Consider the following 116,334-nt stretch of genomic DNA (forward strand, 5'->3'; position numbering starts at 1 on the left):
AGAGTGCTCATCAATGGTTCCTCATCATCCTGGAAAAAAGTGATAAGTAGGGTGCCACAGGATTCTGTCCTTGGCCCTTTTGCTGTTCAGCATCTTCATAAATGACTTGGATGAAATAACGGAGGGAATGCTCATCAGATTTCCGATGACACCAAAGTGGGAGCGGTAAATGGCCTTAACTGATTGGAGAACTGGGCCCAAACTAATAAAATGAATTTCGATAGGGATCAAGGTAAGTGATAGTACGCTTTAGTGTGCCTTGCTCAGACCACACCTGGAGTGCTTTGTCCAGTTCTGGGCACCACAATTTAAGGAGGATGTCGACAAGCTCAAATACCTTGGAGAGTAGGATGCAAAGCAATGGGTTCAAATTACAAGGAAGGAGATTCTGACTAAGCATTAGTAAGAACTTTCTGGCAGTAAGAACTGTTTGACAGTGGAACAGACTACCTCAGAAGGCGGTAGACTCTTCACTAGAGGTTTTTAAACAGAGATTGTATATGGCCACCTGCCAGGGATTATTTAGTTGAGATTCCTGCATTGCAGGGGGTTGGACTATATGAGCTTTGGGGGACCGTCCAACTCTACAATTCTTATGATCAGGGAGTTACTGCAAACCTGTTTTTCTCTGGCTCTGTCCCTTGAGTCACCCAGATCGTCCAGGAGATTTCAGAGGAGGTGGACCTCCTTAACCTCAATAATTATATCAAAATAATGGTGATTTCTTTATGTGCTCCAGGGATTCCCCCCCCCCAAAAAAAATGGCCTTTGAGACCAGTAGCATAAACATCAAAATCACAGGCAGGGATGAGGTTACTTCTTGTAACAAGCCTGAAAGAAGTGGGAGGCTACTTATGGTTATCCTTGCATTCGAAGCAGCTGCTGGACTGAAATCACTGCAGTCAGGAGGCAACTTTTGCAGGCAGAGCCAAGATGACCTTGCTCCTGCTGCTCCTGCTGCTGCTAATGCCCAGTGGAGCAAATGGGATGCTGAAAGCCAAATGTCCAGTGGAGGTGTTCAGACAAAAGGATGCACTGAATTATTACAGGCCTGGAGACCACCTCATTAGTGGCATCATCGCTCCGAGAATTGCTAAATTTGAACCATACGTCCTTTCCTGGCCACCCACAACTAAGACTGGCAGGTAAGTGACCTGCCCATCTCCTTCCTTTGTCCCTCTTTTGGGAGGGAGATTTAGAACTTAAGAAGAGCCTGCTGGATCAGGCCAATGGTCCCTCCAGTCCAGCATCTTCATCTCACAGTGGCCATGCTGGCAGGATCGGGGCACAAAAGCACACTCCCCTACTGTGGTTTCCAGCAACTATAGTGAGAAAGCCAAAAGCCAGAGGAGAGCTGAGAGTTTTGGGGCTGCAATGCGACCTAGGAGCAAGCAGAGAGAGAAAGAGAGCTGTGTTGGATCTCTGCTTGAATCCGAGGCTGAGGCTTTGGGGTGTTAATGCTGTGAAGCCCTCCATCGTAGGCTCAGGTTCTATATTTGTGTAAATAAACCCTATATCATAAAGACACCACAGTCTCTGCAGTGCTTCATTCCCAAAAGGAAACACGAACCCTGGGTAACCCCTGGAATCTCACATAGCTGGGAGATTGGGGCGGCGTGCAACACTGGTATCAGAAGTGGGATCTGTGTTTCCTAGAGGAGAGCCAGTGAGTGAGGTGTGCCGGGGTCGAAATGGAGGGAGAAATAGCAACACTTCTTGTGCAGCTTGGGAAAATTGGAGCTGCGGCTAAGCCAGCAGCTTAACAGCAGACCCACTGCTGGCAGAGTGGGCAAGAAGTCTCAGTGGGGAGGAAAGCGTGACTCCCTGCAAGATAAGGGCCCTGCTGGATGAGATGAGCTACAGGGGGTTTGACGTGAGCCAGGAGCCCAGCTGCAAGGCACCTAGATGGCAGGGGTGCCCAAAGAAATCCAGTGTGTGGTTGGGCAGCTGAGGGACTTGAACTGCAAAGATAGGGCGGACGGGCAGGAGCTGAGGAGCTTCTGCTGGTTGATTTCTCAACTCCTGGGAGCCTGCTGTAGAAAAGGGGGTGCAGGAGGAAAGTGCCTCAGTGGAGGGCAAACAGGAGGATGGAGAACGAGCTGCTGCTGCTGGGTACAGGTCTTAAGCAAGCACCAGCAGCCAGGGTCAACCAGGATCCCATAAGTTTGGGGTCCAAGAGCCATTGGGGAGATTATCTACCTTTGTTTGAAGCATCAAAGAGACATTGGGAGTAAGCCGAGAGTGGAATTTCTGGCTAGTAACTTGGATGGACCGGGCCGGCTGATCTTGAAGATGGCCCCCCCCCCCAAGATAAAGACTTGTGGAAGTACTTTGATTTGGAGTTTGGGGCAGGGGCTGACGTGGACTAGCTTAGGGGCAGCAAGAGGGGGAAAGGTGAAGGGGACCACCAGTGTGCCAGAGAGACTCATCGGGACCGGAATGTGATTTTGACGCCTCTGTCCCACAACCACATGGCAGGCCAAAGGGATATTGAAGGGCTCCCAAAAAACTGAACCTATGATTTTAGCCCCAAAGCCATTGTTGATCTACTTGAACTGAGAACCCTGTGAAATGCCAAGACAAAGAGCCATGCAAGCAATTAACTAACTAACTAACTAACTAACTAACTAACTGCAAGGTGTTGGGGTTTGTGCTTTTGGTGACTGTTCTGCAGGGATCCTTCCTGCAAGTTTTGGCCATGGTGTATGAAATGCTGTTGATTTGTGCTTTTTGCATGTTTGTGGGAATGGGTTGATGATTTTTAGGAACTGTTCAGATAAGTGTGTGTGTGTGTGTGTTTGAAAGTTGCTCTGTGCTGCAGGAGCACAAGAATGAGCAAGGCCATTGGTGTTTGATTGCACATATGGGGACAGGTTTCTGGTTCTGGGGTGGGGTAGTGTTATGAGCTTGTGGGTGCCAGATCTCTGTAATCCTTAGATTCATCAAGTGTTAGAATTCAACCAAGGATCCTCTAATCCTTGCAATCAACAAGTGTTCAAATCATCGAATCAAGGCTTTTAATTTTCGGAATAAAAAAGTGAAGTGTAAGGAGGACAAATGAAGGGCTCTGTGGGAGACAGTAAATGGGTGGGGTCCCTCACTCAACTCACCCATCCTCAACTCACAGATAGTGAGAAGGACAAAAGTCATAGAATCATAGAGTTGGAAGAGACCCCAAGGGCCATCCAGTCCAACCCCTGGCCAAGCAGGAAACACCATCAAAGCATTCCTGACAGATGGCTGTCAAGCCTCCGCTTAAAAACCTCCAAAGAAGGAGACTCCACCACACTCCTTGGCAGCAAATTCCACTGTCAAACAGCTCTTACTGTCAGGAGGTTCTTCCTAATGTTTAGGTGGAATCTTCTTTCTTGTAGTTTGAATCCATTGCTCCATGTCCGCTTCTCTGGAGCAGCAGAAAACAACCTTTCTCCCTCCTCTATATGACATCCTTTGATATATTTGAACATGGCTATCATATCACCCCTTAACCTTCTCTTCTCCAGGCTAAACATACACAGCTCCCTAAGCCGTTCCTCATAAGGCATTGTTTCCAGGCCTTTGACCATTTTGTTGCCCTCTTCTGGACACGTTCCAGCTTGTCAGTATCTTTCTTTAACTGTGGTGCCCAGAACTGGACACAGTATTCCAGGTGAGGTCTGACCAGAGCAGAATATAGTGGTATTATTACTTCCCTTGAAGTCAGAGGGAAGCTGAGAGTTTTGAGAAAGAGAGAGACCACAGTCACTGCTGTGTGGTAGGACTCAAACCAATGGCTTCTAGTCACAATAAAGAAGATTCTGAGTAAAGATATGGAAAAACATTCTGACAGTAAGAGCTGTTCAGCAATGGAACAAACAAAGGTGGTAGGCTCCTCCTTTCTTTGAGGTTGTAAAGCAGAGGTTGGATGGCCATCCGTCATAGATGCTTTAGCTGAGATTTCTACATTGCAGGGGGTTGGACTTAGATGACCCTTGGGTTCCTGCCAACTCTACGATTCTAATACCATTTGCTGGGAATCACAGGTGGGGACAGCGGGGTTGCGTCCTTGTGAGCTTCCCTTTGGGGCATCTGGTTGCCGACTGTGAGAACAGGAAGCTGAACTTGATGGGCCACTGACCTGCACTGCTGGTGCAGAATTCGCCTTGCGCTCTTAGAAATAAGAGGAAGGAGAATGGCTGCCTCAGACCACTCTTTGCTTGCAGCTGGAAATTGTGGCAGATCCTGTCGTTTTTGTTTGCCACCCAGGAGATCAACCAGGACCCCGGGCTCTTACCCAACGTCAGCCTGGGCTACAACATCTACGAGACCTATTTCAACAAGAGTATGACCACCGATGCCACGCTTGACCTGCTGACTGGTGGAGAAAGCCATATTCCGAACTACAATTGCAGAGGGTGGAATAACCTGCTGGCTGTTGTTGAAGCGGCTTATTCTGAAAACTCCAAACTGATTTCAACCATGTTGAGCATCTACAAAATCCCACAGGTAGATTTGTGATGGGAGGCCAGCTGAGTAAAATTCTTATTTGTAGTTGCTTCTGGCAAGTAAAAAAAATTCGGGTGGGGCATCTAAAAAAAGACCAATGGACAGCAATAGTTTTTAAAGCAATTTGGATCTGATTTGAAAAAGACCTCTTCCTTTTCCTCCTTTTGTTATGATAAATTCTATATAACCTGGTTGGCCATATGTACCAGCACTGTGCTATGCTATCTATATACCATTTTCTAACTGAGATGCATCCAAATGGTAGTTTATTCCAAATTTGTTCCAGGAGTTATTCCTCCAATTCTTCTCCAAAACTGATTAGTGTAGAAGTCTCTGTGTTCATCTAATCCCACTGCTCTGTGTTCATCTAATCCCACTGTTACCCACCTAGCAAATGAGTCTGATTTAGGTGCTGTGCGAAAGGAAGAATGAGAGAATGTGGGTCCAAGCTGAGACAGAAATGAGAGTTGAACGAGTGATCCACATGTTTTCCTGAAAATAAAACACAAATCCTTTTCTTACTAGGTCAGTGCTGGCTTTGCCACTCATGTCCTTAGCGACAAAACCCAGTTCCCTTTCGTCTACAGAATGGCCCCAAATGAGGAAACTCAGTACTGGGGAATTGTCAAGTTGCTCCTGCAGTTTGGATGGACGTGGGTTGGCCTCTTCGCTCCAGACAACGACAATGGAGAGACTTTCGTGAACGCCGTCAGGCCACTGATGACCAGCAGTGGGATTTGTGTGGCCTTCTTGGAAAGAGTCCTGCATGTGACCCTATCCAAAATGTTGTCACACAGTGAACCGCCTGCCGTGTGGAGACAAGCCAACGTATTTGTTTACTATGGGGATGCCGAACACCAGTTTGGTCCCATCTTCATGATACAGCACATTCTTGGAAAGGTGTACACAGGGGCGAAAATCTGGATCACAACAGATATCCAGGGCATCAGTTCAATCTTGTTTTCTGATACCCAGAACTTCCTGCTCATCCATGGTGCTTTGTCCTTTGTAATGAAGACCAAACAAAGGAGGACACACAAGCACTATCATCCAGATTTATTTGCTTCTCTGCGGTTTTGGCAGAAAGCATTCAACTGTTCGTGTTCTACAGATGAGTTGCCTGTGAGAGGCTGGACAAGATGCACGGAGAAGGAGGAACTGGAGACTCTGCTCGAAAAGGAGCCCGAGGAAACCGTGTCTCGTGAGAGCTACAGCATTTATTACAGCGTCAAAGCCTTGGCTCAGGCCTTAAACACTGCATATTCATCTAGATCCAAGCGGTTGGTGGTTGGTGGAGGAGACAAGTGGAGCCTTCAAAGGCTACAACCGTGGCAGGTATTTCCATTCTCCTTTTTCCACAAATTGCAACCCACTGTCCAGTCCTGGAGTCCTGATCCAGAATTATAGTTGTGCTTACTCTCCTCTCCTTCCTGATTTGTATTCATATTGCCATGGGTTTGTAGTTACCCCTGACCATTAGGTCCATTCACGGACGACTCTGGGGCTGCGGTGCTCATCTCGCTCTATAGGCCGAGGGAGCCGGTGTTTGTCCGCAGACAGCTTCCGGGTCATGTGGCCAGCATGACTAAGCCGCTTCTGGCAAACCAGTGCAGCGCACGGAAACGCCGTTTACCTTCCCGCTGGAGCGGTACCTATTTATCTACTTGCACTTTGACATGCTTTCGTACTGCTAGGTGGGCAGGAGCTGGGGCCGAACAATGGGAGCTCACCCCGTCCCAGGGATTCAAACTGCCGACCTTCTGATCGGTAAACCCTAGGCTTTGTGGTTTAGACCACAGTGCTACCCACCTAAATTCCTGGCTTTTGGCTTCTAATCCTCTGTGCCAAAAGCCAAAAGCATGTGTCAAAAGCCAAGAGCCAGTGTGGTGTAGTGGTTAAGAGTGGTAGACTCGTAATCTGGGGAACCGGGTTCGCGTCTCCACTCTCCCACATGCAGCTGCTGGGTGACCTTGGGCTAGTCACACTTCTCTGAAGTCTCTCAGCCCCACTCACCTCACAGCGTGTTTGTTGTGGGGGAGGAAGGGAAAGGAGAATGTTAGCCGCTTTGAGACTCCTTCGGGTAGTGAAAAGCGGGATATCAAATCCAAACTCCTCCTCCTCCTCCTCCAATTTTGGTCTGTAGGCCTCTGGATGTTGCTGGCCTCCAAACCCCATCAGCGTCAGCCAGCATGGCCAATAGTCAGGGATGGAAGTTGTAGTTCAGTTAAAGTTCTGCAGTCTAAGGGGTGTGTGCCAAGTTCTGAAACTGACAAAAAAGTTGCCGCCTTCACATAAATGGAGGGGCACCAACATGGGGCTCAACTGCTGGCTCTGAAGGTTTTCCTCAACGTTTCTTCTTAAAACATCATTGGCTGGATATGATTTAAGCGCAAAACATTCAGAACTAGATGTTCTGGCCTAGTTGATCCAATCTCTTCCAATCCTCTAGTTCACAAGCCTCAGCTGTCAGCTTTAAATTTCTGAGCCATCTGTCAGGAATGCTTTGATGGTGTTTCCTGCTTGGCAGGGGGTTGGACTGGATGGCCCTTGTGGTCTCTTCCAACTCTATGGTTCTATGATTCTATTCTATGATTCTAATTAAGCTGAGCTGGTGCTTCCTGTGATGTGGGAAAAGCTGATTAATCCAAGACCAGCCTCCTGCTTGAGGTGATATTCTGGAGGTAATGACCCATTAAGACAACCATGGATCAAAGTAACTTGCCAGAGACAGCCAATTTTTCATAGAATCAGAGTTGGAAGGGACTCTGAGGAACATCTAGTCCAACCCCCCTGCAAAGCAGCTGTCCCATACGGGGACTGAACCTGTAACCCTGGCATTATTAGCACCACACTCTAACCAACTAAGAGCATGGCCACTGGTCTCATCACCTCCTGGCAAATAGAAGGGGAAGAAATGGAGGCAGTGAGAGATTTTACTTTCTTGGGCTCCGTGATCACTGCAGATGGTGACAGCAGTCACGAAATTAGAAGACACCTGCTTCTTGGGAGAAAAGCAATGACAAACCTAGACAGCATCTTAAAAAGCAGAGACATCACCTTGCTGACAAAGGTCCATATAGTGAAAGGTCCATATGTATGGAAGTGAAAGCTGGACCATAAAGAAGGCTGATTGCCAAAGAATTTATGCTTTTGAATTATGACGCTGGAAGAGACTCTTGAGAGTTCCAAGAAGATCAAGAAGATCAAACCTATCCATTCTTAATGATATCGGTCTGGAGTGCTCACTAGAAGGACAGATCCTGAAGCTGAAGCTCCAATACTTTGGCCACCTCATGAGAAGAGAAGACTCCCTGGAAAAGACCCTGGTGTTGGGAAAGATGGAGGGCACAAGGAGAAGGGGACGACAGAGGACGAGGTGGTTGGACAGTGTTCTCGAAGCTACCAACATGAGTCTGACCAAACTGCGGGAGGCAGTGGAAGACAGGAGTGTGCTCTGGTACGTGGGGTCACGAAGAGTCGGACACGACTAAACGACTAAACAACAAATAATATTTCTTTGACTCATTGCTCTGCATGCATCAATCCTCCCTTTGGGTGTAATTTGCCCAAACATACACAACGCACAGGCACTATTAGGAAGTTTGCTCACAATTCTACCGTTGTCATATGGAGTTGTCGCGCTTTCTGAATGCTGGCGCTTTCTCTGCCGTTCCAGTTCCACACTTTCTTAAAAAAAACCCACCCTTCGAATTCTTCCACGGGAGGGTTTCATTTTGCTGAGAACGGGGAGATGCCAGCCAACTTCGACCTCATGAACTGGGTCCTGTTCCCCAATCAAACTCGCGCCAGAGTGAAAATTGGGAGTGTCGAAGGGCAGGCGTCCTCCAATGTCAAGTTTACCATCAACCCAGAAGCCATCGTGTGGCCATTGCAGTTTAACAAGGTATTTTTTTTTAAAGGATTTTCAGTTTTATACATTTCAATAATTTTACAATCGTCTTAACATTTTGAAACTTGACTTCCTTTCCCATCTTTCAGCTGTTCCTTAAATCTATTTTTTATATTTTCTACATTTTTTTATATTTTCTGCATATTCTAAAGTAACTTAATTTGCTCATTTATTCATCTACTGTAAATATAAACTCATATAAAACTGCAGGTTATTACAATAATCCATCCCATGTTCTTATCTATTTACTGTTTATTAAATAAGCCATTTATTAAAAGTTAGTTATCTTGTTTTTTATTTTTCCGGCAAGTTTCACAATTTTTTGTATCCATTCTTCTTTCGCTGCAAGTTCTTCTTCTTTCCATTTTTGGGCAAGTAACATTCTTGCTGCTGTAGTCACATATGTGAATAAATTTCTATACAGTTGGGGTAGTTCCATCCCTATAATTCCAAAAAGGAAAGCTTCTGGGTTGTTGTTTTTTACAAACATTATTTCAAACATCTTTTTCAATTCATTCTGTATCATTTCCCAGTAAACTTTAATCTTACTTCAAGACCACTGTATATGATAAAAAGAACCTTCTCTTTACATTTCCAACACTTGTTTTATTTTGATTTATGATGCATTTTTGCCAATTTATTTGTTGTTAGATACCAACATTATAACATTTTTTCATATAATTTCTCTTTAAACCATGCTGTTGTTGTTGTTGTTCAGTAGTGTCCGTCTCTTCGTGACGCCATGGACCAGAGCACGCCAGTCACCCCTATCCCCCACTGCCTCCCACAGTTTGGCCAAACTCATGCTAGTCGCTTCGAGAACACTGTCCAACCATCTTGTCTTCTGTCGTCCCCTTCTCCTTGTGCCCTCCATCTTTCCCAACATCAGGGTCTTTTCCAGGGAGTTTTCTCTTCTCATGAGGTGGCCAAAGTACTGGAGCCTCAACTTCAGGACGTGTCCTTCAAGTGAGCGCTCAGGACTGATTTCTTTAAGGATGGATAAGTTTGATCTTTTTGAAGTCCATGGGACTCTCAAGAGTCTCCTCCAGCACCATAATTCAAAAGCATCAATTCTTTGGCGACCAGCCTTCCTTATGGTCCAGCTCTCACTTCCATACATTGTTGTTGTTGTCGTTCAGTCGTGTCCGACTCTTCGTGACCCCATGGACCAGAGCACGCCAGGCACGCCTATCCTCCACTGCCTCCCGCAGTTTGGCCAAACTCATGTTAGTAGCTTCGAGAACACTGTCCAACCATCTCATCCTCTGTCGTCCCCTTCTCCTTGTGCCCTCCATCTTTCCCAACATCAGGGTCTTTTCCAGGGAGTCTTCTCTTCTCATGAGGTGGCCAAAGTACCACCTCATGTATATTTAGGAGAGATATAAATGCTGAAACAAATGAACACATCAAGGAGGTTCTGCTGCCATGCTGTTTTGGATCAAAAGTTATTTCCTGGGGGGGGGGAGACCCTGGGATCAGTGGGACAAGGGATCCCCTCGGGTCTTTTCTAAACTGCATTAACAAATCCTATGGACACAAATACTCTTCAGGCTTCCCGCTTAATGCTCCTTCTCTCTCTCTTTAGACTGTGCCCCTTTCCAGGTGCACTGAAAGCTGCCACCCTGGGTTTGCCAAGGAGATCCAGGAAGGGCAGCCGGTTTGCTGTCACACTTGTGCTCAATGTACAGAAGGGACCATCTCTACTCAGGAAGGTGGGTGACTCTTAAGAAGAGTCTTTGTGGTGTTGTGGTTAGAATGTTGGATTCGAACCTGGGACACAAGGGTTCAGATCCCCACTAAAAATATGGCTCACTAAGTGACCATGGGCCATTCACTGTCTCTCTTCTTAACCTACCTCACAGGGTTGTTGTGGGGATTAGAGCTGGGCCGTAAAGAAGACTGATCGCTGAAGAATTGATGCTTTTGAATTATGGTGCTGGAGGAGACTCTTGAGAGTCCCATGGACTGCAAAAAGATCAAACTTATCCATCCTTAAAGAAATCAGCCCTGAGTGCTCACTGGAAGGGCAGATCCTGAAGTTGAGGCTCCAGTACTTTGGCCACCTCATGAGAAGAGAAGACTCCCTGGAAAAGACCCTGATGTTGGGAAAGATGGAGGGCACAAGGAGAAGGGGACGACAGAGGATGAGATGGTCGGACAGTATTCTTGAAGTGACTGGCATGAGTTTGGCCAAAATGCGGGAGGCGTGCCTGGTGTGCTCTGGTCCATGGGGTCACGAAGAGTCGGACACGACTGAACGACTGAACAACAACAATCATTAACTCGATTTATTTTGATTTGAAATAAATGACCTTGGGGAAGCAATCTTTGGGGTACCTTGCAGAGAGCAGGGGGAGGGCTTTGGATGTTCTGCCCACAATCCACCCCTTTCTGTGGCTTATATCATGCTCTCCATGCTCTTCCTTCGCAGGTGCCTGCTTTCAAAGGCATGTGCTAATCCTCATGATACAAGAGACTCCTCTGTAATATGCTGCGATTCTGTGACAGATGTGTGTAGGTTCCTGGGCAGAAAATCAGACAATGCAAAGTTCAGGGTACAGAATTTCAGAGGGATGTAATTGTGCCTAAGTGTCTGTAGGGTGTAAGCTTCTGCACACAAAGCATGACCTCTTCCGATGAACTTTTTCCTCTCTCCATACCTCCTTGCCTTTGACCTCTCCCATATTTTCCCTAATATATTGGGATATGGACAGTTATAGGTGTGAGGGTATTGTGAATGATACTAACACCATTCTCCTTCTCAGATGCAAACTATTGCACCAGATGCCCAGAAGATCAGCATCCAAACGAGGCCAGAGACAAATGTGTCCCCAAGATTATTACCTTCCTCGCTTATGAAGAACCCCTGGGGATCCTCCTGGCTTCCTTTGCCCTCTTCTTGTCTTTAACCACATGCTTTGTGTTAGGACTTTTCATCAAATTCCTGAAAACTCCCATAGTCAAAGCCAACAACCGGGATCTCTCCTACATCCTCCTTCTCTCTCTCCTGTTCTCCTTTTTGTGCTCCTTCCTGTTCATTGGCCGGCCAAGGAAAGCGACTTGCCTTCTCCAACGAACATCATTCAGCATCATCTTCTCAGTTGCCGTCTCTTCCGTCTTGGCAAAAACCATCACTGTGGTGCTGGCCTTCCTGGCCACAAAGCCAGGGAACAGGGTGAGCAGATGGCTAGGGAGGAGTCTGGCCAACTCCATTGTCCTTTCCTGCTCTAGTGTCCAAGTTCTCCTCTGCACTGCCTGGTTGTTGACCTCTCCACCATTCCCAGACCTTAACATGCATGTTGATCCTGGAGAAATCATCCTGCGATGCAATGAAGGGTCTGTGGTCATGTTTTATGGTGCCCTGGGCTACATGGGCTTCCTGGCTGCCATCTGCCTCATGGTGGCTTTCCTAGCCAGGAAGCTGCCTGGGGCCTTCAATGAAGCCAAGCTGATCACCTTCAGCATGCTGGTCTTCTGCAGTGTTTGGATGGCCTTTGTGCCCACCTACCTGAGCACCAAGGGGAAATATATGGTGGCTGTTCAGGTCTTCTCTATCTTGACTTCCAGTGCTGGGCTGCTGGGCTGCATCTTCATCCCCAAATGCTACATTATTGTACTAAGGCCTGATCTGAATACAAAGGAACACCTCTCTACAAAAACTAAAGACGGCACTGTGGGAAATGCAGTCTCATATAACTAGCATGAGTAGCTCTAGTTAATGCATGAAGGGGTTAAGACCATAGAGTAAGTTGTTGTTCCTAGACTTGACCAGGTCACACCTCCTTACTTCTGGTGAGGGGCAGTTAGGAAAGTTCTTTTGTTTGCCTTGTGACTCCCCAAAGGTCCTGCCTCTTTCCGCCAAAACCCCTCTGCTTCCTGGAGAAGCCAGACTTGCTATCTGACTGCTAGCAAAACCCGGTTCTCATTCCCCTCCTGCCTCACTACCAGATGTAAACGTGGTCCTCAATTTGCCCCAGAGGAGCAAGAAGGTTGTGACTAGATATGACTGGAGTCTGAAGCCTATTTCAATCATTTATTTAAAATGCAGGAGCTGAAGACAGTGAACTCATTTAAATTTATTGAAGATGAAGGCATAGTCCGCAAATAATTTGAAAGGAAAATCAAAATCACTTTATACATAAATAACACTGGGATTTATTGATTGTATGGGAAAATAAATTGTGAAACTACATGAAAATATCTGGCAAGGACCCAATTACATACGAAGATTAAAAGTAAGTACAATACTTTCCCATTGCTAAGTCCTTGATTGGCTCCCCCAAACTCCACAAAACCTTTAGTTAAAGCTTCCTACATTTCTGGCTGTCCTAACTGTATCATTCCAGGGAACAGGCTTCGGTGGGCTTAGATGCAGGTTAGCAGACATCAGAATGGTGTTCAGGATGCAAGACACTGAATTGCCTCCATTTGTTTATTTTTATTTTTATTTTTTGTTATTTTTAAAATTGCTTTTACATTTTCAAAATAAATTTCCAATATCAATACAAAACATTCATTTTTCAATTCACCCCCTCCCTGTTGACTTCTCTCAGCTTCCATTTCTGGTTTATTACATCAAATTATACATTATGCTGTTTGTATATAATACTATGTTATCACATTGTTATATTTCTTGTTCTGTGTAAATAAAGTTGTAAATGTTTATTTAAATCCTGGCAACGAGTCCATTTTTTTTGTTTCTGCAAATATATTGTAAAAGGTTCCCATTCTTTTTCAAAGTCCCTATTGTCCTTTTCTTGCAGTTTATCTGTTAACTTTGCATAGTTCATCAGTTTTTCTTGCCATTGTTCTTTAGATGGTACTTCTCCACTCTTCCAATTTTGTGCTATTAGAATTCTTGCTGCTGTTGTAGCATACCTAAACAATGTTCGCTTTTCTTTCAGCAGCTCTCGTCCTAAAATACCTAACAAAAAAGCTTCTGGATTTTTTTTTAAACAAATGTTCTTTTAAACATTTTTTCAGTTCATTGTATATCATTTCCCATTTTTTAAAAAATAATCTTGCAATCCCACCACATATGATAAAATGTACCTTCCCCTTCTTTACACCTCCAATTTGTGCTCATTTTTCTTTATTATTATTCCTGCCACCTCTTTGTCAACTCTGATATTTCTTGCTAAAACTTCCAAGACCAGGACGAACAAAAGTAGTGATAACAAACATCCTTGTCTGGTTCCTTCTTGTATTTTATACTGATTTGTTATCACCTGGTTGGTGATTAATTTTGCATTCTGTTCTGAGTATACAGATTGGATTCCCTTATTGAATTTTTCTCCACATTCCATTTCTTCAAGGACTTTTTTTCATAAAGTCCCAAGAAACATTATCGAATGCTTTTTCTGCATCTATAAACATCAATGCAGCTTGCTTTTCATTTCTAACTTCCAGGTATTCTATTACCTGCATTTGTTTATTGAAGCATTCAAAGAATTCTGTAAGGTTACTGAGAGGGGACTTACTGCTGCAGAACCATGCTGGTTCTGCTTCAGCAAGACTTGTTCTTCCACACATTAGGGAATTCTGTCATTAACAATGTTTTCTACCAGTTTTTATGAAACAGATGTTAATCTAACATGCCCGTAATACACTTGTTCTCACTATCCCTCCTTTCCCTGAGTACATTGCCTCTTGCCCGCAGATCAATCTCCGCCTTCAAGTGACACCCTAAAGCCCACTCTTTAACATCATCCCTCAAATTGCCTTGTGTGAGTTATTTGCAATTCAGTAAGTAGTCCACTGTAACAGAAGCTCATTCCAAACTCCATGCATTAATCAAGCTTTTCTATTAAGCTGCAATTAAATGTAGTTACCACTTCACATTAAAACTCTTTCCACATTGAATTACATTTAAATGATTTCTTTCTCTGACATATGTGCTGTTATAGGGTCGCCATATTTCAAACAGTGAAAATCTGAACAGAAAAGTTGTTGAGATTTTTTTTGGCAATGTTGAGCTTTCCTCTTTTTTTCCTTCTTTCTTTTGGCCAAAGTTTTTTGCAAAATCGCACCAAAAAAAGGGTGTTGTGGAGCTTTTATGGAGGCTATATCCAGAACGGCTTCTCTCACATGTGGGTTCTTCGATGTACAGAAAGGTTACTGTAAGACCGGAAGCACTTTCCACACTCCTTGCATTTAAGTGGTTTCTCCCCCGTGTGTATTCTTTCGTGCACAATTAGAGTCCTGTTCTCACTGAAGCTCCTTCCACACTCCTTGCATTTAAATGGTTTATCTCCTGTGTGTGTTCTTTGATGTGAGGAAAGACTATTGCTATCACTGAAACTCTTTCCACATTCCATGCATTTGAATGGTTTCTCCCCTGTGTGTGTTCTCTGGTGTCTACTAAGGCTACAGCTGTCACTGAAGCTCTTTCCGCACTCCGTGCATGTATATGGCTTCTCCCCTGTGTGTGTTCTTTGATGCAAAGAAAGCCTATTGCTAACACTGAAGCTCTTTCCACATTCCATGCATTTGAATGGTTTCTCCCCTGTGTGTGTTCTCTGATGTGTACTAAAGCTACTGCTCTGACTGAAGCTCTTTCCACACTCCTCGCATTTAAAGGGCTTCTCCCCTGTGTGGGTTCTTTGATGCAAAGTAAGGCTATAGCTCCTACTGAAGCCCTTTCCACACTTCATGCATTTAAATGGTTTCTCCCCTGTGTGGGTCCTGCTACATGTCTTTAATGTTGATTTATGTCTATTTCCCCCTGTGTTGTTTCCTTTGTGATCTTTTTGTAGGATCAGGAATTCACAGACATCAATACCCCGAGAACCCGCAGATTTCTTCTTCCCATTCTTTGATTGTTTTCCTTCATCCCTTTTTTGTCCTCTTAGCTTCCCAAACATTTCTTTTCCTGCTTCACGCACAGATGTTTCCAACAACACCGCAGATGGCACTCTATAATTCCCAGTGTTCTGCTCATCATCTGGTAGAGGGGAGGGAGAAGAAAATCATGAAGTCAATGTACCGGTATATTAAGTCAAGTTCAGTGGCACTTTGGATGCCTAGTGAGCTATTTTAATTTAGGGAAACGTTGAACGTGGAAGCCACCCCTCCTCTTTTTAACAAAAGCTCATCTGGATGAGACCAAAAATGTCTATTTAGTCCAGGATCCCCACAGTAGCCTACCCTGCTAGCAGAACACAATGGCAGCAGACGCCTTTTTCTACTGCTCCCTTGATTACAGAGCTTAGCACATAGTCATCATAACTAATAGCCATTAAGATCTTACATGATTTTGTCCAATCTCTTTTATAAACTCCTGAAGATGTCAACCAGAACTACAGTGGTACCTTGCTTCTCAAACACCTTGGTACTCAAACAGCTTGGAACCCAAACACTGCAAACCCGGAAGTAAGTGTTCCGGTTTGCAAACTTTTTTCAGAAGCTCTAGAACCGACTGCTGCTTCACAGGTAAGAGTCGCCTTCTGTTGTGTGGGCAGGATGGTCCCTCCCCTTACCTGGCCAATCCCCTGGCAACGCCTCCCCAGGCGGGATTGGGCAATTGGCTGAGGTAGGCGGAGACCTGCAGGTATCCAGCCTGGGGAGGATGAAGCCAGCCCAAACTATCATGAGCCACACTGGGATCCAGGGGGCTGCATGCGATCATGCAAAAGGCGCCCCCCCATTTGATGTAGGGAGCGGTCATTTGAGTGTTATATGCTGATGATTTGAGTGTTACACTGACGATTTAATTGTTACGATTCCAATTTGAGTGCCACACTTCTGTTTTGAGTGTTATGCTGAGGTCTGTCTGTTTTTGCTATTTATTTTGCATTTTTGTTTTTGCAGCTCTTTTTTGTTTTGTTTTTTGTGACTGTGTGGAACCCCAGTTCAGCTACTGATTGATTGATTGATTGATTGAGTGTGTGACTGCAGTACATTGTTTATCGCTTTCATTTTATGGATCAATGGTCTCTTTGGATAGCAAAATTCATGTTAAATTTCTGTTTTAGGGGTTGTTTTTAAAAGTCTGCAACGGATTAATCCATTTTGCATTACTTTTGATGGGAAAGCATGCCTTGGTTTTGGAACGCTTTGGTTTTGGAACGGACTTCCGGAATGGATTAAGTTTGAGAACCACGGTACCACTGTACTTGCATTCAGATTTTACATGAATTGGTCCATTCTCTTTTATAAACCCTTGAAGATGTCAACCAGGAGAACTTGCATCCTGATGGGTCAAATCCCACCCACTCCTTGCCCCAGATGATTTTACACAGGAATGGACAAACTCTTACTACTCCCAGACCAAAAGAAGCTCCACAACACAGCTAAGCATTTACCTGCTGCACTTTCTGCTTCTTTGGGATTTTGTGAACAGTAATTCAGGGCAGATTCTTTGAAGGAAACAGACAAGCCTGGTTACTTTTGACCGCAAAATATTCAGCTACTTCAGACAGGTTAACGAGTAGAGTCGTTCTGATTTTACAGGTGAAACTCGAAAAATTAGAATATTGTGGAAAGGTTCATTTCTTTCAGTAATTCAACTTAAAAGGTGAAACTAATATATGAGATAGACTCATGACATGCAAAGCGATTTATGTCAAGCCTTTATTTGTTATAATTGTGATGATTATGGCGTACAGCTGATGAGAACCCCAAATTAACAATTTCAACTTTGGGGTTTTCATCAGCTGTACGCCATAATCATCACAATTATAACAAACAAAGGCTTGACATACCTCGCGTTGCATGTCATGAGTCTATCTCATATATTAAACTCGAGTAGCTAATGAAAACAATTGCTTACATAAATGGACATTTCCACAATATTCTAATTTTTCGAGTTTCTCCTGTATAACTTCTGCACCAGAGAAAAAGGAGACAGCTGTGTGGTCCCAAGGAGGTTATACTGCAGAACTTAGCAAAACTAGCTGTTTTGATTTGGGCCTCATCATTTTATCACACCAAAAGTAAAAAGCAGCCTGGGAGTGGCCTTTCCACCTCCAAAAGTTATCTGGGACTGTATTTCCATTTAAAAATTCTGGGGGAAATAATCATTCATGAAGATTAAGCCACTGTAACATATGTGTGTATCTGGAAAATTCCCTGGCCAACACACGACACTTTTAAGTGGATTCGATGCATCACATGTGCGCATGACTTAAATGTCATACATGTCAGAGAAATCCAAAGGTTTCGTTTAGGACTGAGGATTAAAGATACGGAACTCTGCCCCAGTAAAAATGGAAAGCAGGGTGACAAAAAAAGTTAAACTGACCGCTTAGCTGCAAAAGGAACAAAAATTGTGCAAAGTGTTCTTATGCGTGTAACTGCAAACTGCCCAGGGCAGGAATACTGCTATGCAGTATATTTTAGAAAATATACTGTTTTGTGCTTTTCCATCACAATTTGGGGAAACAAAAAATGAACACCCCCTTCTGGAGACGTCATGGATTGAACCAAGAATCTTCTGCTTGCAAATTTCTATCATAACATCCAAACAGCACAGGATTAAATTTGCAAATACAGGTGCACCCCCCCAACTTCTCTGCATTCAGATTTATGTGCTTGGCAAACAAACAAACAAACAAACAAACAAACAAACGGGGAGGAATAAGGGTGGGATTCTGGGAGTCCCCCCTTGTTTTAATTTTCATTTTTTCAACTTACATTTTATATCAGCCTACCAAATTTTATATTATACAATCAAAAGGAAAAGAGCTTGCCTCCCCACATCAACTTCCTTCCCCTCTTTTCTGAGGTTACATATGCATAGCTGTCAACCCTCCCTGCTGTTTCCCAATGCTATAATAAGGGAATTTCCCGCAAAAAAGGAAAGGTTGACAGCTAGGCATATGTTATATCTTTTTCCTACCACATCTCCAAGTTAAACCTGTTTATTATTTACCCTTATAATTCTATACAGCTCAACTCACTGTGTTTTTACTTCAATCCTGCTAATTGTAAATGTATACGATCAGTTAACATATATTCAATAAAACATTTCCATTCCAAATCAAGGTCTCTTTTCTTTATTTCTTGAACCCAACGGTATACGCGATTTCACATGCAGTCGTACCTCGTGTTGTGAACGCTGCGTGTTGCGTTCGTCACGGGATACGAACGCGCCGAACCCGGAAGTACCGGAACTGGTTACTTCAGGGCTCGGCGGTTCGCGCATGTGCAGACGTGCAAAGTTACGTCATGCGCAGAAGCACCGAATCGCGTTGCGAGCATGCGCAGATACGGCACTTCAGGATACGGACCTTTCAGGTTGCGAACAGGGCTCCGGAATGGATCCTGTTCGTAACCAGAGGTACCACGGTATATGCGTGGTACCAGGGAATATAACCCCCATAGAATTGGGGTGTCACCTGCACTAAATTCATACCTTTGACATTTATCAGTCAAACAAATATGTCCTTACCAAGAGAGGTGACGGTCTCATAATTTTCCTCCATGACTTCCCTGTGCAGAGCTCTTTGGCTGGGATCCAGCAGGGCCCACTCCTCCTCCGTGAAATCCACAGCCACTTCCTTTAAGGTCAAGAGAGCCTGGGCGGTCAACAGATCCTGGAAGAAGAAGTAGAAGAAATAAAATTTCTCCAAAATGTGTGATTCTCCCAGTTTGAAAACGGAATAGCAGGGTAGTCATATGTGTGGTTTCATTTATTACGTGATATCGACAACTTGCAGGGCCAAATGCAAAACAGATAATCACTCAACAGAGAGGGAAGTATGCAGACTGATTCTCCGCCCCTTACTTGAGGCAGATGCCAGGCAGCTGTTTCTACTCCACCCAAGAGAACAGGAGACCCAGGTATTGCCTCTGAGGCCATTGTGCCGACTTCGGAACAAGGAAATGTAAACTCAGCCACTTCTGGGGTTCTCACAATGCACTTGAAACCAGTTGTTAGCTCTCAAGCGGTGTCACTGCACTGCCTGCAGAGGACAGAAAGGGCATGGGAAGAATTCGTTCAGTTTGGGGTTCCAGGAGTTTAAATATCAAAACCTGCCTCAATCTTCTTCTTCTTTTTTAAAAAAATATCTATACATTTTATATTTTACAAACAAACTCACAACGACAACACCAACAGGACAAAACAAAACAAAACAAAGCAAAACAAAACAATAATTTGTGTACAAAATTTTGTACATTATTTCATAGTCTTTTATACAATTATTGATTTCCCTACACCTGCTCTCCACCGTATCCACATTGAAGTATAAAATAACCCATTTTTTACACTGAGACCAATATTAAATATCCACTCAGATAATACCCTTAAGCTTAAAGATAGGTTTTCCCATACTTTTCATGCTTTTTCTACAAGAGGTATTACAAGGCGAGTAACCTGTTCCATGTCACACCTCTTCTTTAAATAACCTAAAAAGCTATCCCATTCTTCTACAACTTTACCTCTAGGGTTGTCCTTTATTTTTTCAGAAAGAACTGCCAATTCAATATATTCTATAGTCTTACAAAACCATTCCTTTTTACTGGGAGGCAACCTGCCTCAATTTTGGGGTCACTGCTTTAAATAAATAGATGGCATTGTGACTTCAGGGTGCTTGGCCTCCCTTAACACCTAAGACCTAAATCTCTTTCATACCCCTCCCCTGTTTTTTTCTAGACTAGGCATGTCCAAGTCGATTGACCAGAGTTGTTGGGCTTTTTTTAGGGAGCCAGAGTTGTTGAGCTTTATTTTATTTTAATTTTTGCTTAGAGATCGCTAAGGGTCCTAAGATCGACCAGGGACGGCCCGCGATCAAACAGCAGTTCTAGACTGCCCTGCATTCTTGGGAAGGTCCTTCCTTCTTCGCCAACCCAGCACTCAGTCCAACCATCTCAATTGCCCTTCCATCTCATCTCCACTTCCTGCTTCCACAAAGCTTTTCCTTCTCCTCCAGCTTGTCAACAATTTCAGGCTTGGTTAAGTGAACCCTTTTCGTCAAGTCTAGGACATAAGTTTTAAAAAATATGGGAGGCAATCTATTGCCCAATTGCGCTAGTGGAATCCAGCAGAGGCGCAAGGGGGCTTCTCTCGTCTTCTCCTCGTGCTCTTCCCAAATCCGCTCTGGGGGATCTGGAAAACAGTGTACTGTACAAGAGGCAGGGGAGGAGAGGCTGCCCCTTCCAGGCACCCTTTGCACCTGGCTTTCAAACACTTGCGACCAAGTGGAGATGTCAGGTGCCATCCTGGCACCAAGGATGGCGCAAAGTGAAGATGCTTTGGTGCCAGGATGGCGCCTGACATCTCCACCATCTGGGAAGAAGAGAAGAAGAAAAGAAGAAGAAGAAGAGTTTGGATTTGATATCCCACTTTATCACTTCCCGAAGGAGTCTCAAAGCGGCTAACACTCTCCTTTCCCTTTCTCCCCCACAACAAACACTCTGTGAGGTGAGTGGGGCTGAGAGACTTCAGAGAAGTGTGACTAGCCCAAGGTCACCCTGCAGCTGCAGGTGGAGGAGCGGAGACGCGAACCCGGTTCACCAGATTACGAGTCCACCGCTCTTAACCACTACACCACACTGGGAATCATTGAATCTGTACTGTGGAACACGCTTCCATCAGATGTCAAAGAAATAAGCAGCTGTCCTATTTTTAAGAGACATCTGAAGGCAGCCCTGTTTAGACACGTTTTTAATATCTAACACTGTTTTTAATATCTAACACTGTATTAGTTACAGGTGGGTAGCCGTGTTGGTCTGCCATAGTCAAAACAAAATCGAAAATTCTTTCTAGTAGCACCTTAGAGACCAACTGAGTTTGTTCCTGGTATGAGCTTTCGTGTGCATGCACACTTCTTCATGTGTGCATGCACACTTCTGAAGAAGTGTGCATGCACACGAAAGCTCATACCAGGAACAAACTCAGTTGGTCTCTAAGGTGCTACTAGAAAGAATTTTCGATTTTGTTTTAACACTGTATTGTTTTAACATTCGTTTGGGAGCCACCCAGAGTGGCTGGGGAAGCCCAGCCAGATGGGCGGGGTACAAATAATCATAGAATCATAGAGTTGGAAGAGACCCCAAGGGCCATCCAGTCCAACCCCCTGCCAAGCAGGAAACACCATCAAAGCATTCCTGCCAGGTGGCTGTCAAGCCTCCGCTTAAAGACCTCCAAAGAAGGAGACTCCACCACACTCCTTGGCAGCAAATTCCACTGTCAAACAGCTCTCACTGTCAGGAAGTTCTTCCTAATGTTTAGGTGGAATCTTCTTTCTTGTAGTTTGAATCCATTGCCCCGTGTCCGCTTCTCTGGAGCAGCAGAAAACAACCTTTCACCCTCCTCTATATGACATCCTTTTATATCTTTGAACATGGGTATCATATCACCCCTTAACCTTCTCTTCTCCAGGCTAAACATACCCAGCTCCCTAAGCCGTTCTTCATAAGGCATCGTTTCCAGGCCTTTGACCATTTTGGTTGCCCTCCTCTGGACATAATAAGACAGTGTATCTGAAGAAGTGTGCATGCACACGAAAGCTCATACCAAGAACAAACTCAGTTGGTCTCTAAGGTGCTACTGGAAAGAATTTCCTATTTTGTTTGGACATAATAAGTTGTTGTTATATTATTATTATTATTATTATTATTATTACTGTTTTCACACACAAACACCCCATCTTGTAGAATTCTATCAGTTATATTTTATCTGCACAACCGGAATGAATTCCTGGAGCCAAATTGCTTTTTCTGTGCGGCCTGAGCAGCAGCAGCAGCAGGAGGAGGAGCCATTGAGGAAAAGAGGTTGGAACAGGCCAATATATATGTGGATCCAGAATCCTATTTTGGACCAGGATGTGGGGGTCTTTCCCCTCTCGATCCTGTCCCCCCCCCGAAAATATTTCTCCCTATCCTTTGCATACCCACCCCACCCTGTAGTCACCTCTTTGACCTCTGCCCGGTCCAGCCTCCTCCTCTCCTTGCCTACTGCCTACCTCTTCCGGGAGGATATGGAGGGAATGCCACCCTCCCTTACTTTGATGACACAGCTTCCTGCCTCTCTAGGAACCGGGGCTCGGTTCCTTTGCCCCCACCCCACCCCACCCCTCACCCCGGAGGACTGAGTGGCAGGAGGTGTGCCTCCGCTCTCTGCAAGCCTGGAGGTTCCTCCTCCTCCTCCTCTTGCAAGCTTTCTTCCCTCCGCTTGGTCCTCTGCTCCCAGGGAAGGGGCTTGGAGGAGGGGTGCGGGATTTGTTGGGGGGTCTCCCGTATTCCCCACCCTCTTTATTCCCTTCTGCAAGGGGGGGGGGAACCCCTCTCTCCCTCGCCCCCAATCCCTGCGCGGAGGGCAGGCTTTTGCAGACGCGGAAGGAACTCCCCCTGCCAAGAAAGGTTTGCATCGCTTGGGACTTTTTAAGTTCAGAGGAAAGGTGAGTTGAGAGGCGACACGGTGGAAACACGCGTCGTGGCACGGGAAAAGTGGGTGCAAGGCGCAGCGCAGTTTCCCTGCCGCCACACTAGAGAGCTCCGCGGGTCAAGCAGAAAAGGCACAAATACAGGATGGGTGACACCTGGCTTGAGAGCAAATTAGGAGGGGTGGCTAATACCCCTGAGGACAGGATCACAATTCAAAATGACCTTAACAGATTAGAGAACTGGGCCAAAGCAAACAAGATGAATTTTAACAGGGAGAAATGTAAAGTACTACACTTGGGCAAAAAAAAATGAAAGACACAAATACAGGATGGGTGACACCTGGCTTGAGAGCAGCACATGTGAAAAGGATCTAGGAGTCTCGGTAGATCACAAACTTGACATGAGTCAACAGTGTGGTGCAGCAGCTAAAAAAGCCAATGCAATTCTGGGCTGCATCAATAGGAGTATAGCGTCTAGATCAAGGGAAGTAATAGTAGCACTGTATTCCGCTCTGGTCAGACCTCACCTGGAATACTGTGTCCAGTTCTGGGCACCACAGTTCAAGAAGGATACTGACAAGCTGGAAGGTGTCCAGAGGAGGGCAACCAAAATGGTCAAAGGCCTGGAAACGATGCCTTATGAGGAACGGCTTAGGGAGCTGGGTATGTTTAGCCTGGAGAAGAGAAGGTTAAGGGGTGATATGATAGCCATGTTCAAATATATAAAAGGATGTCATATAGAGGAGGGTGAAAGGTTGTTTTCTGCTGCTCCAGAGAAGCGGACATGGGGCAATGGATTCAAACTACAAGAAAGAAGATTCCACCTAAACATTAGGAAGAACTTCCTGACAGTAAGAGCTGTTCGGCAGTGGAATTTGCTGCCAAGGAGTGTGGTGGAGTCTCCTTCTTTGGAGGTCCTTAAGAAGAGGCTTGACAGCCATCTGTCAGGAATGCTTTGATGGTGTTTCCTGCTTGGCAGGGGTTTGGACTGGATGGCCCTTGTGGTCTCTTCCAACTCTATGATTCTAGGAGACTCTTAATCTCAGGATTACGAAGTTCCAGTTACAGGTAGGTAGCCGTGTTGGTCTGCCATAGTCAAAACAAAACAAAATAAAAAATTCCTTCCAGTAGCACCTTAGAGACCAACCACGTTAGTTATTGGTATGAGCTTTCGTGTGCATGCACACTTCTTCAGATACACTGAAATGGAAATCACCAGACCCTTAAATATAGTGAGGGAGTGGGGAGGGGTATTACTCAGAAGGGTGGTGGGAATGGGTGATCAGCTGGTAGGTGTGGAAAACATCTGATACCAGGAATCACAAGACAGAGAAACCAGTAGGAGAACACTTCAGTCTCCCAGGACATTCTATACAAGATCTCAAAGTAGCTGTCTAAATACAAAGGAATTTCAGAAATAGACTGGAAAGAGAAGTGGCTGAATTGCAACTAATCACCAAACGTAAAACCATGGAGAAACCTGGTCTGAACAAAACATTGGATTCTTATCTCATTATACATGACAAAGCTATCTTTAGCCATCTCACCCCTTGCCTTTCCCTGTAAGACCCTGTAAAAATTGCAGTCGTCAACAGGTTTTCCACACCTATCAGCTGATCACCCATTCCCACCACCCTTCTGAGTAATACCCCTCCCCACTCCTTCACTATATTTAAGGGTCTGGTGACTTCCGTTTCAGTGTATCTGAAGAAGTGTGCATGCACACGAAAGCTCATACCAAGAACTAACTTAGTTGGTCTCTAAGGTGCTACTGGAAGGAATTTTTTATTTTATTTTGTCAGGATTACGAAGTAATGGATGAGACAGTTAAAGTCTCAATGATACAATGGGCACAGGACGTGGGACATTCAATTATGTTTAAAGACTGGGAAAAGTTATGGAAGGTGAATTTGAAATTCACGGCAAACTACAACATAAGAGAAAACATGTTAGAAATGGCCCACCGTTGGTATCTCACACCTTCTAGAAGATTGTCTAAAATGTATAAAAGTGTAGCAAATGTGTGTTGGAGATGCGGAATGAACAATAGAGATATGATCCATATGTGGTGGCGATGCGGAAAGATTAAGGTTTTTTGGGGGAAAATATACGAGGAGACTCTTAATCTCAGGGTCGTGGGTTCGAGCCCCGTGTCATGCAAAAGATTCCTGGGTTGCGGGGGGTTGGACTAGAGGACCCGTACGGTCCCTTCCAGTTCCATGATTCGCGGACCTCCAACGAAGCTGGATGTTGGGAGATTGAAGATAGATTAAAAATAATAATAAAGGACTGTTTTTCATGCAGTGCGTGGTTTAAACTATGGAACTCGCTTCCTCGGGAGGTGAAAACGGCCAGGCCACCAGTCCTGGTGGGCTTTAAAAGAGAGGTGCATGGAGGAGAGGCCTGTCAATGGCTGCCAACCTTGATGATACTCATGCTTCCCGATTCCAGTTGCTGGAAACCGCAGGAGGAGAGATAGCATGTCATGGGATTCCCATTGGTTGACAGCTGTGAGAACAGGATGCTAGACAAGATGGGCCACGATCAAGGAGGCTATTCTTAGGATCCTCCTGCCAGAGCCCCTGTTTCCCCAGGGAAAGGGGTTTGCACAGGGGACCCCCAGAACAGGAAAAGCTGGAAATGCCCGACTGGTCAGGTATGGCCAAATTTGCACACAAACCCCAGCTTCCCAGAGGTCCCAAAGAGTAGCTCAGAACGATGTTCCCACTTCCACGTGTCTCTAGCGTTTGGGATTTGATCTTTGGTTGCGTGATGGTGGGGTGGGGTGGGATTATTGGTTTGTTCTTGTATTTTGTGGTTTATGCTGTGTATTTTCACGCTGAGAACTGCCCCGAGATCTGCGGATGAAGGGGTGTTATGCCAATTTAAATGTAAATAACTAACTGCATCGTTCCCAAAAGTAGACCCCTTAGTTCAGGGGTCCCCAAACTAAGGTCCGTGGGCTGGTTACGGCCCACGCAAGCCAATTATCCGGCCCCCGACGACTCCCGCCGGCCACTCTTACCGGCCCGGCTGCCCACCTCCGGGTCGGCGCAGCACCGGAAATAGCTTGCACGCATGCGCAAGTGTCATTTCCGGTGCACTTCTGGTGCGGTGCGGAAATAGCTTTTGCACATGCGCAAGGATCATTTCCGGCGCACTGCCGGGTCTGCGGAGGCCCATGCGCACGCACACAAGCTATTTCCAGTGCCGCGCCAGAAGTGCGCCGGAAATGATGCTTGCGCATGCACACAAGATATTTCCGTCGCGCGATCGGCGCCGGAGGAACCGGCCTGAGGCCAGGCAAGTTTGGCGACCCCTGCCTTAGTTCTTCTCTCTATTTTCACTGGCCCAAAACTCCTCCGAAAATGTCTTATCAATTTCCTCTTGATTGGAGCCAGGTCAATAAGCTGGAGGCTGGAAAAGTTGGGGGGGGGGGCTTTAATTGCTAATTGGTATTAGCATGTTCTGCTTCTCACTGTCATACAGAAAGTAAAATAATGCACAGTATGTGGAAAGCGAGGGGAAACATCACAGCTGCTCAGTTCGGGGCCTCCCAACTACCCACGCTGGGTTTTGGAAGGATCCATATTATATAATTGCTTTATTTATTGTTTATTTGACTTCAACAAACATAGGGAGCTGCCTTATAACTTTGGTCCATCTAGCTCAGTATTTTTACACTTCTGCTGCTTTTTGGACTACAACTCCCATCATCCCTAGCTAGCAGGACCAGTGGTCAGGGATGGTGGGAATTGTAGCCCAAAAACAGCTGGAGGGCCAAGTTTGGGAAACCCTGGTTACACTAAGAACTCACCTCCAGACTTGCCTTTCCCCTGGGGAAAGCTAATCTTTACCGCTGAATCGGAGCCGATGTCAATCATGATTGATATTTGTTCCGATTTACCACTAAAGAGCAGGTTTTCCTGGGGAAAGCGGAAGGGCAAAGCCACCCGGACCCATGCCTAGGAATCGTGGGACAAACTGAAAACCATTCGGACCCTTGGCACAGTACAAGGACAAGTCTGGATGAGCCCTGACTGGCAGCAGCTCAGCAGGATTTCAGGCCGGGGGGGGGGTCTTTTAAGCAGGGGGGGTCTTTCCCAGCCCTTCTTGGGGATGCAGTCGAGAATTCAACCTGAGACTTTCAGCATGCACTGAGCTACGGATCCCTTCTTTCCAACCATACAGGTGAAACTCGAAAAATTAGAATATTGTGGAAAGGTTCGTTTCTTTCAGTAATTCAACTTAAAAGGTGAAACTTATATATGAGATAGACTCATGACATGCAAAGCGATTTATGTCAAGCCTTTATTTGTTATAATTGCGATGATTATGGCGTACAGCTGATGAGAACCCCAAATTAACAATTTCAACTTTGGGGTTCTCATCAGCTGTACGCCATAATCATCACAATTATGACAAACAAAGGCTTGGCATATCTCGCTTTGCGTGTCACGAGTCTATCTCATATATTAAACTCCAGTAGCTAATGAAAACAATTGCTTACATAAATGGACTTTTCCACGATATTCTAATTTTTCGAGTTTCACCTGTACTTTAACGAGGACACACGAGAGATATGGGAAGGCTTGTTTTTTTTATGTCCTCTACTGCAATTTGCAAAATCGAATTACTTAAAAAACAAACAAAACAAAACAACAGCAGCAGCAGCAGCAGAAATAAGGGTGCCTGCTGGATAGCTCAGTTGGTTAGAGCTTCGTGCTGACAACACCAGGGTCGCGGGTTCGATTTCCATATGAGGAAGCTGCATCTTTTTGCATTGCAGGGGGTTGGACTAGTTGATCCTCAGGGAACCCTTCCAATTCTGTGATTTAACAATGGGGTGCGGAGAAAGAAACTTCTGGGCAGCCTCTTCCCTTGCAAGAACTGGCTGGGGCGGGCGGAGAGGGAAGGGAGGGGTGGGGGGAGGCGCCTTCTGCCACTCAGTCCTCCAAAGGGTAAAAAACGAGTCGCGCTTTGCTTCCTAGAGAGGCAGGAAGTTGGGGAATTTTTTTTAAATTATTATTTTTTTATATAAAAAAAGGAGGAGGAGGAGGAGGAGGAGAGGCAGCCTCGAAGGGGGGGAAGAAGAAGGCACCCCCTATTTCCCTTGCATATTCCGGGAAGAGAAACAGTCCTGGAGAGTCGGGAGGACAAAGAGGTGCAAAATCTTAGGGGTTGGGGATTTGCTTTTGGGTGCGGGGGCGTCGAGGAGAGGAAGAGATCCGCCCTGCCCGCTTCCTCCTCTCCGGGAATCCGCAAGGCCGGATCCGCGGCGTCGTTGATCCCGTTGCAAAAGCGCATCTGGCAGGGTTGCAAAAAAATAATATTAAAAAATGCGCTTTTGCAAGCGTCTCCTTTGCAGGTCAAAACAAGGGGACGTGGTGCAGCTGGGGCTATTTTATTTTATTTTTTTATTTTGGGGGGGGGGCGGGCGGGGAAGCTCTTATTGCAGAGGAAGCAGCTTTGCGGTGGGTGGGGTTGTGCATGGTGCGTGTGCGTGTTGTTGCTGTGCTGGTTTTGCGAGCTGCCGAGGCAAGGCGCCTATGGGCTCCTAAGGAGAGGAAGGAGGTTGCTAAAAAAAAAAAAAGAAAAGGCGGGGGAGGTTAGGATAGGGGGGGAGGAAGTCGGCGGCGCCAGATTCCTCAAAGGGTAAGGAAGAGGGTGCTGGAGGAGACTCTTGAGAGTCCCATGGACTGCAAGAAGATCAAACCTATCCATTCTCAAAGAAATCAGCCCTGAGTGCTCACTGGAAGGACAGATCCTGAAGTTGAGGCTCCAGTACTTTGGCCACCTCATGAGAAGAGAAGACTCCCTGGAAAAGACCCTGATGTTGGGAAAGATGGAGGGCACAAGGAGAAGGGGACGACAGAGGATGAGGTGGTTGGACAGTGTTCTCGAAGCGACTGGCATGAGTTTGGCCAAACTGCGGGAGGCAGTGAAGGATAGGCGTGCCTGGCGTGCTCTGGTCCATGGGGTCACGAAGAGTCGGACACGACTGAACAACAACAACAACAACAAGGAAGAGGGGAGGTTGGGGAGCCAGGACTTTTGCTTCCAGCAGGAGGCCCCTACTTCCATCCCTGGGGGGTGGGGGGGAGACTCCCTTCCTGAAACCCTGGGCTGCTGCTGACAGCACTGGGCAAAAGGCACCCACGATCCATAAAAGCAGCTTCCTGTTTTCCTAGGAAAACAGCCTTTCAGGAGGTTGGGCAGGTTGCAGGCTGCAGGGAAGGGCAGCGCTGGGTTTGTTTGCACCCCAAAGAGAGGAGGGGAGGGTGTGTGGGGGGAGGTGCCTTCCGGGTTCCTCCCTCCCCCGCCCCCGAGCTGAAAAAGTGCCTGGTCCGATTCCCTCTGCCTTGGCCGGAGGGGATTTGAAACTAGCTCTTCCCAGCGGAGGCTGGAGGAAAGTGGATAAATAACATTGGGAAGATAAATAAATTCCTTCCAGTAGCACCTTAGTGACCAACTAAGTTTGTTCTTGGTATGAGCTTTCGTGTGCATGCACACGAAAGCTCATACCAAGAACAAACTTAGTTGGTCACTAAGGTGCTACTGGAAGGAATTTTTTTAAATTTTATTTTCTTTTGACTATGGCAGACCAACCTGTAACTGGAACATTGCGAAGGACTTTCTGACACCAAGAACGGCTCCAACATTTCTCCGATGAGAACAGGGATGTTACCCTCCTCCAACATCAGATGACCCTTGTTTTCCTTTGCAGCTATGTGACTCTGTGATCTATGAAATGCCTCCTCCTCAGCCGGATTTGGTGGAGGGAGGGGGCGTTTTTTTCTAGGTGTCAACTATGGTATTTGTTTGGGGTGGGGGATCAAAGCCACAGGGTGGACCTCGGCTTACTCTTGCAGGATTGGCCCAGCAGAGGGGTGCTGAGGGTCTTTCTCTGCTGGCGCTGCCAGCCTCTCCTTTGGGCATATCCATGTTTGAATCATAGAATCCTAGAGTTGGAAGAGACCCCAAGGGCCATCCAGTCCAACCCCCTGCCAAGCAGGAAACACCATCAAAGCATTCCTGACAGATGGCTGTCAAGCCTCTGCTTAAAGACCTCCAAAGAAGGAGACTCCACCACACTCCTTGGCAGCAAATTCCACTGTCTAACAGCTCTCACTGTCAGGAAGTTCTTCCTAATGTTTAGGAAGAGGGCCTCTTAAATGTATGTGTCCCTGTTTGGCAATAGATCTGTCGGTGATCTGAGCCCATTTCTGGACGTTGTGAAGGAAAAGGTGCTGGTGGAGGGAGGGGGTCAGACCACAGGCCTGAGTAAAACAATTCCATTTTATTTTATGAAACGGAATTGCTGTGCAAAAGCCTCTAAGCAGTTTTCATAAAAGACGCACTATCCACTTCAACCAAGACGGAACCAGATGGTTGGCACTTAAAATAAAAAGGTGGCTTTCAAACTATAGCTGTCAACCTTTTCCTTTTTTGTGGGAAATTCCCTTATTATAGCATTGGGAAACAGCAAGGAGGGTTGACAGCTATGTTTCAAACAGGTGGTGAGGGGGGGGGTGGAGTCAAGAGGAGCTGTGGTGGGTCTGGTTCAGAACAAATCTCCCTCCTGGGATGAATAAGGTAAAATAGGTTAAAAATTAAATTCGGGTGTCAGAGAACTAGTTTCAGACCAGGAGTAGGATCTAGGAGACATGGACTTAGCTGAGATCAAGAGAAATGAGGGTTTACATGACTTCATAGATATGGATTTTATTCTTTGAACTGCCCTGAGACCCCCAGGTATAGGGTGGTATATAAATTCAAATAATAATAATAAATCACAAAGCCTAAAAGCTTGGCAGTATAGAGGCTGGATCTAAAAGAGTTTTGAACCTATAAAAGACATGTCTTAAGCACAAGAAGATGTTTTCTCTTTTGAGTCCCACCTTCAGAGTTTTGAAATATCTAACCTGTAAGTTTCCAGGATCCCTGGTGGATCTGGCCAGTGGCCCCTCTAGTCTGGCATCCTCTTCTCACAGTGGCCAACCAGATGCCTGTGGGAAACCTGAAAACAGGACGCCTTCCTAAGAGCATTCTCTTTCCCCTCCTGCGGCTTCCAGCAAATGCTATTCAGAACATTACTGCCTCCCATGATGGGGCCAGAGCATAGCCATCATGACTAGTATCTACTTTAACCTCCATGGATTTATCTAATCCTCTTTTGAAGATGTCCAAGTTGGTATTCATCTCTGTCTCCTGGGGGAGTAACTTCCATACTTTTAAATGTGCGCTGTGAGAAGGCTGTTAGTTTGTCGATTTATTTACCGTATTTATTTGGTTTTTCAGATTAAAATTTTACAGTGACAACAAATCCTTGCTAACTGTCTTCAGCAATAATTTCTCGCAATGTTACTAGTATATTGGTTAAGCTCACTAGCCTGTAATTTCATTTTTTTAAACGTATAAATTTATTTATTTGGTTTTTCAGATTAAAATTTTACAGTCAACATTCAACATAGAAACAAGATCCCAAAGAATCTCCTGGGCTTCCCTCCTCCCCTTTGTGGGTCTTATTGTTAGTCCTTTCCTCCTGCATATTTTTTAATAATCCAAATCTTTTACCCCTCCATTGTGTCCAAAATTCACCATTAAACTACGAGTGTTATTCCAATCCTGCTAACGGTTTTAACTGTTTACAATGGTTTTTAAGATAAATTATAAGTTTTCCCCATTCCTTATTAAAATTTTGGTCTTCCTGATTTCTGATTCTTCTGGTCATTTTAGCCATTTCGGCATAATCCATCAACTTGATCTCCCATTCTTCTCTGGTAGGGGATTTACCTTCTTTCCACCTCTGGGGCAATAACATCTGGGCAGCTGTGTTGCATACATAAATAGTCTTTTCTGCTCCCTTGGGATTTTGGCACCTAAAAGGAAGGCTTCATTATTTTTTTAAAAAGAAAAGGTTATTTTAAACATTTTTTCAACTCATTATATATCATTTCCCAAAATTATTTTATTACCTTACACTTCCACCACATATGATAAAAGGTGCCTTCTTTTTCCTTACATTCCCAGGTGTTTGTCAATTCCACCCCCACCCCCACCCCAATAACCAGTAAAATTCCTCCATCTGCCAGGAGTCCAGTTTCCATGCCTGCTCTTGGTTTGGGGAACTGCAGGTTTCTAATGAGCCGCAGCCCCTTCCAAGCTCCTGATTAAGCAATTCCCCATTTGAATCGGGAGAATTGTGCACATTGACAAATGTTGTACGTTTCCTCCTCTTCCTCCAGGGTCTGGCGACCTTCAGGGAGGTGGCTGTGTGCTTCACGGTGGGGGAATGGGCTATGATGGATCCCAGCCAAAGAGCTCTGCAGAGGGAAGTCATGGAGAGGAATTATGAGACGGTGGCCTCTCTAGGTAAGGGCACCATTTCCCCTCTTGACCCATTGATGGCGAAGGTATGAATTTACTATTGGTCCCATTCATCGCTGTGCTCTCTTTTCGGTTATCATCTCAGCTCGTAGAATTTGAATGACCCCTCTAAACTGGTGGTGCTGTTGAGTCATGCCCGATTGGTCCGAGATAACATAACAATACTCTGTGATTTAATCCTAGTGTGATTTTGTTGGCCTCCGTCTGTCTTGAGACAGTCCGTGCCTGACCGGTGCTGCTGGGACCATACAGGCCTCTTCAATTCAGGCGGTGAAGAATTATAACTCTTCTTAACCTTCAGAAGGCTCGATCTGGAATGGCTGAGTGCGAACCAAACTAACTAGTCTCGTCTGTTTCCTTGGTAGAACCAAACTTCACTTCCTGTTGGGGAGGAGGAGAATATCCATTTATCCAGGAACCCAAAAACAGGGAGACACCAGCAGGTAGATACTTAGCTGTGCAATTCCCTTTTTTCTGGTCTGGGAATTGAAGCATTTGCTTCATTCCTGAGTAATGATAATCTAGGAGAGATTTTCCCATCTGGCTGTGTGTTCTCCTAGTGGATGGATTTAAAAGGGGTTTAAGAAGAAAGTTCTCAATGGCGGCTACCGTTCATTTTTTAAATTTCAATCCCATCCTTTCTCCCAGGGTGCCATGATGGCTATACGCTGTCTTTGGAATCAAGGGAGCAAAAGTTTCAGAGGGGTGATGAGGAAGCTGGGCTATAGGCCTTTGGTCTAATCCAGCAGGGCTCTTTGGATAAAAGAGAAGGGGTAGTCTCCAGGCTGAAGTTTCTCCTCCCATCTTCTGGGATATTCCCAAAATTAAACTAGCTAGATTGGCTTCCACAGTGCCGTGGGTGTATAGGGAGCACCTGTTAGAAGTGTGGGATGGACCAACAAGCCTGTCTGTTTATTTTAAAGAAATTTCCAAGCCGCACTTCATCTCCTGGCTGCAAGGACGAGATCCACTTGGACGGGGCTCTAATGAAGGGGAGAGGTCTGCAGGTACGGATTTTGAAAACAGGAGATATCTTAGGAGCAAAACCGTGATTCCATATCTGTGGCTAAGTTCAAAGGTTGCCAGTGAAATGCAAAGCCAGCTGTTGGTTAACCGGTGAGGAATTCCCCAAGTAGTTTAGAGCAGGCATAGGCAAACTCGGCCCTCCAGATGTTTTGGGACTACAGTTCCCATCATCCCTGACCACTGGTCCTGTTAGCTAGGGATCATGGGAGTTGTAGTCCCAAAACATCTGGAGGGCCGAGTTTGCCTATGCCTGGTTTGGAGCAACATTGTAAATCTGCACAGTGTTCGTCTTGGACCATCCTTGCTCTGGGGGCAAGGCCATAGCTCAGTGGTAAAGCACTTGATTTGCATGAAGATGTTCCTAGGATTAATCCCTATAATCTTCAAGTAGCGTGTTTGTCTGAAACCCTTCAGAGCAGCTGCCAGTCGGGGTAGCCAGTACTGAGTTCCCGGGACCGTGCAAGTCAGCTTCCTGCGTTCCTTTATTTGTATCCAGCCAGCTGTTTTGACTGCAGCCGAAATTTATAGGAACCACGGAGTCGTGAGCTGTGCCCGCTATGGCCTCTTCCACAGCCTTGCTGCACTTCATATTTCCCCTCAAACCCTCTTCTTATTTCATTTCTGTCACTACAGGCCCAAGTCCCCTTTGTGGCTAGGCGTGCCTTTTACCAGATCCGTCCGGTTTGCCAACTACAGCCATTCTTGGACAGGGGTAGCCTGACCACTGTGGTCTGTGCTTAGATAGCCTCAAGGCTGGATTACTACGATGTGCCCTATATGGGGCTTGCTTTGAGACTGGTTTAGAAGCTCCGGCTGGTGCAGAATGAGGCAGGCAGACTGTTGATGGAGGCATGTGGCCAAGAACATGTGGCAACATGGTTAAAACATCCGCAGTGGCCGCCCATCTGCTGCTGAGCCAGGTTCAAGGTCCTTGCATTATTTTACAAAGCCAAAAGCAACTTGGAAGTCCCAGTTACCTCAGGGACCACTTGAACCCTTGTATCTCACCTTGATCACTGAGATCATCATCAGAAGTGTCATTGGTCGTTCCTCAAATTGGCGAGGGTCACACGACAACAAAAAGAAACTGAGCCTTCATTGTGGAATACTCTGCCAATAGAGATTCAGCACGTGCCTTCTGTTTCAGCTTTTAAATGCCTGCTGAAAACCAGACCTAGGCAAGTGATTAAGAATACATCTTCGCAAAATGGTTAATTGGTGTCTGTTTTTAACTTCTTTATTTCTTTTTAATTGCCCAGTTTTATGTACAATTTTATGTACAATTGTAAGGACGAGGGTGGCGCTATGGGTTAAACCACGGAGCCTAGGGCTTGCCGATCAGAAGGTCGGCAGTTTGACAGGGTGAGCTCCCGTTGCTCGGTCCCTGCTCCTGCCAACCTAGCAGTTCGAAAGCACGTCAAAGTGCAAGTAGATAAATAGGTACCACTGCAGCGGGAAGGTAAACGGCGTTTCCGTGCGCTGCTCTGGTTCGCCAGAAAGCGGCTTAGTCATGCTGGCCACATGACCCGGAAGCTGTACACCGGCTCCCTCGGCCATTAAAGTGAGATGAGCGCCGCAGCCTCAGAGTCGTCCGCGACTGGACCTAACAGTCAGGAGTCCCTTTACCTTTACCTATGTACAGTTGTAAACCACTCTGATGTTTTATATGAATTTCAAGTGATCCAATTTTTTTACCCCATGCCATCCAGTTTTCTTAATACTTTGTACACTTGTTGAATGATCAAAACTAAGTTTAAATCTGAAATTTTAATTATTTTACCTCGTCCCATTTTTGAGTTATGAGGGTTTGAAATTCGGCCTTGCCGGACTACACAAAAACCCGAGTATCTGTATACCACTCGAGGGCAGGCAGATTAGTGACATCAAGTGATCTATGGATCAGAAAGGAATTGAGGTGGTTGTCTGAGTGTAGCATATAAGGAAAGCCGCCTTGATTTCAGCAGGGGAAAAGAAGAAAAAGAGGAGAAATTGTAGAGATGCAAAAAATCTTAAGAAACATCTAATTGGACTTGATCAATGATGAGATCCTTTGCTTTTCAAATGTGTTTCCCTTCCCCTTCCCACCCCCAGCAGATGCCGGGCAGGCCAATGAAATTTACAGGGAACAACAGATGGCAGCAACCATCAAGTGCGAAGCGGAAAAAGAGATGTGTGGGGAAAGTGAGGGGCCAAAAACGCCGGAACGAAACCTGACAAAGCACGGCATGAAGAAACCCTCCACTTCTCAGGGTTTGCATCAAAGAACGCACAGTGGGGAGAAATCCTTTAAATGCATGCAATGTGGGAAGGGGTTTAGAGTGAGCAGCAGCCTTGCTTTGCACGAAAGGACACACACCGGCAAGAAGCCCTTTAAATGCATGGAATGCGGGAAGACCTTCAGTCAAAGCGGCAACCTTACTGCTCATCGGAGAACTCACACAGGGGAGAAGCCGTTCAAGTGTATGGAGTGCGGGATGTGTTTTAGCCAGTGCGGCAACCTTGCCTCTCATCAAAGAACTCACACGGGGGAGAAACCGTTTAAATGCCTGGAGTGCGGGAAGAACTTCAGGCGGAGCCATCACCTTACTAAACATCGAAGAACCCACACAGGGGAGAAGCCCTTCAAGTGCATGGAGTGTGGGAAGAGCTTCAGTGTGCGCAGCAGCCTTACAGTACATCAAAGAACCCACACGGGAGAGAAACCATTTAAATGCATGGAGAGCGAAAAAGCTTCAGCCAGAGTGGTGGCCTTGCTGGCCATCTAAGAATCCACACAGGGGAGAAAGCATTTAATTACGCTTATTCTTATCTTATTATTATTACTACTGCCACTGTTGATTTATTAATCGCTTTCTAAACCACCGTCTCAAGGCAATTTACACATAAGATAATGGCAAACAGTTAAAACCACCAAAAAAACAAAAACAAACCAAATACATTTAAAACAAGACTAAAACCTTTACCAACTGGACAGTCGTGGCAAGGACCCCATTTATCCAGCTGGCAAAAGCCTATTGGAGCAAAAGTGTCTTCAGCTGTTTCCAGAAAGTGCAGACCATGGGCGCCTGTCATATCTCAACAGGAATGCTATTCCACAGGACGGGGGCAGCCCACTAAAAGCCCATCTCTTGAGTTATTGCAGAGCAGGCTTCTGAGATTTTTGGGACTCCACAGGAGAAACTCCTGCAGACCACAGCAATCTGCGGGGTTTGTAAGGGATAAGGCGGTCTCTTGAGTAACCTGGTCCCGAATTGTATAGGGTCTTATATGTTAGTACCAACAGCTTGAAGTTGGCTGCTTCCTCTGAACCAACCCCGAGAATAGCTTCAGCTGCACCACCTCCCTTAATGTACATCAAAGAACTCGCAAAGGGGTGAAACCATTTTTAAATGTATTTAGTGTGGGGGGAAAGCTTCAGCGTGAGTTGTACTGTAAACGACTGCCTTACAGTACATCAAAGAAGGCACACGGGGCAGAAGCCATTTTTAGTGCACGGAGTGTGGGAAAAATCCTGGAGTTGCAACCTTCCTTCCCTTGAAAGAATCCACCTCTGGATTTCACGTCGGGATTGAAATTGCCTAGAATATGAAAAGAGCTTCACATCAAAGAGCCCGCAAAGGACAAATGATGTAAATGCCTGGAGCGTGGCAAAAAGCTCCTCTTGGACATAACGGGGTTTCTTCTGCAAGACTGGGGGAGGGGCTTTGTTTCATTTGCTTATTCGTTAGATTTCTTACTCACCTTTTACCATAAGCTCCCAGGCAGGGTTACAGAAAATAACAACAAAACAATAATTACAACAATAAAACAGACCGTTATAAAATAAAAGTTTTCAACTATCAAACATGAAAAGTGTAAAAACGTTATATATAAAACAATTAAAACCAATTCCATAACTTAAAACATGGAATAAAAATATGGAATAAAAAAGAAACAGACCTTTGGGGGGAAAGCAATGCTTTTAAATGGTTTTCATCGCTGTTTTTAATAGGGTCACTTACTGAATTGCTTTTTAAATATCCATATAGTGTGCTTTTTGTTGTATCTGTTTCAATTTCTGCTGTGAGACGCCTTGGGTCCTGCGTTGGGAGAAAGGCGAGATGTAAATAAAATAAATAAATATATATATTGAAAAGAGTTTTAAAAGTTGCAATACAGGGGCAGACTGGGAATTAAAAAAATCTCCAATTTAAAAGGTTTGTTTACAATGGAAAGTGTTTGGTGGATGCCGGGGAAGGCAACAGAGACAGTACCTGTCTAATAGGTAACGGAAGGGCCACCACACGAAAGGTCGTTGTGTATCTGTGGCGGCTTCCTGCATGATTGAGAATCTTGCAAATGGCTTCCCCCACCCCATTCCATTAGCTGGTCCCGAAATTTCTCTCTAGCCACCATCCTCTGTTGCGAACACTCTGCAGCATTTGAGACACGTTGAGACATGAAGGTTTCTGCCACATTCTCCCATGAGGACTTCTTTCAATTGCACGTCAAGACATTAAAGGAATACACGACACAAAGAGAAGGGAAAGTCAGGGGGGAAAGCTATGACAGACTCAGATGACAAGAACTGCGTGTGGCCTAACAATGGACCTGCAGGCAGACCTGTAAAAATTAAAATGGGAGAAGTATGACAGCAGACATCCATGCACACAGATAATTGCCTTCGCAGGTAAGACTAATTGTTCTATCTCAGAAGAAGAATCTTTATTTGCATCAGCCACTAGCCATAGCAATAAAATAAAATGTACTGAAGACAGAGGTAAAAGCTTAACACTAGAAAATACATTTTGGGGGTTTACATCAATAATCAAATAATAGATCTTATTCTAATTGCTCCTGCTAAAATCCTTGCAGTTTTTGCTGTCACCTGATCATCTTGATCTGCTAAAAGCACACGGCAGCAATGGCATGGACGATAATAGAGGGGTAATAACCTCACTCCTCAAATCTTTATAAAGAGTGCAAGCCAGAAGCACATGAGCCACTGACTCAATACTGCCATCTCCACAGGTACATAGCCGTTTTTCCAGCAGAATTTTTTTGCAATCGACCCTCAAGTACAGCTGAAGGCTGTATGTTTAATCTTGTGGAAGTGAAAGCGCACCTGTATTTTGGAACTGTTAAATTTTGCAAATAGGGTGCCAGAGTGTCCATAACATAGCTGTCAACTTTTCCCTTTTCTTGTGAGGAATCCTATTCGGAATAGGGGAAATTCCCTTTTAAAAAGGAAAAAGTTGACAGCTTTGGTCCATAATGACTACCTCACGTGCAGATTAATCTGCTATCATGATGAGACTCGCCCAAGCTGGCCATATAGGATGGACAAATATTTTAAACCCAAGACTGCTACTCTCTGCAGGACGCATCTGGTTGCATGTAACAAAGGTAGTAGGAGAAGGCAAGTAGCTACTCTCCAGATTTCAATAAATCCTGTTTGCCAGAGGTTGTAGAACAGCAATCCTTTCAGCTCGGAGAAGTTTGTAATTTCAGTTTACACATGTTTCATCCACAACAAGGTTCTGGCACATACCACTTTTAGAAAACGAGATGGTGAAGCCACTGTTGCAAAATGTTTTCCTTAAAAGTTTGCTATCACAGGTAATCTTTTCTTGTCTTGTTGCAGTTTATTTAACCTGTCCTTCACCCTACAGTCCCTGGGCAGGCAACATCGATTAAAACCACACTGGTACAGTGGCACCTTGGTTCTCGAACGGCTTAGTTGACGAACCCGAATGCCAAAAACCTGGAAGTGTTCCAGTTTTTGAACGTTTTTTTTGGAAGCTGAACGTCCGATGCCGACTTCCGCTTGAATGCAGGAAGCTCCTGCAGCCAATTGGAAGGCGTGCCTTGCTTTTCAAACGGTTTTGGGAGTCGAATGGACTTCCGGAACGAATTAGGTTCGAGAACCAAGGTTCTACTGTACTGGTACAGAATTGTTGTTGTTCTGTCGTTCAGTTGTGTCCGACTCTTCGTGACCCCATGGACCAGAGCACGCCAGGCACACCTATCCTTCGCTGCCTCTCGCAGTTTGGCCAAACTCATGTTAGTAGCTTCGAGAACACTGTCCAACCATCTCATCCTCTGTCGTCCCCTTCTCCTTGTGCTTCCAGGCATATCCGCAACTGAGCGTCCTTTCGGCTTTGGCCCAGCCGCTTCATCAGCTCTGAATCTACTTGTACTTGTCCTCCGCTCTTCCCCAGTAGCATGTTGGACGCCTTCCGACCTGAGGGTCTCATCTTCCAGCGTCATAACTTTTATATGCCTGTTGTCTTTGTCCATGGAGTTTTCTTGGCAGGGATACTGGAGTGGCTTGCCAGTTCCTTCTCCAGGTGGATCACGTTTGGTCCAAACTCTCCACTATGACCTGTCCATCTTGACCTGTCCATAACTTCCCTGAGTAATTCAAGCCCCTTCGCCACGACAAGGCAGTGATCCATGAAGGGGGGTACAGTATTACACAATATTAAAAACAGTTTGAAACAACTTAAAATGACAGAAATAAGGTGGGTCCTTAAAATATGCAGCATACCAAGGGAACTCTTGGCAAGAAGTGATCTTTCTGTGCGTAAAACGCACCAAGGAGAAGTAGTAGGTCCTAAGTGGGGCCAGGGAAATGCACTTGCTGCCCACAGAACACTAGTGGTTTAGGGTAATTGGGAAGATGGGAGGGGAAATGGAATGGAGCATACTGGAAAAGGGCATGGCTGTCTGGAACCAGGAACAGGAGCATTATACTGCAACCTTTTTGCTGGAAGCTCCACTTGTGCTATCAAGTACATACAAACAAAAACTCAGTCTGCTCATCACTTTGTATGGTGAATAGTAATTCCAACTGCCACTCACATTTGAATCTTGAAGTCTTTGCTGATAGTGTTGCCAGTGGTTTGCTAGGTGCTCCAGAATATGACAAAACAATTCAGGCTTGCATAAATCCAAAATCATAAATAAAGTTGGAGTTCTTATTACAAAATACACTAAAATAAATATAATTAATATAATTAAGAACTCTGGCCGGAAGTTTCAACCAAAACGATGCGTTTACTCGTGAGTAAATACAAATACGCATAGAAAACACAGGAAAACTTTCTCTAAGACGCTACATCTTCTCAAGAATCAAAGAAATAGAAACCATATATATTTTATACACTTCTTTTAAAAAAAACGAGCTGAGGAAGTCGTCTACGCCGAAACGGGGCCCTGTCCTGGTCTCCAGTTGTCTCATTATACATCTGACACGCATCGTAGAAGCCTTCACATCAACTTCTAAAAGACTTTCAAGGGATTTTTCAATGTGAAACTATTTCTTTACTTAAGACTATAATACTGAACAGGATTGATACTATATTTGTATTTACTCACGAGTAAACGCATCGTTTTGGTTGAAACTTCCGGCCAGAGTTCTTAATTATATTTATTGTTTCGTGTACTTCTTCAGTGTATCTGAAGAAGTGTGCATGCACACGAAAGCTCATACCAGGAACAAACTCAGTTGGTCTCTAAGGTGCTACTAGAAAGAATTTTCGATTTTGTTTTGACTATGGCAGACCAACACGGCTACCCACCTGTTATTGTTTCGTGGTGCACCGAAAATAATTTGGTACTAAATACCCAAAAGACAGTAGAAATGGTAATTGATTTCAGAAGGCACTCTTCCGTTCTGCCACCACTTTCCATTCTTGGTAACATGGTTGTAGTAGTAGAGTCCTTTAAGTTCCTGGGCTCTATAATTTCTTATAACTTAAATTGGTCAAGCAACATCAATAGTATTATTAAAAAGGTCCACCAGAGGCTGTATTTCCTGCGTCAACTAAGGAAATTTAAATTGTCCCAGGAAGTGTTGATCCAATTCTACAGAGGCATCATTGAAACTGTTCTCTGTAATTCTATAACAGCTTGGTACGGTACAGCCTCCAAGAGAGACAAGAAAAGGCTCCAACGAGCTGTAAGAATTGCAGAGAGGGTAATTGGTGTTAGCTTGCCTTCAATAGAGACAATTTATGCTACCCGAGTTAGGAAGAGAGCAGAGAGAATTGTAGCAGATCCTTTACATCCCGGTCATCATCTGCTTGATTTACTTCCATCTGGACGTCGCTACAGGACTTCATATACAAAATCGGCCAGGCACAAGAATAGTTTTTTTCCTTGTGCCATTAAATTGTTAAATTCATAGTTGTATAGCTTAAGGGGAGGTAAAATATGGGTGGGGTTTCTTTGCTTCTTTGTATTGTGAGAGGAACAGTGTCTGTATGTTTACATTGCAATGTAGCTGAAACAAATTCCAAGTATGTTGGAAAACGTACTTGGCCAATAATAAATTATTCCTATTCCTATTCCTATTCCTAAATCCAAAATCATGCATTCAAAGAAAAACAAAAACCCGTCACACTTCATTTAACGCGAGTTACGAAGCACCCCTCCTAAACACAGCTTTTGGTAGCCTGCTCTGAAGAAAGGAAGTTCCATTTTGGTCCAGAAAGGTAAGAAAAAGGTCCAATTTGCAACAGCGCTTGCGAAGCCCATTCACTGCTGACTCCTTCACTGATGCCAACCTCCCTTCTGGATTTCTTCCCAGATCAGTTGCTTAGAGTGTGGTGTTGATAATGGCAAGGTTGTGGGTTCGATCCCTGTCCGGGCCATATGCATATTCCTGCTTTGCAGGGGGCTGGACTAGATGACCCTCAGGGTCCCTTCCAACGCTACAATTCTACAATCACTTGTAAGTTTGAAGCAAAACAAATATCACATGCCTTCTGGAAGTGTTAATCCAAGAGATTCTCCTGAAAGTTCACTCCTTCCATAATAACAAATCAATACATTTCAGTGACATATGCCTCATATTTGAAGAGCCCTAAAATATGGGTTAAATATCCTGTCCCCCCCAAAAAAAACAAAGCACTGGACACAGGAATTAAAATGTAGGTTTAGAGATCAATGGCTCATTCACTATAAAAATACAAGACCACCATTTCCAGAGGGAATAGCTGCATTTCCACTGAACCTTCGCTCATGAAGCTGTGCATGTATTCCTTTTTTATTGTATTTTCCACAGCCATTTATAGCCTGGGGTGTGGGGAATTGGTTAGGTTCTGCATTCTTAAACAACAAAATCAAAGTGAATTTTTTTTTTAAAAAAATTAAATTACTTTTCCAATATACCCCCAATAATAGCCAAATTCCATGCCAGAGTGAGAGCCAGGTACCAGGATGAACTGCGAGTGAAGCCTGTTCTCCCCTTCCTGGAAGGAATTTGCAAGGATGATTTGCCCTCTGTCATCCTTGTTTTTCGTTCACCGACGATCCCCCGCTGTCATGGGGGCTGCCTCCATTAAGGCAGGTGGGACCGGAAGCCCCGTGCCAAACATTTTTGAACCCCAGAAACACTGTTTATATGTCCATTTTTATGGGACAGATTCCCATACCTTCATGTGGCAGTAAGTGATACCTGCTGAAGTGAGAAATGAAGCCCCCTCCCCAGAGCAGCCACAAAAGTATGCAGACCCACCATATTCCAGGGGCTAACCTTTTCCATGCACTCATTTCACACGCTAGCAAGGTTATGCTTAAAATTCTACAAGGCAGGCTTAAGCAGTATGTGGACCGAGAACTCCCAGAAGTGCAAGCTGGATTTCGAAGGGGCAGAGGAACCAGAGACCAAATTGCAAACATGCGCTGGATTATGGAGAAAGCTAGAGAGTTCCAGAAAAACATCTACTTCTGCTTCATTGACTATGCCAAAGCATTTGACTGTGTCGACCACAGCAAACTATGGCAAGTTCTTAAAGAAATGGGAGTGCCGGATCACCTCATTTGTCTCCTGAGAAATCTCTATGTGGGACAAGAAGCTACAGTTAGAACTGGATATGGAACAACTGATTGGTTCAAAATTGGGAAAGGAGTACGACAAGGCTGTATATTGTCTCCCTGCTTATTTAACTTATATGCAGAATTCATCATGCGAAAGGCTGGACTGGATGAATCCCAAACAGGAATTAAGATTGCCGGAAAAAATATCAACAACCTCAGATACGCTGATGATACTACCTTGATGGCAGAAAGTGAGGAGGAATTAAAGAACCTTTTAATGAGGGTGAAAGAGGAGAGCGCAAAATATGGTCTGAAGCTCAACATCAAAAAAACTAAGATCATGGCCACTGGTCCCATCACCTCCTGGCAAATAAAAGGGGAAGAAATGGAGGCAGTGAGAGATTTCACTTTCTTGGGTTCCATGATCACTGCAGATGGTGACAGCAGTCACGAAATTAGAAGACGCCTGCTTCTTGGGAGAAAAGCAATGACAAACCTAGACAGCATCTTAAAAAGCAAAGACATCACCTTGCCGACAAAGGTCCGTATAGTTAAAGCTATGGTTTTCCCAGTAGTAATGTACGGAAGTGAGAGCTGGACCATCAAGAAGGCTGATCGCCGAAGAATTGATGCTTTTGAATTATGGTGCTGGAGGAGACTCTTGAGAGTCCCATGGACTGCAAGAAGATCAAACCTATCCATTCTCAAAGAAATCAGCCCTGAGTGCTCACTAGAAGGACAGATCCTGAAGTTGAGGCTCCAGTACTTTGGCCACCTCATGAGAAGAGAAGACTCCCTAGAAAAGACCCTGATGCTGGGAAAGATGGAGGGCACAAGGAGAAGGGGACGACAGAGGATGAGATGGTTGGACAGTGTTCTCGAAGCTACTAACATGAGTTGGGCCAAACTGAGAGAGGCAGTGAAGGATAGGCGTGCCTGGCGTGCTCTGGTCCATGGGGTCACGAAGAGTCGGACACGACTGAACGACTGAACAACAACAACCTTTTCCATAGCTGCCTTCCCCCTCAACTCCCTGTCAGCCCGATCCAGAGCAAGTCCTGTCGAATTGGACATGGACCCTAGAGTGCAAATAGCAGACATGGCATGGAGACATTGAAACAGTTGGTCCGTGTGGGGGTGGGGCAGGCCATTTCTACACAGTCTCCTTGTGTTACGATCACTGGAGACGTTCTTTCAAGATCTTAAAAGACATTCTTTTCAATATCTTGTATTATGGACTAATACACAGTGTTGGTATTTCACACTAAAATACACAGGTGTTGCCTGTTCAAGTCAGTTCCTTTAGCTCAGGCCCAGCTCATTGTAGGGAGAACCGAACCCTTCCCTCAGGATTTTCCCTCCAAAAATTCTCCTCAGAGCACGGAGGGCGGGCCTTAGGGGCCCTGCTTCCTGATTGGCTCTCTCCTCTCAGCGCTCAATTCCACTGGCTCTCTCCAGTGCCCGTCTGATTAGATCAGCGTTCCCTGCTTCTTGGTCACTGAGCCAGATTATTATCAAGCTAACCTGTAAATGGGTTTTCAGAGGAAGGAGACAGGAGAGCAGGGCAGCATTTTGACAGTGAAAATGGGCAGGGTGTTGTGGTTCTCAGAAACATTCAATGATAGTATTTCCCAGTAAAATGTACAGAACATTGCTCTCAGTACTAGATGAAAGTGAGGTCCTAAATTTGCCCCACAGGGTTGTGACCAGAGGCTGAAATCAATTTGTAATATTTATTTAAACCATGTCAGTCCGGTAAATGCATTTCAGCTTACGAAATGCATAATAAGCACCATCCACAGTAGGAGAATTTACTACTACACTACTAAATTTATTACCTGCCCTGCACCAGCAGGTCCAAGGGAGGGGCACAACAAGTTAAAAATCAGCATTAAAAACTAAGTTAAATTACAGTCGCAGGAATAGGATTGGTGCTGAAAATACACATCTCAAGTGTCAAAAGGCCAGGGTTAAAAAGGTGCGTCTTCAGCATTTGCCCAAAACTGTACAGGGAATGTACAAGATAAATATCTGGGGAAGGAAATTCACAGCTTAGGGAACCACTGTAAGAAGCATTAGGAGGGTAATATTCATAAGAACATAAGAATGGCCAGATGCCTGTGAGAAACCAGCAAGCAGGACACAACCACAAGAAATTATTTCCCTTCCCCTCCTACAGTTCCCCATAACAGTATCTAGGATGGCTATTCAAATGTGGAGAAAGAGCATAGATATAACAGTTAGGATCTAGGAGTCTTGGTAGACCATAAACTTGACATGAGTCAACAGTGTGATGCAGCAGCTAAAAAAGCCAATGCAATTCTGGGCTGCATCAATAGGAGTATAGCGTCTAGATCAAGGGAAGTAATAGTACCACTGTATTACGCTCTGGTCAGACCTCACCTGGAATACTGTGTCCAGTTTTGGGCACCACAGTTCAAGAAGGATACTGACAAGCTGGAACGTGTCCAGAAGAGGGCAACCAAAATGGTCAAAGGCCTGGAAACGATGCCTTATGAGGAACGGCTTAGGGAGCTGGGTATGTTTAGCCTGGAGAAGAGAAGGTTAAGGGGTGATATGATAGCCATGTTCAAATATATCAAAGGATGTCATATAGAGGAGGGAGAAAGGTTGTTTTCTGCTGCTCCAGAGAAGCGGACACGGGGCAATGGATTCAAACTACAAGAAAGAAGATTCCACCTAAACATTAGGAAGAACTTCCTGACAGTAAGAGCTGTTGGACAGTGGAATTTGCTGCCAAGGAGTGTGGTGGAGTCTCCTTCTTTGGAGGTCTTTAAGTGGAGGCTTGACAGCCATCTGTCAGGAATGCTTTGATGGTGTTTCCTGCTTGGCAGGGGGTTGGACTGGATGGCCCTTGTGGTCTCTTCCAACTCCATGATTCTATGATCTTCCTCTTGGCCTCACCAATTTGCTTCAAAGGAAAGCAGAGCAATACGCACACCAGGGGAATCTGATCCTGCAACCCCATTGCTGCATCAGCATCCAGTCCCCCAACTGGCAACATGGCTTAGATACTGAGGAACATCTCTTGTTGAGGAACGGGCTTGGCCTGATTGTGTTCTGAAGCTGATGTTATGAAGCACGCCAAATATTTGCAGCTAAAAGGTACAAATGTTTATGTCTTAGGTTGCCTGTCTTTTCCACTGGCGTTGCCTTTACCTATAGCATTTCGCTTGCTGTGGTTCCACCTCACTCCCTGGTTCCTCAGATGGAATCGAAAGAAATCTACATTGTCAGTGGTCACAAGTATAGTTTAAATGAAATGGGCAATGTTTGGCTGGTGCCTGGCTGGCTCCTTCTTAGCCTTTGGCTGGGCTGAGCTGATGGAATGCCCTAGGATGTACCCACAAAATTGTCAAGAGCAAACAGGGCCCAAGGTTTACAGTGGTAGCTTGGTTCTCAAACGCTTTGGCACTCAAAGAACTTGGAACCCAAAAACTGCAAACCCAGAAGCAAGTGTTCTGGTTTGCGAACACTTTTTGGAAGCCAAATGTGCTCCGTTTTGAGTGCCAAACTTCCGTTTTGAGTGTTATGCTGAGGTCTCTGTGTTTTTGCTATTTATTTTACGTTTTTGTAGCTCTTTTTAGAGCCAGTGTGGTGTAGTGGTTAAGAGCGGTAGACTCGTAATCTGGGGAACTGGGTCCGGGTCTCCACTCCCCCACATGCAGCTGCTGGGTGACCTTGGGCTAGTCACACTTCTTTGAAGTCTCTCAGCCCCACTCACCTCACAGAGTGTTTGTTGTGGGGGAGGAAGGGAAAGGAGAATGTTAGCCGCTTTGAGACTCCTTCGGGTAGTGAAAAGCGGGATATCAAATCCAAACTCTTCTTCTTCTTCTTTGTTTTGTTTTTGTGACTGTGTGGAACCCAGTTCAGCTACTGATTACAGGTGGGTAGCCGTGTTGGTCTGCCATAGTCAAAACAAAAAATATACAGGATATGGATTGGTATCTGAAGAAGTGTGCATGCACACGAAAGCTCATACCAAGAACAAACTTAGTTGGTCTCTAAAGTGCTACTGGAAAGTATTGTTTATTTTATTTTGTTTCAGCTACTGATTGATGGTGTGACTGCAGTACATTGTTTATTGCTTTCATTTTATGGATCAATGGTCTCGTTAGATAGTAAAATTCATGTTAAATTGCAGTTTTAGGGGTTGCTTTTAAAAGTCTGGAACGGATTAATCCATTTTGCATTACTTTCTATGGGAAAGCGCGCCTTGGTTTTGGAACGCTTTGGTTTTGGAACGGACTTCTAGAACGGATTAAGTTTGAGAACCAAGGTACCACTGTATATGAAATACATCATCAGAAGACCATTGAATTCAGTGGCAAGTTTGCTGGCAATACTAAATCGTTCAGGACCTCTTCAACAGGAGTGAGTGGCAGTAATTTTACATATAAGCTCATGGGGTCAGAACTGATGATAACTGACCAGGAAGGAGACCATGATGAAGATGGTGGCCCAGTGTGTGGCAGCTGTGGAAAAGAAAAGGGTAAAAAACACAGTTAAGAGAACAAAGAAAACCTCAAAATATACATCTAGCGGGATATGGATTGTTCATTTGCCCCCACCAAACTCACAAGGCCCAGAGTCTCTAAACAGTGTGCCAGGCTTAGACGTACCGGCTTGAAAAGTACCGTAACTTGTACAGTCAAGGGGCCTATGAAGCTAAGAAAACCAAGAAAAAGTATTCAAATATTCATTGTAAATGGCACGTCTGTATTTTTTTTTTAAAAAAGGTGGTATTCATAATTATATGTAGAAAACGGCAGTTGAGCACTGGAGAACAATTACTGACATAACTACAACAGCAACAAAGAACAGAGAGAGGGGAAACAAGTCTGCAGAGGAGGAGGAGATGACAGAATTTTTAAAAAGTTGAGTTCGACTGGCGTCCTTCCATTCGGTGGAGCTGACGCTCCACATTGCCAGAAGGGTGACTGGAGATCTGGGAGAGCCGGTATCCTGCAACAACTCTTCTGTGCTGGGTCAAATGTTCACATAAAGCTGTGCCCCAAATTTTACAGCACCACCCACCCTTTGTGGGCAAAGAGACCCGCTTCTGCTGACATCGCTGGCAGCTGGTAACATTGCTAGCAGGTCTTTGTGCTGGACTCTGGGATCGCTACCTGTTCCGACTGAGAACAGGGCTAGAATTGCATTATACAGTCGTACCTTGGTTTTCAAACAGCTTAGTTCCTGAACGTTTTGGCTCCCGAACGCTGCAAACCAGGAAGTGAGTGTTCCGGTTTGCAAACTTCTGCGGCTTCCAATTGGCTGCAGGAGCTTCCTGCAGCCAATCAGAAACCGTGCTTTACAGTTTTCAAACATATTGGAAGTCAAACGGACTTCCAGAACAAATTCTGTTTGACTTCCAAGGTACGACTGTAATGGCAATGGCGCCCACCTGAGAGGGGCTGGAATTGAGTTCCAGTGAGTCCCAACAGGGGAAAAAAGCCCTGGGGCAGCCCCACCCCAAATGAAGCACCAATCATCTTTCACCATACCCCCCTCCAGCACAATGGTGAGGCCCCCTTGGCAGCATATGAAAATTCAACTGGTATCCAGTGCCATCTCCATAGGCATGATCGAAATCCTCAAACCGTGCCTTTGTTCTGCTTTAGAAGCACCAGGTGCTCAAACATGTCGTCCGCCAGAGAATGTCTTTTCACGGTCATTACGTTCCCACCTGCGCCAAAGAGGCGCTCAGCAGCGGCGCTCGAAGGCAGGCCCGTATTGTATGCAAGGAAACTTTTCAAAATCTGTGGGAAGGCATGCAGTGAAGACAGCTCGCTGTTGGGGAACTTCAGGTACCTCGAGACCTCCTCTTCGGCAGAGTCCGATGCCGACTTCTTGCTTCGGGACTGTATGCCGAAAAACTCGTCGTCGCAGTCAACGGCACATTGCCTCTCCGAAGAGCTCTTTACCTGCTCTGTGACCACCCTCTGAATCTCGGCTCTCAGCAAAGCTTCCATGGTACTTTTGCCGATCTCAGTGTTGCACAGATCCAACCAGTCCACCTTGAACCGAGGGTGCAAGCATGCAGCCACCAACAGCTTCCTCTCCTTCCAAATCGGCTCAAACCTTTTCCTTATCCCTTCCCGCACAATCTTCACCAGAGGGCGGCAGTAGGTGCAATTTGCAGGCTTCTTCTCCAGCACCTCCAACTTATGGTCCAGAGCATAGAGAGTCGGGAGCAGATAACCCATAAACATGCCGTTTTCCTTTTGAAGGATATCGAGGGCTTGGGCCACAGGAGCGAGGATCTCGCAATATTCTTGGATGACCTGGGCCTCGGGAGCTGTGATCCTCTGCAAGGAGCAGAAGTCCAGGATGGAATCCATCTTCTGCGGTGCAGTGGACAGTAGATCCCTTAGCTGCTTCAGAGCATCGTAGGTGGTACTCCACCTGGTCTTATTGGGGACCCTGAGCAAGACGCCGCACTGGTCTTTGATGTACTCTGCGGTAATCGCCGATTGCTTTTGTTTGGACCACAGCTTAGAACACTTCCCCAGCAAGGAGCAAAAGTGTTTCTTGAAACCGCCCAGAGGAGAATTCTTAGAGTTGAGGACTCTCTCGATGTCCTGGGTGGCCACCAAGTTCAGCGTGTGGCTTGCGCACCTTTGGTGTGGGGGCAAGCACATTTCTTCTTCAGCAGCCCTGTATTCACCCGTGTCCAGAATGTTACAGACATCCACAAACTCCACTTCCTGCTGGTCGTTGTCCCCTTCGTCTGCTTGGTCCATGACATCCACCGCCTCCTTGTCTGTGTAGAAAGCTCTGAAGGCTTTGACCAGGTTACAGCCGTTGTCCGTGGTGGTGCACACCACTTTGTGGTGGATTTTGTACTCCACGTGGATGTTGTGCAGAGTCGTGGCGAGATCGTAGGTGTGGTGTCCTTTCAGGCGTCGGCAGGCCAGGGCGCAACACTCCCGAGTTAGGCTCTCCGGGTTGATCCAGTGGGCCGTAACCCCGAGGTACGTCTTCCTTCCATGCGTCCAGCAGTCTGCAGTGGTAGCCACATGCTGCACCCGTGTCATTTTCATGGCCGCCTCCTCCCGCATGTGGTACGCCTTCTTTTCTATCCTCTCTTTCAGAGTCTTGGAAGACATGATGGACAGCTCCTTGCCGAGGCCGAGGCGAGCAAACTCGATGAACGACGGCTTGTCCACCAGCTGGAGGGGCACCGTCTCCTCCACAATGAAATCCAGCAGTTTCTTATCCAGAAGTTTCTGGCTGACAGGCTCCCTGCTGGACCCCCACCTCTCCAGGGTTGCCGGCATCTTGGGAGGTCTCAAGCCGCTCGCGTCTTCCGCCTCGGAGAAGTCGTGCTTCTTTGTATTCTTCCGTTTCGCAGCCTCGAGGACTCTGAGCTGCTCTGGGTGCTGCTTCTGGAAAAGAAAAGAGACCACGCTCACAGATGGAAGGAAGACACGAGACCAGCAAAGGAAGACTAGCAGATGAAATTGAGGGAATATGTAGAAATGGCTAGTTTAACTGGAATAAGGGATCAGGAAGAAATAACTTTTAAAAAAGAATGGAATTTTTTTAAAAAAAAAACTACTGCAAACAACTTAAAATGTTAGCAGAACAGGAATCAATTGTGTCAGGTCCTTGGATGGTTGCTCATGAGAAACCAAGCAAAACTCCAGTTGTTTCTTTGGTAGTTTTATTGTGCATACTATGTACAGTGCAGAGCTCAAAAGCTCATGTGTATCAACCGTCTGCAGAATCCGGAAGTGGCCCCTTCCGGTTCTGACCCCAACGCAAGAGTTTCGGTATACGAAATCTCCGCCTCCCCTCTTTTCGTTTCACCCCTCTGCGTACTTGGGGTGACGGAAATAGCGTGTCTCCCTCCTCGCCCGCTGAGCGAGAGGAGTGCAGGGTCTCTCCAACATCCCCAGAGCCTCGGCTCTCCAGCTCCTGAGCTGCCTGCTCCATCCCATTGGAGACTTCGTTGCTCCCTCTGCTGGATGAGGAGGTGCTACTGGTCAGGTGGCACTGAGGCTCTCTGTAGCGTCCCTAGAGCCCTTCCACCACCCTGCGCTGAGCCGGGGACACTTCCCTGACAAACTGAATAGCAGATGTATAATTGGAAGGGAAAGTTAGGAAAGGAAAAATAAGGTCTAATTAGAGTAGGCAGCAGTAAAGGGAAAATGAAATGAACCACAGAAGCTGGGGGAGGGAAGTCAAAAATATTTCTATGTTTTAAATTCTGTAATTTATATAAATGTTGCAAAATTGAAAATGATACCAGTAATTATTATTTTTTTAAAAAAACCAAACATACAAAAGCTTTCTGGGTCAGGATAAAGAGGGAACTTCTAGTAAAGGATCCTCTTCTCATCTGACTGTTCATTGTTGTTAAAAAAATTGTCGGAAAATGTTATTTATGGATGCCACTACTGTGGCTCGTGTTTTGTTAATGACTGATGTTTTAATGTATTTTTACTTTTTTGTTGGAAGCCGCCCAGAGTGGCTGGGGAAACCCAGCCAGGTGGGCGGGGGATAAATATATTATTATTATTATTATTATTATTATTATTATTATTATTATTATTATTATATCCCAAAATGGAAAATGAGCGAAGTCCCGACTAAAGAAGAATGGCAACTTAAACTGATGGAATATGTGCAGCCTGCGGACCTAACATATAGAAAAAGAGAACAAGAAGAACATACATTTAGAGAAGATTGGAAAATGTTTGTTGAATATATGGAGGAAAATTGTGTTTATTTGAAAACGTGGGCTGCGTTAAGATAAATTCAACAATGTAAATAAGTTTTGACGGATGTAATAATGGAATACGGAATGGTTTAGTTTATATAAAATATGCAGGTATTTATGTTGCGCAAAATGAACCATGGAAAGAGAGGAAGGGAAGTCATTAATATTTTTTAAGGTTGTTTAAGTGAATATTATAAAATGTAAAACAGAAATTTTATATATATATATATATATATATATATATATATATATATATATATATACCCTCCCCTGGCAGTGGCCAACCAGACATTAAGACTCAGCCTCAGGTATCTCCAATAGGCACCTACCTGCAGATGCCGTTTCAAGTTGGACGTGGAGGTTGTGGCGGCGCTCACCGTTTTCACTTTCGGCAAGCAGAACTTGCACTGCACCGTCACGTTTTTGCCCTTCTGCGACACAAAACAAAAGGCGCACTCAAAGCCGAGCCACGGCAGCGGTTTGGCGGAGGTCGACGGTCTCGCCAGCAGCGCGTCTTGGGCAGTGCCTTCCTCCCCGACAACCTTGCAGTCGATATTCTGGCCTTTCTGGGTCTCTGTAAGACGGGAGCAAGAATAATCTCTGTTGAGACGAACCTTCTTCTTCCTCCACCTTTCCCTGACCGGAGAAAGTGATCAGGGGATTCTGTTGGGATTCCCGGTATCGACGGCTGTCGATATTTGTGTCCCGGTATTGGCTGAGCAACTTCACCCCACCAAACCCATCGCAACACTACCCGGACCTCAGTAAACACAAGACAGATAGGGACTTTTGCCGGGAGGTGGTTCAATCAAGTTATGGGGTGTACGCAGCCTTTGCCACTGCCAATATTTGGATTTACTCTTACAAGCCCACATATCATAGAATCATAGAGTTGGAAGAGACCCCAAGGGCCATCCAGTCCAACCCCCTGCCAAGCAGGAAACACCATCAAAGCATTCCTGACAGATGGCTGTCAAGCCTCCGCTTAAAGACCTCCAAAGAAAGAGACTCCACCACACTCCTTGGCAGCAAATTCCACTGCCGAACAGCTCTTACTGTCAGGAAGTTCTTCCTAATGTTTAGGTGGAATCTTCTTTCTTGTAGTTTGAATCCATTGCCCCGTTTCCGCTTCTCTGGAGCAGCAGAAAACAACCTTTCTTCCCCCTCTAGATGACATCCTTTTATATATTTGAACATGGCTATCATATCCCCCCTTAACCTTCTCTTCTCCAGGCCAAACATACCCAGCTCCCTAAGCCGTTCCTCATAAGGCATCGTTTCCAGGCCTTTGACCATCATCATTATCATATTGTCCCACAGCTTTTGTTAACATCATAACCTTTCCCAAGACGTCTCTTAAAATTGGTACCTGCCCATCTCGTCACTTCCTCTGAGCCCCACCTAATCGGGTCTTCTTCTTTCAGCCAAGACATCAAGTCCGGTTTGGGGATTTCTTTCAAAGAAACAAACAGGCTAGTTGCTTCTGAGGACAAAATATATTCCATGTTCACCCATTGCTAGAGCCTCCTCCCAAAAAGCCCAGAGGAAAATGCATTGATCTCCAGTTGAATGATAGGATCCAGCAGGATTCACATGGCAATTATTATTATTATTATTATTATTATTATTATTATTATTATTATTATTTTGTATACCACCCTTCATCTGAAGATCTCAGGGCGGTTCACAGCATAAAAACACAAGGTGAAAAAAACACAAAATACAACATAAAAACAAGAACAAAACAAAACAATACCCCCCCCACAAACAAATTGAAAAGGATACAGGATGTTAACCAGCCAAATGCCTAGTTAAAGGGGAACGTTTACAGGGCTCTCTGCCTCTCAGCAACAGAGGCAGTGGTGTGGGGGGAGAGGAGATGAAATTTGGCAGGTGGGGGGAGCAGTTTGGGCACCCGCAGCCTAAAGTTACAGGAAAGCTGGCGTTTGGTACATTTGACCATGTGGTCTCCCATCAGAACAGCCAGTGTGGTGTAGTGGTTAAGAGCGGTGGACTCGTAATCTGGTGAACCGGGTTCGCGTCTCCGCTCCTCCACATGCAGCTGCTGGGTGACCTTGGGCTAGTCACACTTCTCTGAAGTCTCTCAGCCCCACTCACCCCACAGAGTGTTTGTTGTGGGGGAGGAAGGGAAAGGAGAATGTGAGCCGCTTTAAGACTCCTTCGGGTAGGGATAAAGCGGGATATCAAATCCAAACTCTTCTCCTTCTTCTCCATCTCTTCTCTTTGTGAGGAGAGTTCTTTGCATCACACCAAAAGCCTGTCTCGTTCAGCATCCCCCAGGAAGCCCGAAAGACATAAGGCAACAGCCCTCAAGCGCTGCCCTCTTGCAGTCACCGAGAGCTTCCTCTTTCACGAATCCATCTGTTCTGCTTTTGCAGCATCCCTACAAAGGCCAACTGGATCCATATGGGAATCCCACAAGGTGGAGGTAAAGGCAATGGCCTGTTGTGATATTATTACAAGCCGAGCTGCGAAAAGCCTCAGCAGCGAGGTCACTTGACCATGAGTCATATTTTCATCCTGTGGGAAACACACTGGTCCTATCAGCCTTCCCACACACGTGATATTGTAATGTACTGTTGTATCCTTACTTTCTGTTCTGGCTCAGAGATGCTGGACGCAATTATAGACAGCTCTGAACTCACGAGCTGGCTACGCAGATACATACTCTGCACTTTATCTACAATAAAGTAGGTTTTAGCCTTAAAGGCTCGTGTGTGTTGTTCTTCAAGCTGGGGAACAATCACATATTACTAATGTGCCCCTGGACTCGAGTAGCCAGGAGTGCACAGAGGCTTCGTTCCGCCCTGGGGGTCAGTCTCACAACTTGCCCCCGGGGGAAGTCTCATAACATGGCCCCCTTCATCTGCTGGTGCTCAATGGGGCCACAAAGCCATCGTGATTAGTAGCGAGAGCTTTGCCTTCCATCAATTTGTTTAACCTTCTCCTTCTCCCTACCGGAAGAACTCATAGCCTGAGAGGTTAACCCAGCGGTTCCCAAAGCGGGCGATATTACTGCCTGGGAAAGTGCAAAGAGGAGGGGGATGGACAGATGGACAATGGAAGTGTAAACGCCTATCAGGCTTCGAAAAGCCGGTACCCATCAATCTTGTTGAATTAGTTAAGCTGAATACAGTAGTTTTAATTGGATTTTGAATAAATGTGAAGGAACCAAATATCACAATAAAATTCAAAACAATGCATTGCAAGCCGCTATTCTGAATAATGCTTTTCATAGGGTAGGGGGCACTGGGGACGAGTTTGATGTAACCCAAGGGAGCGAGAGCCCCGCAAAAGTTTGGGAACCACTGGGTTAATCTGTCAGAAATGATACCACACCGGAAATGGGAATTTTATTCTATTCCCAGACCAAAAGCTGACACCTACCTGCTGATGTCTCTTCTTCTTTCGGATCCTGGGTAAACGGGTCCTCTCCTTCTTCCCAGCAGGAGCTAACATCTGATTCTTTCGAGGAGACAAAAACAGACGCTTCCGATCACAAAATATTCAGCCATTCCGAACCCAGCCTTTTCTAGGACCTCTCAGCCAGGCATGTCCAACAGGTAGATCGTGATCTACCAGTAGATCACTGGACGTCTGCGGTAAGTCACTGGTAGATCATTGGCTCCCCCCAAAGAAGCTGAACAACTGTGGATCCCCTAAAAAAAACTCAACATTTTACCTCCTCCCTGAAAAAACTCAACAACTTTGACCTGAACCCCAAAAAAGGGGGTAGATCACTGCTAGTTTTTAACTTTGTGAGTAGATTGCAGTCTCTTGGGAGTTGGCCACCCCTGGGTGATTCTGATATTACAACTCCTGCAACAGACAGGCAGAAGTTTGTGTGGTCCCAGAAGGATCGGCCTGGCGCTTGTGAACATCCCCTTGTTAGGCATAACTCTCAGCTTCATGCCTGTTCCTGGACTGAAGGGGGTTGGACTAGATGACTCTAGGGGTCCCTTCCAATTTTATGATTACAAGATTTCATATGGGCCAAAACATTACATTGCACACAGTGCAAAAAGAAAAGAAAATAGAAAAGAATAGCTTAGGAATCAGTCCTCCTTCCCTCCTCCAAAACTGCACTTCAAATTTGCAATTCTGAAGGGAATATTTCCCCCCATGGAGATTCAAGTTTCAAGCTACTGCAATGTATTGTTGCTGGAAATGTTCCAAATACACTGAAGTGCCTTGGTTATTTTTAATAAGGTGGGTGGCACTGTGGTTTAAACCACCAAGCTTCTTGGGCTTGCCGACTGGCAGGTTGGCGGTTCGAATCCCCGCGACGGGGTGAGCTCCCGTTGCTCTGTCCCAGCTCCTGCCAACCTAGCAGTTCAAAAGCACACCAGTGCAAGTAGATAAATAGGTACCACTGCGGCGGGAAGGAAAACGGCGTTTCCGTGCGCTTTGGTTTCCGTCACAGTGTTCCATTGCGCCAGAAACAGTTTAGTCCTGCTGGCCAGAGATCTCAAGGGCCTGATCCACTAGAATTATTCCCTGCTATTGACTTCAGGCAAGCACATTCATAGAATCATAGAATCCTAGAGTTGGAAGAGACCCCAAGTGCCATCCAGTCCAACCCCCTGCCAAGCAGGAAACACCATCAAAGCATTCCTGACAGATGGCTGTTAAGCCTCCGCTTAAAGACCTCCAAAGAAGGAGACTCCACCACACTCCTTGGCAGCAAATTCCACTGTTGGACAGCTCTTACTGTCAGGAAGTTCTTCCTAATGTTTAGGTGGAATCTTCTTTCTTGTGGTTTGAATCCATTGCCCCGTGTCCGCTTCTCTGGAGCAGCAGAAAACAACCTTTCTCCCTCCTCCATATGACATCCTTTTATATATTTGAACATGGCTATCATATCACCCCTTAACCTTCTCTTCTCCAGGCTAAACATACCCAGCTCCCTAATTGACAAAGGACAAAGCGCATTTGGGGATGGTGTGTGTGCTTTCTCCCACATCATATTTCAGGAAAGAGAAATAGTTTCACATTAATGCTCCCATCCTGAACATGCTTCTTTGATGAATGCCCTGTTGATTTGATAGCCTAAGAATGCTTCGGGCTTCAGTCTTATTTTACTTTCCAGTTTACGATTCGGTTATATATACGGTATATCTAGTGGGGGAGAGAAACTTGTTTTTTGGGGAGAGGGAAATCCATACTGTGGACGTGTCTGGAGGCAGGGTTGCATCCTTACCCAGAGAAGTCACCGCCTCGTAATTCTCCTCCATGACCTCCCTGTGCAGAGCTCTTTGGCCCGGATCCAGCAGAGCCCATTCCTCCTGGGTGAAATGCACAGCCACCTCCTCAAAGGTCACCAGGTCCTGGAAGAAAAAGTTGCATTGTGGGGAGGCTGGTCGACTCACAGGGGGAGCGAATAACGCCAAGGTTGCAGGCTGGACCCTTTGTATGGGTCAATCACATATATTCCTGCATTGCAGAGGGTTGGACTAGATGATCCTTTGGGGGGGTCCCTTCCGACTCCGCAAATGTGGTGTGTTGCGGTTAAAGTATCAGACTAGCACCCGAGAGACCCGGGTTCGAACCCCCGTCCAGCCATGATGAAGCTCAGTGGGTGACCCGGGGCTCTCTCAGCCGCAGCCTACTTCTCAGGGTTGTTGTGCAGGGGAATTAAAGGAGGAGGAGGAGAAATACGCAGACTCCCTGGAGGGACAGATGGGGTATAAATGCAACAAATTTTGAATTAATTAAAGCGATCCCTCGGATTTCCCAGCATGCCTAGGAGACAGGAAAAGGAGATTCCCCGATTTGTCTCTTCCCACCCGCTCGCCCCCCCAAAAAACTCTGCTGCGTGTAAAGCTGCACTCCTTCACCCCCATCAACCGCTTTGCACCCCAGAGGAGCGCCTCCCCAGAGCATCCCCGCTGGCCTGCCTTGCAGGAGCGTCGTGCAATGCAAAGAAGACAAGATCGGGCATGCTCTCCCGGACCTTTCTTGCATCGCACCCTGAACTCTTCTCTCTCTGTTCGCCCAGCTCCTCTTCTGGAGGAAAACTCGCGAGGAGGCCACCTCCCTGAGCGCCTTCACAATGGACCATAGGGACAGGGAAGGAACGCCGAGCCGCCTTCACTTCCGGCTCCCATTCAAACCAGCGCGGGGAGGGAGGAGGAGCAACAGCTGTTTCCTTCGCGCTGGCCGCCTGCGAATGGGAACCCGAAGTGTCTTAGCGATGCCCACGGGTGGCATTGAGAAAGGCGCTCTGAAGATGGGGGAGGGATCCGGGATCGTGAGATCTCTTGGCTAAGGGATGCAAAGGGAGGCAGATGCACTTGTTGTTGTTGTTCAGTCGTTCAGTCGTGTCCGACTCTTCGTGACCCCATGGACCAGAGCACGCCAGGCACGCCTATCCTCCACTGCCTCCCGCAGTTTGGCCAAACTCATGCCAGTCGCTTCGAGAACACTGTCCAACCATCTCATCCTCTGTCGTCCCCTTCTCCTTTTGCCCTCCATCTTTCCCAACATCAGAGTCTTTTCTAGGGAGTCTTCTCTTCTCATGAGGTGGCCAAAGTACTGGAGCCTCAACTTCAGGATCTGTCCTTCTAGTGAGCACTCAGGGCTGATTTCTTTAAGGATGGATATGTTCGATCTCCTTGCAGTCCATGGGACTCTCAAGAGTCTCCTCCAGCACCATATTTCAAAAGCATCAATTCTTCGGCGATCAGCCTTCTTGATGGTCCAGCTCTCACTTCCGTACATTACTAGTGGGAAAACCATAGCTTTAACTATACGGACCTTTGTCGGCAAGGTGATGTCTCTGCTTTTTAAGATGCTGTCTAGGTTTGTCATTGCTTTCCTCCCAAGAAGCAGGCGTCTTTTAATTTCGTGACTGCTGTCACCATCTACAGTGATCATGGAGCCCAAGAAAGTGAAATCTCTCACTGCCTCCATTTCTTCCCCTTCTATTTGCCAGGAGGTGATGGGACCAGTGGCCATGATCTTAGTTTTTTTGATGTTGAGCTTCAGACCATATTTTGCGCTCTCCTCTTTCACACTCATTAAAAGGTTCTTTAATTCCTCCTCACTTTCCGCCATCAAGGTTGTGTCATCAGCATATCTGAGGTGGCAGATGCACAGAGGAGGACAAAGAAGAAGTGCCTTTTTTGTGGAGTTCAGCAGAAAAGCCTGCTGGCTGAAGTCAAATGGGGCACATCTACTGTACCTGAAAGACTTGCACATGGCAAATAGTCTTCCTTGGTGGTATGAGATGTTTTTGGTGCAAAGGTGTGGGGCTGGGGATGTCTCGTTCCCTCTGAAATGGACTGGACTGGATTAAGGTGTCAGACAGACAGACAGCAGACTATATTCATATACTGGGAGATAACAAGCTCATTCTGAACATCGTCCAGAATCACAACGAATCCCCCACGTGCAAAGTCAAGTGTTGCCCTCACCCCACCTGAACTGAAAGCTATCCTGCTGCCCCTACCCACTTTCCAAACAAATTTTTAGGTTAGTCTTGAAGAACTCAAACAACCCACCCAGTGATCAGGTTCTTGGGGGTGGAAAGGCGGGTAAAGGTAAAGGGTAAAGGGACACCTGACCATTAGGTCCAGTTGTGGATTACTCTGGGGTTGCGGCGCTCATCTCGCTTTATTGGCCAAGGGAGCCGGCGTACAGCTTCCGGGTCATGTGGCCAGCATGACTAAGCCGCTTCTGGCGAACCAGAGCAGCGCACGGAAACGCTGTTTACCTTCCCACCAGAGTGGTACCTATTTATCTACTTGCACATTGTCATGCTTTCGAACTGCTAGGTTGGCAGGAGCAGGGACCGAGCAATGGGGGGAAAGGTTTCGAACCGCCGACCTTCTGATTGACAAGCCCTAGGCTCTGTGGTTTAACCCACAGCGCCACCCGCGTCCCAATAAGGCGTGTAACGCTGGTCTTGTAAGATAGGCACTGGAGGGAGGCAATAGCATGGAACACCAACCAGGAAGCCGAAACCCTAACGCCAGTCTTCTGTGCTCTGAGAAGTTTTGGAAAAGAAATCTAGAGGATTCCTCCATTCCCAACAGCTGTGAGGGTGACCATCTCCTCCTCGCAGATTCTGATCTCTGCAGATGCCAGCCCTGTGACATGGACCTCTCACGGCTAGAAACCCTCTGAGGTTTGCAGAGGGCTGCTGGGGCTCTTAAAATATTTTTCTTGTCGGGCTTCTGTAGCACTAGTGACTGACAGGCAGGCAGCAGTGACACCAGGAAAGCGTTGCATTAATATTAATATTTTATTTACACCCTGACCATCTGCTTGGATTCCCCAGCCACTCTAGGCAGCTTGCAGCATAAAACCTATGCCAAATTCTTCCTCTTGGAGGGATGCGCAAAACCCTTTCGTCAAAGTTATGCATCTACCCTGCTTCCCCCCCCCCCCCGTCCATACACTTTCGTTGCTACTTCCAACAAAAGCGTATCCCAGTGTGCAAAGGTGTGATGGTGGCAGAAGCTTATATATTATATAACTTCCTAGGGTTTTTTAAAGAACAAAAATAACAGGAAAGATGTAAATGCCATTTTTTGGGAGGGGAGATGATTGCAGAGGGGCTCGCCCCACAAACCCAGTCTGGTTTGGAGGAGTGGGGGGAGGGTTGGGGTAAGTAATTTGCAAGTTATCCTGGTATGAGAGCGGGTGACACCCTGCATCAAAATAAAAAAAATCCTTTCTGAAATGCAAAAGGTTTGGAGGATTAAAAATCAACTTGAGTAATAAGAATGATTAAAACACTTCAGTATCTACGTGTTTGCATAGGTATGCTGAAACAAGTATGTTTTAAGCAGGTACTGAAAAAGAGAGTACAGGGAATGTGCTTGCCTGAAGTCAATAGCAGGGAATAATTCTAGTGGATCAGGCCCTTGAGATCTCTGGCCCAGATCTACAGGTGAAACTCGAAAAATTAGAATATCGTGAAAAAGTCCATTTATGTAGGCAATTGTTTTCATTAGCTACTGGAGTTTGATATATGAGATAGACACATGACATGCAAAGCGAGATATGTCAAGCCTTTGCTTGTTATAATTGTGATGATTATGGCGTACAGCTGATGAAAACCCCAAAGTTGAAATTGTTAATTTGGGGTTCTCATCAGCTGTACAACATAATCATCGCAATTGTAACAAATAAAGGCTTGACATATCTCGCTTTGCATGTCATGAGTCTATCTCATATATGTTTCACCTTTTAAGTTGAATTACTGAAAGAAATGAAACTTTCCATGATATTCTAATTTTTCGAGTTTCACCTGTATATACAGTTATACCTTGGAAGTTGAAAGGAATCCATTCCAGAAGTGCGGACGACTTCCAAAAAGTTCGGAAACCAAAGCGCAGCTTCCGATTGGCTCCTGCAACTCCTTCCAATTGGCTCCTGCAGCCAATCGGAAGCTGTGGCGTTCGGCTTCCAAAAACAAGTTCACAAACTGGAAGAGTCACTTCCGGGTTTTCAGCGTTCGGGAGCGAAAACTTTCAAGAACTAAGCTGTTCGAAAACCAAGGTACAACTGTATTTGGACAGGCAAAGTTACTCCTCCAAGCTCTTCAGCAGAGGTTTCCCCCAGCACTGCTGCTTTTCCCAAAGCTTCCCAAAACTGCCTGGGGAATCCAGTTCAGCTCTTGTGATTGTTGCTAAAACACAACTCTCACTCCTCTCTTGCTCTGCTCCTGGTATCCAATGAAAGCGAAGGCCGTATCTAATATACAACCAGAGAGTGAAACCAGCTTGGAGTATGTATTTAAAATAAACCGGCAGAAGTCCAGCGAACGCGTTGCACTTTTGGATTAGGAAAACCCACAAACAAAAATTTAGAACCATGCTCTAGATAAAAACTCTTGGGATGCAATGATTACACGGCGAAACAAAGTGAAGCGATTAATTTATTTATTTATGAACAAAATCTCTATACCGCTGAAAGGTTAGCTTTTCACGGAGTCCCCATTTAAATATCTTAGGGTCATGCAGATGAGGGAATCTACTAGATGTTGTGTACTTGGGACTTTCAAAAACCTTTCAAAACCTCCTTAGTAAGCTTAGATCAGGAACTGCTTAAGAATATAAAAGACCTGAAGCTGGATCAGGCTGAAGGCCTACCTGAAGGGTACTGAAGGAAACTTTCACAGAATTGTAGATTTGAAAGGGAACCCAAGGGTCATCTAATCCAACCCCCAGCAATGTGGGAATCTCAACTAAAGCATCCATGACAGATGGCCAACCAACTTTGCTATTTGGTACCTTATCTCTGTGCTTCTTTGCCATCTACAAACCCTCATGCCAAAACACCCCAGTAATAATAATAATAATAATAATAATAATAATAATAATAATAATAATAATTTATTATTTATACCCTGCTCATCTGGCTGGGTCTCCCCGGCCACTCTGGGCGGCTTCCAACAAATATTAAAATACAATTTTGTTGTTGTTGTTCAGTCTTGTCTGACTCTTCGTGACCCCATGGATCAGAGCACGCCAGGCACGCCTATCCTTCACTGCCTCTCGCAGTTTGGCCAAACTCATGTTAGTAGCTTCGAGAACACTGTCCAACCATCTCATCCTCTGCCGTCCCCTTCTCCTTGTGCCCTCCATCTTTCCCAACATCAGGGTCTTTTCTAGGGAGTCTTCCCTTCTCATGAGGTGGCCAAAGTACTGGAGCCTCAACTTCAGGATCTGCCCTTCCAGTGAGCACTCAGGGCTGATTTCTTTGAGAATGGATAGGTTTGATCTTCTTGCAGTCCATGGGACTCTCAAGGGTCTCCTCCAGCACCATAATTCAAAAGCATCAATTCTTCGGCGATCAGCCTTCTTGGTGGTCCAGCTCTCACTTCCGTACATTACTACTGGGAAAACCATAGCTTTAACTATACGGACCTTTGTTGGCAAGGTGATGTCTTTGCTTTTTAAGATGCTGTCTAGGTTAGTAAAATACAATACAAAGTAAGATTTCACTTGCTTTCCTCTGCCCAAAGCTTCCACGTTAAGACTACAAATCCTTACAAGAAATTGTACGATGCACGTTTCCTTTAGTTATCACATTATTTTTTCACATGCAGTTCCTCCTCTATTTATTGGACGTCTTCCTCCCAGTTGCGACTCATGTTAAAAACCTTTCCACATTTAATTTCTCCGCTGCTGCTGTCTTCTTTCAAATGCATTGCTCATTAAAGCTCTTTCCACACTCCATGCACTTACAATTGTTCCTCCGGTGTGTGGATTCTTTGATGTACGTTAAGGATACTGCTGCTCCTGAAGCTCCTTCCACACTCCTTGCATGTAAATGGCCTCTCCCGTGTGTATTCTTTGATGTGCGGTAAGACGACTACTCACACTAAAGCTCTTTCCGCACACCATGCACTGAAATGGCTTCTCCCCTGTGTGTGTTCTTTCATGTGGAGTAAGGCTGCTGCTGTCGCTGAAGCGCTTTCCACACTTCTTGCATTTAAATGGTTTCTCCCCTGTGTGGGTTCTCTGATGTACAGTAAGGTGACTATTCACGCTGAAGCTCTTTCCACACACCACACACTGAAACGGCTTCTCCCCTGTGTGGGTGCGTTGGTGTGGAGTAAGGCTGCTGCTGTCGCTGAAACTCTTTCCACACTCCTTGCACTTAAATGGTTTCTCCCCTGTGTGGGTTCTCTGATGTACAGTAAGGTGACTGCTCACACTGAAGCTCTTTCCACACACCGTGCATTTAAATGGCTTCTCCCCTGTGTGGGTTCTTTCATGTGGAGTAAGGCTGCTGCTGTCGCTGAAGCACTTTCCACACTCCTTGCATTTATATGGCTTCTCTCCCGTGTGAGTTCTACGATGTTTACGAAGGCTATTGAGCAAACGGAAGCTTTTTCCACACTCTGTGCATTTATGTGGTTTTCCCCCCGTGTGGATTCTGTAATGTCTATTGAAATCTGATTTATCTCTAAGTATTTTTCCACATACAGGACATGCCCTCCTGCTTTGATCTTCTTGTAGCATCAGGGGTTCTTGGTCATCAGAACCCTGCATAGTCAATGATTTCTTCTTCCCATTCTTTGCCTGGTTTTGTTCATGGTTTGCGGGGTCCCTCTGATTGTCAAACATTCCTTTTCCTGCTTCAGCTGCAGGTGTTTCTGGTGCTTCTCTATAGTTCCCGTTGCTTGGGCCATCATCTGAGGGAGAGGTGAGAAAGAAAATCATGGGTGAATCTCAAGGGGAAATCAAAGGTTCTCATCACAGATTGAACCCATTTAACCCCCCCCCCCCCATTTTGGCATCTCCCTGAGTCTCCCTCTTTCTGACTGTACTTAAGAGAACACTGTAAACAACTAAAATCTTTGGCAGGATTTGAATGTACAAAAAACAATGCAAAAATGAATGGCTACTTGTTGGGCTTTTGGTTTTAACTGGAAAAGCCTCAAAACCAGTTTAGCACTTGGAGTGGTGTCCAGCTACGCTTCCTTCTGCGTTTCCCTGCTTCTCCAGTGCTTTTGCAGAGTTGTTCAAACTTCCAACTTCTTCTTACGCAACGGTATGTGTGCCTTTCGTGCCAGCAATTAAACTCCCACAACGTCTGGCTTGTTTCAAGTCAAGCAAGCTTTAATTTACAGGCATATAAATCACGGACACTCCTGGGCTTACGGAAGACATCTCCGCTCCGGTCAAAAGTGAAAGTAGGACTGACCGGAAAAAACAGTGCGTCACAAATCACATAGACATCAAATACAGCAGATACCCCAGATGTTGTGACACATCTTCCCTGTGGGAGGGGCGTACTGTTGAGCTTATTTAACCCTGAAAGCTCCAAACCTCACACTACTTTTTTTTTTTAACAAAGTAGAGAAAATAAGTTACAGGTAGGTAGCCGTGTCGGTCTGCCATAGTCAAAACAAAATAAAAAATAAAAAAATTCCTTCCAGTAGCACCTTAGAGACCAACTAAGTTTGTTCTTGGTATGAGCTTTCGTGTACACAAAAGCTCATACCAAGAACAAACTTAGTTGGTCTCTAAGGTGCTACTGGAAGGATTTTTTTTATTTTTTATTTTGTAGAGAAAATAAGATAAGCAGAAGAAGAAAAGATGACTGACAATGGTAACCATGGAAGGGCGGAGGGAAGTCAAGGGATTCAGAGAATCCTAATTGAAGAGGTGAATGATGTGTTTGAATTTAAATTTGTTACGTAATTTAAATTTTATGTAATTTAAATTTGTTATGGAGGGCACAAGGAGAAGGGGGCGACAGAAGATGAGATGGTTGGACAGTGTTCTTGAAGCATGAGTTTGGCCAAACTGCGGTAGGCAGTGAAAGGTAGGTGTGCCTGGCGTGCTCTGGTCCATGGGGTCACGAAGAGGTGTCCCCCGGGCCTTAGTTTGGGGACACCTGCTTTATCCCCTTGAGGATTTTGGTTGCCCTTTTCTGGGGAAAATACATTTTATAGACACCGGAACGTATCCAGCTCTTCAGTGTTGTGAGAACGCATTTGTGAGAACGCATTTGTAATTATTTAGTGGCAATAATAATAATAATAATAATAATAATAATAATAATAATAATAAATTTATTACTTTTACCCCGCCCATCTGGCAGGGCCTCCCCAACCACTCTGGGCAGTTCCCAACAGAGTATTAAAAATATGATAAAACATCAAACATTAAAAACTTCCCTAAACAGGGCTCCCTTCAGATGTCTTCTAGCACAAAGAAAAGTATTGAGGGAGGTGCAGAACAAAAAGGGCAGATTTGATGGGTTGGTGGGGGAATAGCAGAAAGTACAAAAACATGCTGAACAAACAATTGAGGAAAAAAGAATCCTTACCTAGAGAGGCCGCCGTCTTATAATTCTCCTCCATGACTTCCCTGTGCAGAGATCTTCAGCTGGGATCCTGTCCTCCGTAAAATCCACAGTCACTTCCGTAAAGGTCAAGAGAGCCTAGAATAAGAAGAAAACACAAGCCGTATGCACAAAGAGTCACCAAAGTAAATGGATGGGCTCTTGCCCACCTAGCAGTTCGAAAGCACGTCAAAGTGCAAATAGATAAATAGGCACCGCTCCAGCGGGAAGGTAAACGGTGTTTCCGTGCGCTGCTCTGGTTCGCCAGAAATGGCTTAGTCATGCTGGCCACATGACCCGGAAGTTGTACGCCGGCACCCTCGGCCAGTAAAGCGTGATGAGTGCCACACCCCCAGAGTCATCCGCGACTGGACCTAACGGTCACGGGTCCCTTAACTTTTAAGAACATCGGAGGAATTTGGTAAACATGAGAGGGACGGAGTGAGTGAGTTTGGAATGTCTCAATTTTTCTCCCAAAGGTGTCTCTCCTCCACATACCCTTCAACATTTCTCCAATGAAAATAGGGATGTCCCATTCCATAATGTTAATTTTACTATTTACACCCCACACATCTTACTGGGTTGCTCCAGCCACCCTGGACAGCTTCCAACATACAGGTGAAACTTGAAAAATTAGAATATCATGGAAAAGTCCATTTATGAGATAGACTCACGACATGCAAAGTGAGATATGTCAATCCTTTGTTTGTTATAATTGTGATGATTATGGCGTACAGCTGATGAAAACCCCAAAGTTGAAATTGTTAATTTGGGGTTCTCATCAGCTGTACGCCATAATAATCACAATTATAACAAATAAAGGCTTGACATATCTCGCTTTGCACGTCATGAGTCCAACTCAAATAATAGTTTCACCTTTTAAGTTGAATTACTGAAAGAAACGAACCTTTCTACGATATTCTAATTTTTCGAGTTTCACCTGTATATAAAATGACAATAAAACATTAAACATTAAAAAAAAAAACCCTTCCCTTTACGGGATTGCCTTCAGATGGCTCAGAGGTTGGATAACTCCATCCCCTCCAACATTTCTCCGATGGAAACAGGAAAGTCCTAAGGAAAAGCGGGATATTCCAAGATCAAATCAGAAACTGGGATTGGCTTCTTTAAATCAGGGAAAGTCCTTGGAAAATAGGAACCCTTGGAGGGTCTGCCTCTGGCTCTAGGGCACAAAAGCAGCACAACACCCCCCCCCCTCATACCCATAAGTCTGTTTTGCCTGCACCAAAGCGGCTTCCCCCTGCAAATCCCTCACTACAAGGGGGAGAGAAGTGGCTTGATCCCTTCGGAGGGGAGAGGGCAGCTTCCCAGAGGTTCTTGCTTCCCCAGCCCCCAGCCCCCCAGTTAATTTCCATTTTACACTTGAAACAATAAGAACATTTCAAGTAAAAAAAACACACAACCAGCACTGACTCCTCTTCCCCGGTGGTGCATTTTATTACTGTCTTTCCCCCTACATTTCTCCTATTCCTCATCTTCATATCTCAATCATTTCATTTATTCTGTCACTGTTCACTTCTAAATTGCTTTACAACAGGGGTGCGCAAACTTTTTTTCAAGGAGGGCCGGATTTGATAAAGTGAACATGCATGAGGGCTGACCAAATTTGTTGAGCTTTTTTTTTTTTAGGATTGAAGTTGCTGAGATTTTTTTTTAAGGGTTTTACATATATTGGCTGGATTAGGCACCCCAAAAGGACTTTGGACATGTCTGGTTTACAATGTGCCTCTAAATATTCCACATAAAACATACGAGGTTTTTCCCCTTCTTCTTTTTTTATCCTGATCTCTTGTTCTGTTTGTCAGTCTTGCCATTTCCACATATTGTACTAACTTTGTCTGCTATTTAACCCCCCCCCTTTTGCTTTCCCAGGCAAACCCTCCTCCTGCTCCCCCTCCCCAACTTCATATACTCCCCCCCCCAGAAATATAGGGCACCTCTTAGATTTCACCCCTATTCGCTGCCCATAAGCCGCACCTCTTCCGCAACCTCCTTCTCCGCTGGACCATTTCTCCCGCCGGAAGAAGAAATGAGCCCCTCTATCCCCACCCCCTCTGTTGCATTGCAGCTTCCGGTCTCTCTAGGAACCAGAAATCGGTTCCTTAACCCCTCATCTCCCTTCGGCGGACTGAGTGGCAGGGCACCCCCCCTGCGCGCGCCTTTTCAGGCATAGACTGTGCCCCCATGAAACGAAATGGATTGAAAATCATTAATTATATCTGAGTTTCCGCTGATTTCCTAAAAAAGATCAACAGCTTGGATTGCCTTTAAAAAAAGCTCAAAGGTGCCTCCACCTCCCCCCAAAAATAAATAATAGAATCCTAGAGTTGGAAGAGACCCCAAGGGCCATCCAGTCCAACCCCCTGCCAAGCAGGAAACACCATCAAAGCATTCCTGACAGATGGCTGTCAAGCCTCCGCTTCAAGACCTCCAAAGTAGGAGACTCCACCACACTCCTTGGCAGCAAATGCCACTGTTGAAAAGCTCTCACTGTCAGTTCTTCCTAATGTTTAGGTGGAATTTCTTTCTTGTAGTTTGAATCCATTGCCCCATGTCCGCTTCTCTGGAGCAGCAGAAAACAACCTTTCTCCCTCCTCTATATGGCATCCTTTTATATATTTGAACATGGCTATCATATCACCCCTTAACCTTCTCATGGCCTACGCCCATGACCTCCCCCATCTTTGGCCCTGCTGCTCTGCAAGGGCTGCTTCGAGGAATCAGGTGGGTGGTGGGGGTCCCATCTGGCCAAAGATTTTCATAGTATCTTAAGAGTTGGAAGGGACCCCCAAGGGTAATCAAGTCCAACCCCCTGCAAAGCAGGAATCTCGGCTAAAGCATCCCTGACAAATGGCCATCCAGCCTCTGCTTAAAAATCTCAAAGAAAGTCCACAGCCTCCCAAGGGAGTCGCTTTCATTGTGGAACAGCTCTTGCTGTCAGAAAGTTCTCCCTGACGTTTAGTTGGAATCTCCTTTCTTGTAAATTGAAGCCATTGGTTTGAGTCCTACCTTCCAGAGGAGAAAGCAAGCTTGTTCCCTCTTCCATGTGACAGCCCTTTAGACCTCTGAATATGGTTATCATATCATCGCCGAAGAATTGATGCTTTTGAATTATGGTGCTGGAGGAGACTCTTGAGAGTCCCATGGACTGCAAGAAGATCAAACCTATCCATTCTGAAGGAAATCAGCCCTGAGTGCTCACTGGAAGGGCAGATCCTGAAGCTGAGGCTCCAGTACTTTGGCCACCTCATGAGAAGAGAAGACTCCCTGGAAAAGACCCTGATGTTGGGAAAGATGGAGGGCACAAGGAGAAGGGGACGACAGAGGATGAGATGGTTGGACAGTGTTCTCGAAGCGACTGGCATGAGTTTGGCCAAACTGTGGGAGGCAGTGGAAGACAGGAGTGCCTGGCGTGCTCTGGTCCATGGGATCACGAAGAGTCAGACACGACTGAACAACTGAACAACAATCCTATCTCCTCTCTCTTCCAAGTTATACATGCCCAGCTCCTTCAACCATTCTTCACAAGGTTTGGTTTCCTTAGAATTGGAAGGGTCTCTGAGGGTCATCTACTCCAACCCCTACAATGAAGGAATCTCGGCTAAAGCACCCATGACAGATGGCCTCCCAAGCTCTCTCCCTTCTGGGACCCACTTTTGCTCTTTGTCCAGAATTGAAAAGTGCCAAGCAAGAGACTTTCCTTCTCCCACCCCTGCTTTTTCCATTCCTTATCTGATGGGAAGTAATGGTGGCTGGGAGGAGGAATCTGTGTGGTTGGGGTCTCCCAGCCATCCATGCTATCCCGAGTCAGCTGCTAGGGGAGCCCCCTCCCCACAACCGCTGCCCTTCTGCCAAATGGAGAAGATTTTAGCCTTATTACCGTGTTTCTCCTAAAATAAGACACCGTCTTATTTATTTATTTTGCTAAAAAAAACACAGTATGGCTTATTTTCAGGGGATGTCTTATTTTAACCGTGTCGCATCGGTACGCTGCATAGCCACGCCTCTCCAGGCTGTTTTAATGGGAGGTACCACGTCACTATGGCTTATTTTCGGGGTATGGCTTATTTTTGGGGAACGGCTTATATTTCGCAAATGCATAGAAATCCTGCTATGGCTTATTTTATGGCTATGTCTTATTTTAGGAGAAACAGGGTATGTGGAATAATAACAATAACAATAACAACAACAACAACAACAACAACAACAACAATAATAATAATAATTTATTTGTACCCCGCCCATCTGGCTGGGTTTCCCCAGCCACTCTGGGTGGCTTCGAACAAAGATTACACATTAAAAACTTCCCTAAACAGCGCTGCCTTCATATGTCTTCTAAATGTCAGGTAGTTGTTTATCTCTTTGACATCTGATGGGAGGGCGCCACTACCGAGAAGGCCCTCTGACTGGTTCCCTGTAGCTTTGCTTCTTGCAGTGAGGGAACTGCCAGAAGGCCCTCGGCGCAGGACCTCAGTGTCCCGGGCAGAACAATGGGGGGTGGAGACCCTCCTTCAGGTATACAGGACCGAGGCTGTTTAGGGCTTTAAAGGTCAGCACCAACACTTTGAATTGTGTTCGGAAACGTACTGGGAGCCAATGTAGATCTCTCAGGACCGGTGTTATGTGGTCCTGGCGGCCACTCCAAGTCACCAGTCTAGCTGGCACATTCTTGATTAGTTGCAGTTTCCAAGCCACCTTCAAAGGTAGCCCCACGTAGAGCGCATTTCAGTAGTCCAAGCGGAAGATAACCAGGGCATGCACCACTCTGTGGACACAGTCTGTGGGCAGGCAGCATACCAGATGGAGCTGGTAAACAGCTGCCCTGGACACAGATTTAGACCTGCACCTCCATGGACAGCTGTGAGTCCAAAATGACTCCCAGGCTGCGCACCTGGTCCTTCAGGGACACAGTTACCCCATTCAGGACCAGGGAGTCCTCCACACCAGCCCGCCCCCTGTCCCCCCAAGAACAGTACAGTGGTACCTCGGGTTACAGACGCTTCAGGTTACAGACTCCGCTAACCCAGAAATAGTACCTCCGGTTAAGAACTTTGCTTCAGGATGAGAACAGAAATCATGTGGCAGCAGGAGGTCCCATTAGCTAAAGTGGTACCTCAGGTTAAGAACAGTTTCAGGTTAAGAACGGACCTCTAGAACAAATTAAGTTCTTAACCCGAGATACCACTGTACTTCTGTCTTGCCAGAATTCAACCTCAATCCATTAGCAGCCATCCACCCTCCAACTGCCTCCAGGCACTCACACAGGAGCTTCACCGCCTTCACTGGTTCTGATTTAAAGGAGAGGTAGATCTGGTTTAAAATGCATGGACCATCCGACCGAAGGACCAAGGGTATCAAATGCCCCAACAATTGGGAGAGGAGGCAGAGAGTGTCTCTGTACTATTCCAGAGGTAGCAAGAACTTTCTCAAAGCTTTTTTAAAAATCGGATCTGGCATGATATATGTCCAGCAACTTGTGTCAAGGAGAAGCAGGGAAAAGCTCTCTGTTCAAAGCTTAATAAAGTGCTTATATTGCACTTGGAAATCATTACTGTTAGATAGAAACACCTCCCAAGTATATAAGCTACCGTGTTTTTCGCTACATAAGACGCACTTTTTTCCTCCTAAAAAGTAAGGGGAAATATCTGTGCGTCTTATGGAGCGAATGGTGGTCCCTGGAGATTAATTGCCCAGGGGCCAAAAGAGGATCATGCTTTTTATTTTACAAAGAGAAAAGGGGGTGTTGAAAGGACCCCGCTCAGCAGCTGATCAGCAAGAGATTGGGAGAGAGATAAGAGTCCCGGCTCCCTTTCAGCCCCGCCCTCCATTGTTGAATGTGCTGCAGAGGGAGGTTGTTTGTTTCCCCAGCGACACGTGACTGGCTGATTAGATTATCTGTCTGGAAACTGTAGAAAAGGCTCCCTTTCCTTTAGAAGCTGCAGAAATGTGAGTTGAACCCCATAAAACGGGGCTTTTCCTCTTTGCTTTCCCCCCTTTGCAAAAGGAGCTTTGCTTTTCCCCCTTTGCAAAAAAAGCTGCAAAACCTTTAGCTGATCCTCAAAAAAACAGGGCTTTTAGAGGAGGAAAACCAGAAAAAATATTTATTATCTTGTTTCCTCCTCTAAAAAAGAGGTGTGCCCTATGGTCCGGTGCGCCCTATGGAGCGAAAAATACAGTAGTTGCCAAATGGCACCTTAAACATAGACTACGGTCGCCACAACGAATGCCTAGCTGCCATTTTTTATTAAAAGATTACAAAACCAAAAAAGGAATTGTGTATATCATCAATGTTAAAATGCATTTAACAATTCAGTTACACATTTTACCAATTACAGTCATCTTTCTTTCTTTCTTCTTTCTTTTTCTTTCTTTCTTTCCGAATGAATCACAATTCACACCAGGGACACATTTTTAATACCACGTTTTTAATAGCAATTGCGAATTGGACACCACAAAACAGTAACGGGTCTCAGCCTCGGCAATAGTAGCCAACCGTAAGCAATTTGAATAAGTAATATTTATAAATACCAGCATGTATGTGTATATGTACAGATATAAAACAAAATATTGTGCTAGATTTGTACTCTACACTGCTTTATATTACAATAGTATTTTATTTATTACTTGTGCAGAGCTGTAGCATCACTGTTAAAATTTTGATTTTTTATGGGCAAACGCGTTCTTCCATTCTGACAGTGCGTAAATTGTTCTGTTATGACAAAAAAGTTTTATTCCTGTTTAGGGAAGTTTTTAATTTTTGATGTTTTATCATGTTTTTAATATTCTGTTGGGAGATGACCAGAGTGGCTGGGGAAACCCAGCCAGATGGGCAGGGGTATAAATAATCCAGCGCCGAGGGCCTTCTGGCAGTTCCCTCATTGCGAGAGGTGAGGTTACAGGGAACCAGACAGAGGGCCTTTTCTGTAGTGGCACCTACCCTGTGGAACACCCTTCCATCAGATGTCAAGGAAATAAGCAGCTATCCTATTCTTAAGAGACATCTGAAGGCAGCCCTGTTTAGGGACGTTTTTAATATCTAACGCTGTATTGTTTTTAACATTTCGTTTGGGAGCCGCCCAGGGTGGCTGGGGAAGCTCAGCCAGATGGGCGGGGTACAAATAAATTATTATTATTATTATTATTATTATTATTATTATTATTATTATTAATGCCTGGGCTTCAGCTGGAGATAAAGATGGAAAATTGAATAGCGAGCTCTGTCCCTTTCCCCATGAAGCTGAAGCAAGCTCAATTACAGGGAGAGGAAGAGTTGGAAAATCTGGAGGGGCAGCGTGGCTCTTCCCAGCGAAGCAGAAGATAGGATCCCCTGCGGGTTTTTGCTACTGTGTGAAAAAGAAATGGAGGGATGGAGGGTCGAGAATCCGAGGAAGAGAATCACTTGGATTAGATGACCCTTGGGGTCCCTTCCAACCCTACAATTGTATGATCCCTTCAGAACTTTGAATGTATTTAAATAGCGAAGGTTGAGTCATTTTACAGACTACACATGTTCTACACACAGGAAAGTAAGGGGTGTGTGAACATTTTTCATGCCAGAGGCAGTTCCCCGGCAAGCTCCGGTCAGCCCGGCTGTAACGGAAGGGCACTTTCTACTTTAGACTCGCAGAAAGCATTTTTTCACCTTACATGGAACCTAAAATGACCACAAAATCATCATTTCCTAAAATGAGTAATAATAATAATAATAATAATTGAAAGGAATCTTGTTGAAGCTTAGTAAAGGGACCCCTGACCATTAGGTCCAGTTGCGGACGACTCTGATGTTGCGGCGCTCATCTCGCTTTAATGGCCGAGGAAGCCGGCGTACAGCTTCCGGGTCATGTGGCCAGCATGACTAAGCCGCTTCTGGCGAACCAGAGCAGCGCACGGAAACGCCGTTTACCTTCCCGCCGGAGTGGTACCTATTTATCTACTTGCACTTTGATGTGTTTTCGAACTGCTAGGTGGGCAGGAGCTGCGACCGAGCAACGGGAGCTCACCCCGTAACGGGGATTCGAACCGCCGACCTTCTGATCAGCAAGCCCTAGGCTCTGTGGTTTAACCCACAGCGCCACCTGCTGTTGAAGCTTACCCAGGAGTAAATTCACATGTCAGAACTCCTTGAAAGGGTTTGCACAGAACCAATAAGAAGGGTGGGTGGCAAAAAGTCTCAAAGTGTGTGTGTGTGGGGGGGAGCATTTTAAAAGGAAACCAGAGGGTCCTGGCTGATGTTATGGAAATGAAGTCTTTTAATGATCCTGTGATCAAATAAATCCAATTCAAAACCTGACCTCAGATAGACAATTGCTGCACATGGACGTTCTACTTTTGACAAACAATTTGCTTTTACTGAAAGGGATGCTCTTTGACCCTTTGGCCGTACAGTCATAATGGTTCTTAGGATTCCTTTGTATTTAAATGATGTTACACTGCCTACTTTTTATGCCCTTTAAGAATAAATGTGTTGATGTGTTTGTGTGTTTGTTTGTTTGTATGTATGTATGTATGTATGTGTATGTACGCAAACACACATCTGGGAGGCGGTGGGCCAAACTGGTTCTTTGACCCGGGTGACAAAAAACCTAGTTTCGGCCCTGACTTATGCTACAGCCACAAACCAATTATAAGAAGGTGGCACTATTATTACAGTAATCTGTAACACTACCATATTTTCCGGCGTATAAGACGACTGGCTGTATAAGACGACGCCCAAATTTTCCAGTTAAAATATAGAGTTTGAGATATCCTCGGCCGCAGATTCTCCACCCGGCGTATAAGACGACCCCCAACTTTTGAGAAGATTTTCCTGGATTAAAAAGTAGTTTTATACGCCAGAATATACAGTAATTTATTTGCCAAGATTACTGTAAATTTGCTATGAGTTCTGTGACAAGGACAAAAAAACCACAACCGCAAAGTTTGTTACAAAAGGCGAATGAATAAATCGCACTTACCTGTTTCATTTCGTTTATACAGTAAAAATATTGGGACCACACTTCGGTTTTTTAAAATACCCTAGTCTTTGTTTTTAAAGTGGGGTCTCCTAATGCGCCCCCTGGCAACATCGTTCCACCACAAATTAACTGCATTTGCAGCGTTGAAAATCTCTAGGTCCGGACCATTCATCTTGATCATCAGCAAGTCGTCAATGGTTGTCGCAAGCAGACGTTTCCGACTGTCGGTTTTAACCAGGTTTAGTTGGCTGACCCCCCTCTCGCATTCGGCAGTGCTCAGCGGCAGGACCCGTAAAAAGTTCAAAACTTTGCATATATTAATATACGAAGCAGAAGCCGTTGACTCTGCTTGAAGGCGCTGCCAAGCTTCTTCACATGTGATGCTCGTCTTGTTGCCAGCCCACACTTTGAACTCTTGGTACTCCTCCAAGATGGCTTCCTTGTCGACTCTCACATTGCTGGGCAAAGCTTGCATCAGTTCGCTCAATTCTTTTTCTCCGTGGCTACTCGCAGACGTGTCCCTTTCTGGTTTGGGTATGTTGCACGGGTCAAATATTTCCACATTCCGCAGAACTCTGTCGTTTCCGATGCGGTCAAACCATTTGTCGATCGCTTCCACGATGGAACTCAGCAAGACGCGCCGATCTTCCTCAAAGCAGCCAACTTCGCTTGCGCTGCTAAGGATTTCCACGTCTTTGTACACCAACACACCGCCTTCCAGCCGCGCGGCGCTTTCAAACTTTTGCAGCTGAGGGCCGCTGTCTTTCACCATCCGCTGCAGCCTCTCTTTCGTCGCCGTCAAGCTGGTTTTGACATCGCTGACGGACACACACTTCCTCCGAAACACCTCGGATAGCCTCGTCAGCGTGTGCGTAACGTCGTCCATGAAAAACAAAAACCTGACAAACCGTTCCGACTTCAAGCGCTTCAAGTACCCCTTCAGCTTGGCCTCCACCTTCCTGTCCGGCTTTGTGCTAGAGCCGCTCACAATCTGCTGCAGGTGCACCACAACTACGGGCAGATTGTTGGCCAAGGCTTTCACGGCAGAGTTCTTCGACTGCAGCCACCTGATTCCGGTGATGCCCATGTGGCGAAGCACTTTCTCGTTCAGGACTTCGCCGATCTCTTTCAGCTCCTTTGTCCTTTTAGGATTGCCGTGGTAAAACGTGTATATCCCCTTCACGACATCTTCGGCAAGCCCGGCAAATTTGACGGACTTCAAGGCATCCCCTATTGCAAGCTCCAGTTGGTGAGCGACGCAGTGCACGGCCACCAGACCTGGGCAGCTGTCCTGGAACAATTTTGCAACCCCAGATGCGCCGCCCGTATCAACGCTAGCCCCGTTGAAACTTATTGCCGTCAGCTTGCTTTTCCAATCGGGTACGTACTCATCGAGAACCGACTCAATGGTAGACTTCACGTCCACTGCATTCTCACCAGGACATTCCCTAAGGGCTCCGTAACTGCATTTCACTTCAGCTTTATTTATATAATAAAAGTAAACAATCTCGCAAGCCGCGTTCGATCTATCCGTCGAGCCGTCGGCCAAAATCCCAAAGAAATTTGCTTTACTCAGTTTGTACTTGAGCTCCAGGCGAAGGCTCTCCGCAATGTAATGAGCAAACTGTTTGGCTGCTTTGTCATTCCTGTACGTCTCGCCTACTATCAAGCCGTTTTTCTTCTGCAGTGCACATAACGCGGGGAAGTCGTCAAACGAATAGTTCTCCTTGACGATGAAGTATGCCGTATTGAACAGCTTCTCCAAGTTACTGTGCAAACTGCTGTCCATCGTTCTTAATTCCTGCACTGTTGGGACTGATTGTGGTGCGGACACTGGATTCAACCTGGCTAATTGAGCACGGCAAGCTTTTTGGTGAGTAGCAGATGCACCGTGTTTTTTTATCTGCAAAGGTAACAAAAAAGAAATTTGTCATTGTAGAATCACAGAATCTTAAGAGTTGGAAGGGGACCCAAGGGTCATCTAGTCCAACCCCCTGCAATGCAGGAATCTCAACTAAAGCACCCATGGCAGATGGCCATCCAACCTCCACTTTAAAACCTCCAAGGAAGGAGAGTCTGAAAGGGTTAATTAGCTAACCTGTATATATTTACCTGAATGTATTGTTAGTCCAGAAGTATAAAAGTGCCTCTGTTAAGCTTTTCTTTATGAAACCTTTCTGTAAAGCTGTGAACTTTGATCTGCATTGCACTTCTTTCTGGCAAGCTATGACTAAGAGCCTGGAGATAACAGAAGAAGGTCGACCTTGCACAGAGAGTAACTGTCCTTGCACAGAGAGGAATTGTCTAGGTCACAGATAGGATGGCCTTGCTGAAGTGCGCATGAACCAACTCAGGGCTAAATGTCCTTTTGCCTTATATGTACAACAGGAAATGTTCCTTATATGGACAAGAGGAAGATTTCTGGGGTGGGAAGATGAGCCAGGGAACTGTCTATAAGAACTGTCTCAAAATTGACTTTTTTGTACTTGCTTGGCTGTCTGAACACTGCAGGTACCTCTGCATGCAGAAAATAAATCTTTCTCTCTCTGAAGCCAGCAGCCTCAGGTGTCTTTTCTGCTTCCATGTTTTCTCACCGGGCGCAACCGTGGGAACCCGTAGGGGCAAATAAGGCTACAAGTCCACCACCTCTTGTGGGAGTCTGCTCCACAACCAAACAGCTCTTACTGTAAGAAAGTTTTTTTTCCAGATGTTTAGTTGGAATCTCCTTTCTTGCAACTTGAAGACGTTTGTTTCATAGCTGTCAACTTTTCCCTTTTCTTGCGAGGAATCCTATTCAGAATAAGGGACTTTCCCTTTAAAAAAAGGGAAAAGTTGACAAATATGGTTTGCTTGAGTCCTACCCTCCAGAGCATGCGAAAACAAATGTTTTCCCTCCTCCGTGTGACAGCCCGTAAGATATTTGAAGATGGCTATCATATCTCCAGTGTGGTGTGGTGGTTAAGAGTGGTAGACTCGTAATCTGGGGAACCGGGTTCGTGTCTCCGCTCTTCCACATGCAGCTGCTGGGTGACCTTGGGCTGGTCACACTACTTTGAAGTCTCTCAGCCCCACTCACCTCACAGAGTGTTTGTTGTGGGGGAGGAAGGGAAAGGAGAATGTTAGCCGCTTTGAGAATCCTTCGGGTAGTGAAAAGCGGGATATCAAATCCAAACTCCTCCTCTTCTTCTTCTTCTTTTCTACCTTAAAAATATCCAGCTGCTACAACCGTTCCTCATAAGGCTTGGCTTCTAAAACTTTGATCATCCTAGTTGCCCTCCTCTACACATTCCACCTTAACATCCCTCTTAAACTGTGGCACCCACAACTGGGCACAGTGTTCCAAGTGTGGTCTGAGACCTCTGGGTATAGGGAGGTATATGAATTCAATGAAAGCTAGGACATGTTTACCTCTATTTCTTGTTTCAGCTGCAAAAGTAACTTGCAGCCTAATAATAACAACAGGGAAAAGTCGGTAGCTGCTTCTCATGATGCCCTATTAAAATCTGCCGCTGTTGATGACTGGTTTCCCCCAGACCATATAACTAAAACAACAACAACAACTGTCACATTTAATTTTTTGGGCAAATTGTATATGCAGAATATAAACTCACCGTTTCAATCTTGAATGTTGCGCAGCCTTTCACGAAACTCGTATCCTCAGCCCGTGCAAATTCTTTGCAGACGAGGCATATCATAACATCAGCAAACATTTCCAGCCACGGATTTTCCAGCTTCCACTTCGAAAAAGTTGATGGCCTCACTTTTTTCCTCTGAGATTTAATAATACAAGTATTAGGGCAGCTAGACTCTTCTCCCTTATTGCTGGGTTTTCCTAACAAATCTGGCATTGTCCAAATATAAACAGTCAACTTATTAAACCTCATCATAATGCTTGGCAGGGGGTTGGACTAGATGGCTCTTGTGGTCTCTTCCAACTCTATGATTCTATGATTCTATAATTTCATAATTATCTGTCTATGTATTTCTAATAGTATAACCAAGTCAGTAATTTTTGATGTAACTGTAAAAAACTACTCTGAAAATTTATTATTCCAAGAAACGAAACCTTCCTCTGGTTGTCAATATTAAGATGATACCAGCAAGAAGGAGTCTTTCTGTAAAAAAATGATTTAAATCAAAATGTACTGATTAGTGATTTAAATCATGATTTAAATCAATTTGATTTAAATAAAATCCACCCTGGTCTTCACCCAAAAAGGAGCTTGCTAAAGCAAAAAGACAATAAATCAAATTTTACTGACTAGTGATTTAAATCATGATTTAAATAAATTGGATTTAAATAAAATCCACCCTGGTCTTCACCCAAAAAGGAGCTTGCAAAAGCGAAAAGACAATACAGTACTGTATTTGCTTTCCCGCCTGCAAGATCTGCTAGGTTCTATGGTATCTCCCATACCCTTGCATACCTTCACACCTTAAAACCTGCTCCCCTCAAATCACCGCAGGAACCCATTCATTCACAAACCTAAATGCCCCAAACTTCTCAATAAGACCTCTTTCATGTTTGCCTTCCCTGTGCTTGCCTCCTGTCCACATTAGGCTGCAGACACTTGCTAGAAAGTGTGCAATGCATGTTTGCATGTTTCAGTTAGAAGACGCCTGCTTCTTGGGAGAAAAGCAATGACAAACCTAGACAGCATCATCTTAAAAAGCAAAGACATCACCTTGCCGACAAAGGTCCGTATAGTTAAAGCTATGGTTTTCCCAGTAGTAATGTACGGAAGTGAGAGCTGGACCATCAAGAAGGCTGATCGCCGAAGAATTGATGCTTTTGAATTATGGTGCTGGAGGAGACTCTTGAGAGTCCCATGGACTGCAAAAATATCAAACTTATCCATTCTTAAAGAAATCAGCCCTAAGTGCTGACTAGAAGGACAGATCCTGAAGTTGAGGCTCCAGTACTTTGGCCACCTCATGAGAAGAGAAGACTCCCTAGAAAAGACCCTGATGTTGGGAAAGATGGAGGGCACAAGGAGAAGGGGACGACAGAGGATGAGATGGTTGGACAGTATTCTCAAAGCGACTGGCATGAGTTTGGCCAAACTGCAGGAGGCAGTGGAGGATAGGCGTGCCTGGCGTGCTCTGGACCTTGGGGTCACGAAGAGTCGGACACGACTGAACAACAACAGTGTTCCAACTGAGCCCTCCAGACATTTCCCTATCTTGCTCTGCCACCTGTCCAATTCCGACCGGCTGGCTCAGGTGCAGAATGCCTGGGCCTGACGCTGATAACTCACAGAGGAGGTCACTTTCTATCTAGCTTTAATTGTGAGAATGCTTTTTTATTCCAATACAGTTATTTAAGTTTGCACTTTCATCAGTTATAGCAGGTATGAATGGCCATTGCTCATCTTGCATACACTGTTTCCATCAAAACTCACTGCCTATGTTTTTCTCTACGCTGGTTGATTCACCTTCCAAACAATAGAAATTGTAAACTCGTTCACTGCCAAAATACTCCAGTCCCTCTTTCAAAGCTCCATTTATTTCTACTCCTTTTATATGCAGTGTGTGTGCAAAGGCTGAAGCTCATTCCACACTCAGTGCATTTAAACAGCTTCTCTCCGTATAAATGATGATTTTATAATGTTAAGAAATTACTAATGATGATATACAGTGAAAGCAGAAGGAGAGGATGTGAGGAAGTCAATTAACAATGTTAAGGAATAAGATGTATACTGTAATTTTTTTATTTTTTGTACTGTGTTTTTTGTTAGTTTTGTAGTGTTTACTTGTAATGTTTGTGTTTTTTTATTGTTTGAAAATTTAATAAATTCTTTAAATAAAAATAAACGGCTTCTCTCCGGTGTGGGTTCTTTGATGATTAATTAAGGTGGTTATTCTGTCCGAAGCTCTTTCCACACTCCCTGCATTCAAATGGTTCCTCCCCTGTGCGTTTTGCAATTCCTTTTTAATTCTAATTTATATGTAAACACTATCACACATACCGGAGTCGGCTGGATGTTAGGATTCTGACCATCAAATGCTTTCACCCTCCCATACTTTGAATTATTTTGTTCTTCCCATTCTATTCCCATCAGATTCTCGGTCATCTCTTCTATTGCTTCACTCTTGACGATCTGTGATGACAAAGTCCATTGCTCCCAATAATTCCCATTGTTCTGCATCTCTTCTGTCATCTCTTCGGTCGCTTCAGTTTTGACGATCCCCGATGGCAAAATCCACTGCTGCCTGCAATTCCCATTGTTCTGCATCTCTTCTGCCATCTCTTCTGTTACTTCGCTCTTGATGATCTCTGGCGACAAAGTCCACCGCTCCCTAGAATTCCCATTATTCGGCACATCATCTGATGGTGGGGAGAGAGGAGAAGCATGCTTGAATCTCAAGGGAAAAACCAAGGCTCCAATCACAGGCCATTTCTGTGGGATGTAAACACAGAGCAGCCAAACCCAACACTGCTAGAGTGGACATGAAGGTAACTCAGTCCTCCAGGCTTAACTTCCTGTTTACCTGGACTGAGTTACAGGAACCAGAAGTAGGTGTGGTCTTACCTGGGAACAAGATCCCAAAGATCACTCTCCATTTTTGCCTCATCTTTTGAACAAGCAGGATGCTCTCTCTCAGCTTGCAGCTGAGAGAAGCAGAGGTGAAGCCTGTTCCCCTATGGAATCAGCTTCACCACATGTAAATATATTTATCTAAGCTTATCTGCCTCTTTGAGCCTGTACTGTAACTCATGGATGAATGTAAGTAAACTCTTTTATATCTTATAATCAGTACTTTGTTGCGTCTTTACTTTTAAGAGGGAAGAAGGGGAATATATCAGGAATATATATTTCTTATAGAGGCTTTAGCAAGCCTATGCAACCATTTTCTGCTGTGTTTTAAAAGGGAATGGAACTCTGCTAAGTTTGGAGCTTGCTCACACAAGCTGGGATGATATATATAATATAATATATACTCATCCACACTCCTAAACATTCCCACAATTTCTCCACTATATGCCAAATTTAAATGTGGTTAACTTCTGAACACCCTACAGCAGCCTTTCTCATCCTTGGGTCCCCAGGTGTTTCTGGCCTACAACTCCCATCATCCCTAGGTAGCAGGACCAGTGCTCCTTTTAGAACGCTAACTAGCTCCGCCTCCCAGGGAACACCTACCTAACAAGGGAGTGATAGGTTAACCCATGATGAGCCTGAATCATCAGCAGGCATTATTCCACCACATTCGTCCCACCCCCAAAGTCATTGCATGGGCAAAGTTGTACATTTTAAACAATGCCGAAGCAATGTATTGGAGCTTAATCAAAACCAACAACCCAGTATTTCCCTTTGCCCCCAATTTCTATGTTTTAACATCACTTAACAAATTCTTTACCTTTTCCTGTATCTTATTTCCACCAGAGCATATTAATTTGGTACTTATACACATTTCTAATTTGGCATAACATTTGCTATCTTCTTCTTATTTTATTTTTTATTCTAGCATTCCGTCCTTAAAACATCTTGATAATGCATCAGCTATGGCATTATCCTTCCCTTTTACATGTTTAATGTCAAAGTTGTAATCTTGCAAATGCATACTCCATCGAATTAATTTATTATTGGTGCCTTTTACTTGGTTTAACCACCTCAAAGGAGAGTGATCCGTACACAGGGTGAATTTTCTTCCCCACAGGTAAGGCTTTAGTTTTCCAATCGACCGCACTGTTGCTAAACGCTCCCGCTCAATTGTGGAAAGATGTTGCTCTCTTTCTAACAATTTTCTACTAAGGTATAATATAGGCTGCAGAAAACCGTCTTCTGCTTCTTGACTTAACACCTATTGACTTAAACCTATCTGATATCCTGGTTAGATACACCCTACCGGAGTTTAATACACTCAAACTGTGGAGCCCGGACAAAGTTCGGGAATGGATCCTGGAGAGAGACGCCCTGTCAGACATCACAAAAATACAGAACCCAGGGTCCTCCCACTGGTTTCCCCGACTGAAAACAGTCAAAACCTGCGCCAATTACTTGGCTAATATCACTGATCCCACCCAGGGGCGTCGCTAGGGGGGTGCGGTGGGGGCGGTACGCCCCCGGGCGACAGGGGCCACAAGCGGCGGGTGGGGGCGACAAGCGGCGGGTGGGGGCGACAAGCGGCGGGTGGGGGCGACAAGCGGCGCCCCTCCCACCACTCCCCAGGCAACGCCGGTCACCCCAGGAGCAGCAGCGCTGCACGGATGGGGTGCTCCCTCGGCCGTGCGCTGTTGCTCCCGGGGCGAGCGGCGGCGCATGGGGGTGACAAGCGGCAGCCCCTCCCGCCATTCCCAAGCGCTGCCGCTCCCTCCGTCACCCCAGGAGCAACAGCGCACGGCCGAGGGAGCACCCCGTCCGTGCAGCGCTGCTGCTCCCTGGGTGACCGGCAGCGTGGGGAGTGGCAGGAGGGGCCGGCGCTTGTCAGCCCCACGCGCTGCCGCTGGCTCCGTCCCCCCGGGAGCAGCAGCGCACGGTGTGTGCGGTGCTGCTGCTCCTGGGGCAACGGAGCGAACGGCGGCACGTGGGGGGGACAAGAGGCAGCCCCTCCCACCATTCCCACGCGCTGCCGCTCCCTCCGTCACCCTGGGAGCGGCAGCGCATGGCCCGACGACGGAGTGCGCCTGCACGCGCAGGCGCACTCTGTCATCGGATCGCCGCTTCCACAGCCTCCTTTTGAGCCGGAGAGCTTAAAAGCGAGCTCTTCGGCTTAAAAGAGGGCTGCAGAAGCGGCGCCGGCACCCCCGGAACCGCCCTGGGGGCGGAGCGTCATGACGTCACAATGTGATGTCACGACGCCCCGCCCCCGGGGCGTTTCCTTTGCCGCCCCGGGTACCGCGGAGCCTTACTCCGCCACTGATCCCACCCTTCGGAGAGCTTTTACCACGGCCCATTTTCAAACTATCCCTACGGCCTATCTGTCAGGCAGATTTGCAAAAATCCCAGTAGAGCACCGTATATGTCCTTGTCACATGAGAACCAAAGAGGATCTCACACATTATTTGTTGTACTGTCCCATCTACTCGGCCTTCAGGGATGTGATCTTACAAACTATTCCCAAATTAATAGTCAACCCTAAGGACCAAGTAAAGTTTCTGCTGGTGGACGCTGACCCACGGATTTCCCACGTGGTAGTGGTCTTTGTGGCGAGGGCTATGAAAACTAGGGTATGGTTCCTGGATGATGTAGGGAGGGCCCCTCCATCGCTCTCCTAACCTGTTGTTGTATCCTCTTTCCTGTATGGTGGGAGGATTTGGGTTTTGTCTCCTTTGCTGGGACAGCGCGGCATGAATTTTAACTTATTTTAATAATTTTATTGTTTATCTTTTTAATAATGTTATATGGTATTTTGTGTAAAGGCACAGACCTCACAAATTTAATAAACCTGGACTTAACACCGCTCCTAGTCCCACATTTGATGCATCAAATCCCTGACCACTGCTCCTGCTACCTAGGGGTGATGGGAGTTGTAGGCCAAAAACATCTGGGGACCCAAGGCTGAGAAAGGCTGCCCTACAGTGCAAGACAGGGGTGGGAGACCTCCAGCCCACGGACCAAACTTGGCCCCTTTTGGTCCAGCAGAACAGTTTAAGGACCTCTTCCCCAGTCACCCTGCACTTGACGTCATACATGAGAACATGTGTGGGGCAGGTAAGGGTGATACTTCAAAGGACCAACTGTGAGCTTAAAGCAAACTTCTGATTCTTCCTCTGCTAGAGCAGGTTACACTCACAGCTACCTATCAGCTGATGGGTAGAAGCAGCGCACCTTCCTTGAGCAGAGGAGAGGCTTCTCCCAACCAGCCCTGCTCTCTCAAGCTGTTTGCGACCCAATGGGAACTGCTTCTGCAGAAGGATTTGTTTGCAATGTGGAGAGATCTGCTGTTGTTTGCCAGTATGCTTGTGAAACATGGACCACTTATCAACGCGATCTCCAACTCTTCGAAAGATTCCATCAACTGTGTCTCCAAATTTTTTTACACATCATTTGGGAAGACAGGCAAACGAATGCCAGTGTACTGGAAGAAGCAAAGATTACCAGTGTCGAAGTGATGACTCTTCGACATCAACTTCGTTGAACTGGTCGCCGTGTGGGTGCCTGATTATCGCCTTCCAAAGCAACTACTCTATTTCGAACTTAAAAATGGAAAGTGTAATGCTGGCAGTCAACAAAAGAGGTTGAAAGACTCTCTCAAGGCAAATCTTAAAAAATGTAGTATAAACACCGACACCTGGGAAACACTGGCCTGTAAGCGCTCCAGTTGGAGAACAGCTTTTACCAAAGGTGTCATGGACTTTGAAGACACTCAAACTCGGGATGAAAGGGCGAAAGGTGCTAAGAGGAAGGCACATCTGGCAAACCCTCATCATGATCAATTCCTGCCCGGAATTGAATTCAGCAGCGCATATACTAAAATTGGAACATTTCCTGCCCAGAAACCTATGTCCCCACTGTGGAAGGACATGTAGATCCAGAATTGGCCTCCACAGTCACTTACGGACTCACTGCTAAAACCGTGTTTATGGAAGACAATCTTACTCGGCTACAAGTGATCGCCAAAGAAGAAGACATATGTTTACTGCAAAGGAATTCCCAGAGAGTTAAGAGGATTTTTTTTTCCTACTAAGACTGCATGTCTTTCATTCTCTGTCGCCTCTACTGTGTCCTGTCGCCTGTCTTGCCATTTATCAGTACCAGATCTCTCTAGGTGGGCCAAAGTGATTCAGGACAATCTCTGGCTGTCTCCACCCAATCTAGTTCAAGCCCAGATTTCCCCGAATTGATGCAACTTCGTTCAGGATCAGCGTTTGGGCTGGAACTGGTGCACAGCTTTACTTAACACAGAGAGATGGGGTCTATTTCACCGGCAAGGTTTGATTTTAGCCTAAATAGCATAGATACTGCACCATAGTTTTGTTCCCATTATAACCTCCCTCATTGACATTGTTAATATCAGTACCTGCCAATTTCTTCCCATCCTCGGAGGCCTGCCCTGTTGGGGTTTCTCCAAGCATAGAGACGGGGTCTGGTTTCAGAACGTCTGCCATAGAAACAGAAACAGGATAGTTATTTCTTGAGTACAAAAGACGGAGCAGTTCCAAGTTATCTAACTGACATGTTCCCCTCCCCAAAACCAAGAAGATCAGACAGAACATTGTTGTGTGGACCCAGAGGAATCAATCTGGTCTTGGGAGCCGCCACTCACTGCCCATTTAGCTCAGCTGAGCGGCATTCTAGAAGCCAAAGCAGCTATTTTAATGCGAGGCAAGGTGGAAGTGAAACCTCAACCAGGAGGCCATCTTTTCTCTGTATAAGTGGAACTCTGCTGGATGAAGCCAAAAGGCTTCCTTCTCTTGTCACGCATCCCCACATAGACCAACTTGATCCTTATGGGGATCCCACTAGGACATAAAGGCAAGAGCCCTCTCCTGCTCCTCTTCCCAATTTCAGAGATGTTTGATATATAGCTGTCTTGGCTAAAAGCCATGGGCAGCTTTACCTTCCCTGAATTTATTTAACCCTCTTTTAAAGTCACTGAACAAAAAAATCTTTCAATACCAAGACCAAAAGGAGCCCCACAAGACAGCTAAGCACTTACCTATTGATATCTCCTCTTTTCTAGGATGCCGGATAAGTGGATCTTCTCCTTCTTCGTAACAGGAATTGAGGTCTGAAACTTTGAAGGAAACGCACAGGACCAATTATGTCCGATTCTACTTACTCGTCACAAGATATCCAGCTATTCCAAAGACAGCCAACCGGACAGAGAGCCTGGAGAGTGAGAGGGGATTTCTACAGGCCACAGCAACCACCCCTACCCAACCCTCATGTCTGCCCAGATGCTGCAACAAGTGGAAACCGTGCTCACCCACTCAGGTCTCCGTGATGTAGACCAGATCGGCCTCCTCATCCACAATCAGATCAGGGATGAAGGAGTTCATATTCAGAACCGACCTGGTATTCAGCAACAGCAGCCACAGACCTGAGGGCTGGCTGACAGAACAATCAAAATACCCAGTGTTTTGCTGGCACACCATACAGTCACTGTCTGTGCCATATGCCCCTTACCCAGCTTGCCCTGCCTCCCACATCATACCTCCCACTACCCTGAACCACTGTTTCCCCCATGTTCAAAAAAGGATGTCTTTGCTGAAACATGCTGAGGTGCAAAACGCTTCCATTTCCATTTCCTAGGGAGAGTTGGAGAAGTTCCACAGCTGTTTTAGCTGTTTCCACATTTTAAAAATACAGGGAACATAAGCTGTGCTTGCAAAGGAATGAACAGGAGTGTGCTCTAAGGGTCAGCATTGTTCCTTTGCGCCCATATATCCCTGAAGGAACATCCCCACCCCCATCATTCAGCCCAGACACTGAGATGGAGCTCTGGGGGCCTTCTGGCGGTTCCCTCACTGCGAGAAGTGAGGTTACAGGGAACCAGGCAGAGGGCCTTTTCGGCAGTCACACCTGCAGTGTGGAATGCCCTCCCATCAGATGTTGAGATAAAGAACTATACAACTTTCAGAAAACATTTGAAGGCTGCCCTGTATTGGGAAGTTTTTAATGTTTAAAGTTTTATTATGTTTCTGTATATGCTGGAAGCTGCCCAGAGTGGCTGGAGCAACCTAGTCAGATAGTCGGGGTACAAAAAAATAATAATTTATTATAATTATCCCAGCCACGTCTCCCCTCCCTCAATGAAAACAAACGAAACCCACACAAATTAAAAACTGCTAAAACAACTGCTAAGTATTTAAGTTGTTGTGCTCATGCTGTGCTTGCTGATTCACAGGACAAAAACCACAGGGATGTTGGATTCCGGTGTGGAAAATGAAGAAATTTGTTATGTGGCATCCACAGAAGTCTGCCCGTGTGGCCTAAAAGCTCAAACTTCCTGCTTTGTGGCCTAAAAGCTCAAACTTCCTGCTTTTTCTGTTAATGAAGTGGGTCCATTTGGTTAGATGCTTTTGCACCTACAGCACAACAAAAGCGGGAGAAAGCAAAAAGCCCAGAACATTTGCAGAATGAAAAGCTGCAGGATTTTAGCAGGAAACTATGGGACATGCCCCCTTCATGGATCACTGCCTTGTCGTGGAGAAGGGGCTTGAATAAATCCAAGAAGCCATGAGCTATGCTGTGCAGGGCCACCCAAGACGGACAAGTCATAGCCGAGAGTTTAGACTAAATGTGATCCACCTGGAGAAGGAACTGGCAAACCACTCCAGTATTTTGCCAACAAAACTCCATGGACATAAAAAGGAGAAGCTTTGATAAGAAAGTGAGAGTTTCCAAGGCATGCTCTGGTTCATGGGGTCACAGAGAGGCGAGCACGACTAAGACGACTAAAGAAAAATGGGACATGCACCCACTAAATCTGGAGCAGTATACGAGCTCAAACCTTTGATGCAGCAAATGGAATAGAAAGTGCAGTTGCATTTAACTACTCAATAACATCAGAAAAGGGCTCAATTACAAGGACGTATGGAGCGGGGCTACTAAATTCATTCCTTAGACATCTATTGAAGGTGACCAGGAAACTGCAATTAATCCAGAATGCAGCAGCTAGACTGGTGACTGGGAGCGGCCGCCGGGACCACATAACACCGGTCCTGAGAGATCTACATGGGCTCCCAGTATGTTTCCGAGCACAATTCAAAGTGTTGGTGCTGACCTTTAAAGCCCTAAACGGCCTCGGTCCTGTATACCTGAAGGAGCGTCTTCACCCCCATCGTTCAGCCCGGACACTGAGATCCAGCACCGAGGGCCTTCTGGTGGTGCCCTCGTAGTGGCGCCCGCCCTGTGGAACGCCCTCCCATCAGAGGTTAAAGAGATAAGCAACTACCTGACATTTAGAAAATACCTGAAGGCAGCCCTGTTTAGGGAAGTTTTTAACCTGTGACATTTTAATGTATTTTAACATTTGTTGGAAGCCACCCAGGGTGGCTGGGGAAGCCCAGCCAGATGGGCGGGGTACAAATAAATTATTATTATTATTATTATTATTATTATTATTATTATTATTATTATTATCATTATCAAATGAAAAAAGCAGCAGCCTTACCTAGAGAGGCCACAGTCTCATAATTCTCTTCCATGACTTCCCTATGCAAAGCTTTCTGGCGCGGATCCAGCAGAGCCCATTCCTCTGCCTCGAAAAACACAGTTACGTCCTCAAAGGTCACCAGGCCCTGGACAAAGGAGTAGAATTCATTCCACCATTTTCCAAGCGTGTAAGGAGACGTGACAGCTGCATGTGTGCTTTCATTTATCTGTCAGTCCCCATCACGGCCACTTTTGCTGGGCCAAAAGTAAAAAATAAAATTAAAAATGGACATGGAAAGAAAAGAGACATATTTTTTTTCAGTCTCCCTTGCCTCTCCACAAACAGAGAGGAACCCAGGAAACTCCAATCACTCTCATGGATTCTCCTCCCCTTACCTGAGGTGGCTGCCGGGAAACTCTTCCAACCTCACCCCAAGGAAGAGACAATCCCGGCACTGCCTCTGAGGCCATAGCCCTGCCTTCAGGGCATAAAGGATGAACTGCGCCACCGCCAGGACTCTCACACCTGCTCCCCCGATGCACTTTAAAGCATGTTGCAGCCGTCAAGCGGGGTCATGCCAGGGCCTGCAGGGGAGAAACAGGAGACCAGAGGGACGTCAGCCACCTCCACCCTCTGCTATAATACAGTAAACAAACATGCCAGCAAATGAAAAGAGACCACTGAGGTAACTGATGTCCAGCTCCGGGGGCCTTCTGGCGGTTCCCTCCCTCCGAGAAGTGAGGTTACAGGGAACCAGGCAGAGGGCCTTCTCGGTGGTGGCGCCTGCCTTGTGGAACGCCCTCCCATCGGATATCAAGGAACTATACAACTATCTGACTTTTAGGAGACATCTGAAGGCAGCCCTGTTTAGGGAAGTTTTTAATCTTTGATGTTTTATCGTTTTTTTTAATATTCTGTTGGGAGCCGCCCAGAGTGGCTGAGGAAACCCAGCCAGATGGGCAGAGTATAAATAAATTATTATTATTATTATTATTATTATTATTATTATTATTACTACTACTACTACTACTACTATTACTATATTATGAATTATGGTGCTGGAGGAGACTCTTGAAAGTCCCATGGACTGCAAAAAGATCAAACTTATCCATCCTTAAAGAAATCAGCCCTGAGTGCTCACTGGAAGGGCAGATCCTGAAGTTGAGGCTCCAATACTTTGGCCACCTCATGAGACTCCCTGGAAAAGACCCTGATGTTGGGAAAGATGGAGGGCACAAGGAGAAGGGGACGACAGAGGATGAGATGGTTGGGCAGTGTTCTTGAAGCGACTAACATGAGTTTGACCAAACTGCGGTAGGCAGTGAAAGATAGGTGTGCCTGGCGTGCTCTGGTCCATGGGGTCACGAAGAGTCGGACATGACTGAACGACTGAACAACAACTATTACTACTGCTACTGGTAGGACTTGTCATTCACAGATCATATACTACTACTGCTGTCATTCACAGATCATATATACATTTTGTTGTTGTTGTTGTTGTTCAGTCGTGTCCGACTCTTCGTGACTCCATGGACCAGAGCACGCCAGGCACGCCTATCCTTCACTGCCTCTCGCAGTTTGGCCAAACTCATGCCAGTCGCTTCGAGAACACTGTCCAACCATCTCACCCTCTGTCGTCCCCTTCTCCTTGTGCCCTCCATCTTTCCCAACATCAGTGTCTTTTCCGGGGAGTCTTCTCTTCTCTTGAGGTGGCCAAAGTACTGGAGCCTCAGCTTCAGGACATATATACATAGAACAGTGATTCCCAAGCTCGGGCCTCCAGCTGTTTCTGGACTACAATTCCCATCATCCATGACCACCGGTCCTGCTAGCTAGGGATGATAGGTGTTGTAGTCCAGAAACGGCTGGAAACCCAAGGTTTTTTTTGGGGGGGGGGGAGGCTGGTCAGCCTGGCCATCTCGGTCCTCCTCCAACCTCGTCTCCACTCCTGGTTCCGAAAAGAGTTCCGTCCCTGTCCAATTCAGAGCATCCACCAAATTGGGAGCGATTTCTGACTTCCTTACTGGGCCAGGCCCCCCTTAGAAATGACCTGAGGGGGAACGGGAAGGAAGTGGGGCCGGGTCCCTTCTCTGCCTTCCAGCTCCAACCCCCCTCCCGCGCCCCAAATCCTTCCCTTTCCTCCCTGTATCCTACCTGACACCTCTTCTCACCTGTAGCGCCCGATCTAGCGGCTCCCTTCCGCCGTCCGGAACCGGGAGGAAGCAATATGGGTGAAGCCCCGCCCCTTCCTTCCGATGCCAACTTCCTGCCCCTCTAGGAAGCAAAACTCGGTGCATTAACCCTTCGCTGGACTTAAGGTGCGCGCGCGCGCGCATTCACGCACAAATAAACGCGAGCTTTTAAAACGCTTTTAGGGAGTTTTTTTTAAACAGCACGTAGGGAGAAAAAACACCCCCCAGAATTAAAAAAAGCGATATCCAGCAGTCTGCCAAGCAGGAAAGGTGTCACAATATGACTCGCATTGAAGGGGGTTGGGCTAGATGACCCTTGGGGCTCCCTTCCAACTCTACTTCTATCTTGCACAGCAAAGGAGCGATCACATGTACATATTTTACAATATTTTAGCTGAGTTAGCTGAGCACAGGTGAAGAAGAGCTCGACTTGCGTTTTTATTTGTGTAAAATAGAATTTGCTTCTCTCATGTTTAGATGTGTATTTTGGAAAGGCAGCCAAACGAAAGCTATCCAGATCCATCCCTCCTGCCCCCCTGACACCACTTCATGTAGACGGTCCCTTAGAGAACAGATTTCTGGGTTCCTAATACCACTTTGGATCAGAGAGGCATCACTTTAATGGAACATAATCATATTTTTATCATGCTGCAACACAAGCTTAAAAGGGGAACAGAGAAAGAACAAAAGAATTATCCCCTTCTTGGGGGTAATTCAGACGGAAATTCCCTGGTGTCAAAAAAGGTGATTTATGTATAGAATCCTAGAGTTGGAAGAGACCACAAGGGCCATCCAGTCCAACCCCTGCCAAGCATGAAACACCACCAAAGTATTCCTGACAGATGGCTGTCAAGCCTCTGCTTAAAGACCTCCAAAGAAGGAGACTCCACCACACTCCTTGGCAGCAAATTCCACTGTCAAACAGCTCTTACTGTCAGGAAGTTCTTCCTAATGTTTAGGTGGAAACTTCTTTCTTGTAGTTTGAATCCATTGCTCCGTGTACGATTCTCTGGAGCAGCAGAAAACAACCTTTCACCCTCCTCTAGATGACATCCTTTGATATATTTGAACATGGCTATCATATCCCCCCTTAACCTTCTCTTCTCCAGGCTAAACATACCCAGCTCCCTAAGCCGTTCCTCATAAGGCATCACTTCCAGGCCTTTGACCATTTTGGTTGCCCTCCTGCCACTACTGCGTATGTATGCCACTACAGCGGCCTGTTTTGTTATTTTGGAAACGCAGCCAAAATAAAGCTTTCCGGATCCCTCCCTCTTCCCCCCCACCTCATGTAGACGGTCCCTTTCTTAGAGAACAGATTTCTGCCACCTGGGATCAGAGAGGCATCACTTTAGTGGAACTATTGAAAACAAGCCCCAAGGGGTTATAAGCTCCTGTGCTGAAATATGGGGTCCAATAGTAAGTTCGAGACGAAAGCTAGGCATAGATCAGGGGTTCCCAAACTCAGGATTGTGGACCACAGAATGTGTGTGTGTGTGGCAGACCTGTCACATTAAAGACTTCTATTGTGTTTTTATTGTATTTTTCATATTCTCCACACTGATTTTTTTTAAAATAGGAACTTTATTGCGTTATTTGTCACTGAATTTTGTTGGTTTGAAATTTGAATTCCTTATACAGTGGTACCTCAGTGGTATCTTAAGAAGTGTGCATGCACACGAGAGCTCATACCAAGAACAAATTTAGTTGGGTCTCTAAGGTGCTACTGGAAGGAATTTTATTATTTTTTATTTTGTTTTGACTAGTGGTACCTCGGGTTACAGAAGCTTCAGGTTACAGACGCTTCAGGTTACAGACTCCGCTAACCCAGAAATTGTACCTCAGGTTAAGAACTTTGCTTCAGGACGAGAACAGAAATCGTGCACCGGCGGCCCGGCGGCAGCAGGAGGCCCCATTAGCTAAAGTGGTAGGCTACCTCAGGTTAAGAACAGTTTCAGGTTAAAAATGGACCTCCAGAACGAATTAAGTTCTTAACCCGAAGTACCACTGTACAGCATCTAGAACAGTACGTTATGATTGCTAAACTTCAGAATAATCATTAAGTGGTCCAGAAACACACTCAGCAGTTGCTCAGTCACTCAGGACAGCCCTTGAAGACAGGAGCTTGAGAACCACGGTTATAGATTATGGATGATTCCTGGGTTGTGTAGGGGACTAGGCTGTTAAAGATGCGTTGATGAGTGTTGGGTGTGTGCAAAGCAGGATTTCTTCAAACCAACGTCTTGTTGCCTTTACTTGGAATAACAGAATTCAATAGGAAGCTCAGCGCTGTGTACCACAACAAGCAGTGAATCCCTCAAGGTCTTAATCAGAGATTTTCTCCAGTGCTACAGCTTTCCCCAGAGGCCCCTCCATGTAGATTCTCTGATGATGAATGAGGTGACTACTCTGCCCAATGGTCTTTCTGCACTCTCTGCATTTATATGGCTTCACCCCTGTGTGGGTGTCCTTCAATTTGAAATAAAAAAATCCTTCTAGTAGCACCTTAGAGACCAACTAAGTTTGTTCTTGGTATGAGCTTTTGCGTGCATGAACAAACTTAGTTGGTCTCTAAGGTGCTACTGGAAGGATTTTTTTATATTTTTTATTTTCATAGAATCATAGAGTTGGAAGAGACCCCAAGGGCCATCCAGTCCAACCCCCTGCCAAGCAGGAAACACCATCAAAGCATTCCTGACAGATGGCTGTCAAGCCTCTGCTTAAAGACCTCCAAAGAAGGAGACTCCACCACACTCCTTGGTAGCAAATTCCACTGTCAAACAGCTCTTACTGTCAGGAAGTTCTTCCTAATGTTTAGGTGGAATCTTCTTTCTTGTAGTTTGAATCCATTGTTCCATGTCCGCTTCTCTGGAGCAGCAGAAAACAACCTTTCTCCCTCCTCTATATGACATCCTTTTATATATTTGAACATGGCTATCATATCACCCCTTAACCTTCTCTTCTCCAGGCTAAACATACCCAGCTCCCTAAGCCGTTCCTCATAAGGCATCGTTTCCAGGCTTTTGACCATTTTGGCTGCCCTCTTCTGGACACGTTCCAGCTTGTCAGTATCCTTCTTGAACTGTGGTGCCCAGAACTGGACACAGTATTCCAGTTGAGGTCTGACCAGAGCGGAATACAGTGGTACTATTACTTCCCTTGATCTAGATGCTATGCTCCTATTGATGCAGCCCAGAATTGCATTTTTGTTTTGACTATGGCAGACCAACACGGCTACCTACCTGTAACTTCGATTTGAAGTAAGCTTACTGCTCGCTCTAAGGCTCTTTCCCCACTCCCTGCATTTAAATGGCTTCTCCTCTCTGTGAGTTCTTTTATGATGAGTACGGTGACTACTCAGACTCAGGTGCTCTCAACACTCTATGCATTCAAACGTTTTCTCCCGTGTGTGGGTTCTTTGATGTTTAGTGAGGCTACCGCTCTGTGTGAAGCTCTTTCCGCACTCCACACATTTAAACGGCTTCTCCCCCGAGTGTTTTCTTTGATGCACAGTAAGTTTACTGCTCTGCGTAAAGCTCTTTCCACACTCCATGCATTTAAATGGCTTCTCCCCGGTGTGTGTCCTTTGATGTGTAGTAAGATTACTGCTCACTCTAAATCTCATTCCACACTCCATGCACTGATACCGTTTCTCCCCTGTGTGGATTGTTTGATGTTCAGTAAGGTTACTGCTTGCTCTAAATTTCATCCCACATTCCATGCATTCAAATGGTTTCTCTCCCGTGTGGGTTCTCAAATGTCTGCAAAGGCTACTCCTCCTATTAAAGCACTTTCCACACTCCCTGCATTTAAATGGTTTCTCCCTTGCGTGGGTTTTCTGATGTGTAATAAGGTTACAGCTCAGACTGAAGCTCTTTCCACACTCCATACATGTAAATGATTTCATCGCAGTGTATGTCCTTTTTTCAGGCGTTCTGGGTCCCTTGTGATTTCCAAGCATCTCTTTTCCAACTTCAGGCTTGGCTGCTGCTGATGACACCATATATGGTTCCCGATGTAGCTCGTTGTTTTCTACATCATCTGCAGAGTGTGGAAGGGAAAGGGAAAGAATGTTTTATCTCTTTTCTTTTTCATCCTTTAAAAATGTATTACTTTTATTTAAATCACCAAAACAGAATTCCCCCCCCCCCAAGAACTAGGGGGAAAGTACATCTCCTATTGTATATGAATAATTTGATAAGATCTGGTCAATTAATAACAATGATTCAACCTGGTAAGACACTGAAATATGGGTATTCTTTGTAATGCGCTGGAAAATTTATTACTTTTATTTAAATCACCAAAACAGAATCCCCCCCCAAGAACTAGGGGGAAAGTACATCTCCTATTGTATATGAATAGTTTGATAAGATCTGATCAATAATCATAGAATCATAGAATAGAATCATAGAATCCTAGAGTTGGAGGAGACCCCAAGGGCCATCCAGTCCAACCCCCTGCCAAGCAGGAAACACCATCAAAGCATTCCTGACAGATGGCTGTCAAGCCTCTGCTTAAAGACCTCCAAAGAAGGAGACTCCACCACACTCCTTGGCAGCAGATTCCACTGCTGAACAGCTCTCACTGTCAGGAAGTTCTTCCTAATGTTTAGGTGGAATCTTCTTTCTTGTAGTTTCTTGTATAATCATAACAATGATTATATTAGCTTATTATAGACGGGTACACATAATTCAACCTGGTAAGACACTGAAATATGGGTATTCTTTGTAATGCCCTGGAATAATAAGTTTATTGATAATAGTCCTTTGCTGCCTTCAGTTTGTTTTAATACTATTAGCATTTGCCTTTGTTTTATTGCACCTTGTTTTTAAGAAGAATCACATTTAATTTCAAGGCAGAAGCAATCACAGACTGAGCCCAATTAGGTGTTTCTCATATTTTTTGCATCTCTGTGATTGCCCCCTGTGATTGACTGCTGAAATCAAGGTCACCTTTTGAACATTCCAGAATCCCACACAACCTCTTATTCCTTTCTGGTCCATATACCACATGATGTCATTAAAATTAGATGTGCATGATATCTTCTCCTTTGTAACAACAGTGGTATATACATTTCTACAAGAATAAGGAGGAGAACAGAAGTCTAGGGAAGCTGGGAAGGAGGCCAAACTGGGAAGATCACTGTCTGCTCTGGGATTGGCAGTCACAAAATTCCAGGAATTAAACCTAAGACCATCTACAGCCATACCTCATGTTATGGCTGCTGCGGGTTATATCTTTTCGGGTTGTGCTGCAAGCCGAACCCGGAAGTACCGGAATGTGTTACTTCTGGGTTTTGGCGCATGTGCGCTAAATCGTACTTTGCGCATGCGCAGAAGCGCCAAATTGCGTGTGTGCAGACGCAGCGGCACGGGTTGCAAACGCTGCGGGTTGCGAACGCGCCTCCTGCATGGACCGCGTTCGCAACCTGAGCATCCACTGTACATGCAAAACAGGTCGCCAGGGCCCTGAAATGAAGCTTGGTTTGAAAGCCAGTGTGGTGTAGTGGTTAAGAGCGGTAGACTCGTAATCTGGGGAACCGGGTTCGTGTCTCCACTCCTCCACATGCAGCTGCTGGGTGACTTGGGCTAGTCACACTTCTTTGAAGTCTCTCAGCCCCACTCACCCCACAGAGTGTTTGTTGTGGGGAAGGAAGGGAAAGGAGAATGTTAGCCGCTTTGAGACTCCCTTCGGGTAGTGATAAAGCAGGATATCAAATGCAAACTCCTCTTCTTCTTGGTTTGGAAACTGCTTTCAAAGTAGCAGACCGGTGAGTAAATTATGAAGATGGCTCCCAAACAAAGATAATTCTTACCTGATGATGTCTCTCCTCTCCTTCCCAACAGATCTTCTCCTTTCCAACAGGAATTGAGGTCTGACTCTGTCAAGGAATCAGAGAAGGTGGCTTATGTTTGGTCACATAATAATCAGCAATTCAAAGTCAAGTCTTTTAAAAGCTAACAAGAGGTATTGTTTTGATTTTGCGACTCCTGTATGAAGTGAATAGAACACGTCTGTGTCCCGTGTCCCAGAAGGATCACTTTGGAATGATGCTGTGGAATGTAATAATCCAGCTGTTTTCATTGGAAGTGTTATCATTTTATCGCACTGAAGTTAAAATCAGCCTGGGAGCCAGTCCTTCTCCTCCAAAACCAAACCTGGGGTACACTTCAAAGTTACTATTCGATGGGAAATCTTATTTTATGGAGATAAAAATTCAAGCGGCTGCAGTATATCCGTGGAGTCAGAAATGGTCCAATCCCCACCCATTCCATCAAAGAAAGGCCTCAAAAGATGATCTCAAGGTCCAGGTAGGTTCATATGTAAAGAGGCGGTCCTTGATGTACAGTGGTACCTCGGGTTAAGAACTTAATTTGTTCCAGAGGTCCGTTCTTAACCTGAAACTGTTCTTAACCTGAAGCTCCACTTTAGCTAATGGGGCCTCCTGCTGCCACTGCGCCGCCAGAGCACAATTTCTGTTCTTATCCTGAAGCAAAGCTCTTAACCTGAAGAGTTATTTCTGGGTTAGCGGAGTATGTAACCTGAAGTGTATGTAACCCGAGGTACCACTGTATTGCTGTCCTGAGCCAACCTGAATGGTCCTGAGGCTCTTCTTTGTGTGCCTCCTTCCACAAGAGGTCTGGAGGGTGGCAACACAAGAACGGGCCTTTTCTGTGGTGGCTTCCCATCTGTGGAATGCTCTCCCCAGGGAGGTTCACCTGGTGCCTTCATGATACACCTTTAGGGGCCAGGCAAAAATGTTCCTCTTCAACTAGGCCTTCAGAATATTATCATCATCATCATCATCATCATTAAAAGCGATAAATCATCAAACATAAAAAACTTCCCCAAACAGGGCTGCCTTCATATGTCTTCTAAAAGTCAGGTAGTTTATCTCTCTGACCTCTGATGGGAAGGCGTTCCACAGGGCAGGCGCCACTACCGAGAAGGCCCTCTGCCTGGTTCCCTGTAGCTTTGCTTCTCGCAGTGAGGGAACCGCCAGAAGGCCCTCGGAGCTGGACCTCAGTGTCCAGGCTGAATGATTTAGGTGGAGACGCTCCTTCAGGTATACTGGGCGGAGGGCATTTTGTTTTTTTTTAAATGTACTATGTATCTTGCTTTTCATGATGCGAACCGCCCTGAGATCTGCAGATGAAGGGCAGTATACAAATTTAATAAATAAAAAATAAAATAAAATCTCAAAGGAAGACTTTTTGCAGAACCTACTGCCTAGAATCATAGAATCGTAGAGTTGGAAGGGATCCCAAGGGTCATCTAGTCCAACCCCCCCTGCAGTGCAGGAATCTCAGTTCAAGCATCCGTGACAGGTGGCCATGCAACCTCTGCTTAAAAACCTCCAAGGAGGGAGAGCCCACCACCTCTCGTGGGAGAGTGTTCCACTGCTGAACAACTCTTACTGACAGAAAGTTTTCCTGTATGTATAGCCGAAATCTCCTTTCCTGTAACTTGTAGCCATTGGTTCTCCGGAGCAGGAGAAAACAAGCTTGTTCCCTCTTTCCTGATCCTACCCAGCTTCCCAGGGGATGCCAGACAATGAAATTAAGATCTTTTGTGGGCAAACCAGGTGTTCTCCCACCGAGCTGTAAATAATAATAATAATAATAATAATAATAATAATACAGTGGTACCATCTGGAGCAGTCCGCAACCCACAGAAGAAGAAGAAGAAGAAGAAGAAGAAGAAGAAGAAGAAGAAGAAGAAGAAGAAGAAGAAGAGTTTGGATTTGATATCCCGCTTTTCACTACCTGAAGGAGTCTCAAAGCGGCTCACATTCTCCTTTCCCTTCCTCCCCCACAACAAACACTCTGTGAGGTGAGTGGGGCTGAGAAACTTCAGAGAAGTGTGACTAGCCCAAGGTCACCCAGCAGCTGCATGTGGAGGAGCGGAGACGCGAACCCGGTTCCCCAGATTACGAGTCCACCGCTCTTAACCACTACACCACACTGGCTCTCAGAGGACATCTGAAGGCAGCCCTGTTTAGGGAAGCTTTTAATGTGTGATATTTTAATGTATTTTGATTTTTGTTGGGGAAATCCAGCCAGATGGGCGGGGTATAAATAATAATAATAATAATAATAATAATTCTGTGCATGCACGGGTCGTGATTTGGTGTGTCTGCGCATGACATCACTGTGCGCGTCTGCGCATGTGCGACCCGCCGAACCCGGAAGTAATTCGTTCCGTGACTTCTGGGTTCGCCGCCTTCGTAACCCGTGCCGTTCGCATCCCGCAGCAAATGCAATTTCTTATTTACACCCCGCCCATCTGGCTGGGTTTCCCCTGCAAGCCCATTTCCATGACAGCATCCCTGCAGCACAGGAATAAATGGCACAAGTAGCAAATCTATACCTTCAGGATCAAGCAACCAAGAAAGAAAAAAAGGTGTCCTTACCAAGCGAGGCCACTGTCTCATAATTGTCCTCCATGACTTCCCGGTGCAGAGCCCTTTGGCTTGGATTCAGAAGGGACCACTCCTCTTCCGTGAAAAACACAGCCACCTCCTCAAAGGTCAAGAGAGCCTGGAAGGTCATCAGGCCCTGGAAGTAGAAAAAAACACGGTAGCAGGTTCACCATGCACCATCCTCCTGATAGGCAAGGGTAACACAGTGGTCGGATGCTGTCCCTTTGAGATCTTTCAGTGATGGCCACCAAGGTGGGTGGTTCGAAAACAGGACTTGACAAATTCACGGAGAGTGAAAGCTACCAGTGGCTACTAGCCAGGACAGCTATCGCCGGATTCCAAAATTTGAAGCAGTATACCTGCTGGGAATCCCAAGAGGGGAGAGGGCTATTGGACTCAGGTCTCACTTGCAGGGTTTTCCACAGGCATCTGGGTGGCATCTGTGAGAACAGGATGCAAGACTAGAATCCTAGAGTTGGAAGAGACCACAAGGGCCATCCAGTCCAACCCCCTGCCAAGCAGGAAACACCATCAAAGCATTCCTGACAGATGGCTGTCAAGCCTCCGCTTCAAGACCTCCAAAGAAGGAGACTCCACCACTCTCCTTGGCAGCAAATTCCACTGTCAAACAGCTCTCACTGTCAGGAAGTTCTTCCTAATGTTCAGGTGGAACCTTCTTTCTTGTAGCTTGAATCCATTGCCCCGTGTCCGCTTCTCTGGAGCAGCAGAAAACAAACTTTCTCCCTCCTCTATAGGACATCCTTTGATATATTTGAACATGGCTATCATATCACCCCTTAACCTTCTCTTCTCCAGGCTAAACATACCCAGCTCCCTAAGCCGTTCCTCATAAGGCATCGTTTCCAGGCCTTTGACCATGTTGGTTGCCCTCTTCTGGACACATTCCAGCTTGTCATTATCCTTCTTGAACTGTGGTGCCCAGAACTGGACACAGTATTCCAGGTGAGGTCTGACCAGAGCGGAATACAGTGGTAATAATACTTCCCTTGATCTAGACACTATACTCCTATTGATGCAGCCCAGAATTGCATTGGCTTTTTTAGCTGCTGCATCACACAGTTGACTCATGTCATGCCCTTGGCCACATCTGGCAGGATGTTCTGATATAACGCCAAACGTGGAGGCAACAAGGCACCATATATATATAATTATATACCCAGCACATGCAACCTTACAAAAGGACAATACGAGTGGACTCTCTGCGCCCATACCACAGCAAAAAGACTGATACCGATGAACTGGAAAAATAAAAATGCGGCTTGCTTCTACGATTGGATTGAAGACTTATACAAACTCGCAACATACGAAGAACTTGCATATATTTGATATTTGGAATCCATTCTTGCAAATACTGTAATAGGAAACGATCTGGTGAAGTGCAATAACTACCTTGCAAAGTATGCAGTTTTGGGTGTGTCCCCCCTTTATTTATCCTTCTGCACTGGTTCTGTTTCTCTTTTTGTTTATGTCTCACCATGTTCAGTGCACATATAATTATGTACAGTGGTGCCCCGCTAGACGAAAATAATTCGTCCTGCGAAAATTTCCGTCTAGCGGGTTTTTCATCTAGGGAAGCGGCAATGACAGCCGCGCTCCGCTAAACGAAAAAAAAAAAAAAAAAGACGGAAACTTTTCGTCTTGCGAAGCAGCCCCATAGACTTTTTCGTCTTGCGGGGCAGCTTCCGCTAGACGAATGCCATTCGTCTAGCAAGTTTTTCGTCTAGCGAGGCATTCGTCTAGCGGGGCACCACTGTACTTTATGAACTATATATATATATGTATAAATATAAAAGACATATTCTTTCAGAGCCCCTCCTCACTCAGCCCACAGAGACCCAATCCAAGCTGCCTACTCTTGCCTCTCCCAAAACAATCCTTTCCTTACCTGGGATGGCTGCCGGGCAGCTCTTTCTGCTTCTTCTACAGGCGGTGTCCCGGAGGCCATTGTGCTGCCAGGAGGAGATGAAAGAAGAGGCCTGAACTGGACCACTCCTGAGACACCTGGAGCTGTTGCGGAGATGTCCTTTAAAATAGGGTGTAACTTGCAAATGCCTGCAAAGGTGAGACAGGGGGTGAGGTGGATTCCATCCTTCATACTTTTGTTTCCCCCCCCCCTCCACGTCAGTGTTTCCCAAACTTGGGTCTCCAGCTGTTTGGGTTTTTTTTGACTACAACTCCCATCATCCCTAGCTAAGAGGACCAGTGGTTAGGGATGATGGGAATTGTAGTCCCAGCTGGAGACCCAAGTCTGGGAAACACTGATCTACGTGTATATATGACCTGTGAATGACGAGTTCCATATCAGTACTCAGCTGGTGGTCTCTTTTCATTTGTTTGTTTAGTAGTAATGTAGGGAAGTGAGAGCTGGACCATAAAGAAGGCTGATCGCCGAAGAATTGATGCTTTTGAACTATGGTGCTGGAGGAGACTCTTGAGAGTCCCATGAACTGCAAGAAGATCAAAACTATCCATCTTTAGAGAAATCAGCCCTGAGTGCTCACTAGAAGGACAGATCCTGAAGTTGAGGCTCCAGTACTTTGGCCACCTCCTGAGAAGAGAAGACTCCCTGGAAAAGACCCTGATGTTGGGAAAGATGGAGGGCACAAGGAGAAGGGGACGACAGAGGATGAGATGGTTGGACAGTGTTCTCGAAGCTACTAACATGAGTTTGGCCAAACTGCGGGAGGCAGTGAAAGATAGGCGTGCCTGGAGTCCACGGGGTCACGATTGGAAGAATCGGACACGACTGAACGACTGCAAAGTGCCTGCACGCACCCACTGGGCGGAGAAAGGGAGTTGTTTCCCTCGCGTTTCCCCCTCTCTCGCAAGAAAGGGCCTCTTCCCCGCACCAATCCCCCCCCCCACTGCCTTCTCCATAGCCTAAGACTAAGGCATTGGTACTGGAAGGGCAGCGGCTTTGCGGTGGATCTTGCGCTTGGAACCGCGGCGCGCTTTACTGTGCGCGTCGCAAGTGGACTGCACGGATGCGCCTCTTCCCACGCTGCTCTATCAGGGGGTTCCTAAATAGTGGAGCCGGGAAGCTGGGGGGTGGGGCTCCTATGAACCCTCCTCCAAAATCAAACCCTCCCCCCCCCGCCCCTTCCTCCTTGCGCACCCCTTTCTCCTTTGCCTGCTCCAAGCTCCTTCTCTCCATCCAGGCCGAGTTAGGGATGGCGTCCCGCCCCTTCAGCAATCTCTCTCCCTCTCCTTCCTCCGCCTCCCTCGCTTTTTGAAATCATACTTCCTGCCTCTCTAGGAAGAAGGGCTGGGTTCCTTTGCCCAAATCGGAAGACTTTGAGTGGCGGGGCCTGCCCCCCCTTCGCCCCCACCCCTTTGCAAGCCTTGGGAGTTTTACGCATGTGCGCTCCTGTTGGCAAACCGAAGATCTGACAGTAACAGCTGTTGGTTAGCGGAATGGACTTCCCTTACACGGTGGTGGGCTCTCCTTCCTTGGAGGTTTCTAAGCACAGCTTGGACAACAACAACAACAACAACAACAACAACAACAACAACAACAACAACAACAACAACAACAACAGCAGTTATATACAGCAGTGTATGTGAAGAAGTGTGCATGCACACGAAAGCTCATACCAAGAACAAACTTAAGGTAAAGGGACCCCTGACCATCAGGTCCAGTCGTGTCCGACTCTGGGGTTGCGGCGCTCATCTCGCTCTATAGGCCGAGGGAGCCGGCGTTTGTCCGCAGACAGCTTCCGGGTCATGTGGCCAGCATGACAAAGCCGCTTCTGGCGAACCAGAGCAGCACACGGAAACGCCGTTTACCTTCCCACCTATTTATCTACTTGCACTTTTTTTGGGTGCTTTCGAACTGCTAGGTGGGCAGGAGCTGGGACCGAGCAACGGGAGCTCACCCCGTGGCAGGGATTCGAACCGCCAACCTTCTGATCAGCAAGCCCTAGACTCTGTGGTTTAACCCACAGCGCCACCTGGGTCCCCCTTAGTTGGTCTCAAAGGTGCTACTGGAAGGAATTTTTTATTTTATTTTGTTTTGACAATAAGAACGATTTATTATTTATACCCCACCCATCTGGCTGGGTCTCCCCAGCCACTCTGGGCAGCTTCCAACAAAATATTAAAATACAATTTGCCCTAATTTTGCATTCTGCACACCACAACAACCTTTAGATCAACCCGGCACGCATGCTTTAGCTGAGATTCTTGCATTGCAGGGGGTTGGACTAGATGACCCTTGGGTCCCTTCCAACTCTACGATTGTATGGTTATTATATGTATTAGCCTGGCGCCTCCTGCATGCAAGACAGATGCCCTGATGATGCAGGGCCAAAGCACAGAAGCTTTGCGTGCAGAAGAGAGAAACCATTGCCGGTCCCTGCAGAGTACAGTAGGGCTTCCAACTTTGTTCTGGCAAAATGCCGGACAGGTCGATGCAGTGTGTAACCATTATTATTATTTTTTAATCTGATGCTGAAGTGACTTCAAAGCAATCCATTACAAGCTATTGCAGGATGGCTCCTCTGGAATTTGTCACACACTTTTTGTTGTTCAGTCGTTCAGTCGTGTCCAACTCTTCGTGACCCCATGGACCAGAGCACGCCAGGCATGCCTATCCTTCACTGCCTCTCACAGTTTGGCCAAACTCATGTTAGTAGCTTCGAGAACACTGTCCAACCATCTCATCCTCTGTCGTCCCCTTCTCCTTGTGCCCTCCATCTTTCCCAACATCAGGGTCTTTTCCAGGGAGTCTTCTCTTCTCATGAGGTGGCCAAAGTACTGGAGCCTCAACTTCAGGATCTGTCCTTCCAGTGAGCACTCAGGGCTGATTTCTTTAAGGATGGATAAGTTTGATCTTTTTGCAGTCTTTTTGAGTCTCCTCCAGTACCATAATTCAAAAGTACCAATTCTTCGGCAATGACATATTTGCAAATCTGCCTCTGTTTCGCTACCCAGATCTTAGGCTTAAATACATGACTTTCAAACACAGGCTTTCAATAGATGACTTTAAATACATGACTTTTTTAAAAAAATACATGACTTTTTTTAAAAAAATAATAATAATACATGACTTTCAAGCACCCTTTCAAACACAGGTGTTTGGAGAGTATCCCTAACATGGCAGAGAGGGGAGTGGGGGGGCGTGAAACACAGGACAAAACTATCAATACAGGATGTGGCATTTCACACTGAAATACGGGACAAACCTGGGTGGCAAGTCCAACCCTGGAGTGAGGTGGATGCCCCAAATGCCTGACAGGGCACCGGGCAGCAGCATCCTGTGTTCCCACCTCCTCCAGAAGCGGCCTCCCTGCCTCTCTTGTTGCCTCCACACACCCCTGCCTGGAGCAGGGCTCCTTTCCTCCCAAGTTCCCTTGCACCCCAAAAAGGCCCTTTGCACCCACACACTCCCTTGCCAAGGACGGCAGAAGCAGCCCAGCGCGTGGGACAATCCCCTGCTCCTTTCCCACGGGGAGGGGGCGGAAGTGCTGACTCTCTAGGAAGCAGCACTCTCTCTCTCTCCGTTTCCGGCCACCCCTGCCTCCTCCTTAGATCTTTTTCTTTATTGAGGAGGAGTGGGAGGGGCTCCTGCATTCCTAGAGAGGCCACAGGGTGTCAGCTGTTGTGGGGTGGCTGGTGTCCTTTCTTCCCATCCTTCCTCTGCTCTGCCCCCCACCACCATTTTTGGGGGGGAAGTTGGAAAGGTGAGTTGAAAGGGGCTGGGGGGGATGTGTGAGGGAAGCGATACCTCTGTTCTGGAAGGTGACCCCCCCACCTCACCCCAAGGAAAAGGAGGAGAAAAGGGTTGTGGGTAGGGGTGCCAGGTCTGCTTCCCAAAAATAGTGGACAAGGGGGGGGGGTTAAAATTAAATTACATTATATATTTTCTTACAAACATTTTAACACGTATTAAAATACCATTTCATCATAAAGCTTTTGAATAAAAAAAAAATGTCCACTATTTTGTGGGGAAAAAATCATAGAATCCTAGAGTTGGAAGAGACCACAAGGGCCATCCAGTCCAACCCCCTGCCAAGCAGGAAACACCATCAAAGCATCAAATAGTGAACATAATGTGAAAAAGTGGACTGTCCACTCAAATAATGGACACCTGGCAACCCTATTTGGGGGAAGAAGGGGGCTGGGCGCTTTGCCGCAATGCGCAGGGTGGCAGGTTCAATCCCCGATTCCTACCCCCCACCCCCCAGCTCAACATCTCTTGCTAAACTGGGGTGGGGTCTTCTTTGAAGCTTGAGACCCAGATTGGCGTTGTGGGTTAAACCACAGAGTCTAGGGCTTGCCGATCAGAAGGTCGGCGGTTCGAATCCCTGTGATGGGGTGAGCTTGGTTCGAATCCCTGTGATGGGGTGAGCTCCCGTTGCTTGGTCCCAGCTCCTGCCCACCTAACAGTTCGAAAGCACATCAAAGTGCAAGTAGATAAATAGGTACCACTCCGGCGGGAAGGTAAATGGCATTTCCGTGTGCTGCTCTGGTTCGCCAGAAGCAGCTTTGTCATGCTGGCCACATGACGCGGAAGCTGTCTGTGGACAAACGCCGGCTCCCTTGGCCTATAGAGCGAGATGAGCGCCGCAACCCCAGAGTCGGACACAACTGGACCTGATTGTCAGGGGTCCCTTTACCTTTACCTTTAAGGCCCTTCATTGCCCAAGACCTAGGGTTGCTACCTTTGTTCTGGCAAAATATGGGGTGGGCTGGTTGCGGGGCGTGTTTAATTTTTTGTTTTCATCTGGTGACTCCGAAGCAGCCCATTACAATCTAGCAGCTTAACAGGATGGGTCCCTCTGGAATTTGACACACACAAACATGCAATGTAAGTCTGTGCTTGGCTACCCAGAGCTTAAACGCATGACCTGCAGAGGGTTGGGTTTGATGACCCCTGGTTGTCCCCTCCAAGTCTACAGTTCCATGACCTTTCACTCACCCTACCAAACACAGGCATTTGGGGAGAGAGAAGGAGAGAGAGAGAGAGAAGACCTGAAATACAGGACAAAACTATATTATTATTATTATTATTATTATTATTATTATTATTATTATTATTACCCCACCCATTTGGCTGGTTTTCCCCAGCTGCTCTGGGCAGCTTATCAATACAGGATGTAGCATTTTACACTGAAATACAGGACAATCCTGTATTATACAGGACAGATGGCAACCCTCCTGGGACCCGTGTAGGGGTGCTCTGCTAGACAGAGGAGACATTAGAGGGATAGTTGGAAACAGGGATGCAGGCCCAGATGCTCTGATTTATTACTTATTTTTTGCATGCATTTATTCAATAGTAGTAGTAGTAGTAATAATAATAATAATAATAATAATAATAATAATAATAATTTTATTTATACTCCGCCCCCCTGCCGGAGCCAGGCTCAGAGTGGCTAACATCATATAAATACCGTATATACGTGAGTATAAGCCGACGCAAATATAAGCCGAGGCACCTAATTTGACCACAAAAAACTGGGAAAACTTATTGACTTAAGCATAAGCCGAGGGTGGGAAATGCAGCAGCTACTGGTACATTTCAAAAATAAAAATAAATACCAATAAAAGGCTTGGAAAGAAAGGGTCTCTTACAGGGAGGGCTCAGGGGGTAAGGGGGCATATTGTGGGTACATTTCAGGGGGCAAGGGGAATATTCTGGAATGGATTAAGGGGGAAGGGGGCAGATTCTGGGAAGGTTTCAGGGTGGGTGGGGCATATTTAGGGAGGGCATGAGAGGCAAGGGGGCATATTCTGGGAAAGTTTCAGGGTGGGCAGTTTCTAGGGTGGGCAGAGCTGGGATGGGCAGGGGTTAAGAGGGAAGGCTTGGAAAGAAAGGGTCTCTTTACAGGGAGGGCTCAGGGGGAGGGGGCATATTCAGGGAGGAATTAAGGGGGGGGAGATTCTGGAATGGATTAAGGGGGAAGGGGGTTGATTCTGGGAATGTTTCAGGGGTGGTTGGGGCATATTTAGGGAGGGCATCAAGGGCAAGGGGGCATATTCTGGGAAAGTTTCAGGGTGGGTAGTTTCTAGGGTGGGCAGAGCTGGGATGGGGGAAGGGGTTAAGAGGGAAGGCTTGGAAAGAAAGGGTCTCTTTACAGGGAGGGCTCAGGGGGAGGGGGCATATTCAGGGAGGAATTAAGGGGGGGGGAGATTCTGGAATGGATTAAGGGGGAAGGGGGTTGATTCTGGGAATGTTTCAGGGGTGGTTGGGGCATATTTAGGGAGGGCATCAAGGGCAAGGGGGCATATTCTGGGAAAGTTTCAGGGTGGGTAGTTTCTAGGGTGGGCAGAGCTGGGATGGGGGAAGGGGTTAAGAGGGAAGGCTTGGAAAGAAAGGGTCTCTTTACAGGGAGGGCTCAGGGGGAGGGGGCATATTCAGGGAGGAATTAAGGGAGCAGATTCTTGTAAGGTTTCAGGGGTTGATAGTTTCAGGGTGGGCAGTTTCTATGGTGGACTGAGCTGGGATGGGATGGGGGCAAAAGCAACAGGCTCTCTGGGGCTGAGCCGGCTCGCGCGCCTGCTCGTCCTCCTCCTGCTCCCGCTGCCCCTGTCGCTACCTCTGTTCCCCTTCAGGGAGAAGGGACGGGAGGAGGAGGAGGAGGCGATCCTCGCACAGAGCAGTGACTGCTCTGTGCAAGGCATCGGAGAGGAAAAACATCGAGGAGCACTTTCTCCCCACTTTTCCCTCCCCGATGCCTTCCCCAGAGCAGGCACAGGATCATAGAGTCTCAGCGCAGTTTCTACAGTGGGCAGAGCTGGGATGGGCAGGGGTAGAGCAGGCACAGGATCATAGAGTCTCAGCGCAGTTTCTACAGTGGGCAGAGCTGGGATGGGCAGGGGTTAAGAGGGAAGGCTTGGAAAGAAAGGTGTCTTTACAGGGAGGGCTCAGGGGGAGGGGGCATATTCAGGGAGGAATTAAGGGGGGAAGTTTCTGGGAAGGTTTCAGGGGTGGGTAGTTTCAGGGTGGGCAGTTTCTATGGCGGACTGAGCTGGGATGGGATGGGGGCAAAAGCAACAGGCTCTCTGGGGCTGAGCCGGCTCGCGCGCCTGCTCGATACTTGTCCTCCTCCTGCTCCCGCTGCCCCGTCGCTACCTCTGTTCCCCTTGGGAGGAGGAGGAGGAGGAGGCGATCCTCGCGCAGAGCAGGCACAGGAGGAGGGATCAGAGAGCAGGCACAGATGGGGGATCGGCAGGGCAGGGGAGACAAGCAGCAAGAAAGGATCCCTTTCTTGCCGCTTGTCCCTTTGCAGCCGCCCGCATCACTTGAGTATAAGCCGAGGGCGGCTTTTTCAGCCCAAAAAATGGGCTGAAAAAGTCGGCTTATACTCACGTATATACGGTAGTACAATATACATAAAAACAAGCAATCAATCGATTAAAATGCATCCCAAAATTAATTCAAATAAGTTAAAATTAAAACTGTCAAATGACAATCCTCAGGTTAAAATTGAAAGTGGTTAATACTCGCCAGGACCAACTGTTTCCACTGATATTATAAGGACCTGTGAGTGGGCTGGGAAACCTCCTTCGTGCTTGTTCTTATACAAAGAGAAAAAGAGTCAGACTCATCCCTGACCAAAGGCCTAGCGGAACAGCTCCATCTTGCAGGCCCTGCGGAAGGATGTCAAATCTCACAGGGCCCTGGTCTCTTATGAGAGAGTATTCCACCAGGCTGGGGCTACGGCCGAAAAGGCCCTGGCTCTGGTCGAAGCCAGTCTAATCTCCCTGGGACCTGGGATCTTCAGGGTGTTGTTATTTGCAGACCGTAAGGTCCTCTGTGGGACATACCAGGAGAGGCGGTCCCAAAAGTCGTAGGCCATATAGGGCTTTAGAGGTTAAAACCAGCACCTTAAACCTGACCCTGTACTCGACCGGGTGCCAGTGCAGCTGGTATAGTACTGGGTGAATGTGATCCTGCGGCGAAGACCCCATAAGGAGTCTCGCCGCGGCATTCTGCACCCGATGGAGTTTCTGGGTCAGTTTCAAGGGCAGCCCCACGTATACCTGAAGGAGCGTCTCCACCCACATCGTTCTGCCCGGACACTGAGATCCAGCGCCAAGGGCCTTCTGGTGGTTCCCTCGCTGCGAGAAGCAAAGCTACAGGGAACCAGGCAGAGGGCCTTCTCGGTAGTGGCGCCCGCCCTGTGGAACACCCTCCCAGCAGAGGTCAAAGAGATAAATAACTATCTGACATTCAGAAAATACCTGAAGGCAGCCTTGTTAAGGGAAGTTTTTAACCTGTGATATTTTAATGTATTTTAATATCTGTTGGAGGCCGCCCAGAGTGGCTGGGGGGACCCAGCCAGATGGGCAGTGTACAAATAAATCATCATCATCATCATCATCATCATCAGGGTTGGCCTTACATTACACTTTCTTTCTCCAGGTTCCGCCATCCTCTGAGGAGATGGATGCGTGCGAGGAAGTCATGCCAGAGAACTGTGGGAATGAGACTTCTCTGGGTAGGTATACCTGTTTCTTTATTTGATATTGCTGTAGAGGCAGTCAACTTGTCCATTCTCCAGACGAATTCATGATCAGGTTGAACGGGACGAGGAAAGAACCATATCTGCAGTAGTTGTGTTGTTTGTGCAATGCTTCTCATGTGGGTTGAAATTGTCATTGAAATTCTACTCAGTATGGATCCAGAGTAGTTTCCAATGTATAGTTAGCGAATTCAGGATTGGCCCTGTCCATAAGAAATCCAGCAGCAGCAGACTTAACTTAAACTTACAATAACTTGTAATAAGTCTAAACCTTAACACGAAGCATACTATGTACAGAACACCACACCAGACGGAAAAGAGATGGAAAGAGAAAGTGTGAAACCAAGGCTACTTCCGGCCTCTTACCATAGTCAGCATGACCTTGACAGAAAGAGATAAGAGAACCAGTTTAAAACACCTGTACTCAGCTTCTCTGAAGGAATAACCTTCTGCTTGCTTCCTTCACAGAGAGAAGCTTCCAGAACCCTCTTGAATTAAAACAAAATAAAATTTTTTAAAAAATCCTTCCAGTAGCACCTTAGAGACCAACTAAGTTTGTTCTTGGTATGAGCTTTTGTGTGCATGCACACTTCTTCAGACAAAGATCAGACGCATCAGATCAATACTTTCTGTACCAAGAAATGCAAAATGACAGAAATGTCTGAGGGCACCCCACGGTGAGAGGATGAGTACCAGGGAGGGTGTTCTGCAGCTCCACCCATCCTTGGGTGGGAGATAGTAACTTGGGTGGCAGGCAGATTACTGTTGGGAACGGCACATCTGTGTGATTGATGAGTGGCCATTCATTGCAATATTATTATTATTATTATTATTATTATTATTATTATTATTATTATTATTATTATTATTATTATTTTTGTACCCCGCCCATGTGGCTAGGTCCCCCACTCTGGGCGGCTTCCAACAAATATTAAATACTTTAAAATGTCACATATTAAAAACTTCCCTAAACAGGGCTGCCTTCTGGTATTTTCTGAATGTCAAGTAGTTGCTTATCTCTTTGACCTCTGATGGGAGGGCGTTCCACAGGGTGGGTGCCACTACCGAGAAGGCCCTCTGCCTGGTTCCCTGTAGCTTTGCTTCTCGCAGTGAGGGAACCACCAGAAGGCCCTCGGCGCTGGATCTCAGTGTCCAGGCTGAATGATGGGGTTGGAGACGCTCCTTCAGGTATACAGGACCGAGGCGGTTATTTTACACAGTTATTGGAGCGATTAGCTGGATCTGTGTGACAGATGTGAGAGTTAGAATGGAATGAGTGATACTGGATGATACAGTATGATTTGCCAGATGTAAAATGGAATTTGGCTGTGATGTGCATGTGATCGTTGGGTGCGTGTTGTGTATTGTGAGTCAGGATGTGCCTTTGCAAGAGAGAAGAGATCCCTGAATCTTAAAAAGTTTTGAAATGTGCTGCAGTGTTTTTGCTTTTTTGGGGGGGGGGGATTTTACTCTGTTATATTACATTATAATATAATAATACATTTTGGAGTTAATTAATAGTAATAGTAGTAGTAGTAGTAGTAGTAGTTATTAAAATAATTTATATACCGTTCTATATCTGGGGGTCTCAGGGTCGTTCACAGAATAACCAAAGGCCTGGTTAAAAATGAATATTTTGGCCTGGCGCCTAAAGGTGTATAATGAAGGCACCAGGCGAACTTCCATGGGGAGAGCATTCCACATATGGGGAGCCACTGCAGAGAAGGCCCCATTCTCCTCTTGCCACTCTCTGGACCTCTTGAGACGGAGGCACACAAAGAAGGGCCCCTGAAGATGATCTCAGGGTCCGAGTAGGTTCATATGAAAAGAGGCGGTCCTTGAGGTATTACGGTCCTGAGATTGCATTTGTTGTTTTGTAAACCACACAGACTTTCTTAGTTTTATGTGATACACACACACACACACACACACACATGAAATAAATACCAAAAGAATGGCTAACTGATTGTTACTTCTCTTCTTACCATGATTCTCTCTTTATTCTAGCAGGTGGTGGACAGGAGAATTTTGATTGTAGAGAACCACATCGGGTGCCACCAGAAGCAGCTGTGCATGGATTGGGGGACGAGACCTTCAATGCTCAAGATGAATCAAGGAGGCAGGAAGAAAACCATACAGAGAACTGGAGAGATAAATCCATTGTCTGTCATGCTGATAACCTTCATGAAACCCCAGTACAATATAAACACCACAAGGGAAAAAAGAGGTATGAATGCCCTTTTTGTGGGAAAGCTTTCTATTCTAAGTCTCTCCTTGCTGTCCATTGCAGAACGCACACTGGAGAGAAACCGTATAAATGTTCAGAGTGTGGAAAGAGCTTCCGCCAGAGCAGAAACCTTACTTCCCATCAACGGATCCACACAGGGGAGAAGCCATACAAGTGCTTGGAATGTGGAAAGAGCTTCAGTTGGAATTCAAATCTTACTTCACACCAGCGGATCCACTCAGGGGAGAAGCCGTACAAGTGCTTGGAATGTGATAAGAACTTCTGTGATAGCACACTTCTTACTAGACATCAGATAATCCACACAGGGGAGAAGCCATTTACATGCTTGGAATGTGGGAAGAGCTTCCGTCAGAGCAGAAACCTTACTTTACATCAGAGAATACACACAGGGGAGAGGCCATACAAGTGCTTGGATTGTGGGAAGAACTTCCATCGGAGAACACACCTTACTTCCCATCAACGAATCCATACAGGGGAGAAGCCATTTAAATGCTTGGAATGTGGAATGAGCTTCAGCTGGAATTCAAATTTTACTTCACATTACAGGATTCACACAGGAGAGAAACCACATAAGTGTGTGGAGTGTGGGAAGAGCTTCTGTACTACCACGCAACTTGCATCACATAATAAGACTCACACAGGAGAGAAACCTTTTAAGTGTTCAGAGTGTGGAAAGAGCTTCTCAGATAGCACCCTCCTTACTAGACATCAAATAATCCACACAGGGGAGAAACCATTTAAATGCTTGGAATGTGGAAAGTGCTACAGTCAGAGGTCAAGTCTTACTTCACATCGGAGAATACACAGAGATGCCATAAGACAGAAGCCATACAAATGTTTGGAGTGTGGAAAGTGCTTCAGTAACAGCACACAGCTTATTTTACATCAGAGAAGCCACACAGGAGAGAAACCTTACAAATGCTTGGAGTGTGGAAAGAGCTTCAGTGATGGCACACTTCTTAACAGGCATCAAATAATTCACAGAGAGGAGAAACCATATAGATGCTTGGACTGTGGAAAGAGCTTCCGTCAGAGCCGAAACCTCACTTTACACCAGAGAATCCACACAGGGGAGAAACCATATAAGTGTTTGGATTGTGGAAAGAGCTTCCATCAGAGAACACACCTTACTTCCCACCAGCGAATCCACACGGGAGCAAAACCGTTTAAATGTTTGGAATGTGGAAAGAGCTTCAGTTGGAATTCAAGTCTTACCTCTCATCACAGAATGCATACGGGAGAGAAACCGTACAAGTGCTTGGAGTGTGAGAAAAGCTTCTGTACAACCTCACAACTTACATCACATCGCAAAACCCACACAGGAGAAAAACATTACAAGTGTTTGGAGTGTGGAAAGAGCTTTTGTGACAGCACACTCCTTACGAGACATCAGATCACCCACACAGGGGAGAAGCCATTTAAATGCTCAGAATGTGGAAAGAGTTACAGCCAGGTTTCAAGCCTATCTTCTCACCGGAAAGTCCACAGAGATGCCACAATCCAGAAACCATACAAATGCTTGGAGTGTGGGAAGAGTTTCAGCAATAGCACACAACTTATTTTACACCAGAGAATTCACATGGAAGAGAAACCTTAGGAATGGTTTGCAGTAACACACCAGAGGATTTGCATGCGAGAGAAACCTTCTAAATGCCAGGAGTGTGGAAATTGCTCCGGAATTAGTTGTGAGCTCAAAACCATATCAAAAGATTCACACTGCCTAGAAACAGTAAGCATGTTTGGAATAGCGAGTTTCTAGTGGAATAACTCAGATACATTCGTACCTTGGTTATTGAACAGCTTAGTTCTTGAACGTTTTGGCTCCCAAATGCCGCAAACCTGGAAGTGACTGCTCCGGTTTGCGAACTATTTTTGAAAACCGAACATCCAATGGGGCTTCCGGTGCTTCCGATTGCCTGCAGGAGCTTCCAGCAGCCAATCAGAAGCTGCGCTTTGGTTTCTGAACGTTTTGGAAGTTGAAGGGACTTCCGGAACGGATTCTGTTCGACTTCCAAGGTATGACTTCAAAGAATTCAGACAGGTGCTAGGTAATAATTTCTGGGAGTGCAAGGTTTTTGTAACTATCATCTGGAATGGGAAAAAAGGAGAGGAGGAAGCGAACATCACTGGTCTTTTGATGGAGAGACCCCCCCCTTTCTTAAATCCCGATGGAATGGCTGCGGACGTTGAGGAAGTGGTCTGTTGCAGTTGGTGTTTCAGCAGAGGCAATAGAGAAGACTTGCAGTACCATCTCCCTCTCCTATAGCCTGATGGTGCTTTTTTCCTGTCTAACAACCTTCCCACTAAAGAAGGTGAATAGGACCCCCCCCTTAGATTTTCATTTTCTTTTGCCGAGTAACAGTGTGCTTCCATGTTTCTTTTGTAGATCCCTTTTATCCTCTCCGAAGGTGCCATTCTCGCCAGCCCTACCGTTGACAGGCAGGCCATGGGTTATTTTTGGGTGGACAGCAAACAGTCAGCTGTTTTGGGTCGGGGGTGGGCAACCCTTTTCTGCCTGAAGGTTGCCCTCCTTGTGAGAACCACAGGCCAGTTGGAGGTGGAGTCAGAAGCAAATGCAGGCAGAACAATTAATATAGATTAATTAGCTTCTGGATGACCCCCCTAGGGCTGGGTGATATCTTGTTTTCAACACTGTGATATATCGCCAGCTAAACAGATTTAAGGTGCTGGTTTTGACCTTTAAAGCCCTATGCGGTTTGGGACCCTCGTATTTAAGGGACCGCCTCTCCTGGTATGTCCCATGTAGGACCTTAAGGTCCTCAAGTGATAATCTTTTGGAGGTCCCGAGCAACAAATACGTTAGGTTGGCCTCAACTAGGGCCAGGGCCTTCTCAATATTGGCCCCGACTTGGTGGAACAGCCTATCACGGGAGACCAGGGCCCTGCGGGATTTGGCATCTTTCCGCAGGGCCTGCAAGACGGAGCTGTTCCACCTGGCCTTTGGGTTGGTTTCTGTTTAATATTTATGCTTCATCTTTTATTGGTGGGTTATTTTGAAATTGAGACCTGCAGTTTTAATTGAATTTTAAATTTGTATTTTAATCTGTTATTTTAAATTGATCGTTTTTATGCTTTTTGTTGTGATTTTAATTGATGTTAGCCGCCCTGAGCCCGGTTCTCTGGCTGGGAAGGGCGGGGTATAAATAAAATTATTATTATTATTATTATTATTATTATTATTATTATTATTATAAACATTGCGATACACTGATATACCACAGTGTCTGAAATAAGGATGGAGATGTGTAGACGCATTGGCTGGCTTCCCGGTTTTATTCACATCGTGATTTTTGCATAACACACACACACCCCTTCTCGGTAGTGGTACCCACCCTGTGGAACGCCTTCCCATCAGATGTCAAGGAAATAAATAACTATCTGACTTTTAGAAGACATCTGAAGGCAGCCCTGTTTAGGGACGTTTTTAATGTTTTATCTCTTTATGATTATGATTATTATTAATATTCTGTTGGGAGCTGCTCAGAGTGGCTGGGGAAACCCAGCTATATGGGTGGGGTATAAATAAATCATTATCATCATCACCACACACACATCATGATTTGCAATACAGTGGTACCTCTGCTTGCAGACACGATCCGTTCTGGGGTGCTGTTCGCACCCCGAAAAGTCCACATCCAGATTGGTGCCTTTGCGCATGCGCGAAGCACTGTTAGAGCACTTCTGCGCGCGGCGAAACCCGGAAGTAAACACTTCCTGGTTTGCCGCGTTCTTAACATGAAAAAACGCAACCTGAAATGGCTGTAACCCGAGCTATGACTCTATATTGCCAGATCAAAAACCGTGAAAGTTCTGTTGGAAGCCGCCCAGAGTGGCTGGGGAAACCCAGCCAGATGGGCGGGGTATAAATAATAATAATAATAATAATAATAATAATAATAATTCGGACTTCAAACCACTTTTGGACGATATATCACCCAGCTCTAACACACATAATGATTCGCATTATATTGCCAGATCAAAAATCATGAAACCGGTATCATCATATGGATATCAATCCGGTTTTGGACTATATATAGCCCAGCCCTAGTGACCTCTTGATTCATGCTTTTCTGAAGGCAGCATTACTGCTGGTCGAGAAGCAGGAGGTGCAAATAAAGAGGAATGCTCATTAGTGTGAATTGGGATAGTGACTGCCATGGAGTACTGGTTTACATGGTTGCCACCATGGACTAAACCATGCTTAAATGGCCATAGACATGCTGACTTGGTACTAAGCAGTGGTGTACTTGAGCTCTCAAATTTAAGTGGCGCCCTGTCCAACACTAAAATTCAGTGCCTCCCCCACCGCCGGCACTACATCATTGTCATGGTGCCAGTGCCCAGTGCGGCTGAACAAGTTGCACTTCCATAAAGCACTTCCTGCTTGGCAGGGGGTTGGACTGGATGGCCCTTGTGGTC

The 116,334-nt window shown here is 45.9% G+C and overlaps 7 protein-coding genes across 13 annotated transcripts; 2 read left to right on the plus strand and 5 right to left on the minus strand.

Moving 5' to 3' along the window:
- Positions 1-14,396: 14,396 nt before the first annotated feature.
- On the minus strand, positions 14,397-22,309 carry LOC117042762 (zinc finger protein 239-like). Of its 4 annotated transcripts, XM_033142399.1 has the most exons (5): positions 22,251-22,309; positions 19,122-19,299; positions 18,786-18,930; positions 16,699-16,752; positions 14,397-15,338 (listed from the first exon to the last, which is right to left on the minus strand). In XM_033142399.1, exons 2-5 carry the CDS (start codon positions 19,194-19,196, stop codon positions 14,479-14,481), a joined length of 1,134 nt encoding a protein of 377 aa, XP_032998290.1. In that variant the 5' UTR covers positions 19,197-19,299; positions 22,251-22,309; the 3' UTR covers positions 14,397-14,478. The 4 variants fall into 4 exon arrangements, with proteins under 4 accessions (XP_032998290.1, XP_032998292.1, XP_032998293.1 ...); XM_033142401.1 differs by lacking the exon at positions 16,699-16,752; XM_033142402.1 differs by lacking the exon at positions 19,122-19,299 and having other exon boundaries at positions 22,251-22,296.
- A 267-nt stretch (positions 22,310-22,576) lies between these two features.
- Positions 22,577-36,999, plus strand: LOC117042783 (zinc finger protein 665-like). Its single transcript, XM_033142429.1, has 5 exons — positions 22,577-22,737; positions 31,971-32,097; positions 32,478-32,555; positions 33,036-33,119; positions 35,230-36,999. Exons 2-5 carry the CDS (start codon positions 32,025-32,027, stop codon positions 35,901-35,903), a joined length of 909 nt encoding a protein of 302 aa, XP_032998320.1. The 5' UTR covers positions 22,577-22,737; positions 31,971-32,024; the 3' UTR covers positions 35,904-36,999.
- An 11,532-nt stretch (positions 37,000-48,531) lies between these two features.
- LOC117042647 lies at positions 48,532-57,801 on the minus strand. The gene is made up of 6 exons (XM_033142219.1): positions 57,666-57,801; positions 56,913-57,039; positions 55,100-55,177; positions 53,061-53,144; positions 52,021-52,265; positions 48,532-50,354 (listed from the first exon to the last, which is right to left on the minus strand). The coding sequence occupies exons 1-6, from the start codon at positions 57,771-57,773 to the stop codon at positions 48,561-48,563; spliced, it is 2,436 nt and encodes an 811-aa protein (XP_032998110.1). The 5' UTR covers positions 57,774-57,801; the 3' UTR covers positions 48,532-48,560.
- A 4,848-nt stretch (positions 57,802-62,649) lies between these two features.
- Positions 62,650-67,562, minus strand: LOC117042777 (zinc finger protein 239-like). The gene is made up of 3 exons (XM_033142423.1): positions 67,520-67,562; positions 65,507-65,620; positions 62,650-63,863 (listed from the first exon to the last, which is right to left on the minus strand). The coding sequence occupies exons 2-3, from the start codon at positions 65,538-65,540 to the stop codon at positions 62,947-62,949; spliced, it is 951 nt and encodes a 316-aa protein (XP_032998314.1). The 5' UTR covers positions 65,541-65,620; positions 67,520-67,562; the 3' UTR covers positions 62,650-62,946.
- A 6,934-nt stretch (positions 67,563-74,496) lies between these two features.
- LOC117042568 (zinc finger protein 862-like) lies at positions 74,497-89,102 on the minus strand. Its single transcript, XM_033142108.1, has 7 exons — positions 88,938-89,102; positions 88,561-88,687; positions 86,101-86,178; positions 85,462-85,542; positions 80,466-80,824; positions 78,108-78,266; positions 74,497-76,399 (listed from the first exon to the last, which is right to left on the minus strand). Exons 1-7 carry the CDS (start codon positions 89,010-89,012, stop codon positions 74,558-74,560), a joined length of 2,721 nt encoding a protein of 906 aa, XP_032997999.1. The 5' UTR covers positions 89,013-89,102; the 3' UTR covers positions 74,497-74,557.
- A 4,916-nt stretch (positions 89,103-94,018) lies between these two features.
- On the minus strand, positions 94,019-99,325 carry LOC117042823 (gastrula zinc finger protein XlCGF7.1-like). The gene is made up of 3 exons (XM_033142479.1): positions 99,148-99,325; positions 96,550-96,615; positions 94,019-94,775 (listed from the first exon to the last, which is right to left on the minus strand). The coding sequence occupies exons 1-3, from the start codon at positions 99,284-99,286 to the stop codon at positions 94,108-94,110; spliced, it is 873 nt and encodes a 290-aa protein (XP_032998370.1). The 5' UTR covers positions 99,287-99,325; the 3' UTR covers positions 94,019-94,107.
- Positions 99,326-109,542: 10,217 nt separating this feature from the next.
- On the plus strand, positions 109,543-113,707 carry LOC117042682 (zinc finger protein 160-like). Of its 4 annotated transcripts, XM_033142281.1 has the most exons (3): positions 109,543-109,622; positions 111,654-112,021; positions 112,358-113,707. In XM_033142281.1, exons 1-3 carry the CDS (start codon positions 109,568-109,570, stop codon positions 113,489-113,491), a joined length of 1,557 nt encoding a protein of 518 aa, XP_032998172.1. In that variant the 5' UTR covers positions 109,543-109,567; the 3' UTR covers positions 113,492-113,707. The 4 variants fall into 4 exon arrangements, with proteins under 4 accessions (XP_032998172.1, XP_032998169.1, XP_032998173.1 ...); XM_033142278.1 differs by having other exon boundaries at positions 111,654-113,704; XM_033142282.1 differs by lacking the exon at positions 109,543-109,622 and having other exon boundaries at positions 111,663-111,841; positions 111,937-113,703.
- The last annotated feature ends 2,627 nt before the right edge of the window (positions 113,708-116,334 follow it).

Source organism: Lacerta agilis, chromosome 2 (genome assembly GCF_009819535.1).
Source record: "Lacerta agilis isolate rLacAgi1 chromosome 2, rLacAgi1.pri, whole genome shotgun sequence".
NCBI lineage: Eukaryota > Metazoa > Chordata > Lepidosauria > Squamata > Lacertidae > Lacerta > Lacerta agilis.

What these genes read in the sequence shown, in the direction of transcription:
- LOC117042777 (XM_033142423.1), bottom strand. Translation starts at nt 65,540, where the DNA reads ATGGAGGAGAATTATAAGACGGCGGCCTCTCTAG. An exon ending in TAAGACGGCGGCCTCTCTAG is followed by an intron (nt 63,864 to 65,506) that starts GTAAGGATTCTT and finishes CCTCTCCCTCAG; the next exon opens with ATGATGGCCCAAGCAACGGG.
- LOC117042682 (XM_033142278.1), top strand. Translation starts at nt 109,568, where the DNA reads ATGGATGCGTGCGAGGAAGTCATGCCAGAGAACTGTGGGAATGAGACT. An exon ending in TGGGAATGAGACTTCTCTGG is followed by an intron (nt 109,623 to 111,653) that starts GTAGGTATACCT and finishes TCTTTATTCTAG; the next exon opens with CAGGTGGTGGACAGGAGAAT.
- LOC117042762 (XM_033142399.1), bottom strand. Translation starts at nt 19,196, where the DNA reads ATGGCCTCAGAGGCAATACCTGGGTCTCCTGTTCTCTTGGGTGGAGTA. An exon ending in CTGCCTGGCATCTGCCTCAA is followed by an intron (nt 18,931 to 19,121) that starts GTAAGGGGCGGA and finishes TTCTTCTTCCAG; the next exon opens with GATCTGTTGACCGCCCAGGC. An exon ending in TGAGACCGTCACCTCTCTTG is followed by an intron (nt 16,753 to 18,785) that starts GTAAGGACATAT and finishes TTTCCTTCAAAG; the next exon opens with AATCTGCCCTGAATTACTGT.
- LOC117042783 (XM_033142429.1), top strand. Translation starts at nt 32,025, where the DNA reads ATGATGGATCCCAGCCAAAGAGCTCTGCAGAGGGAAGTCATGGAGAGG. An exon ending in AAACAGGGAGACACCAGCAG is followed by an intron (nt 32,556 to 33,035) that starts GTAGATACTTAG and finishes TTTATTTTAAAG; the next exon opens with AAATTTCCAAGCCGCACTTC. An exon ending in TGAAGGGGAGAGGTCTGCAG is followed by an intron (nt 33,120 to 35,229) that starts GTACGGATTTTG and finishes TCCCACCCCCAG; the next exon opens with CAGATGCCGGGCAGGCCAAT.
- LOC117042823 (XM_033142479.1), bottom strand. Translation starts at nt 99,286, where the DNA reads ATGACCTTCCAGGCTCTCTTGACCTTTGAGGAGGTGGCTGTGTTTTTC. An exon ending in TGAGACAGTGGCCTCGCTTG is followed by an intron (nt 96,616 to 99,147) that starts GTAAGGACACCT and finishes ATTCCTTGACAG; the next exon opens with AGTCAGACCTCAATTCCTGT. An exon ending in GAGAGGAGAGACATCATCAG is followed by an intron (nt 94,776 to 96,549) that starts GTAAGAATTATC and finishes CACACTCTGCAG; the next exon opens with ATGATGTAGAAAACAACGAG.
- LOC117042647 (XM_033142219.1), bottom strand. Translation starts at nt 57,773, where the DNA reads ATGGTCCATTGTGAAGGCGCTCAGGGAGGTGGCCTCCTCGCGAGTTTT. An exon ending in CAGGGTGCGATGCAAGAAAG is followed by an intron (nt 57,040 to 57,665) that starts GTCCGGGAGAGC and finishes TTTTTCTTCCAG; the next exon opens with GACCTGGTGACCTTTGAGGA. An exon ending in CGAGGCGGTGACTTCTCTGG is followed by an intron (nt 55,178 to 56,912) that starts GTAAGGATGCAA and finishes TCTCCTCGAAAG; the next exon opens with AATCAGATGTTAGCTCCTGC.
- LOC117042568 (XM_033142108.1), bottom strand. Translation starts at nt 89,012, where the DNA reads ATGGCCTCAGAGGCAGTGCCGGGATTGTCTCTTCCTTGGGGTGAGGTT. An exon ending in TTTCCCGGCAGCCACCTCAG is followed by an intron (nt 88,688 to 88,937) that starts GTAAGGGGAGGA and finishes TCCTTTGTCCAG; the next exon opens with GGCCTGGTGACCTTTGAGGA. An exon ending in CTAACATCCAGCCGACTCCG is followed by an intron (nt 78,267 to 80,465) that starts GTATGTGTGATA and finishes ATTAAATCTCAG; the next exon opens with AGGAAAAAAGTGAGGCCATC.